The 141,765-nt window shown below is 38.9% G+C and overlaps 11 protein-coding genes and 1 non-coding gene across 27 annotated transcripts in view; 7 read left to right on the top strand and 5 right to left on the bottom strand.

Annotated features, from left to right (window-relative positions):
• si:ch73-347e22.8 (uncharacterized) overlaps positions 1 to 11,117 on the bottom strand; it is a 15,739-nt gene extending 4,622 nt beyond the window's left edge. The window contains exons 1-2 of one of the 5 annotated variants that reach the window (XM_059350568.1): positions 10,952 to 11,117; positions 8,215 to 8,330 (exon numbers count right to left, since the gene is read on the bottom strand). The gene's annotated coding sequence lies outside the window, so the exon portion shown is untranslated. Of the gene's footprint in view, positions 13 to 8,214; positions 8,331 to 9,883; positions 9,901 to 10,607; positions 10,650 to 10,951 lie in introns of those variants that run through there. The other 4 variants (XM_059350569.1, XM_059350571.1, XM_059350572.1 and 1 more) reach the window with 4 other exon arrangements.
• On the top strand, positions 6,363 to 14,145 carry LOC131985299 (IgGFc-binding protein-like). The gene is made up of 10 exons (XM_059350345.1): positions 6,363 to 6,391; positions 6,444 to 6,900; positions 7,259 to 7,826; positions 8,093 to 8,343; positions 8,421 to 8,765; positions 9,168 to 9,735; positions 9,850 to 10,049; positions 12,941 to 13,315; positions 13,393 to 13,700; positions 13,922 to 14,145. The coding sequence occupies exons 1-10, from the start codon at positions 6,363 to 6,365 to the stop codon at positions 13,929 to 13,931; spliced, it is 3,111 nt and encodes a 1,036-aa protein (XP_059206328.1). The 3' UTR covers positions 13,932 to 14,145.
• A 16,523-nt stretch (positions 14,146 to 30,668) lies between these two features.
• ecm1a (extracellular matrix protein 1a) lies at positions 30,669 to 32,806 on the top strand. Its single transcript, XM_059350303.1, has 3 exons — positions 30,669 to 30,972; positions 31,067 to 31,323; positions 32,317 to 32,806. Exons 1-3 carry the CDS (start codon positions 30,900 to 30,902, stop codon positions 32,518 to 32,520), a joined length of 534 nt encoding a protein of 177 aa, XP_059206286.1. The 5' UTR covers positions 30,669 to 30,899; the 3' UTR covers positions 32,521 to 32,806.
• A 2,082-nt stretch (positions 32,807 to 34,888) lies between these two features.
• On the top strand, positions 34,889 to 44,827 carry LOC131984470 (phosphatidylinositol 4-phosphate 5-kinase type-1 alpha-like). 2 transcript variants are annotated; one of them, XM_059349289.1, is made up of 17 exons: positions 34,889 to 35,014; positions 35,384 to 35,547; positions 37,713 to 37,766; positions 37,955 to 37,989; positions 38,212 to 38,301; positions 39,365 to 39,495; positions 39,628 to 39,745; positions 39,974 to 40,126; positions 40,484 to 40,783; positions 40,882 to 41,090; positions 41,178 to 41,261; positions 41,442 to 41,490; positions 41,574 to 41,658; positions 42,065 to 42,226; positions 42,386 to 42,605; positions 43,631 to 43,709; positions 43,810 to 44,827. In XM_059349289.1, exons 2-17 carry the CDS (start codon positions 35,499 to 35,501, stop codon positions 43,813 to 43,815), a joined length of 1,824 nt encoding a protein of 607 aa, XP_059205272.1. In that variant the 5' UTR covers positions 34,889 to 35,014; positions 35,384 to 35,498; the 3' UTR covers positions 43,816 to 44,827. The 2 variants fall into 2 exon arrangements, with proteins under 2 accessions (XP_059205272.1, XP_059205273.1); XM_059349290.1 differs by lacking the exon at positions 37,713 to 37,766.
• A 3,926-nt stretch (positions 44,828 to 48,753) lies between these two features.
• On the top strand, positions 48,754 to 54,153 carry psmd4a (proteasome 26S subunit ubiquitin receptor, non-ATPase 4a). 2 transcript variants are annotated; one of them, XM_059349291.1, is made up of 10 exons: positions 48,754 to 49,029; positions 50,412 to 50,552; positions 50,672 to 50,786; positions 50,935 to 51,021; positions 51,171 to 51,239; positions 51,373 to 51,588; positions 52,036 to 52,144; positions 52,243 to 52,374; positions 52,489 to 52,541; positions 53,572 to 54,153. In XM_059349291.1, the coding sequence occupies exons 1-10, from the start codon at positions 49,004 to 49,006 to the stop codon at positions 53,740 to 53,742; spliced, it is 1,119 nt and encodes a 372-aa protein (XP_059205274.1). In that variant the 5' UTR covers positions 48,754 to 49,003; the 3' UTR covers positions 53,743 to 54,153. The 2 variants fall into 2 exon arrangements, with proteins under 2 accessions (XP_059205274.1, XP_059205275.1); XM_059349292.1 differs by lacking the exon at positions 48,754 to 49,029 and adding an exon at positions 49,496 to 49,518.
• A 142-nt stretch (positions 54,154 to 54,295) lies between these two features.
• Positions 54,296 to 66,001, top strand: znf687b (zinc finger protein 687b). 3 transcript variants are annotated; one of them, XM_059349288.1, is made up of 10 exons: positions 54,296 to 54,452; positions 55,130 to 57,475; positions 58,576 to 58,871; positions 58,957 to 59,141; positions 59,318 to 59,494; positions 59,638 to 59,800; positions 61,542 to 61,898; positions 62,149 to 62,249; positions 63,096 to 63,186; positions 64,040 to 66,001. In XM_059349288.1, the coding sequence occupies exons 2-10, from the start codon at positions 55,144 to 55,146 to the stop codon at positions 64,649 to 64,651; spliced, it is 4,314 nt and encodes a 1,437-aa protein (XP_059205271.1). In that variant the 5' UTR covers positions 54,296 to 54,452; positions 55,130 to 55,143; the 3' UTR covers positions 64,652 to 66,001. The 3 variants fall into 3 exon arrangements, with proteins under 3 accessions (XP_059205271.1, XP_059205270.1, XP_059205269.1); XM_059349287.1 differs by lacking the exon at positions 54,296 to 54,452 and adding an exon at positions 54,531 to 54,739 and having other exon boundaries at positions 58,609 to 58,871; XM_059349286.1 differs by lacking the exon at positions 54,296 to 54,452 and adding an exon at positions 54,531 to 54,739.
• On the top strand, positions 61,275 to 61,410 carry LOC131985686 (small nucleolar RNA SNORA13). Its single transcript, XR_009395668.1, has one exon. It is a non-coding gene; the product is annotated as a small nucleolar RNA SNORA13 (small nucleolar RNA).
• A 718-nt stretch (positions 66,002 to 66,719) lies between the features above and the next one.
• On the bottom strand, positions 66,720 to 75,554 carry aqp10b (aquaporin 10b). The gene is made up of 6 exons (XM_059350315.1): positions 75,139 to 75,554; positions 73,959 to 74,085; positions 71,128 to 71,265; positions 69,171 to 69,289; positions 68,018 to 68,235; positions 66,720 to 66,992 (listed from the first exon to the last, which is right to left on the bottom strand). Exons 1-6 carry the CDS (start codon positions 75,460 to 75,462, stop codon positions 66,806 to 66,808), a joined length of 1,113 nt encoding a protein of 370 aa, XP_059206298.1. The 5' UTR covers positions 75,463 to 75,554; the 3' UTR covers positions 66,720 to 66,805.
• Positions 75,555 to 79,853: 4,299 nt separating this feature from the next.
• hax1 (HCLS1 associated protein X-1) lies at positions 79,854 to 84,179 on the bottom strand. The gene is made up of 7 exons (XM_059350317.1): positions 83,924 to 84,179; positions 82,722 to 82,978; positions 82,411 to 82,628; positions 82,257 to 82,320; positions 82,036 to 82,169; positions 80,421 to 80,541; positions 79,854 to 80,325 (listed from the first exon to the last, which is right to left on the bottom strand). The coding sequence occupies exons 1-7, from the start codon at positions 83,986 to 83,988 to the stop codon at positions 80,252 to 80,254; spliced, it is 933 nt and encodes a 310-aa protein (XP_059206300.1). The 5' UTR covers positions 83,989 to 84,179; the 3' UTR covers positions 79,854 to 80,251.
• Positions 84,180 to 86,332: 2,153 nt separating this feature from the next.
• Positions 86,333 to 114,643, bottom strand: ubap2l (ubiquitin associated protein 2-like). Of its 8 annotated transcripts, none has more exons than XM_059349467.1 (30): positions 114,613 to 114,643; positions 113,001 to 113,138; positions 112,311 to 112,388; positions 110,621 to 110,731; positions 108,940 to 109,114; positions 107,822 to 107,923; positions 107,622 to 107,667; positions 104,026 to 104,070; positions 103,115 to 103,221; positions 102,709 to 102,768; positions 102,540 to 102,613; positions 102,341 to 102,426; positions 101,289 to 101,469; positions 100,935 to 101,133; positions 100,488 to 100,813; positions 100,167 to 100,339; positions 99,417 to 99,537; positions 99,026 to 99,065; positions 98,703 to 98,889; positions 98,493 to 98,559; positions 97,240 to 97,567; positions 95,923 to 96,011; positions 95,760 to 95,813; positions 95,559 to 95,640; positions 94,445 to 94,662; positions 93,796 to 93,901; positions 92,380 to 92,505; positions 89,514 to 89,581; positions 89,199 to 89,393; positions 86,333 to 87,639 (listed from the first exon to the last, which is right to left on the bottom strand). In XM_059349467.1, exons 2-30 carry the CDS (start codon positions 113,094 to 113,096, stop codon positions 87,544 to 87,546), a joined length of 3,636 nt encoding a protein of 1,211 aa, XP_059205450.1. In that variant the 5' UTR covers positions 113,097 to 113,138; positions 114,613 to 114,643; the 3' UTR covers positions 86,333 to 87,543. The 8 variants fall into 8 exon arrangements, with proteins under 8 accessions (XP_059205450.1, XP_059205448.1, XP_059205452.1 ...); XM_059349465.1 differs by lacking the exon at positions 114,613 to 114,643 and adding an exon at positions 114,435 to 114,603; XM_059349469.1 differs by lacking the exon at positions 114,613 to 114,643 and adding an exon at positions 114,435 to 114,602 and having other exon boundaries at positions 99,417 to 99,507.
• A 1,973-nt stretch (positions 114,644 to 116,616) lies between these two features.
• LOC131985357 (protein C1orf43 homolog) lies at positions 116,617 to 119,585 on the top strand. The gene is made up of 7 exons (XM_059350422.1): positions 116,617 to 116,989; positions 117,073 to 117,174; positions 117,304 to 117,412; positions 117,495 to 117,548; positions 117,854 to 118,020; positions 118,119 to 118,177; positions 118,708 to 119,585. Exons 1-7 carry the CDS (start codon positions 116,927 to 116,929, stop codon positions 118,913 to 118,915), a joined length of 762 nt encoding a protein of 253 aa, XP_059206405.1. The 5' UTR covers positions 116,617 to 116,926; the 3' UTR covers positions 118,916 to 119,585.
• A 1-nt stretch (position 119,586) lies between these two features.
• On the bottom strand, positions 119,587 to 141,521 carry tuft1b (tuftelin 1b). Its single transcript, XM_059350421.1, has 12 exons — positions 141,263 to 141,521; positions 127,488 to 127,559; positions 127,300 to 127,392; positions 127,136 to 127,210; positions 126,906 to 126,971; positions 125,797 to 125,886; positions 124,897 to 125,007; positions 123,228 to 123,451; positions 122,358 to 122,463; positions 121,941 to 122,024; positions 121,334 to 121,428; positions 119,587 to 120,883 (listed from the first exon to the last, which is right to left on the bottom strand). The coding sequence occupies exons 1-12, from the start codon at positions 141,317 to 141,319 to the stop codon at positions 120,811 to 120,813; spliced, it is 1,146 nt and encodes a 381-aa protein (XP_059206404.1). The 5' UTR covers positions 141,320 to 141,521; the 3' UTR covers positions 119,587 to 120,810.
• Positions 141,522 to 141,765: the final 244 nt, after the last annotated feature.

Below are 141,765 nucleotides of genomic sequence, written 5' to 3'. Positions count from 1 at the left end.
TTTACTTTCAACCTGCAAACAGGTTTAGTAACTCATGTAATGTTAAGTTGTTCAGCCTTTTTTTTGTCTTTGTTTCATGTCTCTTTGTGGTTGTTACGCATATGTGTGTTTTGTGGTCATTTTGTATCTCTTTGTAGTCAAAGTTTGTGCGTTGTTTTGATTATTGTCAGTTATTTTCGTCCATGGTTGTTTTGACCATGTCGTTTTGCATCTCCTTGTAGCGAACATGTGACTCAGGTCATCAGGTCCAAGTCTCAAATAAGCCCCAAATTATTTTGTCTTGTTCAATTAAGTCCCAAGTAGAGTCACAACATAAAACATACTTATCAGCCGATAATAGACAGCATTAAATGACACACAAAGATTTTTAAATGCAATCAACATTTAAATGTAACTTTGCTGAGTTTAAACCTGTTGTGGTTTGTGGCACAAATGTCACAATGCAACTCTACTGGTTGGGTTGCTTGGTGATATCAATAATTACCAGGCTACATTAGATGAAAAATAGCTAAGATTAGAGAAATGAAGCCTAATTAGTAGTGGTTGTCAGTCATCACACACAGTACAGTAGGTATAAACAGAATATACAATATACAATCCAGTATACGACAAGTATAAAGAGTGAAGTTGGTATAAACAAAGTGATAAAGAGTAAAAGTTGCTTTTCTATGTATGACTGCTGTTGTTATTCTGCTAGCCTCTTAATCTGCGGGTGCCTGAAACTCTGCCCTTATACTGCTTTGTCCTGCTTTGCAAACTTAAGTCAGACTGGTTGGACTGGTTTCACTGGAGTGGAGTAAAATAAATGTGGCTATTTGCTCACACACTTCGTCACAGTGAAATCAGATCTGGGTAGCTCATGTGTTCATGTTATGTCCAACTAATTGTGTTAAGTTATTTAACAGCAAAATTACCTATTTTTTTGGTGTAGTGTGTTTTTTTGTCTGTCAGCAGGATTATGAAGAAATTACTAGCCCAATTGTCATGGAAATTAGTGCAAGCGTGAAGCATGAGCCAAGAATGAGCCCATTCAGTCCAAATCAAAGAGCAGATATGCATATTATTGTGTAGGAATAATCGGAAAACTAAGCATGTCATGGTTTACTCCATTCTTTACTTTTGCTCTTTCTATTTGGATGAGAGGAACTTTTTCATCATATTAAACACCCCTTTTTTATATTGAGTCCACAGCCTGCCCAGAAGCCAGCAAAAAATGTTGGCATGCTTAGTACGTTTCTGCAAAAAAAAACAACCAAATACCTAAATCTGCAATGTTTTTATTGTCTAAGCCAGTAGTTCTCAACCTTAGAGTCGTGACCCCCAATTTAACATGCATGCATCTGCGACCCCCGCTCACTGAACAGAATCTCACAGTTCAGATCATACAAACTCAGATGATACGAAGAATTTTCTTTGCTATCAGTTTAAAGGTCCATTCTGACCTCCTGTGTGTGTAACAGTCAGCTTCAAGCCAGAGACCCCTTGGAAAGTAATAACTTGCTACTTTGGGATTTGTCAGAAAAGACACAAAATTACCCAAAAAAGAATCGAATTGACCACAAAAAGTCACAAATTGACCACAAAAAGTCACAAATTGACCAAAAAAGACACAAAATGACAAAAAGCAATCAAAATGACCAAAAAAGACACAAAATGCCCAAAAAAAGACACAAAATGACTTAAAAAACCCCACAAAATGACCAAAAAAAGACAAGAAATGGCCAAAAAGACTAAACCAAAATGATTTGGCGACCCCCAGAAATCATCTCGCGACCCCAATTGGGGTCAGGACCCCAAGGTTGAGAATAGCTGGTCTAAGCAATATAACATTAAAAGCTGTGTAGGTCTGCTGCCGGGTGGGTGTGAGGGGAATTTACGTCCCGTTGGTTGTCTGGAATTATAGTGCTTTTGATTCACATTGTTGGAAGTCTTTAGTAAGTGTTGTTATTTGCCTAAACATGTTTTTTTTTTTTTTTTACTTCACCTAGTGTTTATGGTGCCTAACCCTAAACAAATTGAAGAGTCAACACAAAACAGAAACAAAAGCTCATAAAGAAATATTTAAGAAAACACTGACAATGAAGTCCAGGTTATACTGAGCAAATATACAATGGGGTTAATACAACTCGAATTTGACTTCCCAACCATGGGCCAGCTTACTTGTGGGGCTTACTCCCGATGCTGCCAGTGGTGGCAGGTGGCACCAGGGTAACCTCTGCCACCTGTATGAATGTGTGTGTGAATTGGTGAATGAGCAGTCTGTAGTTTAAAGCGATTTGAGTGGTCGCAAAGCGACTAGAAAAGCGCTAAGTGCAGGTCCATTTACCATTTACATCAAAAATATATCTATATATATGCAGACATAAACCACAGTACATAATGAAATAAAATCAAAGTTCCAGTACACACCAGGATACTCAGCTAGATAAATATTGTTGATAAATTACAAGAAAAACAAAGACGAACATGCGACGTGTTTCACATACGCTACTGATATATATTCATGTGCACACAAAGACGCTTTTACCTTTTGCATTGTGTTCCTGAAGATTAAAAAAAAACTATCAGATAAAATCTTTATCTCTTCACCTGACACAAACCACAACAGCGATACTACCCTGCAGGACAGCAGAAAAGCACTCCACGTTATCTTCGTAAGAATTGTCAAGATAGCATTGAGAGTTTTGGCCTGAAACGACTCACACCCAGGCATTATTCTTGTAGGTGGTGACCACAATGTCAACAAATAAATCAGCTGTTGAATGTTTTACAGTAACAGTGTAAAGTTGAATCGATGGGCACAAAGCCAGCAGACCAATCACATATACATTTAAAAAACGATAACAAAGGTCACACACGAACAATGAGGTATTTTAAATTGATCTGTATAAGAATCGCAGTCTTAATACCCTGTTATAAGTATCTTTTAATACTCTTTTTAACATATTTTGCTTATGTTTTTAACAAAAATAAATAAAAGACAATAAATCCTTTGTGTCTTGGTAAAATATTGTTGGAGTTAACCTGATTCAAATAACCCCCGTCTCTCAGTCCCATCAACACAAAGACTTGACATGAAATGTGTCACATGATGCTGAGCTTGCTCACTTCTGGGAAAAGCCACAGAGAAGAAGCTGATTGGTCCGTCGGTGGAGGTCAGAAAGTATTTAAGCATCCTTAAATCCTGCACCTGAACCCCTGAATGCCTGCAGACAAGCTCAGGTGAGAATGATTCGGATACTTGGTTTTGTTTTTCCAGATGTAGTTGTGAAAATGTTTGAGATATTTCTACTATTGTTTCTTGTAATTATTTTGAATTAATATTTTCTACTGTATCTTACAAAAGATAAAGTTATTAAATTGAATCATAAAAAGCTGAAAAAATGTATAACATATATAGTTTTCGTGACAAACATTTTTGCTCTTTTAGGTCCTCTCCACTGACAAATATGGGGTTGTTTGCGTTAATCCTTTCAGCTCTTCTGCTGAGTGGTAAGTTATCAAAAATTACTTTTAAGTATTTTTTTTTTCAGCTATATTTTTTATTTGTTTCAGTGAGGTGTTTGCAGTGATGGAAGGTAACTAAATACATTCACTGAAGTACAGTTCTTAAGCACAATTTGTTGGTAACTGTACATTACTTGGGTACTTTCACTTTATGCTACTTTATATGTTCACTCCACCAATTATTATGTTATGTTTTATAATATAATTAAATACTTACTATTATTATTTTAAAGTGTTTTTGTGGTTGAGTCACACATTCTATTTTGAGTTTTAATGCTTGTAATTATTTTAGTTTTTTATGTGCCATTTTTTCCTGCTATAATGCTTGTCTTGTACTCTTAATAAAATTGTACTGACTTAGTTTAACTGTATTTATTCCATTACAAACAGTGAGGATAAAAAGAATAAAGACATTTACATTTTTTTCTCCAGGATTTTGCAGAGGAGGACCGACAACTTTAACACCACAGTCAGGCACCTGCTGGGTCATGGGCACTCTGCACTACACCTTTGACCAACATCATTACACCTTCATGGGCAACTGCACCTACACCTTTGCCAAGAACTGCCACATTGATGAAACGCTCCCGGCCTTCGAGGTTGAGACCAAGAACACGAATGAGGGAAACGTACAGGTCCCAACAGTGGAGACGGTCACTATCAATGTTCACGGGATCAACATCCAAATAGTTCGCACAGAGTTTGGTATTGTCCGGGTGAGTCCGTTAATTAAAGTGTTTGTTTCTTGTGTTGGCATTGTGTGAATGCTGAATATTGGGGTCTTTATTATAATTGAAAATGTTATTGAAAATGTTTTGGTATATTTTGTTATATTGGATGCATTGGCTATATATTTTAAATTCCTTTACGTATATCGTAAAAAGCTAAAAAAAATTCTTTCTCACAGTGCAGCAGAGGTCATGTCCTTGTTGTTTACCAGTTGGTTTTTTAGGCTGATTCAAATATTTTTAATTACAGAATATGTACATTATGTATTAAGGAAGCCTTTTAAACTGCATGCCTTCATTTTTGTTTTTGCTTTAATGTATTTTAGGAAGCCTTTTGTAACACGTTGGTCAGGGACTACAGATGAAAATAGCTTTTACATTTAGTAATTTAGCAGACGCTTTTATCCAAAGCGTCTTACAGGAAGAGTAAAAGCAAACAATCAAGGTATAGTGCAATAAGTGCTAGTGACAAGCAAAGGGACCTCAGGCCGGATTCAAACCCGGGTCCGCTGCAGCAAGGACACGGCCTTAATGGTACGCGCTCTACCAGTGTGAGCCACCGGGGCGCTTTTACAATAATTCTGGATTTTTTTCCTAGCATGTGTAATTATTAGTATGCACCTTCCCTTTTGAAACCAAACTAAATTAAAGGAAACATTTGATTAATTATTATAACGAATAAATAATTACATAAATTACATATAGTAGCATTTTCAGTTACTATATGTAGCTGAAATTGTATAATTCAGGTTGTATTTGTTGACGTCTGATAACATTTTATTCCTTTTAGAGCCACTATCACTTCTTTTAGGCCAACAAAATAATAAAGTAGAAGGGTCATGAAGAAGGCATGAAGAATAGATATTTGATAAGATATTCATGACAGGATTGGGGAATACCATGGTTTAAGCAAACACAAATGGATGTTGTGAACTTGTATCACTCTAACAAACAAGCAGCAGTGAAAACATCTTTTGCAGGTGTAATGTGGTGTGACCTTGTTCTCTTTATATGAACAAACACATTATTGTAGAAAATGTGCAGTGCAAGTGAAATTTAATTGATTTCCAGGTGAACTATCAACGGTGGAATCTCCCAATCAATTTGAACAATGGCCAGGTAAAGCTTTTCCAGAGAGGCCTGTATGTCATCATGCAGACTGACTTTGGCCTGACCGTGCAGTACGACTGGAACGAGTACCTATCCGTCACAGTGCCAGGCAGGTTTGCAGGCAGCGTGTGCGGCCTGTGTGGCAACTTCAACAACAAAAAGGAAGATGATCTCACGACTCCCAGCGGCTCAGTGGCCAGCAGCGTGGCAGCGCTGGGACAGAGCTGGAGGGTTCCCGGCACAGACACCAACTGCCAAGACGGATGTGGTGACCAGTGCAGTACCTGCCCTCTCACTTTAGTTCAGAAATTAGAGAAAGAAATATTCTGTAAAGCTCTTGTACTAAATTTTGTCGAGCTTCTGGGTTGTCAACCTGACGTTGACTCCAACCTCTTTAAAAACAACTGCATGCTCGACCTCTGCAGGGGCGAAGCTGTCAACACGTATCTCTGCAGCACTCTTCAGGGCTACAAGGACATCTGTCAGAAGCGCGGAGACACAGGTTCCAACTGGAGGACTCCGACTCAATGCCGTGAGTAATCTAAAGTTTGGATCTCTTACTGTCAATACATGTTAATAAACGCAGTGGTGAAAGTAAATTTACTCAAGTACTGTAATCTTGTCCTCTTTGTTATATTTCTTTGTTCTTCTACTACATTACATTTCAGAGGTAATCTAGTTACTTAACAAATTAAGATTTTCTTTTGCATACAAAGCATTGAATGATCTTATAAAATACAATGCTTTGTTATAAACTAAACTTCCTAACAGTTTATATGCAGCTGAAATGATTGGTCGATTAATCGATTTGACAGAAGAGCAACATTTTGATCATTATTGAATTGCAAATATACAAAAAAAAATTTGTTTCCAGCTTTACAAATGACCTGATTACTTCCACCACTGAATAAATATGAATAGTTGAATTAAACGGTCTCCTCCTTTTGTTCACACAGCTACACCCAAGTGCCCCGAACACAGCCACTATGAGTTCTGTGGGAGTGGCTGTCCTGCTACATGTGCAAACCCAAACACTCCTACAAGATGCAACGCCACCTGTGTGGAGACGTGTATCTGTGATGATGGCTTTGTGCTCAGTGCCACCAAGTGTGTCCCCAAAGCTCAGTGTGGTTGCGTGTACCAGGGTCACTATGTGGAAGCTGGAGCCTCCTTCTGGGGTGATGAGAGCTGCATCACACGCTACACATGTGCAGCAGGCGGGAAATTGTCTTCCAGTCAGACTAGCTGTCCTGCTGGGCAGCAGTGCCAAGTGGTGGAGGGGATCAGAGCTTGCTATCCTGTCAACTACGCCACGTGTATGGTATCTGGCGACCCACACTTTGTGACCTTTGATGGGGAGCGCTACAACTTCCAGGGCACTTGTGCATATGAGATGGCGAGTGTCTCTTCAAATAAAACAGGCCTGGAGCATTTTAGTGTTGTGCTGCAGAATAACGGTCAAGATAAGAGAATCGGGTCCGTTGTCAAAACGGTGGAGGTCAAAGTGTCCGGTTACACCATAGTCATCAGCAAAGAGCACCCTGGCGCTGTTGTGGTAATGTATTTTCCAAAAAAATATGATTTTTTTAGAGCTGAAACTAATGATTGTGGTTGTTTTCATAATCAAGTATTGAGATAATATTTTCTATTTTACTTGATTGGTCTATAAAACAGCATAAAGCATCAAAATGTCTTAAATCCCAGAAGTATGTCATTGAATGCCATGTTTTGTTTAACTTGGTCAAAACTTAAAGATAAATTCAGTTATGTTTCATGACCTTTAATGGACTATCAAAATAATAACTGACTAATCATTGCAGCTCTGCAAACAACTTCTTAAGTACTAATTCTATGTATTCATCATTAAATGTACAAATTACTTTATGAGCCTTTTTATTATTATCTCTTTCAAGGTCAACGGTGAACTCTCCAACCTCCCTATGACGCTGAACAGCAATAAACTCCATCTCTACATGAGCGGCTGGTTTGCTGTCATCGAGACAGAGTCCGGAGTTAAGGTGTACTACGACTGGAGCAGTGTAGCAGTCGTCACCGTTCCCAGCACGTACAAGGGCGCGATGCAAGGTCTGTGTGGCAATTACAACCTCAACCCCAAAGACGACATGCAGATAAGAGATGGGAAACAAGCCACATCTGCTGAGGCGCTCGGTCAGAGCTGGAAAGTCGCCACACTCCCCGGCTGCGTAGACGGCTGCAGCGGTCCCTGCCCCGGCTGCAACGCCACTCAGAAAGAAACCTACAACACCAACAGTTACTGTGGCCTCATCATCGATCCTGCAGGCCCTTTCCGTGACTGCCACGCCAAAGTCGACCCCAGGGGTTTCCTCAATGACTGCGTGTATGATGTCTGTCTTTACCAGGGTAGGGGCGACATCCAGTGCAAGACTTTGACCGCTTACACAGCCGCCTGCCAGCTGAAAGGTGCCACACTGTACCCCTGGAGGTCCACTCAGCTCTGTGGTAAGGACATCTACTGCTTATAAAGTCACTCAAATTCTTGTGAGCTTTTTTTAAGCGGCAATCTCCACCTTAGCCGTCCTAGGACTAAGTAAATGTACGGCTCCAACATCTGATTCAAATATGGTCACTTCTGACTACAGCAAATGGAAGTCCATAAACTATTGAGTGACATGACAATGACTAGATCGACAACTGTTTTCAACAGTCTAGGGAATTTCTTGAACAATGATATTGCTTAAATAATTCTGATCCTGACTTCTTCCTAGATGCTCAGTGTCCATCGAATAGCCACTATGAGCTCTGTGGCAACGACTGTCTCAAGTCATGTCAGAAAGACTCAAACTGTGGAGTTCAGTGCATGGAAGGATGTGTTTGTAATGAGGGTTACCTGCTCAGCGGAGACAAATGTGTGCCTGCCGACCAGTGTGGCTGCACATACGAGGGCAAATACTACCAGCATGGACAGGTCTTCTACCCTGATGCCCTTTGCCAGAAGGAATGCAACTGTAACGGCACAGTAAGGATGACAGTATGATTGTGTTTTAACACACAGCATTTTCAACAATGATCAAACAGGTATGTCTTTCATTTCAGGTGCAGTGTAAGCAGTCCTCTTGTGGTCCAAATGAAAAGTGTGAGGTGAAGAATGACGTTAGATCATGTCAGCCTCTGAAAAAAGGAATGTGCTCCATTTCTGGAGATCCACATTACAAGACCTTTGACAACTTCCCATATGATTTCCAAGGCACCTGCACCTACGTAGCTGCTGAAAGCTGCCATCTGAGTGGCACACAGCTCACCAAGTTCTCTGTGGCCGTGGAGAATGACAAGTGGTACGGGATGTCTGACAATCCGCAGGTGTCAGTGACAAAACTTGTAGCGGTGGAAGTTTACGGAATGGTCTTGATCCTTCGCAACAACGACATTAATTTGATTTGGGTACGTCACTTATGTGTCGTCATTATTTAGAGAGGAAATAGTTGCTTAAACAATGTTTGTTAATGTAAAGCAATGCACATTTGCGATAGCTTCACAAATGTACAAAACACAACATCAGTCTCCTGGGTGAAAGTAACTGGAAAAGAAAGTGTTTGTGAACCCACACAGCGACCCGACCGCCTCACACTGAGGACTATTATGTCCCCTTACTACCCGAGGCAGCCCTACATGTCCAAATATGTTGTTAAGGGGTATTACAAAAATGAAATAAAAAGAGACGACAAGGGCTCCTGACCAAGCATCCACATATGATGAGTTGGGAATATCTCAAATTAGAAGAAACTATGGATATTTTAAATATCTGAATATTGATGATAACAAGGTAAAATTATTTTTCTGCAGATAAATGGAGTCCTACATTCCATCCCAATAATCCTCAACAAGGGTGCAGTGATGGTTTATCAAGAGGGGATGAATGAAGTCATTGTGACAGACTTTGGTCTGAGGGTCACATATGATCTGATCTACCACGTCACTATCACTGTCCCTGGAAACTACAATGGCAGAACCTGTGGTCTGTGTGGTAATTTTAACAATGACAAAGGAGATGATTTCCAACTGCCGGATGGAAACCTGACAAAGGAAGCCCGGGCCTTTGGTGCAGCATGGAAAGTCCCTGTGCCCGGCGCAATCTGCGAAGACGGCTGCAATGGGGAAGAGTGCCCCAAATGTGATTCTTCTAAAAAAGCTGCGATAGAGGCAAAATGCTCACTTATCACCAATCCCAAAGGCCCATTTGCTGCTTGCCATGATACAATTCTGCCCTCTTCCTACTTCAGAGATTGTGTCTATGATGTCTGCATAGCTAAAGATGAGCAAAGCATGCTGTGTCAAAGTATTGCTGCATATATGTCAGACTGCCAACATTTTGGCGCAAAGATTGAGAACTGGAGAAATGCTTCTTTCTGCCGTGAGTCTGCACATTTTTATTATTCATTGTACACTGTAATATCCATCACTCTACATCTGTTCAACACATTTACATTTACTATAAAGAACCCTCACTCCTATTAATTGATTGCAGCTTTTACATGCAAGTCTGGCAGCCATTATGATACCTGTGCACTGCCTTGCATGTCTCCATGTCCTGGTCTTGCTGATAACCTTGCATGCACAACAACTTGCGCTGAGGGCTGTGTCTGTGATAAAGGCTACTACTACAATGGAACTGGCTGTGTGCCTGCTGATCAGTGCAGTTGCTATTACAATGGCCAAACCTATAAGGTGAGAAGATAATAAATGATTAATGTATTAAAGGCAGATCTGATAAAGCAAACCTGCTACAAGTTTTAACGTTCCACTAATAATGAACCCGGATGTTAATAACTCAACTGAAAAATTATCAAGGTTTAAGAAAAGTTTATAACAAAGATAATAAAAGTTATATAAGGCAACATACACCTTTAAATTAGAATAGTTTTAAATGGCCAATTAAGTGTGTACACACAACAAATTTCTGTTGCTTTCAATTTAAAGCACAGAAATAGACATAAACATTCATCTACAATAAATTGCATATTCATACATATATCGATATATCTATATATAGTGAGAGACAGAGATAGAGATACACACACACACACACACACACACACGGTAATTATTAATGCCCGAAGAGGCTGTCATTAATAGGAATTGGGAGACGGGGAGGCCATTAATTCCTGGGAATTGGACACCTAGAAGGGCATTTACCCGATTACAGAATGGTCACTCGTCCAATACAAAAAAATATATAACATTATTAATTTATATTTCCATTAATTTTAGCCCAACTCTGTTTACCTGGCAACCACACCTATCCCACGAGGTCCTTATGCAATGAAAACGTTGTTCACTACTCCAGTAAATAGGACGCACCTCAGACACGACTTGATAACGACAGATAAAATGTCCAGTCCGCTCTAAGCTAACGTTATTCCAGCGAGATTCAACGTAAATAACATAGCGTGCGGTTGATAGACAGTCAATATGATTGACGGTACATTAAACAATAAACTAGCTCACTATCCAGCCTTGTTATTGTCAACCAAATCAATATAAATACTTTCACGAACAAACAATACATTTTGCGACTTGCACAGACGATATAAGACATATGTAAAGAGCACTTTTAAAACTATTTTTACCAGTTCATTCAGAAGGGCAGTGTTCTTCTTGCAGCCTGTGTGTGTTACACTCCTTGCTGTGGTGTTCAGAGGATGAGGCACCGAAGGACTAACTACCCTCAGATTTGGATAAAATTTGTAAATGACAACAAGTTGTAATAAGTAACGTAAAGTTAGTATAGTAAATGTAAATGGCGGCGTTGGCCGCGACACTGCTGCCATGGTTACTAGCAGCCAGCGTAGTAATTTAGAATGGTGAAAAGGCGGTTTAACCGGAACTACTTCATGAACAAAGAATTGAGTATTCACCTTGACCATGGTGTAAAAATGATATGGTCAACCTGTTACAATAATCGCCTAACTTTTTTTTTTTCAGGTTTAGCAGGAAACACAAAAAAAACTTCACCAAAATTGTAACATATGGCATTTATTGATCATTTCACTCAAAAAGGATGTAACAAAGGATGGCTATTGGCATAGCAATAACACAGTAAATTATGTAACTTAAGAGCAATAAATGACTTAAGCAATTTTTTGAACATGCCCTTGTGACTTAAGCAAGATATGGTAACACTTTATTTTGAAGGTGTCTTTATTTAGAAGAGTCACACAAGCCTGTCAGAAACATGACATGACAAGTATCATGAGCATTAATGTTACTTCAAAGTGTCATTAATGTTCTTGACACATCCCATGTCATGTTTATGACACGCTCATGTCACTCTTATATAGATACCTTCAAAATAAAGTGCTACCATATCTTGCTAAAGTCACAAAGGCATGTTCAAAAAATTAAGTCACACACTTGACATAGGCCATTATCTTAAAGGGGTAAAATCACATGATTTGATCAACTGAGGATGTAGGCAAAATTTACCATAGGTGGTCCACGTCATGAGGAGATGATTTAGGCAAAAAAACCACAATTTTGACAAAAAAAGACTTAGGCGATTATTTTAACAGTGTAACGATAAACAACAACACAATTACATTTTCAAACAGTGATTTAGTAGTGTTATAGGTGCTGAAATAAATATGGGTGATAAGTTTACAGGTTGATTTAAATACATGAAGTAGGTGGATATGGCAATATATAGGCTATACAAGGTCAGCCATAAAGTCAGAATCATTTTGTTTTCAGACACAATCCTCTGTTAATTGTGGTTTCATTTGGATTGTGATATGTTTGGAAGAGATTGAGAAGATATACAGTTTATCTGCCAAGAGTAAATCACATTAACACAATCATTTCATGGAAAGAGTAAAAAAATATTTAATTTTACTTAATGGACGATCATGTACACTACTGCATATTTTTTTATTGATATTAACACTCTTAACAGTTATACAACTCTTTTTAGATAGAAAAACTAGCTCTAAGCCTTTCGTAACTTTTCAGATATCTATCTGACTTTGATTCATCATCTTTTTAATCTAGTTGCATCATCAGGTCAAATTTAAATTTATCCTATACTCTTGTTTATGACCCCCCAAAAATGCCGGACCACAAATCTCTAGATGTGCCGCAACTGACACATAGCAAACTCATGTCACTCAGGCAGGCTGTGTGTGTGGCTGCACTAAACCTGTTAACATGTGTGCCGAGAAAAAAAAGGTGCTGAGTATCACTATTGAATAATCTAGTACAGTTTATTATACAAAGCATGATATTGCCATACTACACGGTGATGTAGTCGTTCGCATTGTTGCCTCACAGCAAGAGTCAGCTTGGGTACTCTTCGGGTCCTCCGGCTTCCTCCCACAGTCCAAAGATATGCAGCTAAGGTTTAATTGGTGACTCAAAATGACCCGTAGGTGTGAACGGTTTTCTGTCTCTATGTGTCAGCCCTGTGATCATGCTGTCTAGGATGTACCCTTTCTCTTGCATAATGTTAGCTAGGATCGTCTCCAGGCCCCCACGACTTGAATTTGGATAAGCAATAAGGGAAAATGAATGAATGATATTGCCTCTTATTAGCATGAACCTAATTGTGTTTGTCTCATTTGCAGATTGGGGAGTCTGTTATAACTGATGACTGTCACAAGATTCACACATGCCAGGCCTCTGGATTGATTCTGTCCGAAAACATGTCATGTGAACCCAACGAGAGCTGCCTGGTCAAGAACGGCATCATGGGCTGTCACATTCAGCAATGCTTTTTGGGCGCCAATGGGACCCTTACTCCATTTAATGGTGAAGGTGGTACCGTCACATTGCCAGGAGCCTATGAGATTATAAAGAGTTGCGACGCCTCTCAGACGGCCAACTGGTTCAGGGTGGTGGCGAGGTTGGACACGTGCACTCCTGGGGTCAACACCATTCTGGCTGTGAATGTGTTCTTCAGTGCAGTCATGGTCACTGTCGACCGCAACCATGACATTTTTGTAAGTGTCCTGATGAAGATTAACATTACTTTAAAAAACGAACGTGTTATTATAAAGTGTTCAATCTGTGTTCACAGGTAAATGGTAGACCAATGACTCAAACCACTTTCTCCCAGAACGGTGTAAACGTGCTGGTTTCTGACAATACGGTGAGAATCAACAGCCCTTTCACCATTCAGGTGTCTTTTAGCGCAACTAATGAACTCGCCATAAGTGTCAGTGCCAACGTAGCGGACATGGTATGTGGGGCATGTGGGCCGGTCAGGCCTACTGTCACAACTATACGAGATCTGAGAGAGCAACTGCTGGTCTCTCTTCTCGGGCCGACTAACACCTTTGCAGCACTGAACATTGGGCAGTGGACGGCTCCTGATTTCCCTTCATGGTAAGTCACATAAATTACCAGAAAATAATGACTGTTAGTGGCACATAAAGAGTAGAAATAGGAAATGTTTCTCAAATTGTTATACAAAGCAGATGATAATTATAGTTTCCTCCTCTTGGAATAGATGCTATGCAGATGATGTACTTATTTATTTAAACCATTCATTCCCAGAAATGTCAACTTTACCATTTTAACAAACTATGTTTCTGTTTCTTTTTCAGTGGTTCATAAATTTCAGTCCTGCCAACTTTTTTCACCACTGCATTGATCAACATCCTTCAGCATTAACCAGACTGACAGCACCGCTGATTCATGAAATAATTGTATTTATAGAAGGAATCCCATATTCATGATGTAAATCCCATTCCTTGCTATGTTTCTAATGTCAAAATTCTGAAAAAAATATGTGCTTGTCTTGTCGAACATCTGTAATAAAACAGTTTCTGACTTTATTAACACTTTGCTTGGGAATAAATATCAACATATCAAACACTCAAGAATAATAATGATATGCTACTTTATTTATTTTACTTTTAATTTAATTGTCTGTTTGATAATCTAATCGAACAATTGCGTCAAGTTGCTGTAGCACCATGATTTTCACTCAAAGTGTATCACAATCATCCCTTTTTAAAAATATTTTTTCTATGGTTTTGAAAGCCAGGGGTGTGTTAGCGTCTGTGTTTGACTGACAGCAGCTGGCAGACAGTAAGCAGTTTAATTATTTATATATTATTTATTTATATAATTTTATCATTGTGCATAAGACATGGTAAATCATGATGTAAAAGAGAAAATATTGGTTTAGTAGAAGATTTTTCCATTGAAATCATCACATTTACAATCAAATACATTCACATTCAAAAAACAGGAAGCCTAGAATTATGTTTATAATATAATATTGAAAATGACAACCAAAATATGCAATACAGGGACAATTTAAAAGAGATAAATGAGTGACTCAGTACAAAAAGTTCAGTTAACATCAGCAAAATGTGACACAGACGTGTTAGCGTACTGTCTGGTTAAAATGAAGGGATGTGATGTGAGGTGAGAAACAACACAAATTAATCAAAAAATTGGTTCCATTATGATATAATACAAATAGAAACTTCTTCCTTTTACACTGGAAATGTGATTAACAAAGCAAGTTTGTATGTTGAGTCATCCCAGCTGACACTGGGGAAAGATTGGGGCACACCCTGGTCGCCAGACTTTCACATCATTTAAACACAGAGGCAACATTACACCAGCTTCTCCAACACACAGTGATATAGTCTGTTCTTGGTCATTAAAATATAGAATATTGATAATTGGGAGAATGTATGTGATGGCACTTTAATCACTCCAGGGATTCAGGACATAAAGATAAGGTCAAAAGGTAAAAGAAAAAAATTTAATGAATATTGATATTCCACATTTAATGTTTGCTAAAATATTAAGCACAAACTGGATGGAAGTACTCTCACCAAACCTAACTCAATGCACCAGTGGTGGCTGGTGATTTAAATAATTGGGCAGGAAAACTAATAAGTATTTATTATTTTCTTAACAACACTAAAATGTAAAAATTTACAACTAAATATCCTGCATTAAAAATGTTACTGAAGTAAAAGTCTAAAAGTATTAGGACCAGACTCAATGGACAGTAATAATGGATCTGAGATTATGAATTTATTTAACTTGGAAATTTAATGGTATAAATGAATTGACTTGCAAGTACTGGTTAACTTGTGCCAAATATCAAGAATTGTTTAAAAAATAAAAATAAAGTTCCATCTTTATCTTTACTAGAACATTTGAAAGGTCCTGAATTACTCAAAAAAACGTCTTTCTAAGAAGAACATACTTAATTCTATTACTTAGACTAATGATTAATGTAACTTTCCATATCTGCTTGTCATTTCATCAACAAGAAGACACTCTTGTTTGTTTCATTCAGGTTTTTTTATGCATTTATACACAAACTCTTAAACAATTGTTTTCTGAAACACTCTGAATCTTCTAGAAATAAAAGAGGCAACATTTTATTCACTGTTAAATATGAAGTTTATTTTGCAGCTATTATTCAAACATTACTAATTAATTGTATTAGTAGCTTAAGGACAGCAATTAACATGAATATAATATTTTAAATATAGCTTTTAGAGCTGATTTGTTACTGAATTTTCTCCAGATATTGTTGCATTGATCTCCAGGTGTTGCGAAGATGATTTTTCTTTCACAACTCACTGCAAAAAGACAACAAATTATTATTTTTTTAAAGCATGATTCCAGTAACATGTGTAAACTTTCAACCTTACTTCTAGTACTCAAAACCAGCCTGTGTCCTACTCACCACGTAGGGAAGTCGTCTGCAGTAAATAAGGCCACATACTGCTGCATCAGCACATCTTCTTCCACTTCCAGCGAGAACTCCACGGTGTCTCTAATGGCGAGATACTGGTCGCAGGCTCCACACAGCTGGTCTACAATGCTCTCACTCACAGTCACAATGAGTTCCTGGGTGTCGCTGTAAATTAGCTTAAAGTGTGTCTGCTCGATTATTATGGTTTCCTCACTGCGTCTCACATAGATATTATTCCCGGGCAGGCTGGGGAGAGTCACCTTTTTACCATTGACCTGTAAAACAGCATCAAGATTATTTAATTTTTAATGTTCAGATACCAAGGACATCTGATACAGTTTGTGACAATTTGGGAAATATAATTGTTCACTTTCTTGCAGACAGCTAAATGAGAACATCTACCTATCCCCTTGCGTCTATGTGTTCAATATGAGACTGAAGCCAGCACGTGTTTGGCTTAGCTTAGCATAAAGACTGCTAAGACTGCTAAACTCTGACCAAGATAAGCTGAACAAGATATATTTTAGTCCAGGAAAACTTTCACTGTGTTAGCAACTTTTCAATCACAAGGTAGTCACACCTTTAAGCACGCTGCTTTATTGTTTATTTTACTCTATAATTTACTAGATGAACGTCATGCTGTATTGAGGAAGACTTGAAATTAACGATTGAGACCAAAAACTCATTAGGAAAAGGTTTCCTCAGGTAATAAAGCAAGTGAGAAATAGGGTCATTTTCTCATTGATTTCTATTAAATAAGAATTAGTTTTGAAGCCAGTGGAGTCGCCCCCTGCTGGCTATTGAGAAGAATGCAAGTAAACTCCACACCCCACAAAAATCAAATCAATGTATTCCACAAAATTGTTGAACATCTGCTATAAAAGTACCCACCCAGGTCTCCTGTCTGTCAGTAACTGTGACACTCAGGTCATTGAAGTAGAGGTAAACAGCAACAACGCTCTTCACACCAGTCAGAGTGCACTCCTGGAGCTTGGCCACAACTCTGAACCAGTCAGCAGCGGATTCGTCGCAGTGTGTGATGATCTCATAAGCCGCCATGACAGAGATCATGCCGGTCGAGCCACTGAAAAGAGTAAAGGAGCCTCCGGTCTCCACACGACACTGTTTGGGATGGCAGCCGAGGACACCGTGGTCGAGCTCGCAGTTCTCTGTTACACTGCATGAAAAGTCCTCACACTCCACTTCACCAGATGCTGAACAGTTGCAGCGACGCTGGCAGTTATCAGAAAGCACAGACTCGCCAATCTAAAGAAGAGAGTAAAGTATTGGTCTGAGCTAGTACAAGCTAATAATACTATAGAGTAATAACATTTCAATGCTTGTCTGACAACTTTACAAAAGCATATTATTCTTTTTATTAGATGCAATGCACCAATAGTGAGTGAAATACTAAAGAGAAAGTGTATGTAAACCTCTGATAGTGCTAGACATTGTAAACATCCTGCAATGCTTTTATTCTACATATATATGTGTATGAAAGGTGTGGGTAAATTGAGTCCATTATCTCTAAATCAGACCACACAACATACAGTCATGGAAAAAATTATTAAATTATCCTTGTTTTCTTCAGTTTCTTGTTCATTGTAATGCCTGGTACAACAAAAGGTATGTTTGTTTGGACAAAATGATCATCACCATGTAACATGACTGGATATCAGCTCTTAAATTAAACTCTTATGAGCTATTTTTGTTGCTATCATTATATTTGTCCAAAGAAATGTACCTTTAGTTGTACCAGGCACTAAAACGAACAAGAATCTGAAGAAAACAAGGGTGGTCTAATCATTTTTTACTGTACATTTCATGGAAACTGAATAATATTTGTCACACAAGGCTTTCTTCCTTTTCTTCCTTCCTGGCACAGTTTCTATGATTCAATATTCAAATGTGGATGTCCTCTTTTAAGCATGTCGAGTTTGGAGCAGATTTGAGGATGGTTTCCTCACTGAGTTACAAAGTCTTAATTTTTTATGGTGAAATGCACAAAAAGACTATCAATAACATAGAATACATCACTTATAAAAAATGATCAACAAGATTAAATGGGATGGCTTTCCTATTCCAAATGTGAAGTTTCTGAAACAAGTGCAGACTGGAAAGCATCCAATCTAAAACAGACTGCTATGAAAACATGACAGAGGGCTGATTACTACTTCACCTTATAGGTACGTCCTTTGTAGTAACAACTGCATTCCTCCAGGGCGACACAGTCAGTCCCGTTGAAGTTGAAGCCTTTATCGCAGGCGCAGCCCTCGGCACAAGTGGTGGGGCAGCTGATGGTCTCGGTGAGACCAGGACACGGAGAGCCGCAGGTTTCAGAACAGATCTGGTAGTGACTGTTTGCAGGACACTTAGCAGCTACAAGAAAAAGCAAGAAGAAATTAATTGTAAAATCCTTCCATTTTAACGTCTGAGTTAAGTAAAGGAACCATTACTCTTCAAACAGACAACAGCACTCACGGCAGAAATCAGGCGTCCTCCAGTTGTTGATGTGTACTTTGAGGGTCTGACAGTCAGTAAAGTACGCAGTGATGCTGCTGCAGAGAACTTTGCGGTCTCCATTAGACATGCAGACGTCATAAATGCAATCCCTGTAGTAAGGCTCGGGACTTAGCACATTGTGGCAGGCAGCAAAGGGGCCGGTAGAATTTGTGATACTTCTACAATCTTCCTCAAATATTTTCTTTCGGGTGCTGTTACATACGGGGCACTGGTCGCCACTGCAGCCGTCTTCACAGACCACGCCTGGCGCAGATGTTTTCCAGGCTGCTCCAAAGGTCTCAATGTTCAGAGCATTTCCTTCTGGTAGCTCAAACTCATCGGTTTCGATGTCGTTATAATTGCCACACAGGCCGCAGGTTTTGCCCTTGTAGTTTCCAGAAACAGTGACAGTGACTTTGTAGATCATGTCATAAGTCACCTTCAGGCCAAAGTCAGTTACGATAGCGTAATGAAAGCCCTCTTGGAGGACTTCCACCTGTCCGTCTTTGAAGCTAAAAGGGATAGCAGCCAAGGTGCCATTCACCTGGAAATGATCGTGTTAGTTAGTTAGTTTTTATTCAAGAAAATTATGCTTAATGTAACAATGAAGTTCCTTATAATTAGAAACTTAGAGTTTAAATGAGTGCAGAGTAATTTAATTAGCGGTCAACAATGTTACTAACCATGATCGTATTAAGTTGATTCATTCGGAGGACGAGGGTGATGCCGTACACCTCCACAGCAACGAGCTTGGCTACAGACAAATTTGGTTGGTCTGTGTCTGTCCACTTCTCATTCTCCACTACCACAGAGAAGGCTTTGAGCCCTGAGCCCTCCAAATGGCACGACTTAGCTACGGTGTAGGTGCAGGTGCCTTGGAAGTCGTAGGTATGGTTGTCAAAGGTTTTATAATGTGGATCACCTGCGATGGTGCAGGTTGCATTTCCCACCGAATGACACGTTCGCACGTTCTTGATCAGCGCACACGTATCAAATGGCCCACAGGAGTGCGGCTCACAAGGCATCTAAAGAGAGAGTGATATTTTTTAGAACTGGTAGAGTAAAATGTGATAAGTAAGTTGTATAATTGATACTTTTTAAAAAGCTTACAGTGTAATTGCCGTCGCCCTTGCAGGTGCATTTATTCTGACAGTCCGGTGACAGAACACTTTGTCCCTTTTTGTAATATCTACGGTTGTGCAGGCAGCCACACTCCTCAAGAGGCACACAGCTGTCACCGTCGAGTAAAAAGTTGTCGTTGCATACCCATCCCTCCTGGCAGGGACCCTTGCAGTTCAGGGGAGGTGCCCCGGTGTCGCAGGTTGCATGGCAAACATCGCCACAGAGTTCATAATGACTGTTTGCTGGAAACATCTTAGATAGCATAGATATGGGACAGAAGTCATCAGTCCTCCATCGGGTCACATTGACTCCTTTGCTTTGGCATTCGAGAGTGTAACGGCGGAGATGGCTGCACCAGGAGTCTTTCTTGCCATTGTAAAGACACACATCATACACACAACTCTTAAAAAATCTTTCAGGATTAATGATGGCATGGCATTCACTGAAGGGGCCTGTGGGGTTTTGTAATAAACCACAGTACTCATCCGTCTCATATTTGTCTTTCTGGGTGATGTCGCAGCTCGGACAGTTGCTGCTGTTCTTGCAGTCATCAGCACAGCCCGGGATCTCAGCAATCCTCCAAGATTTCCCCAGTTCCTCCACAGATGTTGCCTGTGTGCCATTCTTCATCTGCTGGTCATCTCTGGGGTTGTTATTGAAGTTCCCACACAGACCACACATGGCGTCAGCATATGTACTGGGGACTTTGACACGTACTGTCGACTGCCAGTCAAAAGAGACTTTCAGGCCAAAGTCAGTCTGGATCTCAGCAAAGTCACCAAACTGGTAGACTGTGAAATTGTGTTTGAGTTTGATGGGTAAGTTGGTAAGTTCTCCATTTATCTGTAAAAACAAGATTGATTAAACCAAGATTGGACAAGATGAAAAAAAATCAATCGTACCATGATAGATTTTCGACACTGTGACTCACCAGAACTGAGCCTCTGTGCCTTCTAGTAACAACAATAGAAGTTCCATAAACGTTGACCTCCACCAGTCTTGCACCGGAGACAACTCTTTTACTATGGGCATCATTTTGCACTGAAACTTCAAAGTGCTGCAGGGTAGGGTCGTTCGAGCAGACTCCAGCAAGCTGATACACACAGGTGCCCTGGAAGTTGTAATCAAGCCCATCAAAGGTCTCGAAGTGAGGGCCCTCGGTCAAGGTGCACTCAGCGTAGGCCTTCGGGTGACACCCGATAAGACCGTCAATCGTCTTACACTCGTACCCCCAATGACAACCTGGTTTCTCGCAATCCAGTTCCTTGGTAGTTTCATTGCATGTGCACTTCTCAGTGCATTGGTCATCAGTAAAGATAGAGTCTCCAGCTTCTATGTAGAGGCTCTTATCTTTGTACAAGCAGCCACACTGAGACTTACGGACGCACTCGGTGCCGCTGAGAAGGAAGCCCTCGTCACAGACGCAGGTCTCCACGCAGCTTTTGTTGCACTTTGTGGCAGCGTCTGGGTTCTCACAGGTGGCAGGGCAGGCGTTCCCACACATCTCATAGTGGCTGTTCTCAGGGCACGAGGGGAGAGCTGTTACAGGCAACATCACAATATGTTAGCATCACAGATTCAGGGTTTTTTTATTGTAAAATAGTTCAGTAAATACAATTTTGAAAAGTGTTTTATACTGAAAATAAATCAAAATCCTTATATAACTTCAAACAAACAAAAAGTAAGCTAAAACTATATTGTTTATCACTACTGGAAAAGGAGACAGCATGAATTTCCACCAATTCTCTGAACCACAGAAATTAAACAAACTTCAGAATCCAGGAGATGGTGCTTCACAATTCATCCCTATTGTTTTTCACATGCAGTCTAGTCTTGTTGAATTTAATAACAAGAACATGATTTAAATATCGTAGCTAATCAACTGGAGTCTGGTTCGAGTGTGGCAATAAAAGACTACTGTAATTTATTCCCAAATCCAAACATTTAAACATTCCTTCACAGTTCTCCAACCATATATTTTGTTTGTTTACGTAGCTAAATACGTTTGAGACATTATTCCTTAGTCTAACTAAACCAACTAAAACTACTGTAAAACTAAATATGTAAAACCTAAAACTGAACCACATTGGAATTACTAAAGTTTGTATGATTAAAGTAAAATTATGTTAAGCTTTAGTTACTCACGGCAGTGGGCGAAATGCCTCCAGTCATGAATTTTGACGCCGGCCCTCTGACAGGCGTCGGCATACACCTGCAGGGAGTTACACAGGAAGTTCTTCATGCCCTCGCCCATGCACATATCAAACAAACAGATCTCATGGAAGGCTTTGGGGTCAATGACAGCATTGCAGCTGCTGAGGGGTCCGTCCATGACGGTGGTGAGAAAACTACAGAACGCTCTGTCACCCAGGTGGTGGAAAAAGCCGTGATAATTGCAGGTCTCACACTGGCCCGCGCACTCGTCCCGACAGTTAGCATCATCGGTAGCATTGGGGACCCTCCAGCTCTTCCCCAAGGTCACGACACTGTTGGCCAGTGAGCCAGCGGGAGTCATCAAGTCATCCTCCTTTTTGCTGTTGAAGTTGCCACACAGGCCGCACACTTTGCCAGAAAAAATTCCTGGCACTGTAATGACAAGATACTCCTTCCAGTCGTACTGCACGGTGAGGCCGAAATCTGTCTCAAGCATGACGGACAGGCCGCTCTGGGACAGTTTGAGCTTGCCGTTGCCCAAGTTGACGGGGAGATTCCACAATGTGTGGTTCATCTGCAACGTATTCACAGATATTTTTGAATGAAGTAAATAAATAACTCTCTGAGTAACACATGTTGCTATTAAAAGACTTTACTCACCCTGACAAAGCCAAACTCTGATCGCATAATGGTCACAGTGTACCCGTGCACCTTAATGACCACTTTTCCGACAAATGTGACCTTTGAACCGACACGTTTGTTATTCTTAGCTTCAACCTCAAACGCTGGGTGGTCCTCATCAACATGGCAGTTCTTGGCCATCGTGTAGGTGCAGCTGCCCATGAAGTTGTAGTAGTTGCCGTCAAATGTGCGGTAGTGAGGATCGCCCATGGCCCAGCAGGTTCCTGCTTTGATGAAAGGTGGTTTTTCGACACATACTGGGGCGTTTTCTTTCATCTGACACACTTTGTCTTCTGGACATTTCATGGTGCTGCAGGTCTCTGACACAAAGTAAGAAGAAAAGAGAAAACTTAACCATTTACATGTACTTTTATGTGGTTTAAATGAGACTCCTGATCCTTGCGGTGAAGATGGAACAACCACAGAGGCAAATATACACAAATGGGCTTTACCATGTTGTTATTTCATATAGATTATTTTTGGAGATTATGGAGATACCAGCAGTGGTGGAAGAAGTATTCAGACCACACTGCAAAATGACTCAAAAAAGTAGAAAAGTGTCTCCAAAAAAAACGCACATATGTATTTGTATTTAATTTTGTAAAAATATGGCTCATTTTAACTACTTAATATACTGTTTAAAAGGTTTTAAAAAAATAAAAACTGTCTAATCACTTTAAATCGATCATTTTTTTAATGTTAAATCTCAACATGAAAAGTAACTAAAACTGGCAACAATATCGTGGAGTAAAAAGATCAATATTTACCTTAAAATGTAGTGGAGTAGAAGTATAAAGTTATATAAAATGGAAATACTCAAGTAAAGTACAAGTACCTCAAAATTATACTTAAGTACAGTACTTGAGTAAATGCACTTAATAAGATTCCTCTACTGGTTACCAGAAAACATGCTATATTGCATCATATCAAGATATAAAATTACCCATAATGAGATAAAAGACTAATCTGTGCTGTGTTGTTCTATGCAATTCACTTCAATACATAATATACTGACTGTTTTAACCTACCAGCGTCAGCAGCTGCAGGGGATCCGTATCCGTTAAGGAAAGCAACACCAAAAGTGTAGACTCCAAATGGAAAGTGTGGGTGAGATATCTGATAGGAGGTTGCCCCACTGCTGTAGTACATCTCAGCCCAGGAGAAGTCCGTCCCTTCTACTTTCCGCCAGCTGAATTTAGCAGACTCAGGTTTGGGATCGATTTTGATGCCATCCAGGTGTTTGCTCTGAGCCACGACTATGATATTATTGTAGAAACCCCCCTGTCCCTCTAGGGAGAAGGAGGTGCTGAAACGAGTAGTAGGCAGTATTGTCATCAGGAAGGGGTCAAAGTAATCGGTAAAGTAACTGTTAAGGCCCCCGTTGAATTCATATAGAACCTGGATCCCCTTGTCGGATGTTAAATATATCGCATGCGGCCACTGAGAGTGCAGCTCGCGGGTTTGTCCTGTGAACATGGGGAAACTTGTGACCTTTCCATTAACATTCATGGTGACGTTAGTGCGCTGGGATGCTTGGACGAAAACGCTGTCGTATGAATGGATAAGGCGATAAGGAACGGGTGCGATGATGAATTCTTTGCCCCAGCTGCTTACAGGAAGAAGTTGCTCGTAGACGTGGTTGCAGGAGGTGAACTTCTTAAGACAGCTGTGTCCCGAGGAGACGGCGACAGGAAGGCGTGAGACTACATTCGTCCCTCTGAGGTTGTCCTGACTCTGAATCTGAACGGTCTCAAACGGGTCGAGCTTCAGGGTCATCTTGCTTCCTCTCCTGTAATTCTTTCCTTCGAACCTGATCGAGCCCTTCAGGAAAATCTCAACCGTGTTGGGCTCCTGGTGGTTGGTGATGGAGAACTCTTTAAAGGTGTCTCTCTCAGAGCCGCTAGGAGTGAATATGTAGTAGTCTGTCCCCCAGTCCGTCACTGGGTAAATCACTGAGGTGTCTGCAGTGTGACGCTTAAAGTTGAGAGACACCACGGTGACATCTTGGCTCGCCTCGATCCGCACGGTCTGACTGGACTTTTTACTGCCTATCATCTCGACACTGTCGGGCAGCTTGAAGGAAACGCTCTCACCGGGATCGATTTCCCTCTCATAGACCTTGCCCATAGCGGACACCTTGACCTTGGTGCTGCTGTTTGTGGAGGGCAGAGCTGCAACCTCAATCACAAAACGAGGATCTCTACCATCACTCTTGTAGTTTTGCATGAAAGATGTGGCAAACTCTCTTCCTTGTGGTGAGGCGGAGCAGAGTCCTGAGAATAACACAGACTTTTAAATTGTTTATAAAACAATAAAGGAAATACTCTTTTATCAAGTAAATGTAGCGATACTACTGTCAGCAGCGGAGCGGGGTGGTGGCTAGCCCTTAAAGGGTAGTACAATTTAAATCTGACACTACACAAAAACTAAAAATGCATCAAAATCAATTTTGTTCTCAATCTTTGACATATCCAAGACAAAAAAAAAAAAGATAAAAACCAATGTCCCAGCCAAAACTGATTTATTATATGGAAAATAACTTCATTTTTGTGTTGCTTTTTCATAAAAAAAAACATTAGTGACATTGTGCAATCAAACTGACATTTAAAGGGTTAAAATGCCAAAAATGTTTAAAGATTTGGTCATTTTGAGCAGGTCGGAAGTTGTTTAAGTGGTTTATACAGAAAAATGTAGAAAAAAATATTAATCTGTAAAGATTTTATCACATTTTTTGGAAGACTTTTTCAGCCTTAATGGCCTTAAAGGGCCCAGAGGGTTAATTATTCTCTCAAATGATAAATCCCGGGAAATCAACAGAACAAAAGTTCTACTACTGCGGAAATATCGCCATCTAGGTGGCCCTAACAAAGACATGGGGGGTTGTTCTATCCTACTATTATGGGTGCAGTGGTGGAAGAAGTAATCAGATCCCTTATTTAAGTAAAAGTCCTCATACCACAATGTGAAATAACTTCACTACAAGTAAAAGCCCTGCTCTAGAAACTTACTGGAGTAAAAATCTAAAAGTATCAGCATCAAAATGTACTTAAAGTATCAAAAATACCTGTTATGCAGAATGAACCCACTGAGATTGTTAAATATATATATTCTAAATATATTATTAGATGATTTGTATTGGTGCATTTATGTAAGCAACATTTTAATCATGTAATGATATGGCTCATTTTAACTACTTAATATACTGGTATGAGGTTGAATAAAAAGAACATCTAATCACTTTAAATTCATCATGTTTTTATGTTAAATCTCAACCTGAAATGTTACTAAAGCTGTCGGCTAAATGTCGTTCAATATTTGCTTAAAAAATATAGTGGAGTAGAAGAAGTAAAAAGTTACATAAAATTGAAACATTCAAAGAAAGTACAAGTACCTCAACTTTCTACTTAAGTACAGTTCTTGAGTAAATGTATTTAGTTACATTCCACCACTGTATGTGTGTATCGATATGTCAATTTGTTTCAATATATCGATTCAGTGATCAACGATCAGATATTACGATCAAAAATTTTGATACATTTCATCACTGTTGAGACACGCCTTTATTTGAAATTACCGCCTTATATTTATTATTCTTTTTATTAAAAAGTATAGATTGTTTATTATTTAAATGTCTGGAATAGCTCAGTAGTAAAATTGTCAAAAACACATTTTGTAGAAAAGTAGAAATCATCCATTGAGAATTTTAAGAAAGAATTTTGCATTGATACTTTTAAGAAAAAGTACCAAAGCATTACCATAGAAATATACTAAAAGTACCAAATGGAAAAGTAGAATGATGCATATCATATTGAGTTATAATTATTGATGCATTAATTTATACATCACTTTAATGCTGCAGCTGATAAAAAATAGGCTCATTCTGACTTTATATATGTCAGAATTTGGATATATTTTGTAATAATATTAACCATACAAAGTATTTAGTGACTCACAGTTATCAAATAAATGTAGAGGAGTAAAAAGTATAAGTTTTGTCTCTGATGTGTAGTAAAGTGTAACAGTAGTATTAACAGTATAAAGTTACAGACAATAAAAATATTCAAGTGAAGTACCTAAATATTTAACTTAAGTGGAATACCTGAATTAACATATTTAGTTATTTGTTGAAAGTGATAACATGTTGTTAAGACAGTACTCAAAATTTAAACTGAAAAAAAAAAGGAATAAGTTTAGTTCTTTAGTTGACTTACCGCCCAGCAGAAAACCCACCAGACAGTAGACTGGGCCTTTCATTGTTGAACCTAAAAAAAAGCAAACACATAAAAATTAACCATCCAACAGTATAAAGACAACAGGGGTCACACAAACACTGCTCTTGGAGGCATATATCCAGTTATTTTGTTTTGTTTTTTGTGTTATTTCACTATTGAAAATCTAAAATTCTAAATTTTTATATTCTGAAAACCCAACATTAAGAAATGATGACTTGTCTGTATCAACTAACTCAGGGACCATTAACTTTTTTTAACAACAGGTTTCAAGTCAAATCAAGTCTGTTTTATATTTATAATCCAATATCACGAAATCATTAATTTAACTACAGCAGTCTGTGGCCGAGAGATTAGGAATCGGGCTTGTAACAGGAGGGTCAGGACTGACAGGTCAATGACTGAAGTGCCCTTGAGCAAGGCACCTAACCCCCCACGCAGCTCCCTTTACTTGTGTGTAAAAAACCCCAACAACAATGGGTTAAACATAGAGTTTGAATTTCCCCATTGTGGTACTGATAAGGGAATCTTAATCTTAATATGGCACCCTCTGTCCTTTTTGACCTTCGATAAGAGTTTCTGCACTCCCAGGACAGACAGATGTACAATACATGTCAATCACACAGAATAAACCAACATAATAAATATACACTCTACATCCATATATGAAAATTCAGGCAGTAGTTCTTTTTATAAATTGGTGAAAGCACTACATCTTGTCTTAAATAATTATCATAATCAGAAATAATTAAAATCAAATCAAAGCAGTATATTTCTGGAACCACTTCACAAAAAAATGCATGAAGAAAGGACAAAGACTGAAGAGGGGAAAACTCTGGTCACACTTGTAAGTTGTACTTTATACTACAAGTGTTGCTGGAGTTTTCACCTCCTCAGACTTTAATTTACAAATATTTGACAAACAAATCATCTGGCTTTCCCCCCCTTTTTAACAATTTAAATCTAAAACTACAGTAAGCTGTTACATATTTTTTTCCACCCCAAAGGTTGTTAGAGATTTGTTTCTGCAGATGAATCCTTGAGTGATATTTTAAAATCAACCTTACCTGAACCAGAAAACCGAGGGTTGTGGTTAAATGTCATCTCGATTGATTGCCTTTTATTTGTGTTGGTGATGCAGAGGAAGCCAATCAGGGAGAAGGTGTCACCCTGTTGGCACTCACCAACCCAACACTCACATGGCCAAAATGTCACTCTTTGTGCCTATTAGTCAGGTGTCGACCTGTCAGGGTTAAAGGTTTTTATAAAGAGTTTTATGAGCTGAAGAGGAGGGAGAATAAGTGGAAAACACATTTCAAAAAGTTTGACTTAAAATGAAACTTATAGAGTTAAGGGTGCTCAAATTGTAATATTCATGCCACATTTTCATAATTTTAGGCTACAATTTGTAAATTCAAAGACATAGTTCACATGTAAAGGAACAATTAAGTATAAGGCAGTTGCATAAGGACCACTACACTGTTAATTTATTAACAAAAATAAAGTTAATATTTAAAGTGAGGAAGCACGACTGTTTGCTATCAAATATATATATTGCACATTTCAGTTATAATCTGATAGATATTCCAGCCACTTATCAAACCCTGCTGGTATAAATATAGTAGTTACAATGAGCCATATCTTTACAAAAATAAAATGCAGCTTGCATAAATGCATCAATACAAATAATCAAATTATATATTTAGAGTATATAAAACAATCTGAGTGGGTCCATTCTAGAGAACGAGTGCTTTTATTTTTGATACTTTAAGTACATTTTGATGCTGAAACTTTTGTACTTTTACTTCAGTAAGGTTTTGAATGCAGGACTTTTATTTGTAGTGGAGTAATTTCACAGAGTGATATTAGTACTTTTACTTAAGTAAGGGATCTTAATACGTTTTACACCACTGAAGAGTAACAATCCAATCTAGTTTGAAGAATAAATTATAGTTAAATTATAATATGTAGAGGCAGAAAAAGAGTCTCTATTGTCTGAAGACTTGGTAGCAACTAAAAACAAAATAAAATTGGCATAAGAGAAACACTTGCATATTAAAAAAAGGATTTAAATCCAATTTGTCACTTTCTGACAGTTCAGATTGTGATAACGGTTTTCCTGTGAAAGAGGTTCATATCTAAGGTCACACCCAACAAACACCTGAAACACAAAGCAAACCGATCAAAACTGATGGACTAGCATTCATGTTGTCAGAATAAATTGATATTACATGTTAAGCAAAGAAATAAAATGCTTCTCATATGAGCTGGGAGGGAAAAAGGTGGTGATTCGATCCATCAGCGTTTCTTCAACAGCACAATGGCGAAAGCATGAACAATCGTGTGAGAATTGTTTGAATTTCAGGGAGTGAAGAGATATTAAAGTGATTCACTGATTCCTTCATTCCTCACATGCAGCAAATCAAAGCAGCACGTGAAGATAACGACTTGAGACGAGATGTTGTTGTGGTGAGTGTGAACCATCTTTAGATAACGGAGAGCACACACAGCTGGTTTTTGGACGGAGGGGTTCGGGGAGTTTACTATAAAGTCTAAAAAACAAGAAAAGGGGAAAGATAAAGAGTTTTGGGAAAGAATCTCTGATAAACGTGCCAGTCTGTGCCATGCTTCTTTCAAGTCAATAAGATTTTTTTTCACTCTTTGGTTCAATGGAGACGCAATAGGTGAATAGGGTGAAGAATTATTTTTTAAGATATCACCATTTCCATGAACTGGCAGGATTTTATTTAATTTTTGATTCAATTAAAACATTTTTTGTGAAATGTTTTTGTAAATGTATTTCTTTGTACTGTTTGTTATGTTTGTTTGTGTGTTTGTTTTTCATGTAATCACCATGACATGCCAGTTTATTACTTAAATTAACACACTATATTTTTGTATTGCAAGTTTTCTGAAATATGGAAATTAGGTATGATTTTATTCAATATGTGCTGTTTTGCATACATTTTCAGACAGAAATCTTAACATTGGATAAAGCCAGGTTCAAAGTTCTTGTTTCATTTTGTTTACATATAAGAGTCAAAGGTTTTTAAAGAGGACATTTTGGATATCTCTTTTTATCAGTTCAAAAACAGGAAAATACTGTCATTAAAGTAAATCACTTTTTGGAATCAAACTGGAAATTTTGGTGCATGTAAGTAGAAAAAATATATTTTGAGAAAATGACCTTTAAAGATATTACATTTTAAAATTCCATTTCAAGAAGAATTAAACATCCTTAGTCGATTATTTATATTAAGAAAAAAATTATAAATTTTTCTGAAATAGCATGTTTAAATATGCCGTTGAGAACCCTAACTTTTGCTGAATTTAGAGAAAATTTACAGTCGCAAATAGACAAAGTGTATTTAAATTAAAACCTAAATGTGTATTTTAGATGTTTTATTTCCATTAGTCTGAAATAAGGCATGTAAGGGAAGTAAAATAGCTCAAAATCTTCAAATTGACCTGTGCAGTCTTTTAAAAAACCAATCCATCACATTTAAATTCACGTTCATTTGATTCTGTTCTGATTGCATATGGAAATCTGACTTTTATTCCTTTTTCAGAAAAGACATTTTGACTATTGTCAGTTTGACAGTTCAGGTAGACAACAGTTCCAGCAGGAAATGTACAACTGTCCTACATCCAGTTTCTTCAGCTGCCTACAAGTAAGAAACTATATCAAACAACACTTTTTCGACTTTACAACCTCAGAACCAGATACACAAAATCTTTGTTTAAAGTAAATTTCCAGCTAGAAAGGTGATGCCATACAAAGTCTGAACTTTTCCCCGAGAGAAACCATCAAATGAAGGTGCAAGTGATCAACAGTGACTTGATTCAAGTCCTCATCTCTGGTGTAAGGAATCGTTAGTGTTGTTAGTAACACCTGTGGTTTTCCTCTGATTTCTCCTGTGCCTGCAGATTTGTTTTTTCCCGCATAAGCAAATATAAAAAAGTTCAAACTCATTTTGTTTTTATCTCGACAGCTCCCGACATTAAGTCTCCCCCTACACATCACTTCTAACCCACACTTCCCAGCATTTCACGCCCACAGACTCGCTCCCTTTAGCTCCATATAAACCGGCTGCAGATCAAGTCACAACATCTTTGAGAAACTTTGAGCAACAATTGAAGCTCCTGCCAGGAAACCAAACAGCTATGATATCAATCGGAGGCCTCACAGGATTTTGGATCACTGCTCTGCTGGTTCTTTACGGTGCAGATATGGGAGGTACTTTCTTCTACATTTGAGCATTTACACTTTATGTACTCTTCAAATGACAAAGCTGTCTCTCAGTGTTGATTTATGATCTTTTTTCCTACAGAGACCAGTGGAAACTCTCTAAATGAGCCCGACGTGCCGTTCCCTCCCGCCGGGCCCACGGCTCTCAACCTCGCCGCCATCTGCCACCACGGTCAGGGTCGTCCCAGATACCCGCCCAGCTTTTTCCCCAACTCCAGGGTCGGCCACTTCCGCCGCCGTGGAGCCGCCATCAACCGTCTGGAGTCGTGGTTCAGTTTGTGCTGCAGTGGACAGGTAGCACAGCAGAGCGACCAGATCCTCTGCTGCGCCCAACAAGCTGTGAGTCTCTGCATTTGTGTATTTGTTTTTTGCTGCAATTTCCCTTTTGTGGGACTAATAAAGGACATCTTAATCTTAAAATAAAATTGAAATAATAAACCAAATATTTTCCTCGATTTTAAAGATGGTGCTCAAATTATAATATTCATGCCAAGTTTTTACAATTTGTAAATTCAAAGACAAAGGTCACATGTAAAGGAACAATTAAGTATAAAAAGCAGTTCAGGCAACTGCAGAGGACTACTACACTGGTTATTTATTAATAAAAAAAATAAAGTAATATTAAATATTAATATTAAAGTGAGGAAGCATGACTGTTTGCTATTAAATATACTGCATATTTCAATTATAATCTGATAAATATTCCAGCAACATATCAAAACCTGCTGGTATAAATATATTCACATAGTTCATGCTACACAGAGAAGAAGAAGTAGGTTTAAATATTTATTTATTTTATTTTTTCTGTGAATTTCTTCTTGAATACTAATATTTCAGATGAGATTAACTACAGGGGTTATATTTGAAATAAAATCTTAAGACGTTTACAAAGCATATATGACCTTAAATAACCTTTAAAGGCTTGCAACATTGTTTACTGCTGCTGCTGATAAATTTGATTCAGAACGTATTTTTAGACTTTAACTATATTTTAACTTTCTTTTACTTTGTTTTTATTGTCTTTTAAATGCAGTTTCTTTAAAATGTTTAACAATTTATTTGCTTATTTGCTTTGTATTCTTATTGCACTTCAAATGCAATTTTCTTAACTTAAGTGTAATATATTTCTATGGCCCTGTAAAGCACTTTGAATCACCTTGTGTCTGAATAGTGCTCTATAAATAAACCTGCCTGTCTGATGTTAGATAAGATCTGAATGTCTTGAATCAGCAAAGAGAGGTAAGAATTTGTGAGGATGATATCTCTGACTCTTATTAAACAGGTAACTGAAATACGACTTCATGACATATGTGTTGTGTGTTTTAATTACAGTGGAAACAAGCCCTGTCCCAGTTCTGTGTGGAAGAATATTCCACCATGACTAAAGCATATGTGTGCTGTGCGGACAGAGGAGATGAACGCTGGATTTGCTTTGACAGCGAGCTGCCAAACCCAAACTACGACCCGACACCAGGCTACACTGCACCCCAAATCCCAGAGGAGCCGGGGTTCACTTTCAATGCAAATGCTTGTTAAAACAAGAAAAAAATAATATTTTTGTGTAGATTTTGTGTAGTGAAATTGAGATCCTGCATCAGAAAATTGCGGATAATGCTGAGCTCATGTGTCCTGCAGATCTTTGTCACAGATGCTGGTTGTGTTTATGCTGAGTAAGGATTATAACAACTGAAGTCAGTTATTATTGTTCACAGCTCTATATTCAACCCAACTTTGTCACAACAACAGGAAACATTTATTTTCCATTTATTTGCACTGTAGGATTCTTTGCTAGAGAAATAAAGGATGAAATAAAGACATAAAAGTTCTCACGTGCTCTTTTGTTGCTGAACAAGCTACTGATAGTGGACATGACATAACTAAAAGTTTAAGTTTTAAAACAACTTCTGAGGTCTGTTCCATACAGAGTTAACCAAATAAGCCAGGTATGTTTCAGTTTAACGGACTTTAGTTGTTTTGGTTCTATTAAGGCAAATTCAAGTTCCTGTGGCAACTTTAAACTCTATAACTCTGTCTGAATTTGCTTTATAAAAAGCGAGTCAAACTCACTGTAGAACAGGCTCCAAGTCTTCAATTCTTGTGGGGGGAAAAATTAACACATGTAATAATACAAGTACCCACTAGGGGTCGTCATTGGCTGTAATGATGGGTGTGTGACATTTACAGAGACGTTTAATTATGCTGTCCAGCCTAAAAAGTAATGTGAAGTAAAAGTCACAGTTAAACTTTAAAAAAAAAAAATCTCAACATTGTTTGACTGATGTATTTTGAATCGTGACGTGTTACTGTGAACTAATTTGCTCCAGAGCAAAAACACTAATTGACCTATATTACACACAGCACAGTACATTTCCTGTTGGGCTTCAAAATAAAAGTAGAACATTTAAAATATAAATAAGTAGAAACAGTCCATAAAAATATGTGAACGTAATAACAACAGAATGTAGTAACAACAACCACAGCCGGGTTTGCAGGCTGTGGTTGTTGTTTTTGTGTTTTCTGTGTCTTTTTATTGCACTGGTCGGGAGTTGTGCTACTAATTTTGACTACTCTAAAAAAATAAACATCATAAAATATTGCTTTTTGTACTGTACCAATGGTACACACTGTTTATTGCCGTCAAAATAATACTTTTGCTGACTTAAGTATAGAGTTTGATATGTGCACATCATCATAAATAAGATACTACAGTGGTGAATTATCCCTAACCACACATTTACTCTACTTAAATTGGAGGTAGTTTTATTTTACCACATTCATACATTTTAGTGTATACCTTGTGGTATTGCTAGTTTTATTTAATTAAAAAAATGTTTTAATTAAAATTAAATTAAACCTTATTTCACAACTGTTTCGTGGTTCTTTTTAATTGAACAGTTCTTGTTACTTGTTAGTTTGCAAAATGTTTATTTAGATCATAATCTGTTTAAACATTGTTTTCATTATATATAACAAATGTGAAACAAATTACTGTTTAAATGTTATTATTGTTATTATTAAATGTTATTTTCTTTTATTTATTTTTGTGTAATATAAACTATTATATTAGCTTAAATATAATGAATAAACATTTTTTGAATATTTTTAATAAGTGGAAAATAATAATAATAATAATAATAATAATAATAATAATAATAATAATAATAATAATAAGTATTGTTATTGTTGTTATTGTTTTAACAGTAATAATAATAATACATTATTATTTTTATTATTATTATTATTATTATAACAACAACGACCAGTGGAGCGGCGAGTTTTAAACTGAAACTAAGAGAAGCAATGGTTCGTCATAATATTATGTTGCAATAACCTTCTATGAAATTAGGAAATCATGTTAAGTTGAACTCAAGCATGTTAATACATCTGTATTGAACATCATGGTACATTTTATGCTTACGTAGTATACTCTTCTCTCGTAATCATGTAACTCTTTTATAATCACGTCTTGTACTACTTTATATATATATATATATATATATATATATAAAATAATCGTGTTAATATACATTATAATCATGTTGGGATGAATGACTTCATGTTGTTCTCTGTATAAATGCTGTAATGCTGTAATTATGTAATAATTGTTTGATTTAATGTGAACCCCAGGAAGAATAGTCTTCATCGCTATGAGGACTAATGAGGATCCAAATGATACAATAAACAACAACAACAACAACAATAATAATAATAATTATTATTATTTATAATATAATAATAATAATAATTATTATTATTATTGATATTTAAAATATAATAATAATAATAATAATTATTGTTGTTGTTGTTATTATTATGCTTTATTTATTTATTTTTTGCGACATTACGTTTTATTGTGAAGGAGAGCTTCCTGTAAGTATTGTTGCTCTGGCTAACAGAGTAGAGCAACAAATTGCAGCTTCCGCACTGCTTCCTTGTTTATTAGTTTTAGGGGAAACAGTGCCTTTAGAAGCGAAAAGGTTACTTTTTCCTTTCTCTGGAAACGACGAGAACTTCTCCAAGAGATTTTCAAGTGAGTTGGCTGTTTGTTTGTGTTGTTGTTAGTCTGTTATTAGCACTACTAGCTTGGCTAAAGTTAGAAAAGTTGAATCAGGGCTAGCAGTTAGCTTTCTCGCCTTCATAGTTTCGTTAAATGTCGCAATCCAGACACTTGGGTAAATTGTCGTGCGAGCCTGTTTCAACATGCACCGTTCTCACCATTCATTACCATTTCCCCAAGTTACATTATTCAGCAGGAAGTTAGCAGAGAGTCTTCGATAAAAAAACTGTTTATTTCCAAACCAGCTCCTCTATCAGCCAGTCAACGTGGCTGCTGTCAATATTTGTGGCATGAAGTCATCTGAGGTGTCTGCTGTTAATGAGCTACTTTGTGTCGACACAGATCCCCAGCTAGCTGAAAGGCTCACACAGAAGAAAGCTGACAGCGTTTGATGTCCAGGAGGGAATCCGGATCAGAGTTTCACCCAAACCAAGTCTGAGATCAGGTTCTGGTCTGAATGGCCACAGCTGCAGAGGAGCCTCCAGGGCTGCAGGGCCTCTCTGGTAGTAAGTACTATTATTTTTAATATCCAACAACAACAACTTAACCTGGAAGGAATAGAGCCGATGTGTTCATTGACTTACTGTAGGTGATACAGGTACATACATTGGCATGGATAATGGATCCTGTGGAGGGACAGGTCACTGCATGCCAACAGCTTATTGGAAAACCACTCAATTTGTTCATTTATTAACCTAAATATCACAGTATAAACATCCAACTTCCTTGTTTAATACACAACCTATGTGAACCTCATATACCTAGGTAGCTAGTTAGTTAGTTTATTAAAAGGTATAATCAGTAGGAGTTTTCTTTAAAAAAAAACAATGTCCAGACTTCTTTTCATTTTGCTTTATTTGGGACATTTTTGAGTGTTTCTTTGCCCCTGGCTCTGCCACCAGCTGTCACTCCTCTCTTCACCCTAGGGCTGCCCCTCTAATTGCTAGTTAACACTACATGACTTAAGCCCTTATTTTCCCCATTGGTTTCAATTTTTGACCCCAGATAAGAGGCAAATCAGCATTGGCTTGGCCCTTACAATGTGCAATGTGTGAACTTTTCAAATACGTCAATCGAGGGGCTCACCCATGCATCACAACACTGAATAACTTGATCTGTCAGGGAGCTACAGCCAGTGGGGAGTGCAAGCCACGGGTTGAGCGACAAGGAATATTCAGTGCTTTGTCACTGTTGACCCACCCGCTCTAATGAGTGATACTTTCTTGTAAACTCGAACTACAGACTACATAAAGCTCGATCCCACCCAACTGTCATCACCATAAAGTCACAACTTCAAGACTTCAAGTCTGGTAGTGTGACCTTAGCACTAGAAAGTTAGTTTTATGCCAGAATTACTTATTTCCAAGAGACTTATGAGCACATCTTAGCGGCAAACACAAGATTTAAAGTGGTGCTTTTCCATTATTCTTTGGAGGGACTCAGTTTTACAGATCTGTCGATTAAATAAACAAGTTGATTAGTTGACAAATTCAGTCGACTGAGAATTTCTTAAGGTCAGCAGGGTAGTCCTACTTCTCTTCAGGTACCCTGTTCCACCCTAGCTGTCACTGTAATCGGTCTGTTTAATTCTCCTGTCTGGACACATACTAAGCTTAAGTATTAAGTATTATCACAGAACTTGCTGGCTTGTGTTGTTCAGCTGGGAGGAGAGGCAGACTTTGAAGGTTGCGTTTAAAAACGGCAAAAGGACAAATCCTGCTCATTATGCCTTTAATCTAAATGCCACGATACCAGCATCCCTTTTCCTAGTTTAATACACAGCTAGTGTGGACCTCCTAAAGATAATCCTCAAATGAGTGCTGGCTTGTTTGTATACATCGGTTGCTAGGTTATTAGGCAGGCACACCTTAACTAAAGCAGCCCAATCAAAGCATATTGTTTGTTATTCTTGTTTTGTTATTATTGATTAATTTGTGCTGTAATTTGTAGTGTTGTTGACCTTAATTAAGTTATGAGAGGTGTAACTGTTTAGTCTCCTAACTGAAATATATGCAGTGGACAAAAAAAAATTGGTTAGTGTAAGGGACTGAATTAGTTTCAGCTAGGTGTACTGGTGAAAACTTACAACTGAGTGGAAATAGCAGCAGGAAATTGGGCCATTTGACAAAAAAAGCTTAAAAAGGGGAACTCTAGCAGTTTTGCATGAAACTTTCAGAAAGTCGTGAGATTCTCAAGAGACAGATTGAAAAGATGACTGGTAAAAACCAGTGCAGCCAATGTCAAAGTTCCTAACTTTTAGACCCTGGTGGGGGTCAAACTCTAAAATGTGCATCCTACATGTCCCATAATGCAGCCAACAATGTGTTTTTATCAGACCCTCCAAAAGTGGCTTAGTAAAGATCTACAAAACCCTCCGATTTAAATTTGTGGTCTCAATCATTAGGTTTTTCTTCTCATTAATTTGTAAATTCATTGGAGTTTGCTGTTAATAATTAACAAATCAAACAGAAAAGCAGACAGTCACACTATTGTGTCGCTTCACTTTCTCTAGTGTGTCTCTTTATGATTCAGAAGTGAACTATTTTAAGTCTAATGTTGACTTTGGACGACCAGTAGCATAACTTTCCATTGTAGAGGTCACATTCACTTGCCTTGTATTAACTTTAATGGTAATAGCATACTTATCTAATTCCTCCCATTGCACTCAAAGACCTGCAGAGTCAGTTCTGGAAGAGACTGTCTTCTCTCAGAGGTAATGAACGAGGTGCGTCTGCATGCTTGTTTCAAAGCTGCACTCTTTATTTCAAACATCAGGGAGAATGGCGGAAGCTGTTTCATGTGATATTAATGCATCCAGTGTGAGAGAACTGCATTTGCTTGACTAACTTTATTTCTTTTCCTCCTTTGTGTATTAGTTTCTAATTTGTATGTTTTCTCCCTTTCTCACTCCAGATTCCACTGGGATTAGAAAAAATGCTTCCCCCGAGGTAAGAAAGAACTTATTTTTTTGGGTGAGGAAATGTGTAATCTAGCTTTGTGTCAGTTAGGAAAAGCACATTGCGTTCATCTCTACAGAACTTACAGATATTTAGCTGACACATCCTGTAGTCCTTCCTCTTTGAAACATGAGAATATTACATGTTGCTGCAAATTTGCAATCAGTTATTTTCCTCTTGTAATTCTCCCTTTCGTCACGTTTGTACTGACAGAGTCCAATCACCACCACCATGACTCCGGCCATGAAAAAAACCATCGGCCATCGTGGAATTGATCCCACGGGGGAGACGACGTACAAGAAGGTGGGAGATCGGCCATCATTGACCGACACACAATAACAATCACTCACTTAGAGCTGCATCTAACCATTATTTTTGCATTATTAATACGAACATTTTTTTCCCCATTAATTGCTCAGTTAAAACATTTTCCAGAGTCTAATGTGACATCATTATATGTCTTATGACCAACAGTCCAAAACCAAAAGCTATTCAAATACTTAAGATAATCATAAGAGTCTTTACTTAAAGATTACTTAAACTATACATTCTTTGTTGATTGACTAATTGATTAGTCAAGTAATTGCAGTTGCAGCTCTAAACTCACTGTTAATATTTACAAAAATGTTAAACCTTTAAATACAGATGGGAATATTTTCGGGATTTCTTATGCTTCCTTAACAATTTATCAACTAATCGCTTGGCCTCCAGTATTGCTGCTTCTAGCTTTGTCGAGTGCCCTGCACATCTTCAGCTAGCTATTTGGGAGCAGACTTTTAATTGGAACAAAAGCGTTCATTCCAGAGCTGATGGCTGAAATATTTCAGTGTGCTACAATGCAATCTAGTCTGGATTGCATTAGGCGTGTTTCGACTGAGTACTTTCTGAGTACTTTTTGGAAAGCGGCTGAGTGTTTTGGCTACACACACTAGTTAGTTCCCCTCGGCCTCCATTCCCATATAGGTACTTTTGTAGCAAGCAGTGTTGCCAACTTGGCGACTTTGTCTCTATATTTAGCGACTATTCAGACCCCTCTAGTGACTCTTTTTCAAAAAAGCGACTAGCGAAAAATCTAGCAACTTTTTCTGGATTGGCGGGAAAAGTACTTAAGGGAAATGCGCCTGTATATTATTATACAGCGGAGAGCAAGCTGAACTTGGCATGCTGTTATGGTGTCCAACAGTTAAAAGGGGGCCCCTACTACTTCACACTGGACACTGCACTTCCTTTAGTCCTCAGCCTTACAACTGCTTAGTATGAAGTCGATTAAATGTATGGTTGTTGAGAAAGTTGAAGGACAAGCAAACAGACAGACAGACAGAAACTTTTTCATTTTAGTTACAAGCCCATTTGCTCCATCTTCCAGACAACATCGTCGGCCCTGCAAGGCGCCATCCAGCTAGGCATCACGCACACAGTGGGCAGCTTAAGTCAGAAACCTGAGAGAGACGTGCTGCTGCAGGACTTTGAAGTGGTTGAAAGCATCTTCTTTCCCAGGTGAGTCTTTTACATAATGAAACAAAAATACGTTGTAAAGATGAGGATTTGTCTGAACTACATCTTTATTTTTTAACTTAATCTCACTTCTATGTTTTCTAATCCTCTGCCTCTTCTGTCTTTGAATGGCAGTGAGGGCAGTAACCTGACACCAGCCCACCACTATGGAGACTTCAGGTTCAAGACGTACGCTCCGATGGCTTTCCGCTACTTCAGGGAGATGTTTGGCATCCGGCCTGATGACTACATGGTATTCTTGTTCAATCAGCATTTGTGAAAATGTACTGTGAGAAAGAAAGGCATGATTGAGGAACCGGAAAGAGTGAAACTAGAGAAGTGTGAAATAATTTGGTGTGAATCACTTGGGGTGGAACTGCTGATCATTTTTTGAATGCAGCTGAACTCTTTTCAACCATTAAGTCTGTGTTGTTTGGTTTCTATCACACTGTCTAAGCACTGTGCTCTGGTCTGATTACAGTATTCTCTGTGTAATGAGTCGCTGATTGAGCTGTCAAACTCTGGGGCCAGTGGATCTCTCTTCTACGTCTCCAAGGATGATGAGTACATCATGAAGACAGTGCAGCACAAAGAGGCGGAGTTTTTGCAGAAATTGCTTCCAGGATACTTTATGGTAAGATTTGATGAGTAGCTTTGGGTGCAAGATGGTAAATATAGAGTAATCAGGCCTTAACGCGCCATATCTGTGATATTATCACAACATACCACGTCCTGAAGTGAGCTATTGCATTTATAAAACGGTCTTCAAGTGTGAACGTTTGTGAACAGCTTTTGTTCTCATATGCGGGGATACTGAATTGTGTAAAGTAATTAGACATCACTGCTGTTGATTTCAAAATATAGTGGCATATTTGTTTTTCTTTTCATTTTTGTTATTTTTCAGATTACAGTTTTCTTGTCAGGGGCACCGATGCTCCTTTTAATTTTCATATTTTACTCTCCTTTTGCCACCTTCCCTGATCTCTCTCAGAACCTGAACCAGAACAAACGGACCTTATTACCAAAGTTTTATGGCCTCTACTGCGTCCAGGCGGCGGGTAAGAACATCCGTATCGTAGCCATGAACAATCTGCTTCCGAGCACCGTGATAATGCACCTCAAGTTCGACCTGAAGGGCTCCACCTACAAGCGACGGGCTTCAGCTAAAGAGCGGGGAAAGGCCTTTCCAACATTTAAGGACCTGGATTTCATGCAGGATATGCAGGGTGGGCTGTTACTGGAGGGGGACAAGTACAATGCTGTTTGCAAGACCCTCCAGAGGGACTGTTTGGTAAGAACTGCAGAATAAAAAAATAGCAATTTTCATGAATTTTTCTACCAGATTCATTTGTAATCCCTGGTCTGTTGTGTTCCTTGATTTCCCTTTAGCTTTTGCAAAGTTTTAAGATTATGGACTACAGCCTTCTGGTGGGAATCCACAATCTAGATCAGGCTTGTCAAGAGCAGGCCAGTGACCAGTTGGCAGGCGCGGCTGCAGACCAAAGAAGGCCACTGGGACAAAAGTCCCTGTACAGCACTGCTATAGAGGCCATCCAGGCTGAGGCAGGGAGCATGGGATCACTGGACACTGAGGACAAGTGAGTGACCGTGTTTTGGAGTGGTCATGTTTACTGAGAGCCATGACCGAGCTCTAAATGATATTTACTTTTTGTTTTATTTTACAGAACGGGAGGAATCCCTGCAAGAAACTCCAGAGGAGAGAGGCTGCTGGTGTATATTGGGATCATTGACATTCTGCAGTCCTACAGGTAAACAGTACTCATTTTAAACACACATTTTTATAAACCGCTTGTTCAGTCAGTGACACTCACATAATGTTTACAAAGCCTACATAGTAAAAGCAGCGCATTAGCAGCCATGTCTGTCTGCACAGGATGTGTTTAAGCAAAGACCTGAGTTTAATCCAGGCTCTATGTTTTGTTTTTCAGATTAGCAAAGAAGCTTGAACACTCATGGAAAGCTCTGGTTCACGATGGGGTAAGGTACCTCAAATAGCCTCAATTATTTGTGTTTCAAATTAAGTTTTATGTATGTAACCTGTTATAATTCCTTTTCTGTAGGATACTGTATCAGTACACAGGCCAAGTTTCTATGCAGACCGATTTCAGAAGTTTATGTGCAACGTAGTCTTCAAAAAGGTTTCATGTAAGTACATATTGTATCTATTTGTGCATGATTTTGAACACTAAACCCTGTGGCGAGGTAGAGTTCACACTTTTGGTGCACTTCAAACTGATTACTGTCTTGATGTGCAGAATTTTGCATATGAATATGTGCACAACATCACTTCATTTATGCAGGCCCTAAAATAGAGGGTAATAGGGCAGTTTTTCGGTCCGATATGTTGCTCCTGACAATCATTGGGGTGCCTCCGATGAAAGGGTGGTGTGAATTGATTTTCTGCCCCATTGATCCTGTAGTGTGAGGGAGCAGGTGGGTGGTGAACCACAAGAGAGAAACTCATTCTTGGCACTGAGATTGCATTGCCACACCCTCTGCCACGCCTCTCACTTTATGGCCTCTTAATGAACACTTTTCCTCTTGTATTCAGTGAAGAACTCACCATCTAAGAAGCGGCGTGCAGTGGGAGCTTTAAAAAAGACCGCCGGCTCTGGGCCGTCTCTGATGACACAAATGAGCAGCAGCAGCCAGCACCCGTCACTCCAACAGCAATTCAGCTCTGAGTCCAGAGACGACACTGACGGAGACAACGGTAAGAACTAGAAACAGAATTTCAGGTTTCAGCCGGAATGCTGATAACTAATTTTGTTTTCTGATACTGGCAGAGATTAAGTCCTCAAGCATGTTCCGGCATGTGACACATTGCTTTCACAACAACAGTATTAACAGTTTTCCCGCCTGTTCCACCCAGTCATGCAGTCAGGTCGTCCTGACCTCCTCCCAAAGACCTTACCGCCCAGCAACGATGTTGCCAACGCTACTGAAAACACCGTCTCCTACTCCTTGGGAAACCCTGGATTTGCTCCCACAAGTCAGCCTCCTCCTCCCTCTCAGGATGCCTACAAGTCAGTGGGAGTGGATTTAAACAACACAGCAAAGAGCAAAGACCAGGAGCAGAGCACCCCCAAGAGGTAAGAGGGGGAAATACACATGAAAATGAGAGCTCCTGAGCTGTATGAGCACACTGAAATGTGTTTGGTGTCGTGGTTTATGTCTAATAGCTAATGAATAAATGTGTAATGTGATTTTCAGATTCAAGTCTATTTATGACATTTTTTAGACAAAATTATTAATTAATTCCGTTGCCAGAGTGAAATTATCAATTACAATGAAAGGGGTATTTCATGTTCTAGACATTTTGGGGCCTTAGAAAGATTTACAAATCCCACCTATCATACTGCCATTGGCTATTAAACTTTTTCATTGGTTGAACTTCTGTCTACCAATAAGGCAAGACGGATAATGTGTACTAAAGGCAAAAATGTCCCTTGACCAGAACCTCAGGAAAATCAGCATATTTTTAGGCAGTGCAGTGTCTAAAATGTGCCATCTAGTGGCTAACATCAACACCATGATAATTAAGTAAATCATAGTTATTTTCAAATAAAAGCATGAAAGCTTTGCTTAAAAATAGACAAAAGTATTTAGAAATTATTTTCTATATGTATTCAATACGCTTGTCATCATGAATATTTTTTCTTAAATGATATATTGGATAACTGTGATAAAATCCTAATTTTAAGACAATTTGATCCCACTGATATTATTATGTTAAAGTACCACAGTGATGCAAGTACATCATTTTTAAAGAGTAATTCATTTTCAATTGTGTGTTAGCGGGCCAACAAAACCCAGTAAAACTAGTCTCAGCATAGTTTTTTCTGTGCTTCCTGCTAGGCGTTGTGAGAAAAGAAAAACTGTCCCCAAGTCCTGTAATGGTTGGGAAAACCTAGTGTTAATTCTGGCATCGTGTTGGAAAAAATATTGGTGACATCCTTTTATCAAACATGAATGTAAACAAAATATATGGACATTGGTAGTTTTTGCAAAGCTCGATAAGTTTGTAATTCTCGTGTCTAATATTCAGTCCGTTTTTTTCACACACAAACCCAGTTTCATATTATTTGCTTTTAATTTCTCTTTTGTTGTTGTGTAGAGCTCCGTATGAAGAAAGTATCGGCTCCGAGGATGTGATCTCACTCAGTGACATCGTTCCAAACGCAAACAAATGCTCTGTGAGTTCATAAAACTTCTCACATTTTTTTCTGTGACACTATTCAAATTTACTGGGTGTTTTTTTTCTTTTTTAACTGAGTCCATCGCTTTGGTTTACAGGTGTAGCTGTGGGAAAGAAAATTTGACTTAAATGAACCGAAACAAAGTTGGAGGATGATGTGAGCATGGATGAAATGTTACAACTCCCACTGGTGTAACTTGAGGTACCAGAATAGAAAAAGTTTTACAGTGTATCCATGAGACCAAGTGGGGATATTTTGTTTGTTTGTTTTGTCTTTACATTGATTTCCAAATCTCAACATGGTATGAGCATGCAAGCGGGTGGTTGTGTTCTCACACTAGTAATTGCAGGTACATTAACGCTGTGGTTATTGAACACTATTATTCATCTCATAGGCTTCTATGCACAACTAAAGATTGTTTTCAACACTGATGTGCTCAACTCGGCCAGCGTTCACATAGATGTAGAGCGTCACATGGGGACTTTGTCTTTATTTAAGTGGCACGTGTTATATGGGCACACAGTTTTAAATAAAAGGGTTTATTTTTCAGTGAAATTACTGTATTCATACTAGGTAAGATGCCGTTTTTTAAAGGCTACTCTGAATGCAAATCATGCTGGAAAAAAGAGGTGATTCTCAGCTTGTGGTTTCTATTCAACCCGCTGTTTTAATAATGGACTGTGAATCCTAAATGTCACCTCTCGTGTTCAGGTGAAAGGGTTTTATTTTAAGGAGGTTTTTATATATGTACACTGTACGCTCTGATATCAGTTTCAGGTTTATTGCGTAGACTGGCTTATGTCCAAATGTGACCAAATAGCTGACAGTTAGGCGGCTGTGTGAAACAAACACCACAACAAACGGTGAGCTGGGGCCTGTCTCATGAAGCAAGACTAGTAAGTTAGTCAGTTTAGTCTAGGGATTGTTTGATATAAAAGAACCACCTCCATACTGATCAGTTCTTACTGGAGCTCAAAGAACAAAAACACATAATTCACTTTTTAAAATGTCATCTATCATGAAGCTTGACATTACTACAATCACTTTTCTTCTATTTTTTCTTCTTTTTAAAAAAAATAAATATAAAACCTATTTCAATCATTTTTATGCAGGCGCACCCACGTTCATTTTTTTTTTTTTTTAAACCCTCTTAATCTGGAATAATACAAGCCTGATGTAAACACTGGATGCAGATGAGTTGCGCTGAGCTCTTGCTTGACTTTTGACGTCCTTATTTCAGATTTTATTTGTCCAGAACGGAAAAGAAAATGTGTAGGATGCACGGGCCTAATGAAAAATTAGCAATGTGGGTTTGGATGGAGTTTTGCTGCTGTATATTTAAAACTAAAACCATGGGTGATACTACATAATCTTTAATCTTCACACTAATTGCAGCTGTCTGCTGCTAAAGTAAAAACGCTATGTATAAACTCAATATAAGAAAAATTACTTAAATTCATGGTTAGGCTAATTATGTCATCCACATATATATTTTAATACTGATTCATGATGCAGTGCCGTTTGTTATATTACAGTGGTGGTTCCTAATCATTACTCTTATTAAACAATTTTTCACCCCATCTGTTATTATATTGGTCAATTTGTTGATGTTGCATGTGATTGGCTTGCGTTTATACATTGTGCTTCAGTTAGTGTGTGGGGACCAGTAAACACAGAGTTAACCTGTGTGTGAGTGCGAGCTTTGTGAGGCGGGTTGAACAGAATCACCAGTGTTGAGTTACGTGAGGCTGATAACTTGAACTGAACTTTTGGAGACAGGCCCCAACTGTGGTATTTTTTTTTTCACCAGCAAAAACAATGGTGGCTGCCTGCTGTGTAAAAAGTAAAAAACACACAACTGTCTGTCCACTTTTTTGTAAATGCAAGTTGGTTTTATGACTCAGAATTGGTGTGCTTAAATGTTTATTGTTAAATGTTTGCAGAAATGATTCAACTATGCAGCAAAACTCTTTGTTTACAACACATGTATTCCTGAATGAATAGTTTAATTCACAATTTTCCAACTAAAATAAGATAAACAAGCATTATTTGGGTATTTTATGCATCCTGTAAATGGTAATTGGAGGTTATTTTATTCTGCTGGCTGTTAATATCAAACTGTCCGTATATTCAATATGAAACTATGTCTAATGGTAAAACCTCCAAAGCATTTACACATGCAGCAGATGAACCAAACGTGTACATAGTCGTATGTATTATAGTATTTATTACAGTACGTATTGCTCTGGTGGTGTCCAAAATGTCTATTAATGGTGATTATAGATTGAAAATGTGCCTTACTTTAGCTCAACAAGCCTGTATCTAAGGCTGTTTTTACTTTTACAGAGTAAAACCTTTGTTCTTTGTGATGATCATAATTGTTAAATCATCCTTTATTTTTTTCTGTATACTTTGTTAATAGGTCTTCACTTGCCTTTTTGAATTATATACATAAAATGTGTGTACATCTGAATGCAAGAATCACAACAATGCCTTTTCACCGAATATGTATTTAAAAGTTTTCTCTCTTGCTCTTTTGGGGATTTCATGTTTTTGTACACTTGTTCCTGAAGTTATTAAAGGAAAAAAAGACATGTTGCTTTTGTTTGATTATTTTGCATTATACAGATCAACATTTAATGTCTCTAATAGTGTTCTACAGTATGACTGTGATACAAACTGTAAGAAGATATTAATACCCAGGTAGTTATCACCTTTATATTTGTGTTGTATTAGACAGAAGTTGGATTTAGTGAGATTTAATACCTTTTTTGTACACTTTACTGCAGGAGTTAATGGAAATTTACATTTGTTTACATATGTTCTTTGTATTTGTAGCATTGCTGCAAGTTTATATATTTTATAGTGAGCAACTAGTAATTGTAAAGTAGATAAATTAATAAAGAAAATATTAAGGTTGGAAAAGGGTTAAAGAAAGATATAGAGGAGACTAGTATAATGACTGTGTGCATGCATGTGCTTACATAGAGCTACGTATATATATATATATATATGTCGGCGCCTACCTACACATATACATTAAAATGAAGATTAGAGAGGAAAAAAACAAACATGTCAGGGCTGTATACTGTAATAATTGTGATTCAAGAGGAGGATCAGTGTCCAATATTTACCTACCCTCTCCGTTGTGATGAATTGCTGGCGTGTTGTGTGTTTAGAAATTGTTTAATATTAAGATATACTTGCAATGATATACTGCAATATTACATTAACATTGTATACAGTCATGGAAAAAAATATTAGACCACGCTTTTTTTTCAATTTCTTGGTCATTTTAATACCTGGTACAACTAAAGGTACATTTGTTTGGACAAATATAATGGTAACAACAAAAATAGCTCATAAGAGTTTAATTTAAGAGCTGATATCTAGACAAAAGCAACATAATTTGCCTAGACCAGGGATTTTTTGTTTTTTCACAGGACCATATAAAGAGGATGTAAACAGAAAATTTCCTCTGGGGGAAATTTTGAAAGGGCCACGGGGCTACTGCCGGTGTGTGTACACTATGATGAGATTCTTCAGAGATTTCAAACAATTAATACTAGTAATGTCATGATACTATTACTCTTCAAGTATTTATTTATACAGCAACCTATGCCCTTTAACCTCAAAATGTGTGTGTGTGAAACATTTGTATCTGGAGGAGTGTGCGCGCTTACGCGCGCATATGTGTGTGTGTGTGTGTGTGTGTGTGTGTGTGTGCGTGTGCGTGCGTGCGTGCGTGCGTGTATCTTTAACTGTTATTACATTAAATGACCAGTGTGTGTGTGCGTGCGTGTATCTTTAACTGTTATTACATTAAATGACCAGTGTGTGTGTGTGTGTGTGTGTGTGTGTGTGTGTGTGTGTGTGTGCGTGCGTGCGTGTATCTGTAACTGTAATCACATCAAAACATCAAAGCGGGGGTCGACCAATCAGAGCAGAGCAATCAACGGAATTAACAGCTGTGGAATCTTCTGGCAGAGTGAAAGCAGCCAGAGGTGGGCAGAGTGAAATTTCTGGCCTCGAACAGAAAGCATTTTTGGCAAAACCATAATACCTATCATTGATCCGACTTCACTTTGAGCGTCCTGAGTTCTTCCTGAACCTCTACATATGTTTTTTTTTAAGAAAAAGGAAAAAATAGCTTTGTTAGAGCGATCTAAAAAAACAGTTAAATCTCACTTTTTCAGAAATCTTCCTGCGTTTTTAATATGGGACCCAATGAGGCTGTTGGTGGTTTTGGTGGCGCATCTTTGCGTCGTACGCCCAAATTATAACTCTGACAGCTTTACCAGAGGATTGTGAGTGAGAAGACAAATTTTCCTACATTTCTATGTATAAATTATTTCTGTAGAGTGGAATTTGCGGCCTGGAGTGCAGTTTTCAAATTTATTTTTTGACAGTTTTACCTCTCCCTCTACACTCTGAGCGATGACATCACACACTCTGACACGAACATTCCGTGCAATACACACCCATTATAATCTCAGAATTTCTCCAAAAATGATCATGGTCATTGAACAGGGATTGATAAAAAACTATATGACCTATCGAAACGCAAAGTAATACACCAATACACAAGACTTGTGTCTACTGTTTAAAGTTTAAATGGAGTCTCTAGGTGAAATTATGCCGGAGAAGTAGACGTCTGAAAATCTTCAATTAATGTTCTTTTTTGCTCATTTTCTTTCGGCCGTCCCATTCATTTCAATGCAAAATTTTGGGCAGTTTTTCGCGAAAAATTCATATTCCGTAGAGAAAAGTAATAGCACACCGATCCCGATCAAACCGCACGTTTTGATATATAATTTGTGACTATAATTTTTGACTAGTAGCGGGACGAAATTGCGTCCGGAAGAGGAATAAGAAGAAATCCACAGTATAACAGCACTGGTCCCTACAGCTATTGCTGTATGGGACCAGTGCTCGTCCCTACAGCTATTGCTGTATGGGACCAGTGCTCGTCCCTACAGCTATTGCTGTATGGGACCAGTGCTCGGTGCGATTGCCCCGAGGCCCTAATAAAAGCTAGAACATTTAACAAAGCTGATTTAAAAGAGACAATGCTCGACCATGAGGGGTTCCAGAAAGTTCCAGAATAAAGCCACTAAATGGACCATGAGTTTAGAGTTTTATTGTCAAACTGTGCTGCTCTATTCTATATGTATCTGTTAATACATGACGGGCTACAAACCCTGACCAATCACATTCCGCTTTGCTCAGCTTTCGTCCAATAGCGTGTGAGCTTGAATGATTGCGACAGAAAGCAACAAGAAGTTTCCAAAATGGGGCTTGAAAGTACTATGGTCTGGTAAGAACTCAACAAATTTCTATTTTATGCTGTTGTTCGTCTGTAAACAGTTCATACGAAGACATAAAAGTTAATCACCCGTTTGAGTGGTTCGTCGGGCTGAATTTGGAGGAGATGTGCTGGTTCACCGGGCTGATAGTGGACCGAGCGGCTGAGTCATTGTAGCTAACGTTAGCTTAGATTTGCTGCCTTTAATAAAGAATGTGTGTTGATGGAACATATACAACTACATTCATAACCGCTGTTCATTAAGATGTAGTGCTTTCTATCGAATTAATCAACTGACAACCCAAATAGTTTGATCGTTTCGACCAATGACTTATGCTATCGTTAGCCATCCGTGCTAATGCTGCTGGGACCGCAGCTCACTAACATTTACCACTTCCCCGCTGTAGAAGACAGACTTTTGGAAGAAAAAACAGGGCTCTGATAGCGAAGATGAGTTGAGATATCTACGTTAACTAGTAAACTCAGGTCTCGGCTGATGTGGTAATGACATGTCAACTGCTAACCTAATTTAACGTTAAGTCGTCACCCAGTTAAAATAATCGCCTAACTCATTTTTTTCCAAGTTTTGCAGGAAACACAAAAAACTTCACCAAAGTATAACATATGACATTTGTTGATAATTTCACTCAAAAAAGGATGTAACAAAGGATGGCTATTGGCATAGCAATAACACTGTGTGTAAATTATGTAACTTAAGAGAAATAAATGACTTAGGCAATTTTTTGAACATGCCTTTGTGACTTAAGCAAGATATGGTAACACTTTATTTTGAAGGTGTCTACATAAGAGTCACACAAGCCTGTCAGAAACATGACATGACAAGTATCATGAGCATTAATGTTACTTCAAAGTGTCATTAATGTTTATGACACGCTCATGTCACTCTTATGTAGACACCTCCAAAATAAAGTGTTACCATATCTTGACATTTTATTTTGACTTAGGCATAATAAATCTGCTTGGGTCACACACTTGACATAGGCCATTATCTTAGAGGGGTAAAATCACATGATCTGATCAACTGAGGATGGAGGCGATTTTACCATAGGTGGCCGGCGTCATGAGGATATGATTTAGGAAAAACCCCCCAATTTTGACAAAAAATGACTTGCGCCATTTTAACAGTGTGACGATTTACCACTTCCCCGCTGTAGAAGACAGACTTTTAGAAAACAAAATAGGGCTCTGATAGTGAAGATGAGTTGAGATATCTTGGTGAATTAAACCACTTACTGGGCCTACTTACTTACTTACTAGTAAACTTAGGTCTCGGCTGATATGGAAATGACATGTCAACTGCTAACGTAACAGCAGCTAACCTAATTTAACGTTAAGTGATCAGAGACACATTAAACTGATATTTCCTCTCACAGTGTGGACAACAGTGAATACATGAGAAATGGGGACTTTCTACCAACGAGGCTACAGGCTCAGCAAGATGCTGTCAACATTGTTTGCCACTCCAAAACACGAAGCAACCCAGAAAACAATGTGGGCCTCATCACTATGGCTAAGTAAGTTCATCTCTCAACGATGGTTAAAGTTTAGGATGATCTTCACATCATTAGTTTTGCTTTTCATGGTTGCCAATGATGGAAGACTTAACAGTGGATGTGTGTCCTGTTTATTATAGTAACTGTGAGGTCCTGACCACACTGACCCCAGATTCTGGCCGCATCCTGTCCAAACTCCACGCTGTCCAGCCCAAAGGAAAGATCTGCTTCTGCACAGGCATCAGAGTGGCTCATGTGTGTAACTTTGATGATTTTAATTTGTTTCAGACTTAAAAGTAGTGCTCTGCCTAGTGATTACTTAATTGGTAAATAAGAGGTTTTGCTTTCTATAGCAGCAGATTTTGAGTGGTCATATTTCTTTTTTATGTTTTTCTCTGTAAAGCTGGCCCTAAAACACAGACAAGGAAAAAACCACAAGATGAGGATCATTGCCTTCGTCGGGAGTCCCGTGGAGGATAATGAAAAAGATGTGAGTTTGAAGTCTTGTATCACATTTTGTGCCAATGCCACAGGGAGAACTGTTTTTCTACCGATTATACATCATAGGTTTAGCACATTCTTCCACTGATTTTTTCTTCATCTCAACCTGTTTTTTAATCCCTCCTGCTGATTCTGCAGCTTGTCAAGTTGGCAAAGCGCTTGAAAAAAGAGAAAGTGAATGTGGATATTATCAACTTTGGAGAAGAGGTGAGTAATTCTTGGTTTATCTTTCATTGCACTGCAATAAGACAGAGAATAAAGAATAAAATCGCTGCCTCTTGTTTTCCATACCTGACCATTTCTTCCCAATTATAAAGTGAGTTTTCAACTGTTTATTCAGGAGCTGAACACAGAGAAGCTGACTGCTTTTATAAACACTTTGAATGGGAAAGAGGGAACTGGTTCCCACCTGGTCACAGTCCCTCCAGGACCCAGTCTGGCTGATGCGCTGCTCTCCTCTCCCATCCTGGCCGGTGAAGGAGGCTCAATGATGGGTCTTGGTGCCAGTGACTTTGAGTTTGGTGTCGATCCCAGTGCTGATCCAGAACTTGCCCTGGTAAGCAATATATAGCTGTGTGTCAAGTGCCAGCAAACCATTTAAAGCAAAACAAACAATCCTGTTTGTTTTGATAATTCCAAAAAATGAAAACATGGCACTGATTAACCAATGTTATACAGTAGTTACAAATAAAGGGGAAACCATCAGATAGTCTATTTTATGCCAAACACCAATGTATGAGATGTGGTTAACATGTAAATACAAGTGTATCAGCTCCTTGGAACCAGTCTGTGTTGATAAATTCAACTACACTTGGTAAGCCAATGAATAATGTTTTGAAAATTTTAACAAGAAAGGAATGCAAGACTTTTATTCACTAAAATGTCCTTGCTGCAAAGCGAGGATTTGATAAACACGAAGACGAGCTATGGACAGGAATGCGAAAACCTTATGAGGTACTATTCCATTTTAGAATTTGAAGCAATTTCCTTTCTCCATCTCTAGGCCCTGCGTGTATCAATGGAGGAGCAGCGACAGCGGCAGGAGGAAGAGGCCCGCAGAGCTGCTGCTGCTTCTGCAGCTGAAGCAGGAATGCCAACACCCACCGCAGACGGTAATTTCAGGATTGACTAATAGTTGCTATAACTTATGAGACAGTGCTATATATTAATTGTTATGATACTTACTTAGTTTTGATATATACTGTCACAGAATCAGAGGAGGCCTTATTGAAGATGTCCGTATCTCAGCCTGAGAGTGGTGCAGCTGTGCTTCCTGACTTCAGCAGCATGACAGAGGAGGAGCAGATAGCCTACGCCATGCAGATGTCTCTTGCCGGAGGGGGTAAGTTACATTAAGTCACACAAATTTAAACTCTTAGTATCACTTATGGCCACTCTCATAATTGCTGGTATGTTTGTTACGATAATAAGTTCCTGTCGCTTGTTCTGTGAACAGAGTATGGAGAAATGGACACAGAAGCCCCCATGGACACTGCAGAATCAGCCAAGGTGAGTCATCACATGATGTGTTAAATGAGCTCACCTGGCCCTCGTGTATTCTCAAAAAAGCTGCAGAGGCTGGAGGAGTTATTTCTGGCATCCAGGCTCCTGAAAGTAAAAGTGAATCATCAGTGTAAACAGAAGAGAAACTGCGTGAGAAAATATGTGGCTCTTTGATTAAAAAAACAAACTCTAAAGAGGTACAGGCCTGTGTACATAGAAACCTGTATGACTCCCATGTTTGATTTGGTGTAAACGTCTTATTTATTTATATTTCATTTAAACAAATATTTTAATAAATGGAATAAGGCATTGTAATTAGGTTCTCCTCAATAGGATTCATTTTTCATCTTTCTGGCAAAAACACTGAATAAAACAGTTTCAACTTTAAAATCTGTGTTTCTACATCACTGGTCAGCTGTTGGCAGAGCAGCTGGAGCCAAGCTTAACATCCAGATGTCTGATGACTTCCAGTTAAAATAAACATTTAAAAATGACTAAATCCTAGAAAGGCTCAAAACTAGGTCAACGGTCAATTTATGACAGCTTATGGCAGACAACCACAGTGCTGATGCATGCACAAAGGGATATGATCCTATTGGCAGGTTATGGTGACCACATGAACCAGACCGTATGCTTGATTAAATCTATCTGGGTTTGAATATTGTTGGAAACATTTAGGAATATGTAATTACATACCTCAACAAAATATATTACTGCAGAAATGTTACATATTATACTTTTAAATCTGATTTTGTGTTCTGCTAATGTTAAATCTGATTTTGTGTTGCGCTAATGTTAGTGGGAATTAAAGATTATTCATTATAGAAAGCAAAGAAATCTATTTGTTCCCTATTGCCAGAATTAAGTTGGACAGCAGCACTTTTTAAACAGAAAAGAAAACCATAAAAAATACTCCTGGAACTGCTGGATCCCCCCAACTAACAACACTTTCCAAGATAAACAGACAGAGTTTTGGGAGCTTAAAACCTCTTAAATTAAGACCTAATCGATTGTGTCCTCTGTTATAATTGAACAGGAGGAAGATGATTATGATGTGATGCAAGACCCCGAGTTCCTCCAGAGCGTCTTGGAGAACCTGCCCGGCGTCGACCCGAACAACGAGGCCATCCGCAACGCCATGGGCTCCCTGGCGTCCCAGACAGGAAACAAGCCAGAGGGCAAAAAGGACGAAGAGAAGAAGAAGTGAGGAAGAAAAAAAAGAGATGGACGCCGTCTTCAGACATCGACTAGAATAAATAAAGAACAATTGCAGACTAATGCAGGATTACTTTAATATACAAGACCGCATGAGACAGCACTCCGGCGTTTAATACCATCATTTTCTGTCAGACACTCAAAAGCACTGACATAACAGTAATAAAATACTGAATGACCATTTAGTGTAAGATCTGACTGCCCTGTAACATAAATTGACACCCTAAAAATGTAATTCTCAAAATGCCTTGTATGCTCTTTACCCTACATTTATACTCTATACATGGTATAATTACTGATAATTCATCAGATAAGAATTTGTGATGACAGGCTCTTCAACTAAACAGTTACACACTCCTGTCATGTCTTTGTGTTTTTTTGCAATAAAAGCTATGTGTAAATATGTTGCCTGTTGGTGTTTTTGTGGCCCCCATGGAGATGATTGAGGGGACAAAAAGGTGTGTTTAAAGCAGAGACATCAAATGGATTCTTATGGGGGTTTAAAAATAACCTGCTGAGGACATGTATGAATGTTTTATATCATTCACAGTAGAAAAATAAATATACGTGTCGTTTGCAGCATCCTCCGAGCATTTTTTCCAGCACTATCTCCGCCTGATAGGATGTCTCGGGGTCATGTGACGGGAAACGCTGCATTTTCAGCTGAAAACGAGCTAGGATAGTCGGGAATCGCATATCCAGGTAAACAATCAAAAAATACATGAAATATGCAACAAAAATCCCCATCACAGCCATGCTCTTTTGTGGCATCGTCGACCCTACGATCTCCGGGTCGCTGCTGCTGTCAAACCAAACCTCAGCAGACCGTTTCCAGATGCTTTTTAACGGCGAAGGCTAGCTCGTTAGCTCAATGACCCCTCTCTCTGTCTTGGCTGCAGCTCAGCGGCCAGCTAGCCAGCCTCAAGTCGGTGAAGGAATATCGCTAGCTCAAAATAACCGGAGGTCGCTGCTACCTAACGCTGCCCCAGGTTAAAATGTCTCTCAAATGGTTATTAATGCAACGCTTATCATGCACTTAAAATAATTTATTGGAGCAGCGTTTCCCATTCATAGCAAATTAGTGCTGAACCGGGTAGCAGAGGAGGGTTTGGTTGCAGAAACGCTAGCGCGCTAGCTGGCTAATAGAGATGCTAGTGCAGGATAGCACAGCTAGCTTCCATAATAACAAGCTAACCTTTTAATTTGCATTTAAAAATGTGCATGCAGTATATTGTGTGGATTTTACCTCGAAAATACACATTTTAACGATTCCCATATTCTGCATGTTGAGTTTTCCTTAGCAGTGATTGATGGACAACAGTCATGCTGGTGTATTTTGCTACCTTCTGCTAGTGTATGATTTTGTGTTTTTTTTGCAGGAGTTAATCCCGGTATGGGGGACATGAAGACCCCAGATTTTGATGACCTGTTGGCAGCATTTGACATTCCTGACATAGATGCCAAAGAGGCCATCCAGTCTGCTCCAGATGAGGCAGAGGGACCCCATGGAGCTGCAGGTGCACCCCTGGGGAAGTCGGATACTGTGGTTGGGGGTGTTGGGTCGTCTTTGAGACCACCAAGCCCTGCAGATTCCCAAGCGGACACCTCTATTGTTAGTGTGATTGTGAAAAATAAAGTGCGCCTTGAGACCACAGATGGAGAGGAGGCAGACGCAGATCAGGACCCCATCGATGTGATCGCAGGGGTAGATGTGGGTCCTAGACTTGGTGCGTGTGCTCCTGGAGTTGCTGAATCTGAGGCGCTCAACCACAATGGCTTCGGAGCGTCTGGGGTCTCCACCCCCCTTCCCCTCAGCCAGACTCAGTCTAATGGAGCTTCGTGGTCGGTGAACACCCCTAAAGTGTCTTCAGAAGCAGCCGGTGGCGGTGCAGCCAAATCTCACAAGCAAGGCGGGAACATTTTCAACAGACTTAAACCGCTTGTGGCACAGGGGTCTGGAGATCCAGTGGGGCGGGCCAGGAAGATGCAGCTTCTACAGCAGCAGCACCAGCAGCAGCAGGACACGGGTCAAGAGAGGGCGGATGGCATCAAAGCATCGTTACCGCCATCGTCCTCTCTGTCAGCTGGGTCGTCTCCTCTGGCGGCAGGCGGGGCAGTCGGACTTGCCTCGCCTTTCTTTCCACCTGCCAAGCCTCTTCTTCCCCCTCCGCCGTCCGCACTGTCGTCACACCCGCTGCATTCGTCTCAGCCTTTTAATGGGGCGCCTAAAGGGGGCCCTGCTGGATTTCAGCACCAGCAGATGGAGGAGGAGGATTCTGATCCTGACTTAGGGAGTCCGCTGGTGATCCAAGAGAGCCCAGACTCCCCGACTTGCACGCAGCTGAGCCGACGGTACAAGTCCGACTCGCAGCCCACATCTTCTACAGCATCTCACCCTAAACCTGGGGACACTCCCTCAGGGGCGGCTCTGACTTCATCAACGCCGCAGTCTGGCTCAACAGAGAGCCCCCAGCTGGAGGACCGGCATCCAGAGCACGTCATAGAGGAGAGAGACTCGCCAGAGAGTCCTGAACCAGAAATGCCAAAATCAACCGCTCAAGTTGCAGGTAAGAGGTGCTCCAGCCCTGCAGTGGCCTCCACTCCGCCTCCAGCTGAACTGCGGGAGCCCAAAGAGGAGGAGGAAGAGATGGAAGTGGGGAACGGGTTGGAGAAGGTGGCTGACAAAGCTGATAAGGGAGAAAATGGGAGAACAAGCGAGGACAAGATGGAGGTTGATGACGGCAAGCAGAAACCTCCATCCAGTGACGGAGGAGAAACAGCTGCTGCACCACCTGCTGCCTCTGGAGCTCCCGCCCGACCCCTCAAAGTCAGAATAAAAACAATTAAAACCTCCACAGGTGGAATCACCAGAACTGTCACGAGGGTGGCGCCGAAAGGTGGCGCTGCAGGAAAAGGTTTGGACTCTAAAGCTCAAGCTGGGGAACGTAAGGTGTTGGGAAACAAGGCCCAAAAACTTGAAGCCTCACCCGGTCACATGACGTCATCTTCCCAGAAAGTAAGTGCTCTAAACGCTCTGCCTGTGTCCACACTCGCAGCCAGCAGCGTCATGCTAGCTGCTGCCACAAAGGTTCAAAACAAAATGGCAGCATCTGACAAGGCGAAGGTTTCTGCCACTGCTGTCAGCATTACAAAATCTGCAGCCCTGCCTGCAACTCCCTCTGTGGCCTCCTCTCCCAAGTTCTCAGTTGCTGCTGGCGGGATCAGCGTACGTACATCCACGAATAAAACGGCTAATGGAGGGAGCGGCACCATCATCGGCGGGACCCTCCAGCCAAACAAACCCGCCTCCATCGTCAACAACACAGGCGCCGTAATCTCCCGCAGCCAGTCGAGCCTGGTGGAGGCTTTTAACAAAATCCTGAACAGTAAGAACCTTTTGCCGAGCTACAAGCCCGACCTCTCGGCGCCTCCGCCACCCGAGTGGGGTCTCCCGCTCCCGGCCACAGGGTACCGCTGCCTGGAGTGCGGAGATGCTTTTGCACTGGAGCGCAGCCTGGCTCGACACTACGACAGACGATCCCTCCGCATCGAGGTGACCTGCAACCACTGCGCTAAGAGGCTGGCCTTCTTCAACAAGTGCAGCCTGCTTCTGCACGCGAGGGAGCATAAGGAGCGTGGGCTAGTCATGCAGTGCTCGCACCTGGTCATGAGGCCGGTCACTGTCGAGCAGATGATTGGGCAGCAGGACATTACACCCATCGGTGGTAAGCAGGGTTGCAGATAAGGTTTTTTTTTTTTTAAACTGTCGTACTTTTACTTTTGAAGTCAAGAAATTGTCAGAAAATGGAGAAAAACGGCAAACAAACTTATGGACGTCCATTTTCACCAATGTAATTTTTAAAAAAAGAAGGGGAAAGAAAGTCCTGTATGAGAGAAACTTTCCTGAAAAATTGACCTAGTATCGCAATACAATGACAAGATTTATCAAAATTATCACATTATTTCAAAATGATAGGAAAGGTTCACAAAATAATGAATTAGTATCTTTTGGGAAAGTTTCTCATAGAATTTTTTTTTTCTTTCACTGGCAGAAATGGCCTTCCATATAGTCTCCCAGAGCCCAATGTGACCTCCTTAAAATTGTTTGTTTTGTTCAGATGAAAAAAAACAGAAAAGAATAAAAATCTGCACATTGTGAGCAGTAGAATAAGAGGGTAAAAATTGTTGATTACTACTTTTTGTCGAACACATAAAGTAAAGTGGTCTATAAAATTTCAGAAAATAGGAAAAATATCACAAGTTCTTTAAATTATTTTTTTTTGAAAGGCAATCAATACAAAATTGTTGCTCATTAATTTTCTATTCAATTCATTTCTGAGTAACAGTAAGCATTTGGTGATTAATACATAGTCGATGCAAAGATAAGAATCGAGATGTTTCAGCTTCAGCAAAAAGTTAATGTTAACGCTGTATCACAAAAGCTTGTCAGCATCTCATGACATCACTGGGAATCAGAAATGGAGGAAAAACTGATAGTTGGAGTCTGTAGGAGAGGCCAACAGTGAGCAAAGGACATGAAAAAGTTCATGAAAAATATCAATTAGTTCCTTTCTTTCAGCTATCTGTTAAACTTTACTGCTATCCAAGTTGTAACATAACATAACTAACAAGAGCGAATATTACATTCTATATAATTGAGTTGCAAATACTAACAAACATGGAACACCAGGAATTTTTTTTGCAAATTTGGTCCAAACATCACATCTCAGCCTATTTTATGGAACAAACTCATCCTTCATTTGTGGCTCGTCTCCATTGACCACATCTCATCTGTGTCTTCTGATTCCCACCCTTGGCTGACCAGGCCTGCTCTCCTCTTCGTCCTCCTCTCCTCCAGTCTCCTCTCCTTCCACCACGCCTGGAGGCTCCGCCGTCTCTGCCAACTCCAGCCCCATGAAGGACTCATCATCTCCGGCTGCAGCTCAGCCCCGACCGGTCCGCCGCGCTCCTCAGGGCCCGCAAGCACTGATGCCTCTGCCTTGCAAGAAGGCCGAGGGGCTGCAGTACAACAACTTCAAATGTCCAGAGTGCCAAACACAATTCTCTGGCAAGGCTGAGCTGGTCACCCACTTCCAGCAGATCAGAGCTGCTCCAAACTCGGTGAGTCTTTGTTTCGTGCTACTGATACGTGCTGCTCTAAAACGCTGGTGATCACTGATTGATTTGACTTTTTCTTCTGTTTCAGACATGTTCGCAATGCTCGCCTCCCATGATGCTGCCTAACTCGTGTGCCGTGTCCGCCCACCAGAGGATCCACAAACACAGAGCACCTCACGTCTGTCCTGAGTGTGGAGGGATCGCCCGGCAGGCCAGCTTCCAGACCCATCTGGAGGAAGCCTGTCTGCACTTTGCCAGGCGCATTGGATACAGGTGTGGAGACGCTTCCCAAAACCATTTAAGCAGTTTTTGTGCTGCAAAAGTTTAATCTGCACACAAAACTTCCTGTGTACTGATTTGAGACGTCTCTTGTTTTAAGATCCAAGACAGATTTGAAAATGTTTCTGTATTAGAGCCATAATAAAATAATATACTGTGATCTTGTCCAGGTGCTCGAGCTGCCAGGTAGTGTTCGGAGGGTTGAACTCCATCAAGTCCCACATTCAGACCGCTCACTGCGAGGTCTTCCACAAGTGCCCCAGCTGCCCCATGGCCTTCAAGTCTTCCCCCAGTGCCCAGAGCCACATCAGCACCCAGCACCCGACTCTCACTGGAGGACAGGCCAAGTACGTGCACTACTTCTACCAAAAATTATTAAAACAATACTTTGTATATTTTAAACCAACATGTAGAGAAATATTTGAAGAGAGTGTTTGAAAATGGACCCTAAAATATGAATTATTTTGACTGTTTTTTTCACCTTTTGCAGAATGATCTACAAGTGTGTGATGTGCGACACTGTTTTCACCCAAAAACCCTTGCTGTACATGCACTTTGACACTCATTTAGCCAAGCAAAAAGTGCATGTATTCAAGTGTCCTGACTGCACCAAGCTCTACGCCCAGAAAGGATCAATGATGGAGCATATTAAGGTGAGTTTTCTTAGAGGAAATATTCAGAGATCATAGATTTTGGATTCTAAAGCAACTACAAGGAACATTCATTTTGTGATGATTTTGGCGGTCTCTGCAGACAAAAGCTGTAGTGTTTCCATGAGCACCACCACCTTGTGTCATAAACTTTACTCTGGCTAGCACATGCATTAGTTTTAGAAGATGTAACTTTACTTTAAGTTCTGTTTGTAGGATGCACAGCAAAAAGGTAAATTATTCTATTTGTGGCTATGTAAGATTAATGCCTGAAATATAATGATGCTGGAAATAAGTCAACTTTTTTTTTTGTTTTAGTCACCAACCTAAATTCATATTGACTTAAAACCATTTCATAAATACAATAGACATACTACATACCTGTTTAGGAAGAACAGCCAAGCCAATCCAGGATCAGTTTTGAATCATCCTTTTAAATCAGACATTTCTCTCCATCAGTTGAATGTTCGACCAAGGTTGACTCACGTTGTCATCCATTCACTATTACTATTTTTTCTTCTGTCAGTTCGTTTATTTTTGTCAAACCGATCCATGAAAGAGCCATGTGGCTGCAGCTTTTTGTTTCAACAAAGCAGGAGCACAAGTGATACAACAAACCAACTGAGTGATTGAACGATTGAATGATTTCAGTCAGGTGTGCTCCTGCAGCCACGCCGGCCCTTTCATGGATCAGTTTGACACCCTTGCCCCAGTATCAGACATAACCACAACATATAACATCAAAAATAGACTTCCTTAAAGAAAAATCTCCTCCTGCTTCCCTATTAACTGCCTAAACTACCAAACTTTGCCTGGGAAAATCTAAACACAGGCTCCTCTGGTCTGATTTGGAGGGGAATTGGACACAGGGGACAAGCATTAAAGACATACTAAATTTCCTAAAAAACAACAACAATGTAATGTCAGTCAATTGTAATTCTTCTCTGTCGTCTCTTATAACTCGCTAGAAGTGTGTGGTGGTGTCTGTGAAAAACAGCGGACACAGCATGGAAAAATGCAAATATAGTGAGGTGTAACGCCAAGCAGACAAAACGAAAGTTAATCTGGTGCTTACTTTCATTGTTTGCAAACAGAAAAGCAACAATTGCAGCATAGCATCCCTTTAAGAATAACTATAGAAATAGTCTTCTCGCTGAATGTCTTTTTTGCTAGTATACAATCATGGAAACAATTTTTTGGTTATTGATAATAACCAAAATCATTATCAAGAAAACCATGGAAAATTTCTAGTTATCAGCTCTTAAGTTAAACTCTTAAGAACTATTTTTGTTATTATTTTTGTCCTAACAAATGTACCTTTAGTTGTACAAGGCATTGAAATGAACAAGAAAATGAAGAAAAAAGGGTGGTCTAATAATTTTTTTCATGACTGTAGATCCTCTATAACCATTAAAAAACCCTTGTAGTTGCTTAAAGGTAAATGGATGTAACATTGTGTCACTGCAAAACATAAATTTGCCTTTATGTGTTGCCCGTTCATTGCTCTCTACAGTGAATGTGGTGTCAACTAAGGCATACAGTAAAGTCTTGGATCGGCCTTAGCAAGGTTCATCGCTGGTGACCTTGTCTTAAGTTCTATACCAAGTACAGTCTACATTTTTGCAATGGAAATGAGTTTTTGTGATTCAGAATATCTTTTGTGTGTTTCTAAAAGTAAATTAACTCATTTTGCATGCTCTGTATGTCCCTCTCTTCCCTCACGCTTTGCTGTGGTTCCTCTCAGACGGCCCACAGAGGACCGTCAGCCAAACAGACCGAGTCTCAGTCCGACGCCTCTAATCCTGCCTCGGCCCCGGCCAACGCATCCGGCTCCTCTGGCCTCAAATCCAAATCCTCCGGAAAACCCGACAACTCCGACGGAGAGGACTGGGGCCGGGAGCAGGAGGAGGAAGAAGAGGAGGAGGAGGACGATGACGACGATGATGCGGACGAGGACTACGAGGCTCCGGGGGGGAACTCAACCGCCCCTGGGGGCAGCAGTCACCCCCCCGCCCAGACGGAGTGGACCTGCCCTCAGTGTCAGACCACCTTCACTGACAACGACGACTACCTGAGTCACGTGAAGATGGAGCACGGCAAGGTGCAGCAAACTACCTCTTTCACTCATTTAATCTGATTGTACAGTTAGTGCACCAACATGTTGACTTGCTAATGTTTTGTGGATGGAAAATGACGTCAAATGGAGGGTGAAGCAGACAGAGTAGCACTCAGACTTGGAGGGAGGCTGTTAATTTCCTGTCTGCGCTGTGGCTTACTTGACTGAGACTCAATATCTTTCTTTATCTTATCTCTGTCTGCCTCTGTGTGTGTGTGTGCCGTCAACTCCAAAGTTCCCATGTCGTATTTGTGGAGGCACATTCAGCACGTCTTCCAGCCTGAGACGTCACGAGCGGGTCATTCACGAGGGCAACAAGAGAGTCTTCCATTGCCAGTGAGTCACTCGACCTTTCATCAAATACAAGTTTTATATAGTTCATCCAACAGAAATGAATGTTTTCTCATTGACATTGGTTGGTCAACCAGGTTGACATCCTGGTTGATTTACTATTTAGGGATATTAATACGCCATATTTCATTGTCTCACCCAGAATTCATTTTCCCAGTTCATAACATAGATTTTCTTGAAGGAAAAAATCACGTACAGGGTTCGTACAAAGTCTTGAAAGTTTGGAAACGTATGTTTTCCATGTTAGGAATATACTTTAAGTTGAACATACGGAAAACGGACACTCGAAAGCTGCTTGATTTTTTTCAACATAATCTTGTGTTTCATCCACAGTCACCCATGTACAGGTGCATCTCAATAAATTAGAATATCATAGAAAAGTTTATTTGTCAGTAATTCAGTTCAAAGGGGGAAATAACACATTATATATATCCATTACACACAGAATTAAACATTTCATGTCTTAATGTATTTAATTTCTTCTAATTATATTCATTATGGCTTACATTTAAGCAAGACCTGTCTCAAAAACTTTGAATAATACACAATTTTAAAAAGTATGTTTAATCTGAAAATGTATGTCCATCTATTTGCACTCAATACTTGGTTGGGGTTATTTGGCTTGTACTGGAAATGGACTTTTCCATGATATTCTAATTTATTGAGATGCACCTGTAGACAAAAATCTTTTAATAATTGAAATGCAACCATTTTGTGAACTTTATATATTTGAAAAATAGAATTTGAAAACTTACAAATATCAGTCAGGTTACATTCATTTGGCCATAATTTATTTAAATTACGTTTTCACCCTGCTGAATTATTTTTCAGATATTGCACAGAAGGCAAACGCACCTTTGGTAGTCGGTTCTTACTGGACAAGCACGTTCGTCTCCATCACAGAGCCACGACAGATGGACCGGTGAGTCAAAACAGACGACTTTAGCGCTCAGTGATTGTGGACATAATGTTGTCTGAACCTTTGTACCAATTCCAGACTTAATACAACACACATAATGCATCATTTCTTCTTATTACAATAAAGTATGATGAACCTTTTTTTTTTAATCGATCTGCTGAACCAGTTTGTGATCACTTGTATATACAGTAGTTTATTATCTATAAATATATTATAATGTAGTATGTAAAAATGGTAAAAAAAAAAAAAGTTCAATTTTATTGATTATTTTTTAACATTTTATTTTGTCCGTATTTTTTGTATTGTGTTAATTACTTTAAATTATGTTATTAGTTTTTTCATTTGTGTTTACCCTCTATACAAGTTACATATAAAGTCATGGGAAAAAAATGATCAGACTACCCTTGTTTTCTTCGATTTATTGTTCATTTTAATGCCTGGTACAACTAAAGGTAGATTTGTTTGGACAAATAAAATGATAACAAAAATAGCTCATAAGAGTTTAAATCTAACAGCTGATATCTAGTCATTTTCCATGGTTTTCTTGATAATAACCAAATTAATTATCAAGAAAACCATGGGAAATGGCTAGATATCAGATCTTAAATTAAACTGTTACGAGCTATTGTTGTTATCATTGTTTTTGTCCTAACAAATCTACCTTTAGTTGTAACAGGCATTTAAATGAACAAGAAAATGAAGGGAAAAGGGTGGTCTAATATTTTTTTCCATGACTGTATGTAGTATTGAATTGGGACTCAACATTAGTATTCATCTACATATATTTCTACTTTTTCTTGACTTGTGTGTCACTATTGTAAACTTTTGGTCTCTCTCTCCGTTTTCCTGACCTCAGGAACGACCCATGACCAGGAAGCGTGCAGCCACAGGGGGAGACGGTCCGGGCAGTTCCTCAGAGCAGGACGGTGAGGGTGGACCTCCTGGCGGCCGGGCGGGAGACGAGGAAGAAAACGCCACTGAGGACGGCGAGGAGGCTGCTGCGGGTCCTGCGAAGAGAACCAGGGCGTCCACTTCGACGGCACCGTTAGCGCCCAACGAGCTGGAGGAGGAAGACAACATCTTCCGCTGCGTCCCCTGCGGCTTCACCACCGAAGACGGGGCGGAGTTCCAGCGCCACATCCCCCAGCATCGGGCCGACACCGCCTCATTCCAGTGCCTGCAGTGCGGCGTCTGCTTCGCGTCAGCCGGCTCTCTCAGCCGGCATCGCTTCATCACTCACCGCGTGCGGGACACCCAGGGCGACACGGACCGCGGCACCCCGCGCGCTCACGGCTCCCCCGACGGCTCGCCCGCCGGCTCCCCTCTGGCGCAGGGCGAGGACGGGGACGGGAACCTGAGCTGCAAGGTGTGCGGCCGGCGTTTCGACAAGGCCTCGGACCTCAACACTCACTTCAGGACCCACGGCATGGCCTTCCTCACCGCACACAAGACGGACAAGCCCCAGTAGAGGAGGGGGGGCAGGTCAGACTGACAGATCATCTACAACGAGGAGGCGAGGGTCGTGACGGAGCAGAGAGGCTGTAGAATATGAATGTTGAGATGAAACAGCTGCTTCCTGTGCAGTTTTTTTTAGCCACCATAAACAGTTTTACTCTAATCTATGGCACCTCTTCTGTGCGATTGTAACTGCATGTTTGATCATGTTACTGGTCACTTAACTGAACACACACCTGTGATAGACTCCTGAGTGGAACGGCTCTCAAACAGCCCCCAGAGTAAAGCATTTATATATCAGCCATACTGTGTTTAATACGTCTTGTCCTTCCATCTCAATCACTCAGCACTGACTGTAGCCACCTGCCTGTTTTTCCATGTCACACACCTAAACACCTCCCACTGTTTCCCTGTCAGCTGTAGTGCCGATATTTTTGTACCTTACATCATTCGTGATACTCATACTCGTTCGCCTCAAGTCCGTGTCCATTAACCCCGGCTCGAGATCCGCTTTAAAAGCATTTGAAACTGATCTCAAGCCAAGATCTGAAGCATGTAGGGGAGCGTTTGGAGAATTTAACACTGATTTTTATGTTGCTAGAATATTTATTTATACGAAACACATTACTGCTGTTGGTATTTGTGCGAGTCGGTTGAATCGTGCTAAAATGTGGTGCGATTTTACCTGCAGCAGAGACATGAGATGAGAATCTCTGAAGGCATTTCATTGGGAGGAGAGGTTACCGGAGGTCTGTAACCTGCGTAGTGTGAATAATGTGTGATGTTGTTAATCGTTAAGCTAGAAGAAGAAGAACAACAACAAGAGAGGTCAGGCTTCCTGCCAGTAGTATATGTGTACGTTTTGCCATGTAAATACATATTACACTAAAAGAAAGCGTTCTGGTTTTAGTAACTTGCTATGATAATGTGAATACGTATAGTATTTGTACTTGTACTGTCCCCTTTTTTTCCAAAACAATTTGAAGTTTAAAAGAATTCCCCCCCAGAGGTAGCTATACGTTGTAATTACAGAGCAGAGGGAGAGCGCGGGGGTCGTGTTGTCTTAATGTGTATGAATACAAATGTTTATCTCTTTGAGACAGTTCTTTTTTTATCTACAGAATCAGTGCTTGCTGTACTCACATTTCTTTTGTATGTTTCAAAAACAGCCTTCAGGGTCACGTGACGGAGGCCTAAGAGTGGAAATTTTTTTTGTTTTGTTTGTATCTTTTATATGTCATGATATCATATTTATATAGCTCAATAGTGGAAATTTCATGTCATTTTCTTTTCCATGGTTGTGGTCTGCTTGCTGAAATGCCATACACTTTTGTGCTGTTTCGAAATAAATGTGTAAAAGAGACTATTGACTCGTGCAGCGGGTTCATCTGCAGAGTTGAGGGTCGCATTCAGAGCAGTGTGCAGCAGCTTCTTTCTCTATATGGATGTTTTCAATTTCACTTTGCATTCACATTATCAGAAACAAAACACTTGTTCCAGTAAATCAAGTCACAGACATTTTTGAAGACAGTTTCAATCCAAAAATAGCATTTACTGTATGACATTTTTCCCTTTTTAAAGGTAAAGTTCAGACCAAAATCAAAAATACACATTTTTCCTTTTTTACCTTCAGAGCTAATTATCAATCTGTCAATTTGTTTTCCTTTGAGATATCAGCCATAGTTTCATGTATACTAGAGCCGATATCTCCACACCCAAATAATTTAGATTGACAAATAAAACTACAAGTACAAGGAAAATGTTGATTTTGTAGTGTACTGTCCCTTTAACCCTTTATCAGGCTAAGAACCGTATTTGGTAACTTCAGCTGATATCCAAAATAAAAATATTTTGAGAGAAAAGTTGCAAATTTACTAGATTAAAGTGGCAGATCTACAAGAAGAAAAGTAGCAGATTTAGGAGAGTTAAAGTAGCAAATCTGCGTGGAAAAAAGTCACAGATTTATGAGAAAAAAGTGGGGAAAAAAGCAACTTTTCTCGCAGATTCACCACTTTAAATCTCTTAAATCTGTGACTTTTTTTCTTGTAGATATGCCACTTTAATCTAGTAAATTTGCAACTTTTTTCTCGACCCCATTTTGATATCTACTGAGTTTACCAAATATAGTTATTCGCCTGATAAAGGGTTAACAACCCTTCATTTACCACTAAGTAGGTTTTTCACAGTCCAGCTCCAGCTCCGATCTGCCCTCAGTGGCTTCTTGACATGTGGTCTGGAGCTCAGCTGGACTGAGAGGATGGTGGACCTCAATCATCAGCTCGTAGATCAGAGTTCCCAGCAGCGCCCCGACACAGGGGGCCACTATGGGCACCCACCACCAACCTCCCCCGGCACTGTGAAGACAGTTGGGTCAGTTTATTAAAATCATAAGTCACTATTGCCGAATGAGATAACAAAATGGGGACTGAGAGTATGGTGTACTGATGAAAGCCCTTAAAATTGCAGCATAATGAACTGGAAGTCTGTGATGACATTCCAGCGAAAAACTGCATGCAGTTTTGTTTTATTTTTTTTAACCCCAATTCTCTGTCAGTGTTGCAAGTTACAAAAAAAAGTGTGACGACTACAGGTGATGAATCTTAAAAAAACAAGTGCTAAGTCCCCCCCCCCAAAAGAAAACCAATTGGCATGAAAACAACATACTATGGAAGAGGATTAGGGCCAGGTAGGAGAAAGAAAAATGAATCATCAAGTTTGAGAATAAAGTCGAAATACAATGTTGAGAAAATACGCATATAATATAATACAGTATAATATTCACATAAAAACAGATTTTCCCAAAAACTAGTTATGGTTAAACTACTACCAAGAACAGCTCATTTATGTTTAGGGGGAGTTTATTATACACTTACTACACTACAAATATTGTAGTTATTGCTCATGTTATGATATTGATGAAAATCGGGCTGTAGTGCAGTTTCTCTACAAGGTACCTCTGATGACTTATTGACTTATTGAATCTATGAATATCTTTCAAATTTTACCGAAAAAAGAAAAGTCTACTTTATTCTCGACATCCCGACTTTATTCTCGTCAATTCGGCTATATCCTCCCTATTTCGACTTTTTTCTGGAACTGCAATAATGAAAAAAATCCTCCTCTCATAATTTTTTTTTCTCCTACCTTGCCCCAATCCTCTTCAGTAACAAACATCCAAAATTTCAGCCTCTTCAGGCGAAACTGGCAGCTAGAAATTTGATGTTCATATCTGTCTGTTTTTGTCAGATCTACAAACACACCTGCATCCACCACTTATCACTATAGATGCCGCCAAAGAGGCCGAAATGAAGATCTTCAAGGGCCGTTTTCACAGTTCAAACACTCAAATATAATGAATGTTCTGAGTGAAACTACTCACCTGAAAACATCCACTCCCCAGCCGGCGAAGTACGTGAACAGTCGAGGGCCAAAATCCCTGGCGGGGTTGAGGGCGTAGCCGCTGTTGGAGCCCATCGAGATCCCGATGACTAGCACGGCTGCTCCCACCAGGACCGGCTGGAGACCCCCAGGGAGGGAGCAGTTCTTCTGGTCCCCGAGAGCCAGGACACACAGCAGCAGTGCAGCCGTGCCGATCACCTGCAGGACATGGACACGGTTATGTAAATGCAGGGAAATATTGTCTTTAACCCTCTGGAGTCCATCTATTTATTAAAAATACACATGTTTTATTTACAGTAATAACTTTATTTATATATGATATGTAGACAAGCTGAGAAAGCCAGTTGAAAGTGCAATCATAGGAGCTTTCACAGTGTGCCATTTATGTTTATAGACCATTTTTAAAATGTGAATTTTCTTTCTACAATGAAAACTATTACTATTTTAGGTAACACTTTATAATAAGGTCCTTAATAACCATTAATTAACAAGTAATAAGGCATTGTTCTCGCATTAGATCCGGTAGTTGCAAAAAGCATAGTTAACTGATGAGCAATAAAGTATATTTTAACATCAATAGGCATGGCAAAGACATAATGGGTGGGTCATGGGTGTTTGTAATGCCATTATTAACACTTACAACCATATAAGCTTATAAACACACAATAATGTTAATAAGCATCTTGTAAGGACTTACAAGGGCCTTATTACTTGTTAATTAATGGTTATTACAAGGACCTTAATATAAAGCATTACCCTATGTTTTCATTTACATGCAAATAGACTGTTTTGTTGTTTTATTATTATTTCTGATGTTTTTGTGTGTATAAATGTTTTTTTTTAAATGGTACATTTCCATAGAAACATGTGTCTTTTGTTTGTATTTTCGGTTCCTGGCAGCTTTATACTTTGTTAATTAAAATAAAATGAAAAATCTGACTGATAGCCAAGTTCGTGTCGAGAAAAAGGAGCCATGCATGTGATGTGAGGAAAGACTGGAAGATGCTAAACAGAGACAGAAATGAATGCATAGGAAGTTGACAAATTTGAACCAAAATCTCCTGGACTTCAGAGGTTTAAAGGTGAAGTGACAGACCTTTGAATGATCATAAAGTGGGGGATCGGTATCTGACCTGGTCCATGACTCCTCCCCAAACACTCAGGTAATCAGCTGGGTAGGTGGCGAAGATGCCGGCTGTGGCAGTGGGACCCGTCACGGTCAACTCACCTCCGCTGAACGCGTGGATGGCATCTGCACACACCTCACCGTACATGAAAACACAGCAAAACACACGCACCTTTATCAAACTTCTATCCAAACTAAACATCAATGAGATTTTTTTTACTGTCAAAAACTCTCGTGAAAAGACCAAAACTTTCTTCCAACAAGCACAATCTGTGTAGCTTAAGCCTAATATAGTACATACCCAGTGGTGGAATGTAACTAAGTACATTTACTCAAGTACTGTACTTAAGGGCAATTTTGAGTTACTTGTACTTTACTTGAGTATTTTCATTTTATGTAACTTTATACTTCTACTCCACTACATTTTGAGGCAATTGTTGTACTTTTTACTCCACTACATTTACCTGCTTTAGTTACTTTTAATGTCAAGATTTAATATAAAAAAACATGATCAATTTAAAGGGATTAGAGTGAGGTTTTATTAAACCTCATAACAGAGCCCTACCTTGAGAAAATTCAAACACTGCTTATATAATCAATATAACCTATATTTAGAATATATAAAACATGCTGGGTTGGACCATTCTACATAACAAGTACTTTTACTTTTGATTAAGTACATTATGATGCTGATACTTTTGTACTTCACCTAAGTATGTTTTGAATGCAGGACTTTTGTAGTGGAGTAATTTCAACCTTCTTCCACCACTGTACATACCTCTGTTGTTGTTTAAAAAATGTTGCTTCCTCATCCTACTTCCAGAAATACCAGCTGGAGCACCAAATGTGTATTAATCCATGGCTGAAAATACCCCCCCACAAAATCTACTTTTCTAGTTTTAGAAACATTTGCTTAAATGACAATACCCAGCTGTTATTGGAAATTATTTATTGCCATTTTGGAGAAAACTGTGTGACTTGTTCTTCTCCAGTATGGATGGATGAGCTTGTTGCTTAATGAATTGGTTTAGGTCTTTTAAAAGAAAAAAAAGAGTTTATTTACCTGGACATCTAGTTGAAAGAGGAAGTGACAGTCATGGGCCTTGCAAGTTTGTGTTTTTGGTTTTGTTAAATACACAGTCGCCCATAAAGTTGGAATCATTTTGTTTTCAGACACAATCCTCTGCTAATTGTGGTTTCATTTTCATTGTGATATGTTTGGAAGAGATTGATTAATAAAGTTTTGAGAAGATAAACTTTATCTGTCAAGAATAAATCACATTGTCACAATCATTTCATGGAAAGAGGTAAAAAATATTTTATTCCAACTTTATGGGCAACTGTGTATATGGTGGTTGTTTTCTGTTTCTCCCTTTTTCTGTTAAATGTATTTATATTTGTATTATGATTATGATCATGATTATTATTATTATTATTATTATTTTACCCTTTTATTGTAATTTTATTTTAATTATTTGTAATTGCTGAGAATCTAAGGGCAATCGGTTGATGATAAATGTTCTTCATAATGCTGAAAGATCAATAAAAATCTATGTTTATAAAATTGCTTTATTCAAGTGGATTGCATTAATATAACCATATAGGTATAAAAAGACTGAACTTAGTACAATACAGTACAATAGAAAGGAAATTAAGATAACAAATAATAAGAATAGGAGAATTGCCAAACAACATGTATAAATAAAGATAGTAAATACAAATAAAAATGAAATTATCATAAAAATAAACAAATAAAAAGAGATATATTGCACAGACATAAGTTACATTAACAATAAGCTAAATAGGGAAAAAACATTATTGATTTTGGCCTTTTTTGAGATTTGTTGACAATAATGTCACCTTTAATATGAACTCCCCCCTGAAACATTTCTTGTGTTTCTACTCTATGTTATTTGGCAGAGAATGTAATTGTGATTCTGCAGGGATCCCTGTAGAGAACTCACCGTGGTACTGCAGGCCGACTGTTGCTGCAGCCAGAAAGGCTCCGAGCACTTGGAAGAAGACGTAGAAAGGTAACTTCAACCAGGGATGTCGACCCAAAACACACAAACTCAGAGACACAGCAGGGTTCAGATGAGCTCCTGAAGGAGGAAAAGATTCAAGAAGGAAGGAACATTGTGTCTCCAGAAATCAACACCTACATAGTTTTGAATTTGCAAACATACATATAATCTGGTATACATACATCCCAGGTATACAGGTATTTCTATCGTTTTGCACAATTTAGGGACTATAGAAAATATATGATGGGCAGAAAAGGAGTCACAAAAGGTGGTGGGTTTGGTCTTTTTTTTCCTGAAAGCAGGATCGTGCGATGCTTATGGGACTTATTTTGCATGTCTGAAATTTGGATTTTAGTTCAGCCTTCCTTAAGTTTAATCATTGCATCAATGCATTTGTTTAATGTGTGCATTAGTGGTGCACAGTAATAAAAAAATTAAAAAAACCTCACCTCTTCAAATCCACCTACAACCACTATACTGTTCTTTTTTTGTTTTGTTGTTGATGTAAAGCGTCTTTGAGTATCTACAAAAGCGCAATACAAATTGAATGTATTATTACTATTATTATTATCATTAGGGCCTGAGCAGGCAACAACCTGCCACCACAGTGCCACCTAGGAGCCGATCAACAAAACCTTAAAGGGTTATCCTCAGGAGGGCATTGACAATAATTGTACCAAGTTTTGTATAATAATGCACAAACTATCCCTTTAATCCTCATACAGTGTCTGAAGGAGAACTCTTAACTGATATGTATAAGTTAGAAGAGGCAGGTAGCAATGGTGGAAAGTAACTATGTACATTTACTCAAGTACTGGACTTAAAGTAAAATTTTGAGGTACTTTTATGTACATTTTATGTAACTATATACTTCTACTCCACTACATTTTGAGACATAAATTGTACTTTTTATTCCTCTGTATTTAGCTGAAAGCTTTAGTTACTTTTCAGGTCAAGATTTAAAATGAAAAACATGATACATTTAAAATCATTACCCATTTTTATGAATTAAACCACTTAAAAGTTTATTAGGTAGTTAAAATGAGGGGAGTGGAGTCATTTCACAGTGTGGTATTAGTACTTTTACTGAAGTAAAGGATCTGAACACTTCTTCCACAACTGTCTTTTTTACTTCTTTAATTATTTAAAAAAAAATTTTTTTTACATTTATTATTATTATTATTATTATTATTATTATTATTATTATTATTATTTAATTTTTTTATATTTTTTTATATATTTTTTTATTTTAATTTTGAATTCAATTTTATTTTATTTCATTTTTATTTTCTTTCTGCGTTTCTGCGCATGCGCGGCCTTTCCGGCTTCTGCGCATGCGCGGCTATTCCGGCGCTTCCGCACATGCGCGGCTTTTACGGCGCTTCTGCGCACGCGCAGCCTTTTTTTTGCTTCTGCGCTTCTGGTCTTTCCGGCTTCTGCGCATGCGCGGCTTCGCTGCACTTCAACGCAGATTTTTTTTTTTAAATAAAATGTAAAAAAAAATTAAAATAATAATAAAAAATAAAAAAAAATTTAAAATTTAAAATATATATTTTTTTAAATGTAAAAAAAGTAAAAAATAAAAAAGTAAAGAAGTAAAAAAGACAGTGGTGGAAGAAGTGTTCAGATCCTTTACTTCAGTAAAAGTACTAATACCACACTGTGAAATGACTCCACTCCGCTCATTTTAACTACCTAATAAACTTTTAAGTGGTTTAATTCATAAAAATGGGTAATCATTTTAAATGTATCATGTTTTTCATTTTAAATCTTGACCTGAAAAGTAACTAAAGCTGTCAGCTAAATGTAGAGGAATAAAAAGTACAATTTATGTCTCAAAATGTAGTGGAGTAGTAGTATAAAGTTACTTAAAATGTACATAAAAGTACCTCAAAATTTTACTTTAAGTCCAGTACTTGAGTAATGTACATAGTTACTTTCCACCATTGCTACCTGCCTCTTCTAACTTATACATATCAGTTAAGAGTCCTCCTTCAGACACTGTATGAGGATTAAAGGGATAGTTTGTGCATCATTATACAAAACTTGGTACAATTATTGTCAATGCCCTCCTGAGGATAACCCTTTAAGGTTTTATTGATCGGCCCCTAGGTGGCACTGTGGTGGCAGTCTAATTTCATATTTGGTACCGTGGCCACACTATAACACTTAAGGCAATGGAATTCATAGGGGTGGTATAGACTGGCCCCTGTAACGCACACACCCCGACGGCAGCATGCCCCGACACGCGTGTACTGCGAGGGCCCGTTCAGTACTGCTTGTTATTATTATTACTATTATCATCATTATTATTACTAATTGTAACACTGTCAGACTCGCAAAAATGATCAAAATTGATGCAACAGAACCAGAGATATCTTTTTTTATTCCAAACATTCTTCTTACTTGACACAACTCAGCAACCACATTATCCACAATGCAACTCAACTGGAGTTTCTCATTTTTTCATTTTCAAACTTGCACACCTAGCACACAGCAAGCAACCAAACTTTATTTGTGTGGTTGTGATTTCTCCCTCTGTAAATAAGTAGGTTATATGTTTCCTTAAGTTGTAATCCTTTCCTCAGCCAGAATGATTATCTTTGGTGGATATTTTATGTAGGCTTAAAAGTCTAGAGGTTGTCATGAAGGACTGTCAATAACTGAGTTGTCTTAAGACCAATGAAAGAGGTTATAGTTGGAGCAAATGCATGAAACTTTGAACATCTTTGTTGCTAAAAAACTGAAACATTCTTCATGCAGTCCCTTACCTGAGACTCCACGAGACACAAAGACCCCAAACGTTACTCCCAGAGCAAAGCCCAGATTGATTGACAGGTACTGCCCCTTCTTGTCTTCAGATGTGGTCACTTGGGCAACAGCGCCACATCCGAACAGCTGCAAACACACGAGATGAAGAGATGCGTTACAAGAATATATAAACCTGAGTGCAGAAAAACTTTACAGATCTGTAAAACTGAACTAAAAACAACCTGCATGACTTTACAGTGTTCCAAGTGTGAAGAAACTTTGATTTTAAGTAGTTAAACTCACAGAGAAAAGATCAGCAGGTTTCTGGCACAGATAAGGGAACACACATTGTTGGCTCTGGTATAATCTCTGTTTTTATGAACTTCATTGCTAAGGAACCCGCTTTATGATTTGTGTTGTAAATGCTCATTGCCCCGACTGGAGAGCAAGCAGAGATAAAACAAAACCACACAAACACAACCAGCAGAGACAAACAAACTTCACCGCTTCATTCCAAATCAATGATGCACCTCCCTCGCTCCTAGTCCTCCCCTGTCACCTCCTCACCCCCCCATCCTCACCCACTCACTGGCTCTCTTTCTTACAGTCTGTCTTTCTTTCAGGCCAAAGTCCTCAGTTATCTATTGAGAGGATCCACTAGCTGTTCAAAAACAAGCAAGTATGCATATAATTGTTTATCTGTGAAAAACCTGATGTGGAGTTTACTTATCAGGTGAGAAGAAAAGGATTAACTAATAGAGAAGAAATTAATTGTTTTGTGTATTTTATAGATCAATGAAGCTTTCAGTGGAGTGTAAAAGCCTGCAGCTTCTGTAAAAACACAAAGATGTAAAGAAAGTCTTTTTTTTTAGCAGATTTTAGCTGAGACATTTTAAATATTCAAGGCCTGAAATTGACTATAAAGGGTGTATTCTTTGCTGTGCCTTGACTTCTTTGTGCACGTCATGAACCTTTCTTACTCCAAAGTAATCATGAAACAAACAAAAATTAGGTTCACAGAAAAATAGTCACAATTAGGACGTAGACTCTGAGGCATTTCAAATATTCAGGGCCTGAAATTGACTAGAAAGGGCGAATTCTTTGCCGTGCTTTGACTTCTTTGTGCACATCATGAACCTTTTTTACTCCAAAGTGCCTCATGCAACTAACAGAAGTTTAGATCCACAGAAAAACACTCACAATCAGGACGTAGACTCCGAGGCATTCTGCCAAGCACTCCCTGAGCAGCTGGCTTCTGATCTGACATTTCCTCAGCAGCCTCTCCATCCCCGAGGTTTCCTCTGCTCCGTCCGGCCACAGGTGAGCTTTCAGAGCCGGGACGCTGACATCAGGTGGATCTGACCCGCACAGCACTGCACTGTCTGCCTGACTGAGCAGAGTTTGCCCTTTCATACTGGGGCTGTAGGCTACGTCACACACTTTATGGCATGGCTGAGGAGCCGGTGGCGGTGGTGTGTGTGCACGTAGGAGGAGAGGAGAGTAGTTCACTTTGTACATCTTCATACCTCAATCACAGCAGACATGATTTGAAATACTTCACTGCACTGACTCCTGCAAACGGTCCTGACCCAGTTTGCTGTGAGCTCAGCTGATTAGAATTGGCTGTGATTGTTCCTCTTGTTTGATTGGTTGATAAATATCTTCTTCTGCATCTGCAGACAGGATGTGACCCTTTATTCGCCCAGCATTCTTTTAAGACAAGAAACGTGTGTAAAAATACATTGGCAGCATTTAGATTTCATTAATAACAGATTGTTTTTTTTGGACCATATTGCATCCGTATAAATTACCACAGAATAATAAAGCTGATAAAGATGGAAATCTGTTCAGCTGGCAGCGTGTGATCGTACAGTCATTACTGTAATCTGTGATAAGAATAATTACTACTCTAAAAGTCATGAGAGGCACTTTTCAGTTTATTGTTCATATGATGCTTATTTATTTTGTTGGATTTTGCAGCTGATGCCAACAGTGTAAAGTAATTCATTGCAAATGACACATCAGTGCAGCAGATAACATGTGTGTCCAGTGATTATCACACTTATTATAGTAAAAAATCTGTGAAAACTTTAGATAGTGTGATACGAGAGAAGCAAAGTATTACTATGCCATAGTCACACCTCATGCAAGATATCCAATCTCTATTTTATGGGCTTATAGAATCTAAAGATTTAAAGTCCAATGGCTTCCTGTGAAGATAACGTCACATCTAAAAGAATGTGACTGAATAGGAAGCCAAACAAATGACTTCAAAAAGCATAGAATATATTACACTGTGTGCATCCTGCATGAATGGTGTGCACTTCCTATCACTTAACCTTTTTTAAAACTTTATCAATGGAACAACTGCAGGCACTTTGCTTGAAAATATGCATTTTTTTACTAAAGCTTTTGATGTGCATAAATCAACAAAAGTGCTCGTAGAGAAATACAAATATTTCTGGTAATCTGAATAACCAAAAGCACAACAAACTACAGGGCAGGTACATTTTCTTTTTAATATTATGACCTTATTCTTGATTTTTTCCCTCAAATTGTTACAACTTATTTCTACTTTATTTTTCCTACATTAATTACTTTTATTGTTTATTCCAAATCTCAAGGAACACAGATATGTGGCATTTGTTTTGAATGTGCAGAAACTTTTAAATCTTGCCGAAACACACAAGAGCTATTAAAGTCCAGGGGCAGGGGGATTCACAAGTGTTCTTAAGATTTAAAAAAAATCTTAAGAAACAAAATAGGATGTTCCTAAGAATGTTCTTAAATTCCTCAATCCCGTATGTTCCCTCACTCAAACAGCTTCATACGCTGACAACAAACCCATTCATAAAACAAACTTATAAAACATGGTCTGAATTGCGTAAAAAGACCCAAAGTGATCAACCCCTATATAACCTAACCCCCTTTCATACAAACCCCCTTCTACCTAAAGTTCTAAGAGATGGTATCACCCATGTATGGTTTACAAAGGGCATCAAGACGTTCGGGGATTTGTACAAAGATGGGGCCTTGGAGTCATTTGAAGACCTTGCAGATAAATACAGCCTTGACCGGAGACACTTTTTCAAATTTCTACAACTTAGGCATTATATTCAATCGGAACAGGGTGGCAGACTTTTACCTATCACAACACAACCCCTGGATAGTGTACTGAGTAGCAAGAAGGAACTCAAGGGATTTATATCTCACATGTATAAAGGTATTAACAGTATGTTGGAAAAAGAAGTGCTTAAGGCTAGAGGAAAATGGGAGGTCGATCTATGTCACAATTTTGAAGATGATGACTGGATCGAGTTATGTGAAAGGGCCCAACGCTTCTCCTACAACAGTAAACACATAATAACTCAATACAACTTGATTCACAGAATTTATTATACCCCGGAGAGGTTGCATAATATAAGTCAGACAATCTCTCAATACTGTCCAAGGTGTAAATTGGAGGTTGGCTCTCTTATCCACATGTTCTGGTCTTGTTCACAACTGTCCAACTACTGGGAATAAATACTTAAAACCATATCCAAAGTAACAAAAATGAATATACCATCCGAACCAAGGTTAGCCCTGCTAGGGGACACTTCAATGCTATCTGTGGAGGGCAGTAAAGTCAGGTTCATAAGAATAGCTTTGACCATAGCCAATAAATGCATAGCTTTCAAATGGAAAAGCAAGGACGCGCCCCTACCCTCTCTTTGGCTTGTTGAATTAACCTCCTGCATCCCCAGTGAGAAAATAATGTATAATCTAAAACAAAGACCGGACAAATTTGAAGGAGTATTGGGTAATCTGATTGAGCATTTGAATACAGCAGACATAGATAATTAAAGAGTGAAACCAAAATAAGACATAGTTGCTGATGAGCAAAAGGTAACTATTATTATTATTATTATTTATATATATATATATATATATATATATATATATATATATATATATACATATATATAGAGAGAGAGAGAGAGAGAGAGAGAGAGAGATTTTTTTTTTCATTCATGACTTTACCTTTGGATTTTTATATACCTTGAGTTAATTTCCATTTTTATATAGGTTTATTTATTTATTTTATTGTATTTTATTTTATTTATCCATTTGCTTTTGAAGTTTTGATTGTCTTGCTGTTTTTTTGTTTTTTTCGTTTTGTTTTTTTGTTTTTTTAACTGTATGTGTGTATATGTATGTAGATGTATGTAGATGTATGTATATATGAACATATATGTATATGCATATCTTTATAACTATGTGTACCAGTAAAGGGAAATGGGGGGAGGGAATGGGAGGGGGGGCAGGGTAAAACAAAATAGGATGTTCAATATATGACTTGCCATGTTATATGTTAACACGACAAAATCCAATAAACACAATGTTCAAAAAAACAAAAAAAGAATGTTCTTAAATGATATTCACGATTCTTAAGAATTGTCATGTCTTAGGAACTTTTTTTTACCTTAAGATCACTTCCATGGCAATAACGTGAGAACTTCCATCTAAAAGTAATAATAGTAAGGTCATGGTTTCAATAACTTGTAAATAATATGTTCAGAGTGATTAAATATCATATACAACAACTGCCTCCGTGATTTACTAAGAGTACATTGTAGTGTAATCTAGGAATAGACCTACATGTCACACAGACTGAAAGGACATTTCAATTATATGTCAACAGCCAAAATAAGCTTCATGTGAGACATTCACAAAGAAACTACTCAACTTCAATGAACAAAATGTGTTAACACAATGTCTAGGGCTAAACTAAATATTAAATAAATCAAATAAATGTCATACAAGTGTGTTCAAGTAAATACATATCAAGAATAACCTTTTCACTGTAGCCGATTTAAGACTGGTGAGGGCTTCTCTTAGATTTGTGAAGAAATATGAGAAGAAATCGAAGAACTTTGTTTTCAAGAATCTCATTTGTTCTCAAGTTCTATCTTAGGAATAGTTAAGAAAATAAACTAAAGAAAAGATAAGAATTTCTTCATGAATACCAAATCTACTTACATTTTGTCTTAAGAGCAAAGTTAAGAAAAAAATGGCACTTAAGAAGCACTTTTTTTTTAAAGAATGCTTTACGAATCCGGCTCCAGGCGTTTATAAATTAATTAAAATTGATTAACGCATCAATTACATTAACAGGTGCCACATGCACATTAAAGGACAAGAGGTTACTTTCCCGAACAAAAGACCCAAATGAGGATGTAAGATTAAATCATGCCTACATTTGTGTTGCAGATATACAAATAAATGAGAAGTTGAAGTCTCAAAGAAATTAATCACTAAAACTCCTTCTGTTCATCTTTTGTTCTGATTTCACTTTAGGTGTTTTCTGCGCATTAAAGGCTTAAAAAAAGACATGGTGCTCAAATGTTCTTTATAGTGCTCGTTATCAATAGTGCTTTCTAGATACAGTAACAGATCAAACAGATTTCACTGGGCAAAGATCCGTGAGGCCTCCGATCATAAATAACAAACACTATTTTCAAAGGAAAACTTCAAGGTCCCACAAACTCCGCTCACTGCCAGAACATGAGAAGAGCAATAAGAGCTTTTGATATTTTACACATGAAAGAACACGTTTAATTTTTATTTTAATCAAACATAAATTATGATTCTTTCTGTATCTGAAGCACACAGACACCTCAAACCTGATCGAGGTCACACTGACATGTTCATCACAGGAGGGACTTTGATTTAAATGACTTAGAAGAATTGAGAAATGAGAAAGAGGTCAATGGAGATGAAGAAGACGGGTTGATGTGGAATAACTCAAATAAAAACTAATAAGAAGCTGATAAGGCTGAATTCAAATTGTGTATTTTTTTTATTTCCAAAGTTATAGTGCTATTCTTAATTGGCTGGACTAGACTGACTTCACAAAAAACAAAAAATGAAACTTTCTAAATATATTAAGACTCTTTATTTGACATATCATACACTCACATCCATACAAGCTTATCCTACAGGACAATTCAAAAATAAAATATGTAACTGAATTAGTTATTACCTGATGTGTATTTGTTTAAATCACATGTCTTCGGGATTGGCAGCTTCTAGCCTACGTGAGTTGGAAAGATCCTGGTGTGATCTTAAACAGGCCTGAGACCTTGAACTAACATTTTCATTTTGGCAAACTGAAGGTCATGCAAGTGTTCTGTTCATATATATCAATATATATAAATCCTAGATGCAAACTCACAGCTTTAGAGAAACACTCTGAAATGTTTTCAGGGAACAGAAGCTACCAGGTGACCTCTGCAGAGGAGAACCTCCGCTTGATATTTCACTTTACATGTTACTTAAACCCTCCGAAGAACTTGGAGAATAGTGAGTCGTCGTCTCGCAAGTCCGAAAATCGATTTTGACCTCCTGAAATATAAACAAGAATGCATTAGAAACCAGACACAGCTACTAAATTAGTCAAAATCTGTACAATTAATGACATGTTTTGTGTATGGACTGACCTGGTATGACAGATGCGGTTTGATGGTCTGGTCTCTCCAGGGTACCAGGACCTCCTGAGCGGGTCACTGTGGTCTCTTCTTTACCTTGGCTGTCTCTGACTGTTCGCCTCTCCTCGACAGTCTGACACACACCAAAACAGTGAAAAAACATATATTAGTTTTTAATAGTAATTATTAATAACAATGGGCCTCATTCACCAATATCTTCTTAAGAATCTTCTTAGATTCTTTCTTAAGTCCTTCTTAAGAAGATTTCTAAGAAGACCCTACGCCAGGATTAGCATAGGTAACCACCCATTAATGCCCATAAAAGGACCCATAAAAAGGACTGCAGGGCCGTGTGTAGACGCCACACAGAGGAAACAGCAATGTAACTGGCCGTAGAGGCCAGTGAGTAGTTTCTAGGACTGTAGCCGGTATCTGAGTACTCGGCATCTGAGTGCCGTGTCGACCCCCCGGTCGGACGGTCGGTCTGAACACATTAGCGCGAGGGAGAGAGAGTATTAATGGGACACTCTGGATGCGCTGATTGATAGTTTTTTTCTTCTTCAAAATAGGTGGATACCTATATTTTAATTAATACTACAAGGGCTGGCTATTTGAGCATTCTGTCTCTCCCATAATATATGTATCGTCCTGTACATGGCAGGCGCCAAACAAAACAGACCTAAAATGACAGTTATTTTGTGTGGTTGTGTGTTGGCCGGTGTTGTTATGTGCGTAATGGGAAGAGCGCCTTTGCGTGCACACTTTGCGTGTGTAGGCAGGAGCCCGTGGTGAGTTTGTGTCCAGAGGTTGTGGACTGAGGGTTTGCAACCTTGGCTTGATTTTATTTATTTTTTTATCACAGATGAAGTCCCGCAGAGCCAACTTGCAACAGAACCAGAACAGACAGAGCCCTCCTGCAGCAGTAATATATATGCCATTGTTTTGTAGGCCGTGAGAAATGCCACCTATAAATAGGGTGTTATCACTAACGGACGGCATGATTTCCAATTTACTTGATTCATGTTAAAGCTTCGACACATTTAATTTAATTAAAATGAAAAATGAAAAAAAAAAATGAAATTAATAAATAAATACATAAATATGACGGAAATGTCACTGTAATGTATTTTATTGAACTTATCAAAAGAAGACAACACAACCATGCCAACATGTCAGCACTGAAATGTGCTTAAGAGTACTCCTGAGTGTTCGTAGGATTTGTTCTTACCTAAGAAAAATCCTGGATAAGAAAAAAATTCATGAATGCCACAATCTTCGTAAAATCTTCGTAAGTAGGACTTAAGAACAAATTTGTTCTTAAGAACGGTTCGTGAATGAGGCCCAATATTTTTTTAAGATTAGTTTTAGGCACTAAAAGTAGTTTGGTTTTTCCTTACTTAACCTGCACTGTACCAGAAAACACCCATGTCCCAGACAAGAATTCATAATTTTCAAACAATTAAAAAATGTGTAGCCACAATAAAATGCCAATGTTATCAGTAATAATACAAATGACAGAGAATAGAATAACAGAAAAAAATAGTTGAAGTATATAGTTGAAACATCTGCTGTGAAACTATATTAATATATGATTCATAATAAAATCAAGACAAACTGTTTCTCTCACCCCATCAGGTTTCACCACCTTGGTGACTGAGACCGACTGGAAGAAGGAGCGAATCCTGGGTTGGTTCGGTGCCTGACCAGCAGGTGGCGTCAGAATCTGATCCAAGCCCCCAGAGGAGACTGCAGAGTCCAGATCTGGATGGAAAGAACAGGAACGTGAACATCATTTGGAAAACAGAGCAAAGTAATTTGTTTTACTGACGGATTAAAAATATCACCCACCTCTGTCTTCTTTGAGCTCTTCCTCTGGAGCTTTCTGTTGCTCTCTTTTCCAAATATCATTAAACTGTAAAGAAACCAGGAGAAAGTAAGATACGTAACAGTAACCATTAACACTTCATGTTGCCTTGTCTTGATGGAAATTTATCTTATTCACCTTTGAAAAAGGGGTCCAGCCGTGGAATGGCGAGCTGGGAAATTCTGGTGACTCATAAGAAGGGCCATCATTTCTGGGTTCCCTAGATGGTCCTGCTTGTGGTCCTTGTGGGTTGTTGTCAGGGGATTTGAGCATGAAGTCTCTCAGTGGGTTCCCACTGGGTCGCCTGTCACCCGGCTCTGCTCTGTCCTGAGGTGGCGGCATGATACGTGGAACACCTTGAACATAAAGGAGAGACAAACTGAAACTTCAGCTGTGATTAACAGTAGACCGGGATGGTAAAGTGCTAAATCATGGATCAGTTTTCATACCAAAGTGTCCAGACTCTTGCTGTCCATCCCAGCGGCCCAGCTGGGAGAATATCTCCTCCATCTCCCTGAGGACTTGGCCAAACATTTGCGGCTCCTGGATCCTCATTCCGTTGGGTCCAACGCTGAAGCCAAACCTCAAGGCACTGTCAAAGGGGTCCTGCTGGTCCCCTCTGAACCCCTCATAGTAGAACCCATCGTCATCATCATCGTCATCATCATCATCATCATCATGAGTCATGGCATCAAAGAAGGGGTCCCTGACACATTATGAGAAATATTCACATCAGTAACATACTTCAAATATCAAATCTCTGATAACAGACCATTAGATAGATAGATAAAAAATAAAAACAGTGCAAGAATAATTGTTAATGATTACTGTGTCTAATATAAAATAAAAAGGAGCAAAACGTTATATATGTGACCAAATGCAAATACAGATTGTGTTTTGCAAATTAAAGTAATTAAGAAGTAAATAATTAAAAGTAAAAGAAATGCAAGAATAATGATTAAAACATAAGAATAAAAAATACAAATAAAATATATACATCTGAAAAAATTACAAATACAGATTGTGTATTGCAAATGTAGGGTGGTTAAAAAATAAATTAAAAAATAAAAACAATGTAAGAATGATAAATTATATAAGTAGTTACACACACACACACACACATATATATATATATATATATATATATATATATATATATATGTATATATGTATATATAATAAAAAATCAAATATATATGTGTGTGCAGATTATGGATATGTAGGGTGATTAAAAAGTAAAAACAAGATTAATAATTAATGATCACTGATACAAATACGAATGCAGATTATGCATATTATGCATGGTAATTATAGTCCAGTAATATGTGATTAAAAAGTCAAAATCATTGCAAGAATACTGACGATGATGCAAAACACAAATAGGCTTTGAACACATGTATGAAAGGAAACTGAGCCACGTAGCCAGTAAGAGTAAGTACTCAATCGTATTAATCCCGAGGTCACTCTAAATAAAACAGCACCCATGTTGTCTTGGGGACCCCTGTGGTCATCCTGGCAGAGAAACACTAATCTTGTCCCTAAAGCTGTTGCATTACCTAACTTACCCAACATACAGGTGAGTTAGCGAACTTCTGTTAGCTTAGCTTTAGAGTGACCGCCATATACTTGACTTTTGACTCCAGAAACTTACCTTCCGCCACGGTAGTGACCTCCAGGTACTCCGAAGAACCCGCGGAATAAATCAAAAACACTCATTTAACGACAGCTTGTGTTTACAACTAAATCATAACTCAAAATACGCCAACTGCACACACCCACTTGAGAGAAGCTTTCGTTATCAACAGAGTCGTAAAGTGTTCTAGAGACTTCAGAATGACGCAACCAGTCGTAACGCTACGTTACCGTATATAATAGCAGCAACGCGCAGCAGAAATAAATGTTGAAGTAGAAATAAATGTTTTTCATTTATCTCAACTAAATTATGGGAAGATATTTGTAACCTGATTTCTTTTTCGATTGAACCTCATTTGTCCCTGTGCTTTGAACATAAACCGTTTGATTTGATGACTTTTCAATCAGGATTTGAAATGTGAAACGTTTGTTTAGAAATGCTTTGAAATTAAACGCCCATACTCCCCCTAATGTTGTATTCTTGCCCCGATTTTCTAAACTGTAATGATTGTTACAATACAGAGAAAAAAAATACTTTTACTTTTATGCTATTATCTACTCCATGTCTTTAATATTATGCGTTTTACTTAAAATTTATCAGACGTGACTGATTTACTTTATTTTATTTTTTTATATATTTTTTATTATTGTATAATATAAAATGTAAATAACATATGATCCATAATTTAACTTCCCATTAGTACATCATTTATTTCGCTTATGTTTTAAAAAGTTTTTTACATTTGAATGCATCAGCAGTACAATTTTTTTTATCTAAAATGGGACACTATAATTGTCCATTTAAGCATAATATACTATTAGATACGGGACTTTTACATGCAATGGAGTATTTCACCAGTATAGTATTACTTGTATTTAAGTACAGGATTATAATATCTCCACCGCCGTGGCCTGTTGAAGTGTTTCCCAAGTTAAAGCGGACTGCCGTTTCCTAGCAACGGCGTTCCATCACCAAGCGACCGGAACGTTTCCTCAGAGAAAGATTCCAAGCGCATTATGACGCCACTTAGTCACCCGGGTAACGGGAGTTTGAAATGCCGTACTTTGATAACTTTCCAATGGCAGCGTATAAACTATGCACTATAAAAAACGCAAGCTATTTAATTCGTTATTAATCACAGGATTTGAATACCGATTGGTCACCCAAAATGCAGTGAAGCCTGTATAAGTAAAAAGACATATATAATATATATTTTAAAGTCCTGCATCAAAATGTACATAAAAGTATCAAAAGTAAAAGTATTCCTTATGCAGAATGGCCCCACTCAGATCGTTATATATATTCCAAATATATTATTGTATTATTGAAGCATTTACGCAAGGAGCATTTCTACTGTTGTCACGTTAAGCAAATTTCAGCTACTTATTAATATACTTTTGTGGTTTAATGTAGTGGAGTAAAGTATAAAGTCAAATGTGGAAATACTCAAGTTTTTCCAGTAGTGGTTAAAGAACTAGATATGCTCAGGAAATGCGGCTAAAAGTAATGCTCCCTAAACTTACCTTCTCTGTAAAGTAACTTGTCACTTTTTATTAAATGTTGTGGGTTTAAAATTAAAGCGTCCCCCATGAAATGTAAAATAGAACAACAAAGTTTCCACTGTCACTTAGACCACTGTCTTTCACATGTCCAGTAATTCCTTGGCTACAGCACCTCATGAGGAAAACAGGACATGTGTTAATAAATATCCTGTCAGGACCAACAGCTGCATGTGGACAAGGCTAACCAGAATGTGAAGATATACATTTGGCAGAAAAAGCCCATTATTTTAGGAAAATGGTGGGGAATGTATTTTAAGTGGCATCCTAGACCAAGCTGTTTTGCAGCCATCTGTCAATCGCATACTGTAAGACAGGTTATTTGGACACAAAGGTGCATCTAAATCTTGTAAACAACAAAAGAAGAAAGCAAATGTCTGGAGAAGTGCTGTGTTCTGAGTTTAATTTGGCACCGCGGATCCCCTGGAGTGTGTTAGATAACTCTACAACAGACACCAACCTTACAGCCTCTGAGTCAGATGGTTTCAGTTGTGCCAAACACTTGATGGCACAAGCTTCTTACAGTGTTTGTCAATTCATTGTTCCCTTGATATCAAGTATCAGTGACTTTAACGTTTCAAACTGTCAGCTGGATTAAGGCCAGCCTTCAGCAACACACACAAACACTGGGCATCACTGTCAAGCTGTTGGAAGGAGAGATGCTTCCGCATTTACAAGCCACATGAGAAACAAATATAGTTTCTTAAAAGACATTCACATCCAAAATGATGAAAATGTCTTTTTCTTGTTTATTTACTTAATATTTATATATTTTTACAAAATAAAAAAAATATATGAAACAAAAAGCTAACAAGTCTGCAAGGATCTTCGAGAAGGAAAAGGAGAAAGCCATCGAACAAACAGGGACTACAGTACTTGTGTTTTTTTTATATATGTACAAGACAAGTTTATCCATTTAAATTGTTTTTAAAACGCACAGTACAAAAAGAAAAAATAAATCACTGACAAAAAACCCATAGTACAATTCTGTCCATCAGTATTCAATGCTGCAGGTTTCCTTACGATGGGGGACAGGTGGTGGAGCAGGGAGGAGGTGGGGGGGCCTTAAAAAAAAAACAACCCTAAATAAAACACACTGGAAGCCAGATTGGGTGTGCATTGGCCTTGGAAATCATTCAACATCTCTTGCAGAATAGGTGGGGCCTTAATGCAACATATTTATAATTCATGGGAACAGTTACTGTACAAGTGTTAGATAATGAAAAATTCTGTGCTAGGCAAAAAACAAAGCACAGTACACAACCACGGCCCCCGTGTGTACAAACATGCACGCAGTCACATGACAAACACACTTTCCTCACAGTCCAAGCCAGTGAGCTCGCTTTTATGTCTTTATATATAATATATCTATATTTGGTAAAAAATAAACTTCACAACTCTACCAATTTAGAGAATTGTTTCTTCAAACTTAAAATGACATTAAAAAAAAAAACAACATTTAACAGCAATTAAGCAAGTTATCGTGTTTGGGTATTTTGCGTGGGAGGGAAGAGTTTCCACCAAAATTGAGTGGGGAGTTGAGGGTGAGAAATACAAAACCAGCCTGTCCCCCCCACCTTCGGATATTACTTCATTCCTCCCCATCTGCAAAAAAAAAAAAAAAAAAAAAAAAAAAAAAAAAAAGGAGAGGGGGAAGACAAAGAAAAAAAAAAAAAGGGACCATACAGCAAACGGTCATTCTTTTAGAAAACAGTTCTATGTTACATACAAGTCAAAGAAAAAAGGGGTGGGTTTGAGGGGATTAACACGATACAAATTCCCAACACTCAATATTTCACCTCTTGACGGTGTATTTCTATAACCATTTAGTTCCGATCTCCCCTCTCTTCTAAGCCCCTCCTGTCCCTCCCACCCATCCATGCATCATTACAGTGCTCGTTCTCTCGGCACAGCACCTCCTCTGACCGCAGTCAGAGCTGCAGGAGTGCTGGGCCAAGAGACTGGGGAGGGAATCTCTGCAGGAGGAAGAGGGAGTTTATATGTGGAGACTGTTTTCGGAAGGAGTGATGAGCCCCCTTCGAGCTTCTGTCAACAACGTGGGGGCCCCAACAGTGAATGTTAGTTTGCCCCCCAGTTGTAGCTGTTGTATGCCGACTTATTGATCTGAGACTTCTGCTGAATGGAGGCGTTCTGGCTGCGCTGTCCAGTGCCACTCTGTGGAGAGAGAGCAGAGTTTATCTGTGAGCCATGTGTTTACTCTAACATTGTGTAGCTCAGTGACACGATGAACCTCTATACACTTCATGATTCATCTGCAAGAGACAATTTTAAATGAGACTGTGTGAGTTTCAATGGATCTCCATCTACTTACACCAGTGAGTCAATGCATACAAAGCCAACTACAACACACGCAGGACAGATTAACCCTTATGTCACTAAAAGACATTTTCAGCTATACTTACATTCACCAAACTCACCAGTTTTATTCCTAACTATACTCTTAATGTTTTTACAGAAGGGTTTGTCTATACATCATTCATACGCTGATTTATATAACATTTTGTTCCTAATAACATTGTGAAAATTGATTTTATATGACTGACAGTATTTTCTGATTTATGAAATGATAAAAGGAGATGTAATGTTTTTGAATCTAATATATCAATACAAGAAAATAACTTCAAATTTGGTAATCCAGGGCTCATATTTATGTCCTAGAAATGTATGCAAATGAGCGCATATTTTATTATTCCACACCTCATTTGCATATCTAAACATAACATTTATCAAAACATGCAAGGCAAAAAAATATTGTCATTGTAAATAAACTGGAGAAGTTTCATGGTGATAGCCACATGTTTAAAAAAAAAAAAATCCTATTCACTTGTTGTGTCTTCCTTTAAGGACAAAAAACGCCACATTAAAAACTCAAGCCTTTTATTTTATCAGGCTTTTAATTCGGAGGCATGGCATAAAAACTGTAGTTTTTAATATTTTAAACCAGGTCATGCTTGCTCTATGGGTCAAATACATTCCATGTTTCCACAGAGTTATTCCTTTTGTATAATGTAACATTGCCATGCAATGTATCAAAATCAATATTGTTGCCAATCATTGATATGTCTCAGACTGTGAAAATACAATTTTCCCTTGCACTTAGTGTACAGGTTGGTGCAGTGGTTAGCACTGTCGCCTCACAGCAAGAGGCTTTCAGGTTTGAATCTCATCTGCACCCCCCATAAATATATTTTATGCAAGATTTTGTAACTGTGGTAACACGTTCAGACTTTGGTGATTGAGTTCAGGGGTTTTTATTGATGCACAAGAAGTCTAAATGGAGCAAAACAGAGGTGTGTTAAGGTTGTGTCCAATTGTTTTTTTTGGCAGTTCCTCAATAAGGAAGCAGAACATAGTGCCCACACAGGAACCTTCCTCCTTTGTAATCATAGGGTACAAGAGGTCTTTTTTTGTTCCTTTTCTAGCAGTCTGTCATTATTTAAAAAAAAGTTCCAAGTCCAGTTGCAGTCTAAACTAATAATTCTCATATTTCTTAGTACAGCAGAGAATACAGACAAATGTGAGGTGCTGCATGAAGTGCCGTCAGTCTTTGAAATTTGATCTCCCCCGCCCCCACACAGGTCCTTGTTGTTTGGAAACGGTCCAATGACTTAATTCATATGACCCTGTGATAGTTTATAACAAAACAGGTAACTATGTGAATGCAAAACACACCAACAGATGGAGACAAACAGCAATAAAAGTGTAGACGCTACCTGTCCGTCCTGCTGCAGGTGGTGGTGCAGAATCTGAGAGTGGGGTTGTTGGTGCGGTGCCAGGATGTGCATGAAGGGGGCCGGGGCGTAGCCTGCAGCGGCCGGGGGGTTGATGGGTCCCCCGCTTCCCAGAGCCGAGGGCAGGCTGAACGAAGCGGTTGGCGTGCCAGCGTGGAAACCCTGCTTCTCAAACGACTGCAGGAGGAAGAGAGACAGAAGAGAGGTGACATTTTTGTTCTATTCAAATTCCATGGAGGGGGCGAGAAAGGCTTCTCCTGTAAGGGAGGGGGTGAAATATTTGTGATCTGTAATTACCTGCGTCTTTGTGTAAACAGACCCTGAAATATCTGGTACCCCCGTGTTGCTTGACGTCACAGAGACTCCTGCAGAGACAGAGGACAAAGAGTCAGTCCAAAAACTGAATTAACTGGACATGTAAAGGGGACCAAACAATCCATGCCCAGCCACATTGTTATTTCAGATAATAACCAGCAACATCATCATGTTCTGCCAACAACAGGGAATCCAATACTGCATATACACTGCATGGTACGGCACGGCTCTACTCAATCAGACTCACTCTTTTTGTTTTCCACTAGCCAAAGTTGCGGATTGTACCTGGAATTTTTTTTGTGACACCTGGGTCTAGATTCCAAGTCGAGCCTGACCAATCTATTGGTTGACCAATATTATCTTCCAATATTGGCTTATAAAAGGCTTATCGGTTTCCATTGGTTGTGGCATTTATGTTGTCCTGTATGCATCGATATGAAAACTTTTAACACAGCATACAATGAAGAAAACAATGCTTGGGGGGGATTTAGAGATGGTGGACCTATTTATTTGATTTTCTTTTAATTAAAAAGGTCATCAATTGACCGAACAGAAAGTATTTTTTTAATTCTTTAGCTGACATTGTAAAATAATTTATAATAATGTTAAATACTCTTAAAAAAGTTTAATTATGGTCAATGGCAGCCCCACCTTTTCCTTTATATGGCAGCCTGCAAAACAACAACATACAACTGATGAGTTGTTGTTTAGTTTGGTTGCCAATGAAATGATTCAGTATGTGTCGCACTAAAGATGATATCTTTGCAGTTTCATGGGCAGTGCAATGACGACCAGCTAAGAATTCCTCCTACATTGAGGTGATACTACACATGGTGGAAAACAAAATAGAGAAAAAAAACCTGGTACCAAAACTATGCTGAGTCGAGCCGAACCATGCAGTGGAAATAAGGCAAATATATATAATTCTTTCTGCATTTGAGGAATATTTTTTCCAATAAAAGCGTCTGAGACAAAATGATCTTATGATTTAACAAAAGAGAATTGCGGGAAATTACAAATATGAGCATCTATGCCAGCATAACTTCATAGATGATTTGAGACGAATTTCCCTTTGAGTGAGGACAGCAGAGGAGATGAAGAGGGATGAGATGAAGAGGAGGAGAGGTGAGAAAGATGGTGGAGCAGCGCACCAGTTCCAGTCAGCCACAGTGGTTGAAGTCTGTGTCCGCGCTTTACTGCTGTGGTTGTTCGGGCACACGCTGACCCCCCTTAACACTAGTGACACAGACCAAGGTCAACAGGCTCTGGACAGGAAAGACTGATACTTTCCAGACTCATTTATAATGACATTTACATGAGAAAATGTTTTAAAATCCCTAAATCTGGGCTGGAAATTAACTTTGTCCAACTGCTGCCACTCAATACATCTTTTTTTTTTTTACACTAAAAATTCTACCCTGCCCTACACGTAGGACTGCATTTTTTGTCTAAAGCTGTGAGCAAGAGGACTGATCTCATTAAATCATCCTAAAGCAAGTTAAAAACTGTCAGCACGAGACAGGCTCATCCCTGTGTGCCACTGTAGTCTTTAGGGTCAATCTGACAGCATTAGAATCAGACTTGTCCAATGCTGGAAATGTCGCAGAAATGTTAGAAGGCAGCCCAAAAACATCAATATATACAATAGCTGAATGAGACACATAATACAATACGTACAATCTTCTTTTTAAGAAGCAGGGGTGCAACAGATGACATACCAGTTTTGAGCCACAAATGGGATATTTTTTTGAAACAGCAAAAAGCAGTGAGATAAATAGTATTCTTTTTTTATTATTTTTTAAACGGAATAGCAGTTTCTAGGTGTCTCTGCAAAATAATAAAGGATAATTAAAGGGTTAGCTTTGAATCAAATTAAAAAAATCCCACCAATAGACCTATAATTTAATGTTTGGTGTAAAAACCTTAAAAACTATATACACATGTAATGCTGTGTGATCACTGCCATTTTTTTGTTGCAAGAAATAAATATTCAAGATTCTTCCCCCCCCTGCCATCCGCTGCAACAGTGGCCGCCTGTTGAGCTCCTGTTACGCTACGAGGCGGCGCTCGTGCCTAAAGGAACAACTATGGTCCGTTACACCACTAATAAGACAAAAGAAATTCCTCACAGAAATAACCACAATATAGACTCCAAACACTGACAGCAATACCGATGATCAAACCCTCAAGCGCCCTTTACAAGGCAACTTTGTCATTCTGTGTGAAGAACAAGAGAATCATAAATGTGCTACCGCTGCCACTTCAAAAAGCCCTTCAAAAGGTACATTCACACACTCTTTTACAGGAACGCATTCATTTGCAAGTCATATAGACATTTTGCTGTACTCTCTCTTGGATTGTAACCTACTTAACCCACAGGACAGTGTACTCGATACTCTGAAGATGGACATACCAGCAATGAAAACATGAGTGAAGAGCAAGCAACACAGAGGGAATATGGGACAGCATCAACCAGAGCAACTCATCAGTTTATGGCAGCCACTGCTCTGTGACCTGCCACATTTTGGGCCCCAAACCTGATAATTAAGTAGCATGAATATAAAATATAAAAACCAGATTGGATTGATGATGAGTTGCCCTGGCAGAGAACAAGAAACAGACAGAATGGCAGACAAGGCTTGTAAGAGAGGCAGGCTGCATTGGACTGTCTTAAAGCGGATGTAGTGTGACGGGTCTTCCCACAGGCGCAGCTCATCAGTGATGAGGCAAAGGAACGAGAGCAAAGAGGGGGGAGAAGGATGGTTGTTGACACAAGGAGGAAGACTGGAGGGACAGGGTTTTTTTTTTTTTTGCTTTTCGCTTTAGTTTGGCATGTGGCGGCACTCACCGACTCCAGGCCCGGTGACAGAGCTGGCTGGCTTGTTTTGTGCAGAAGCGGCAGCGGCCACGGCAGTGCCGTATCCGCCCTTACAGAAATCCCCACTCCCTGAAGCCTGGCCCACATCCTCATAGCCTGCAACAGTCAGACACACAGCCGCAGCCCACAGCGTTAGACACACCAGGCAGGGGAAGCAGACCTGCCTCAAACAGCATTTGCAAATAATTCATAGCGTTTGTTTGAAACTGTGTTCCACATGGACAGGTTTTACCAAATTGTGACAATACAGATAGTGTCAAGTCCTTTAGGAAACAGTTCATACCGACTTTGACACCAAATGCATCGTCCTGAGTGGCAAAACCTGCCCATCTGGTACAACAAGCAGGTCTGAATCAACGCTACTAAAATTTGCAAATACTATTTGACCCAAGTTTGCAGGGAGGAGGTGGGGAAGTGAGGGGGCAGGCAGGGTGTGTGTGTGGGAGGGGAGGTTGGAGAGTGAGCTTGAGTTGGGTGATGGCAGAAAGCAGCAGATGGTGCAGCTTAGAACAAATAGGTGTCGCACATGTTTGTGAGCAATAAGGTGGATATCGAGTGATGAATAAAAAGTATGAAAATAAAATACAGCATTGTTGGAAAAGAATATAAAAGTGATTGAGTAGATACCAGAAGCCCACTGGGAATATACCAAACTGCTGAAAGAAAATGAGCTAAAAAGGAAAGGGGAGGTCATGTTGAGAATACAGGAGGATGATGGGTGCGCCACTTGTTGATGTGTTTAAGATGAATGTGTGTGCAGGAGATGTGGTGGAGGGTGAAGCCTTGGGGCGAACTCCGCTTTCTGAAATGAGCAAAGCAAGCTATGGAAGACAGCAGGAGACCCATAATCTAACCCTGTAATTTAAACTGGTAGAGCCAGGAGCCACTGTTGAAGCCCATCTTCCCTTTCCCATTCAGCTTAAGTGGCAGTCCGGTATATTTCATCATGAGAGGCCGTTAAACAAAAGTGACATTTTCTTGCCTTCATAAAACAGCTGAGTTATTGAGACGTGTTCCTTGTGTGTACAGGCAATGAAAACAGAGAACAAGGTGCAGATGAATTTCCAATATTCAAGCACAACTAAACCTCAGTAGTAATCATGCTCAATCCGAAAACATTTTGATTAACTTTGAGGTCAACAGATCCAAGTTAGAAGCAGCAGACAAGAAATGTGTTATGAACCATTAGCAACTGCCTTGACACAAGCATCATGTTTATGCTTGTTGATGCTGCAGAGCTTGAATGCATTATGCACTCCACACCGATGAGAAATCAATGCCTCATTGTGAGAAACAGCACAGAGTTATTGGTATGCAAGTATATAGAGCAGGACCTGCATGACCCTTCTAAACATGCCGCCTCTATATTTTAGTTTAGTGCCTCACCAGTGCTGTATCCATGGGAACCATAGCCACTAGCCTGCTGGAAGGGTGTGGCTGATGCATTGACGCCGACATTCACACCATGCTGTTTTGACGAGGTAGGAGCCACCTGGAAAAAAAAAAAAATCAAAAACACAGCATGTAGTGTCAGCAAGCAGTTACTTAAGGCAACATAGAAAGTTTTTCTTTTGGGGTCATGAAAATCCAGTTTTCTGCAGGTAAAAACATATGTCTGTTTGGAGATTTTGAATTTTAGTGCAAAGAAAACATCCAAAATACACATTTAGATGTTTAATTTGCTACACTTTGTTTAATTGCATCTATAGACTAGTCACCAAACATTAGCATTAGATAATGCTAGATAATTTGCATATTTAAACATACTATTTTAGAAACTTATACGCAATAGAAAAAATCTTTATTCACCTGTAGTGGCTTCCCTTACATCTCAAAATACAATCTTATGAAAGCGGCAAGTTAAAAAACCAAATGATCTCTACCAATTATGCACACGAAATTCATTTGCCAGCCTGCTCCGGTCCAAATCTACTAATTTTCCTCATGATATTATGATGCATTTTTTAAAGTTGGGAGCTGGACTCTTAGGGATGCCAACAGGCTAGCTAGGTTGTGAAGACCTCGGTTTTCTCACCGGAAACACAGCAGGTCCGTACTGGAAGGTATTGGGCAGGCCTGGCATGCCAGTGTAGTATGGGAGGCTCGTGTAGCTGTAGCCAGGCGGCAGCGCGGGGTTGAGGAAGGGCTGCTGTGTGGTGTGATGCGTCTGGGTCTGGTTCTGCTGTGTCTGAGCTAATGTGGTGGCTGGAGACGGGGATGATGCATCACCTCGACCAAACTTTGATAAGTCACCTGCAAATATGGGAAACAGAGGTCGACAGGATGGAGCAGAAAGTTACTAAAAGTGTTCAAGAACAAATGGACCATTTCAAAAACAATACATCACAAATAAGCAAAGGACAAAAAGAACAAAAATACCCTACATTGTAAACTATCACCTTGAGTGTTCCTAGTGTCACTGCACTGTTTAACATACAGGCCTCATCTACTACGCTTGCTGCCAGTCTGCTGCCAACTTCTGTTAATAAGCTATTATGTGGCCAAGTTTACAAAGAGTAAGTCAAGCCAACCTTTAAAATGAACCTCAACAACGAAAAAAAGAATACAAAGCACATTAATTATTCTGTGAAAAATGGAGGTTTGAAGATAAAGGGGCCGTAAGAGGCTGTGATGAGTTCTTCTGTGTGTCAACAGTCAGATATGTCACACATAATGGCAATTCATTATTTTGGCTGATAAAAAATATGCTTGGCCCTTGGATCTTTTCCTCTACATGTTTCCTTAGTCAGCGAGTGAAAAAGTTAACTTCGGACACTGCATTCATCATCTGTGACAGCAGTAGATACTTAAATACTGGAATTATTACCTCGGGACACACTGGAAATGCCACTTATAAATGTTAATTTTATTCATCGGTATTATATCTTGTTAAATCAGTTTACAAAAAGGCAGGTGGCCAATATTATCCTGACACTAAAAACAATGTGTGATCAGATAGGTGTACTGTCATTCTGCCATGCTCGGTTTCTATCAACAACAACAAAAGGGAAAATCACCTTTCTGTGCACTACATTTGCTGTGATGTGGAACATTACATTTTAACAGTATTTTCATCAATTAGGCACCTAAAGTTTCTTCAACATGCAATAAGCTCAACTTTTAACAGGCTCAATTGTTAGATGACTCACCAGAGTAAGGGTTGCTCGTCAGGCTGCCCTCTCTGCCAGTCAGTGCTGGGGTGGGAGTTGCAAAGGGGATGCTGTAATAATCCTGGAGAGAGAAAGATAGTTATGAGAAAACAAAAACACTGTGCACAATTCACATTTTATTGCTTTATGCCCAATGTTTTTACTGCAGCAGCTGAAGAGGTTACACAAAACAAAACTCACCAGCGGTATTCTTGTCTGCAGCATCTGTAGGTCATCATAGCCGTACACCTGAGGCTGAGACGAAGCAAGAAATGTGTCAGAAAATTGTGTCACTATGTCAGTTATGTAACATAAACTCTGTACAATATAAGCTATACCAGTGCTTAGCAAAGCAGCAACTCACAGGGTAGGCGTGCAGTAGTCCAGGGGCCATGATGTATGGGTTGGGCAGTAGAGGGGGCACTCCAGGTGGCAGGTTTGGAGGTGCTTTCCCTGTATTTATAAAGCCATGTAAAACATAAAAATGAAGCCAACAAAATACTAAAAGTCTCATACATTGACAAATAAGGATAAGCACAAACAGTATTTTCAGTATGAAATCACAACATGCACTTCAACTGTGCTAAAATCCCAATGTCAGCTCTTACCATTAAAATCTCATTTGTACATGAATTATTATTTATTTTTTTTAAGACTTAATTAGACTTCACTTTGCATGGAGAGATTTGTTGCATCAAACCAAGAGCAGCACATTTCTCCCTAAGCTGCATCTGTAAATGAAAAGACCGCAATACGAGCTACACACAGGCAGAGGGAGCAGAGAGAGAAACTAATCGTGTGTGTGTGTGTGTGTGTGTGTGTGTGTGTGTGTGTGTGTGTAAGTGAGAGAAAAAAAAGGTTCAGAAGAGCAACTAAACTGAGTAAGATGAGTCAGAAGAATGGAAACTCTGCCAGTGACGGTGAGGAAATGGAAACCAATTTATCCAACCCCAATCTGACAAAAACATTGCACTTGTACCAAATAAAGGGTCACCTTCTGTTATCGTTTTTTGAATTAAAAGCCACATACTTCCCAAGCCATCTTTATCCATAAATGCACCACGGCGGGGAAATGAATACAAAATGTATACAACCAGCAAAAAAACATTGTGATGTTACAAAAGCTTCAGAAAAACCCGCTGAAAAACCCAGCTGACCACACAAACAACTATAAACACAGTTAGACATCACAATAAGCAACAAGCTCTCATGGGCACAAGGAGAAGAGAGAGGTAATTATTTATCACCTTCTCAAATATGCAGCTTTGATAAAAAACATTTCAAAATAAGGGATTAAAGAACTATGAACATCAGACAAGCTCTATATATTTTTTTAGTTCACTCAGCAGCAAAGCACAGATAGGCTTGGTCAGGTTGTGTGTAAAAATAGAAAAACTGGTTTCACATTAAGCCACACGCTGGACCACTTAATGCAGTAGCCATTTGAATTGGAATGTAGCGACTCCAGTTCAATTGATGGCAGTAATGCACATCCAAGCTGGTTTTACAACCAACAATACACAGGAGAAGAAAAAGACAAACCAAAGAGTGAGGTTCACTCTCCTCACAAATGTTTCTATATTGAAGCAGTGTTCGTTTTCTTGAGACTGACTCTGCTATGTCTCGTCAACCCAAAAACACATGAACTTTCTAATAAAACAACATGCTCCATGCGTCTAACCTGAGGATGCTGCAGAGCTGCGTGAGGATGAGGAAGTAGCTGAAGAAGGAATGGCCAAGGCCGCAGAGGAGACAGAAGCAGCAGCGGCTGCTACAGCCGGGACACCCATGGAGGCAGTGTTGACGCCCATGGCCAGACTGCTAACGGGGCCGAGGCCAGAGGGCGCCGAGACTGTGGCACAGCCCACAGAGGAGGCCTGAGGGGCCCCTAGGGACACCTGCGCAGCAACCACCGAGGAAGAGGAGGGGACTGACGAAGAGGGCACGGCTGTGACGGAGGAAGGGAAGGAGGAGGAGTGCAGGCTTGAGTCACCATCGACACTGGGATGCTGCAGAGACAGAAGAGGAAGATAAAGATGCGGTCAGGATTGATGAGATTATATTTCCATTAGAGTGAATGGACATCTAATGTGTCCATCTACCATCACAGGAAATGCAGCTTTGAAAATGCTCGGAGAGATGGAGGGAGATAAGCATGTACACAGCTCGTCGAAGGCTCATGAGTAAAATGACAAAATGAAATACCACATGCGTATGAATGTTATTATGCTTCAAATTTGCATGTTACTTGATCAACGATCTGCTGTGCAGGGCTCCTAACTCTCACGCATTGACTAGGAGACATGATAGATATTTGAACACTAGATTTTCTTGTTCTTCATTAGTTATACTTTGAATAATAATAAAAAGGATTAAGACTTGTGTTACAGCAATAACTTATTACAGATCAAATATTAAATATGTGATGTCACCAAAGAAGTCCTAATATGATAAAACCATTAAAAGGTTTGCTGAGCAGCATGGATTTCTGCAAAAAAAAAAAACTCATGACCAGATACAATTTGAAGTAGTTTCACTGCATTAGTGTATGGAGAAAGTCAGCTCTAATTATATTGTAACACATTGAAAATGTCCTGATTTCTAAACTCATAACTAAAATGAATACATACTTTTCTTTAGGTTTGCTGAATCACAATATTCAATGCAATCCGGTGAATGATGTCCCTGACTAGGACCATGTAAAATATGTAGGTATTGTACCATATAGTTTAGAAAATAAGAAAGGGACAATCAGTTCAAATTATATTATATTGCAAAACATTAGTTCCCTCATATTTGATTTTTTTTTTATTTAATAAAAATGAAAATGTTGCATAGGTCAATGCTGGATTTATTTCAGTCAGATCTGCCCATTTTCTTTTGAAAATTATTATGAGTAGTGGTAAAAACCAGAAATGAAAATAACAAGCTCACCAGTAAGCCTGAGTTGGATGTCCGGACTGCAGATTGAGCAAGGCTGTTCTGTTGTGATGGGTGAGAGCTGCAGAAATGAAAGGAAGGTTCAGAGCACATCTCAACTATCTCCAAATCACATCACATTTACTGATACTTGTGTACATCCAAAAGTCATACTTAAGATTATTTCCCAATTTACTATGTGTGTTAATTATAGCAGCATCTCACTTGTTGTGCTGAGGAGGAGGCATGGTACTTGGAGGCAGGTCTTCACTGTGCCCCAGACCGCTGAGGGACGTCTGATTGGATGTAGTCAACAAGGAGGCAGATCCGCTGTCCGTCAAAGTGCCCATGCTGGAGACAGGTGTGACTGAATCAGAGACTGGCTTCACTGACACTGCAGAGCCTGCTGCAGCTGGAGAGAAAGAGGGAGAAGGAAGACATTTCTGGAATAAATTCCAATCCAGAGTGATCAGAAAAAAAAAAAAAAAAATTAACAATGTTTTCAAGAAAAAGAAGAAAAAGAAAAAGCTTTGTAGATGGACACTTACCATCCACCGATTGTGTTGCTTGTATTGAACTGAAGCCATTCTGTAAAATCAACAATGAAGGTGAGCTCAAAGGTTTCTATGGAAACAGGCCATTCATAAGAAGTTGAAGGGTGCTGGGCGTTTGGAAACGGTCGAGTCAAGAATGCAAAGCATTTTAACTACAGGTCGGGCTTGAAACCGGTAGTACAATGACCTACAACGACGACTTAATAAAACAAAACAACTGGAACAATGAGGAGATTCAAGCTATGGCAGTTTATTTAGAACACCTGCTCCCTTTTTAATGTTGAGTTCAGGTAATTATCTCCAAATTATGTTATAGGGATGAAGAGGGAATAAAGGGGATGACCTAAATTAAGTGGGGGGAAAAAAGGGGAAGCTTTGGCCTTACCTTGGGCTGCATATCCTTCTGAGGGGAGGAGGCGACTGAGGGAGGGTAGCGCCGGGTCTGAGACGCTCTCTGGTCGTACAGGTCCATCTGACTGGAGTTGGAGAGAGCTGGAGTTGACTCGCTGCAGGTCGCAATAGTATTGACAAGATTGTGTTCTTAGGGAACAACTAGTGATTCTGACTTGAATAATTTTAAGGCACCTTTTAAGACTAGAACAAATGCTTAAATTTATCATTACAAGTCAGTACTTCTAATAAATGCTGCCTCAGAAATAAGAAAAACCTCAACTGGTTAACCCTTGTTTAACCAGTTGGTCTGTCCTTAGAGGACAAATTAATTATTTTCTGTATACTAAATGGCAGAGGATTTTTTTGCACAGCCTGGGATATGTCAATGTTCAAAATCAATGTTGTTGCTACTTATATTGTTTGTGCATTGTCGGATTAAATAAAGAGAAAAGAACATTCTTGCTCTGATCATAACTACCAAATATTGATTCATTCTTTAGAATTCAACCCTTAAAATGCCAGCACATTTAAATTTTTATTTAATTTTTTTTTTTAAATGGAAATAATATTTTATGTATACTAAATGATTAGGGTTTTTTTCTCAGTCGGGGATATGTCAATAATTAATAAAATTGATTTGGATAGATTGCCTCAAACATTGCAGGGCTCCATAACACTGCAGCAATAACTTAAGCTATAATATTTAGAATTACCAACTAGCATTGTATTTGAATGCACCAACCTGTTGGGACTAGTGTAGAGACTGTTCTGGACCTGGTTGGCTGGTGTTGTGGTGGCGGGGGTGGACTCGTACTCTGGTAGAACTGGTTCTGACCCAAACTGCAGCGCTCCAAACTGAAGATTGAGGCCTGAGATGTCTGTTGAGCCAGGCATCTCTACCGCCATCGCAGGAATCTGAGGAAGATAAAGAGCCTTTTAAGATTTGGCACAAAGACTTTGAGTCCTAGGATGGTTTGATTCTATCACAGCACCAACAACATTTTTATAAACATGGAGAAAATCATCACATTTAAAATATGCTGTAATTTGAATTGAGCCGTACCTTTGTCGTGATGGAGGTCCTCTTCTTTTGCTGTTTGAGTTTGTGTTGCTGCAAAGGCAGTGGACTCGAACCCTGGGCATCCGAGGAACTTGGGGAAACTTGCTGACCTAGGGAAGGGACTGCTGCCATTTTGGGAAGGGAGGAAGCAGGCGGAGGCACCACATGGGGCGTTGTTTGTTGGGGTAAGGAAGAAGACGAGGAGGAAGGAGGCAGGCCTTTGTCCTGCAGGAAAACATCCAACATGGACGAGGTTGAGGTGGCGGCCTGGTAGGGCTGCCGCTTCGTAAAGGGCGTATGGACCGCAGACTCCGGCTGAGTCTTCATATCTGGAGAATAAGTGGAGAAATATTTAACGTTGGTAAAGAGTAGTTCAGATTGTCCTACACTGGAAAAAGAGAAAAAGGATAGCAGGAAGATCAGAGTAATTGCAGTAGTTTGTCTTCTCACCGTATTGTCCCAGTGAGGTGGCACTGGTGTCCCAGGATGAAGGTGCTGTGTTGGGAGGTCCAGTCTGGGAGTGCTGGGCTGCCAGCTGGGCCAGTGCCTGAGCAGTTTTATACTGCTCCAGGAACTGAGAGCCAGTGGTCCCTGTGCTCGCTCCTTTAGGGTCCCCCACATCCCCGAAACCCTTGTTCAGCATGCTGACCTGCAATGGTGGCAGATTGACACTTTTATCACACTTATAAAAAAAATATTGGTTCTAGTGTAGTTATGACATGTCAACAGCCCCATCCTTTAACTTTAAGAAACATTTAAGAGCCAGGGTGTATACAAGTACATTAAAAAATGCTTTATTCTCACCATGCTGTGCTGGGTGTACGGGGTGCTGGGGGATGCTTGGGAGAGTGGCACCCCTTGCTTGGAGTTGCTGAAAACCAGTGACTGGGACAAGGAGGGGGGCTGGGTGGCCTCCATGGGGGGGTTTTCTGTCTCTGAAGAGGACGATGGAGGAGTCTTCCCCAGGAGCACTGCAAGGTCAATCCTATAGCAAGGAGGAAATATACATTGTAACCAGAAGACATTTAAAATGTCATCTGCATCAAATTAAACTCTATTTTCACTGCAGCTACAACTGATTATCTAAAGGCTGCAACTACTAATAGTATTAATTATCAATGCATCTGCAGATTATTTCCACAACTGATTGTTTGGTCTATAAAACATTAAAAAAAATGTCCAAAATGTTATAATTTTATACAAAATAACACAACATAACTTCTTATAGCAATGGCTCGATACCTTTTTCATGTCGGGTATGATACCAATCTGATACCTCAATTCCTCCACCATTCCTCCGTCTTAAACAACTAAGCTGTTAATACATTTGTATTGATGCCCTTAACTTGACCTAGCCATCTAAAAGAAAACCATCACGCTCAAACTGTAAATCAAATATTTTACTCCCCTAAAGGCAGAAAGACATAGCCCACATGAATGTTATGCAACAGAGCTGCTTCTTTTTATTCCAACTTTTTCACACAGCTTTGTTACTTGTGACACATCTCTATTTACACAATGTCATTCAAAGTTTTGACATGCATTTACACGGGAATTTAAGCTAATGGATTGTATCAGGTTATATTTTTTTCCCCTCCGATATCTGATCTAGTCATTTTGTCTGGTATATACGAATCCCTACCTAATAATGTTTTTTTCCCCAACCAAGAGTCCAAAAATACATTTTCAGTTTCAGGCAGTGGATGACATGGAAACACAGCAACATTTCATGACTGCAAAGCTTTATTCTTTTTTTAAATGTCTATATCTGATGTTGAAAATAAGTAAATATAATAATTTTCTCTACCAATTCCTGGAATGCATGAATTGGGCTAAAACGTGCATAAATGACGCACCTTTGTCCTTTGGTGATGGTAACATTCTCTTGCGGCAGAGGCACAGACGCCACGCTAGAAGCTGTGAATATCTTGGTCTCTGAAAGCTGCAAGGAAAGAGAGAAAAAGATGGAAGAACAAAAGTCAACCTCTTGATTTCTGACTATATCAGAAGATTTGTCTTTTAACTTGTTAACTTGTATGTTTTACTTAGACCTACAGCAGATGCAGAGGTACTCACATCCTCATTCCAGTCCTCGGTGCCCCACTCCTCTGTGGCAGTCCGCCAGGCACCTATGAGTTAAAGAGAAACGGTTCAATACTGCAAAGATAGGCAAAGATGGATTCAAACAGCATAAGGGATTCATAAAACAACAGGAAAGGCTTACCAGGAGCAGAGTCAAACTTGGGCGGGTAATTTGTTCCCTCTCCTGCAGCATATTCCAACCCTAGAGACACAGGTGAGGAGATCAAAGTTGAATGTAATAAAAAAATATGATTACACTTCGGTCTGCTGAACACACAGATCTGGATGTAAAGATCTAAGAGGACTATGTCTGGGATTCAGGTATTTGTACAAAGCGTGCATGGTTGATGATGAAAGCTTCTACACCCAGCATCAAAAAGTGAACTATCCTTTGAACACAAGTGAACCTCTCTTTTATCTCTACCACAGGAGCTTCTTTGGGATGCTGATAATGATTTTTTAAAATTGTTTGGATGGGAAACAGATGCTTCATTGATAAGATTAACTTCTCTTATTGGAGGGCAACCCTTCCCAATAAATTAACTTACTAGCTCCTTCTTCCAGCTCTGCGCTTCCTGTGTTGTTCCAGGTGCTGCCCCCGCCGTAGTTTTCTTCTGTCTGGGCTGGCTCCGCATAGTCAGCAGGGTTGAATGTTCTGTGGAAGAAAGCGATAAGTGGGTTGAGTTGACAGTTGAGATTAAGTACTGACCAACAGCTGAAGGGCTGTCAGCACTACAGAAAAGTTCAGCAACAACTGGGTGCCAAAATACAATAAACTGGGGTCCATTTTAAACCACCTTCTTCAGGTAAAAGTTTGGAAAATGTTAAGCAGACCCCAGTTGAATTCTTAAGAGCTTCAACCCACTAGTGAGTGAGTGGAGTGAGTTTTGCGCTTGCACTGAGCACTGTTTGAATAAATCCCCAGCTCTGCTCTTATCGTCATTAGGCTTTTAGCTAATAGAAACACTTCAGGAAAAAGAGTGACTGAGGTTGTAGTAGGAAGAGGAAATGATAAGAGACTGAAGTGAAACCATTACTGTCTTTTGAGAGTTTGTGCAGTCAAGACATGCAAATAAGGAACATCTAAATACTGTTTTTGTTATTCCTCAACAACTCTTTCCCTGGTTCTGCATGTTTTTCATTAATCTGACACATCCGTGTTTGCTGGGAAAATTACAGCTGGTGCAACCTAGCAACATGATGAAGTACAAGACTTTTCTTTTGAGTCAAGCCAAGCCAAGCCGCTTTCATTATTTGTTTAAGATCCTTCCTGTGCAAATCTCAGGGCATTTATGGCTTACGTGAACAAATTTAACATCAATTTTCATACCCTATTAATAGAAAGAAGAGTAATACTTTCTCTTTTGATGTCTTATATTACAAAATCCTGTTTTATGGCACTCAAAAGTCTCCCTACAGAAAGCAAGAATAACAGACACACCAGAGGCGATGCACTCACCTCTCACCTCCTGCAATATCATATCTGGGCCCCTTATCAATCTGGCTTTAGAGGAAAAATAATGGCAACAATTACAAGAAGCACAACAAAGTAAAAGTAGAAGTAGTAGAAGATTAAGCTTTTGTTTTTCAGACCACAATCCAGAGCAGCAGCGTAAGCAAAATGCCTTCGATCTGCCTGTGCCAGTCTTGTAACAAACACTCTACAACTGTCAGTCACTCTCCAATGCAAGGCAAGCCAATGTGCTTTTAGTCATGGGGGGAAATACACAGTCCAAGAAACCCAACTCATCAGAGGTGTACACAATGCAGCCACAAACACACAAAACCGCTGCTAGATGAAAGCAGTAATGCAAGAGTAAATGCAGTGATCTCTCCACTGATGCAGTTAATGTCTAAACAATCTCAAGAATTTCAGTGTTACCCTCTCACATACAGTCGCATCATCTTAAAGATAAACCGCCATAAAAGGATGCCAAGTGAATGCATCACTCAGCACTCCACATCTCCTCCATTGAAAGAAATCCCCATCCTCAGTCAACTCATCTCAAGCAATCTCAGTAGCCAGGATTCTATCCACATTTTAACCAAATTGAGAAAATGGGCAAAAAAACCCCAACATTTTTGGGTTTGTTTCCATCCACTATACTTATGCAGACATTATAAGTAAATAAATCAACATCAGTAGGTGGTACCAGTTCTCCAGTCAGAACACCATTGCAGAAGAAGAGGGCACAGCAAGATGACGTAATTAAAGAGGTCCAGTCAAACATCAAATGCTAAAAATCAATGTGGAAAACTTGATGGAAATATGATATTTCTGTTTGTTGAATGTATCAATGTGAGGAAGGTTACAGCAGATATATGTGGTGCGATGAGGAAAATGTTTTGATCTGCTGCTAGTTTGCATCTCTTCAGCAGAGCAGAAGCTGCAGTGAATGTTGAGGTCAAATGCTTCACGTACGTCATCATACATTTGCCAAATCTCTTCCACTGCATGTTGCATTTATTGATACAACATATCAACCTCAGCCAAGCTTTAACGGGTTTATTTGCAGTATTTAATTTTTTTTTTTTTTGCAAATTTTCAACCCATACATTGTGATAAACATTGACCTGCCTCAAATTTAACAAACTAAACTATAAACCATTTTTAGGTTGTTTTTTGTTTCGAGAGGCCTCTATGGACACAACAATCTTTTCTACAAACTCAACTAGAGAATTCAAATACAAAGACAGCTCACAGTTAACCCAAAGAGGCAGCACTGTACATGTGCCAACCAATGCTGTGGTACAAGTGAATACAACTGGCTACATGATGAATACATCCTTTACACCAGGCAACATCGGCGATGGAGGAGGAGGTTAATGTATGCAGCCATGTTATGTGCTGCACCACTCTGGATGCAACATTACTGTATGCACACAGTCTCACAATCTCAAAACATGTATATGATTCAATAGGGATGAGCAGATACTTTATATTTTTTATATGCACAAGAGAAATATCCCTATTGCCATACAAGGTGACAAATTCTAAGATAAGAAGCAAAAATTGATGTTTTAATTACTGAGATAATTATTATTGGGACTTCCTTACACAGGGGCCTGAACAGCGACCTCACAATGTAAAACATGTGATTTCTATTAAAAAGTACAAATGTAGGAAGAGAGGCTAATCACCCATTTTTTAAGTTGTTATGTCTCCTGTCTTATCTTGAGTACAGCTGATGTAGAAATGGGGTTTTGACAGATTCAGTGTGGACAGAGAGCATCTGATGTGGTGCGGTAGTCTGACACTTGCTCACGGTTATGACACGGTGTGAGCGTGTCTGAAATTCTTGGCATTGCAAGGTTTTTCACATCTTGAAACATCGTAATGAAAACGTAAATCCTTTCTGAATGTACCAAAAATCTGATTTGGGATGGCAGTGTCAATTCAACTCAGCAACATAGGTTATGCTAAATGTTAAAAGTATCAGGCAACTAATAACCGAATACCTCCTAATTTCTCACATTAACATGAGCAAGTGAGTGAATCTGGTACCACGAGGTTTTCTGCATATTCAAGCTACTGCTTCTATGAAAATCATAATATAATCTGCTACATTTGGCAAAAAAAAAATATTTGTGGATAAAATTGAATCCATTTACCAATACCTCCACATCATCCTCGTCATTTAACTTTAGAACATATCTTTTTGATTAGCTTTTTCATCAGTAATGACATGCGTTACTCGTTTCCTCTTAGCTCACCGTATTCATTTATATCTATTCAGTGTATGTTAACGGTTTTACACATAATGAGGTGAATAGTACAAGCTGCCTCAGCATCATATTCAATGTACAAGCACAAGGTACCAATGATAAAAACATAGCTGCAAACCTGCCCACTAGCGTCTGATCACACATTAATAAACTGATCAAATTGTCTGCTTTGGGATAGCTTCCTTTAAATCCACATGCGGTACATTTAAGTCACTGTGTTTACCTTACACTGGCAAATTGTGCCTGCTAGCAGCAAGAAGCAAAAGCAATTTACAGAACTGTTGTGTGGCGTGAGGTGGGGGGTGTTAGGTAACATGAAAACACCTCAGCTAGCACTGCATGCGACTGCGGGCGAGAAGTCCCAGCTCACCAAAAACAAGCTTAGTTTATAACCAATAAGAAACAAAGCATATTGTAGTGTTCCCTGGAGGTATACAAGTCAATATCCACTCTCTACAAATACACTTAAAATTGTAGGACATTTTCACAGCACCATGGAAACACAGAGCATACAGATAAAACCTTTAAGACGTTTTGTTACAGTTATTGTGTGCAACACCACTAAAATCACACCAAAACACTTAATTCAAGTCATGCCTATTCCTTCCGAGTCTCTGTCTTCAAATATACATGTATGGTACAATTACTGCAACTCTGAAGCACACGTTCAATACTTTGTTCTAGTAAGAGTGAAAATGGCATCAAAGCGTCTCTTGGGAGGAAACCACTCCGCTGTTGACCTCACTAGAGAAAGCCACATCATATTATGTGTGCAACTTCAGCAGACCAAGAAGATTTAAAGATCTGTAACTGCTGAGTAACATCTCGCCACACCTAACTGCCTAAAAGCAGGAAATCTGTCATGGCAGCGACAATGTCGGCCATTAAATGCTGACATTTGCCAAGAACGTCAGAGTTGAGAGAAGTACTTCCTCTGTTCTGACACCTACAAGTCAAGCTGCCAGTATACCACGCCAACTAATCAACTGACACATAATTAACTGCACACACACACATTAAAAACACACACAAGATACACAGAACAAGCAAAAAAAGAACCATTTTTGCTGCAGCCTGGGGCCAGAGAGCAGAGACACTCCTATGAGAGGATCTTTCAAAATTTCACTCCAAATAAAATGTAAAGACATTGTGCGCTCTCTGAAGAGTTATTCTGCCCACGCTGCTCTGTCCCATTGGCTGATGTATATTCTCCCTCCTTTGGATTAAGGCTAAACAATAGGCTAGGGTCCTGCTCTCTGGTGACCATGGCAACAGGTAAAAGTGGAACAAAAGGCCCTCTGGTTTTAGGCAACGCAGGTGTTCTCTTACCCCATGCCCTGTGCCGAAAATCTGCCTCCTCGCCGTCCAGATACTCCTGGGGAGACAACAAGCACTTACATCAGTTTCTTAGCTTGACAACTATTGTCACAAGAATGAATGGCAGCGGTTTACGTGGAAATAAAAACCCTCCTCTGTTTTGATTAGATGCATTTCCTTCACGAACCAGTTTGTTCGTGACAGCCACCTACCAACATTCCCTCTTCCTCTGCCTCTTCCCCTTCGGCCTCGCTCTGCACCTCGTCCAGCTATTCCCGCCTTGCCTCCATCCAAGCCGTTCTCCTGACCGCGAACTTGAGTAGAAAGGGAGAATGGCGTCAGATTTAGACATTACACTTCCTGCAGATGTCCAAATAATCCTTTAAACTACATTGTGTTACGGTTAAGAGAGAAATGGTATCCAAAAAAAGGTGTTGCTGTATGAGAGCTGAGCAGCCCTTCATTCAAAGTGAAGATGAAAGACAAATCTATTACAGGCCATCATGTTCTATGTCACACACTGTCCCCTCTTCAGGACCAACAAGGGTATACTGCAAATTACTAATGGCATAATGGAGTTAACCTATGACAGCCTGATCTTTACCTTCAAACCAAGCGCTTTTGTTATGCTATTAGTTTACCAAACAGGGTTCCTACACCTTAGCAGTAATGGCAAAATACATATTTATATATAGTTTCCTGATTATTCTGCTTCATCACATTAATTCAGATATTACTGTGAAAGGCAAAATAAATTAGGCTCTTTAATTTACTTCTTCAAACCTTGCGAACAAATCAAAATTCTAGTGTTTTCAAGGATTTCCAGCTTTCATGCAGGCTAAGTCAAAAACCACCATTTAAAAAGAAGTTCAATTATGTTTTTTTCACCTGTGCAACATTTCCATTTTTAACTTAATCTAACAAACATAAGCCACACTGTTCCTGCAAGATTACAAGCTACTGTTGATGCAAACACAACACTTTCTACTGCTTCTTCATTTGGCAAAAGCTTCCCTTTGATTAGCTACTAAAAAGGACTTTCATTTTGAAGTACAGCCTTATTCAACAATGACACTCACAAATTGCAGATAAATTTGAGAGTCCTACAGGGCTCTTCTGTGCTCAGGCATGGTCACAAGTGTATTGTCTGCTTGCCGATTTGTGAAATATGTCAAAATTCACAAGAATCTCATGGTGTAAATGCATGCATGTTTCAGTTTTGTTTGCACCAGTGCTTTGTTTGGCAAAACAAATATTCATTTTATGAAAAAAATATGAACAATTAAAACTAAAAATGTGAAGCCACAATAAAGGAATGTTAAACACTTACACTCTCGTCCCCTGCTGGCTCCACGGCCCTTGCGTGGAGCTCCACCTCGACGACGTGCTACATCTTTCTCTCCTCCTTTCTCCCTGTTCTCATTTCCTTCCTCTCCAGTCTCTGCCTGGCTAGTCTCCTTCTGGCCTGACACTCCTTTCTTCTTCCCCACCATTTCCCAAGAGTCCTATGAAGAAATAAAGACAGCATTACACTGCTGGACTCTTTGACCAATGCCATATTTCCACTGCATGGTACCGCACAACTATAATCGATTAATACTGTCTTTTTTAGGTTTCCCATCAGCAAAAGTTGTGGTTAGAACCCAATACTCTTTTAGTACCACCTTGCTTGAGGAAGTGGAGCTAAAACACTGCAGACCATTGGTTGGTCAGAGAGATTGGTTACTTACACGATACAGGACATTCTGCACAAACAAGCGACTTTTAAAAACAGCCAAGCTACCGTCTAGAGGGACCACAATAATTTTATTCATTCGACCCAGATTTTTAAAAAATGGCAGCCTGCAAAACAACACCTTACCAAGTGCAGACATTCCTATGTTTGATTGCCAATGAAAGGATTCGGCAAGTGGCGTGATGAAGATGCCTTTCAAGCCGTGACGCTATGCGGCACGTACTATCCGCAGTGAAAAATTAAATAAAGAAAAGGATCTGGTACCAATAGCTTTTTGAATCGAGCAGAGGCGTAGCATGCAGTGGAAACAAAAAAAACAACTAGTGAAGGTTAATAAAACTGTATTACGAGACTGCTGCAATAACAACATGACAATGTACCCAGCCAAAATAAATATATTCATAAACAAATAGATTGGATATTTTTGCCAAAGGGGCAGTAGGTCCTCGACATGAGAAAATGTTTCAAACAGTTTGATGGTCTTTGTCTACATCTGACTAATTCTGAGTTGGATTTCACTTCTGAGTTTGTCGCAGAGGTCCTTGAAGTTATATGGGTATCAGAGGTGGCAGAAGCTGCTTTAAAATCATAAAGTGAAAACAAAAACAAACTCTGTTCCTCTTGTTGGCCATTTCCCAGCAAGCCATATTCAACTAGTTCATTTTAAAGTATTTCCACTGAGCCAGTATCTTGACAATCCAGGTAGCTAAAAAAAACCCTTATCAGGTCTGATTAATGTGCTGGCAAGATACATTTCCACTCTTTCTGGTTTCAATTTTCCCCTATGCTCCACTGATTACATTTATATCAAAGCTTGTATGGAACTACGGGGGCTCATCGAGTTGGTCCTCGCTGCACTTGTGTCACAAGGTCAATTCATACATTGCAATTTTTAAGAACTGGCACTAGATGAAATTGTTGATTATTATATGCTTGTTTATTCATGTAATTGAGAAAAAGATGTCCAGTAGAAATGTGCGAGAATATTCATTTTTCTTAATGGGTCTGTCACAAAACACATGCAGATATGACATACTGACCAGCAGGGGAAGTACAATAATGTATTTACAGTGAACTACTTTTTCCACCTTTTTACCTTTAAATACAGCTCTATCTAAACTAGGAAGATCATGTTCATAAACATGTAATACAGTCGCAGGATCCCTACTTGTACACTGTTATGCCAATTTTAATAGTTATCTAACCCAGCGTAGCACTGATTTCTCCAGAAACTGGCCCTCACAGCACTAAGCCCCCACACAAAGCCAATACTCACAGTGTCTGGGCTACCCTCCAGCAACACGTTAATGGCTCTGTTGACATCCCCATTGCAATCGTGCAGTGCGATCATAGACTCATCCTGGTCCTTGCCTGTGATGTCAATCAGCTGCAAAAGAAAGGATGGCATGATGAGACACAGAGGTGACCCTTGGCTGACAGTCCTGGCATTTCATTAATAAAAAAAGACTCTTATGCAAAATGTTTTTTAAAAACATACATCAGAAAACAAGATGTGCAACTGAACAGTACATAGTAGTAGTTTTTGTTACATAAAGACTGTGACACCATGCCCTCTTTCAATGCCTTTGAGATTACTACACACTAAGGTATAAGCTAGTATGCAAAGATAACCTCTCTTATCAAAAGGTCCTGATGACCTGTTTACAGAACTTTCTGACCTTACATGCAACTTTAGGCTCCTACTTTTTTTTAACTTCCACTTAATCATTAATCTCAAATTAAATGATGCCAGATTCTGTATACAGCACTGAAAAGAAAAGCCACATGAGTAGGGGGAAAAAAGGTTATCTGGCTTGAGTGCAGATATGGAATCAAGTATGATGGCGCTCAGCAATAGCAGTTCCCTTATTTATTCAACTCGTACAAGCAACATCTAGGGCTGGCACCTTTTTAACCTCTCAGACAAAAATGAAGAAATGGACCCTTTCTCATAACTGATACTGTGCCTTAAAAAAGACATGGTTAAAGCATTTTTTTTTTTTTTTTTTTTTTTTTTAAATCAACATTATCACTAATTAATATTTTTTACTGAAATTATATATTCTCATACATAATATTCACCACTATTGCACCTTTAACATAAAAGCAGTGAATTCTGCGCCACAGTATTTGTGCTTGATGAGATCTGACACATCAATCATGTAATAATTACAGACACACCGATTGTAGTTTTCTTGTTTATGATTTTGGCAGATTCAGTTTTTTCCCCTACATTTCTTTGTTAGAACTATAATTAATTTTTAATTAATAATTTTCAACTGCAACAGATTCCTTGAATTTCTCTCAAACTCATTCAAACAAATCTCAAATCAAAAATGTGCCCCGGGTTACTGGACAGAGCTTTTTATTTTGACACTCCACTCCTGCGGTGGGCAGCATCCTCCTGTCTGCCCAAGGCCTACTGTGGGCATACCGCGCAAGAAAAGAGGGAGAGAAGAATCAGGCACTGCACTTACTCTGACCAACATGCATGGGATCGAATTACAATGTATTTAAATATATTTCTCGCTTCTTCTCGACGGTCTGAATAACTCGCCAAATTTGTGTTCAACACTGCATGTTTGCTGCTGCGACAATAGTTTGTTACTTCCTGTGCCGCTGTATGCATCACGCAACCCATCGTGTTGCAAATTTGAGCAGCTCAGAATTGGCTATGTGAGACCAATCAACCGGTCACCGACCGAGCCAATCAAGCTTAAAATTGTCCAGACCAGTCACCAACCGATCATTTTGTGCATTTCTGGCAAGAATATTTTTACACATGCAATATGCATACTATAACAGACACACATACACACTGAATGCAATAAATAATAGATGTTATTATACATGTACCAGAACAAAGTAAACAAAGCAGCGCTATACATCCATATAAAAAAAAAAAAGGAGCAAGAAAAACTGCACAGGAAAGCTTAAATAGGACAAAAGGATGTCTATCTGCTCACCTGTTTGACCTTCTCTTCAAAGTCTGCATCATTGTGGTCTGAAATCATCTGCGCAAGTCGGATCTGCTCTGCGGTAGCCTGTTCAAAAGGAGTGAAAAAGCCAAAATTTGCCACCAATAGAAGCACAAGATTTGCATTCTTGTCAAGGCAGAAAGGACAGATTCACATTAGGCCATTTATACAATTTAAGACAACTTTTCCATGCAAATACTATGCCTCATCTAGAAGTAAGCGCACCTGTTACTGGCTACTAGAGGACTTATTAGACCCTTCAATCACATGCTTACAGGCCTGCAAAAACACTACTGTGAGTCAAGCTGGTCAACTTAAATCAAACGATTGATTTGATCAGAATAGTTCTGCCTGAAGCAGTAATCCATTCAAAAAATAATAATCAGGGATTCCCCTCCTCAAAATATGGTGTTAATAGCCCTGATAATCCCATAGTGCATTTAAAAAAAACACTACGAAACAGAGCTTTAATTAGCATACTTTTTCACAACCTCTTCCAAAGCATATTATGTTGAGCTATGCATTTGTTATTTCAAGATGTTGACATCAGTACTATGTTGCTTTTTAGAAACAGTAAGTATAACAAAATAGGTGACATTTTGAGATACATTGATTCCCCTATATTCAACCCTGGTGCAAATCCCTGCAGTGTAACAGGTGATGAGAGTGAGGGTATACCTGAGGCCTCTGCTTGTGCTGTGTCTGACTCTGTGTCTGGCCCTGTGTCTGCTCCCAGCTGCCCCGGGCTCGGTTCCCGCCCATGGACGTCATCATTTACAGTATATACAAATAACAGTATTTACAAAGGAATAACACCTGAGGAGAGAAGGATGAGAGAGATGCATTACAGACTTGTGACTATGACCTATTTATGTCATCATGTACATGTCTGGGTGCACTTGAACACTACTTCCTCAAACTGCCTGGTGGCTTATTGCCTAGTGGGAGGAAGCTAGTAGCGGTATCAAGAAGACAGCATCAGCTTTGTTCGCCTGGAAAACGTTGACAAAGGGTGTTTTTCAGCCCCCTTTCTAAGGCAATGTCTAAAACCAACGCTAGCCGAGGGTTTGACCCGGGAAGCAAGGGTGCCACGGTACACTGGGTGCTGCTGCACTCATGGCTTCCAAGTGCACACTAGGCAACTTATTTACCCCTTCAGAATATTATTAGATTAGATTCAACTTTATTGTCATTGCACATGTCACAAGTACAAAGCAACAAAATGCAGATAGCATCTAACCAGAAGTGCTTAAGCAGTAATTAAGTGAATCATAGTGCAATATATGCAATTACGCAACGCTTTCTATATCAAAATAGTCTTGGTTATGTTTAGTCAGCCTATATTGTGACAACAGTATATGATCGCATGATGGACAGATGTATACTGTTTTGAACAACAAATGACAGACAACATACAAACACACAGTTAAGACATTTGACTGCATCTCTGATCGATGCAAGCTGTTAACCTTGCTATCGACAGCAACTGTCTAATCTTGGACACGTTACGTAAAACCCTGTTTGGACTAACGTTAGCACCACAAACAAGCCTAGAGCCAAGGGCCCGTCCAACATATCTACTTCCACTAGCCAGCCACATGGCCAAAATGCTAGCCAACTAGCTAATACTTGAGGGGAAAAGCATCCAGCTTTGAAGTCTTGGTGGGCTTCCGCTTCTCACGGCTTCACCTCATGGCGACAACGAGGCTAACTCTAACTGCCGCTAGCTAACCAGCTAACTGGGCTTCCGATAACTGGCTGCTGAGTTGTTAGCGTTAGCTTTGTAGCCAACAAGTTAACGAGCTAATTAGCTACAAGCGAGCATCCAAGCTTTCATGTTCGACCAAACCAAAAACGCCCATGCCAGCCCGGTGCCACTAGTTGTCTGCTATAGCCATGCTAACTTAATTAACTAACGTCGTTTCATACAGCTAGACAACGTTAGCAAGTTAGCTTGATTAGCGAAGTAGCCGCTTCATAAACTGCACCACCGCTCTACAACATTCTAAATTCAGAATGTTCTGATGGCCGGGCTCAAGACACAGGAATCACCGAGGCTCAGGATAGGCCTACAGGCCGCTACAATGAAAATAAATAACAGGCGATACTGACCAGAAACCGGCTCAATATTAGACACTGCTACACGACCGACCGACAAGTGGTCTCGTTGTCGGCCTTCTAGTCGGATTTAGGACAGGATATAATATCCTGAACGCCAAGTTGATACAACTAAGTTGTGAAAATATAGCGAACCGACTCGCTCACACAATAAGCGAGAGACTGAATTTACCTGTTTCTTTTCCACTCTGACACCACGGAGAGCTGCGTCACGTGGTTCACAGGGAGGAAACTGGACCCACAACATGTGATCACTCACTAAAACAGTTTAATATTATCAGCGGGGTTATGACATGTCATTGGTGAGGATGCACAACACAGATAATAGATGTTGGCAAACTGAGATATTTTTGGGATTTAATTTATCTAATAAGAAATATATGCATGACATTACAGTGTTGGAGCCATGAACTTGACAGGTCTCTGAAAAGACTCAGAGAGACTCAGGTCTCTAATGTTCATCAATAAGACAACAGATTGAAATAATAATAATAATAATAATAATATAGATAGATAGATAGATAGATAGATAGATAGATAGATAGATAGATAGATAGAGATATCATCACCCTGTTAAAATAATCGCCTAACTCATTTTTTCAAGTTTTGCAGGAAACACAAAAAACCTTCACCAAAAGTGTAACATATGACATTTATTGATCATTTCACTCAAAAAGAATGTAACAGAGGATGGCTATTGGCATAGTAATAACACTGTGTTTAAATTATGTAACTTAAGAGAAATAAATGACGTGCCTTTGTGACTTCAGCAAGATATGGTAACACTTTATTTTGAAGGTGTCTACATAAGAGTCACACAAGCCTGTCAGAAACATGACATGACAAGTATCATGAGCAATAATGTTACTTCAAAGTGTCATTAATGTTCATGACACATCCCATGTCATGTTTATGACATGCTCATGTCACTCTTATGTAGACAACTTCAAAATAAAGTGTTACTATATCTTGCTTAAGTCACAAAGGCATGTTAAAAAAATTGCCTATGTCACATTTTATTTTGACTTAGGCATAATAAATCCGCTTAAGTCACACTGTGACATAGTCCATTATCTTAAAGGGGTAAAATCACATGATCTGATGAACTGAGGATGTAGGCGATTTTACCATAGGTGGCCGGCGTCATGAGGAGATGATTTAGGAAAAAAAAACAATTTTGACAAAAAATGAGTTAGGCGATTATTTTAATAGTGTGACTATATATATATATATATATATAGATATAGATACAAATAAAATATACACTAGATAAAGTAAAATAAATGGAAGAAATCATATTACCGACAATTAAAATCTTTATAATACTACACAATATACCTTTATATATACCCACAAAGCTTTATTAATGACCGTGCAAATATTTGTGCAAATGTATCATATTGCGCAATTTTATAACCCTAAGTAAATCCTAGTAAATACAATACACATAAAAAAATATAGAGAAATATATTGGGGTGTTTACATGCAAAGTATGCATACTATACACTATATGTGATATAGTTATGTAATATATATTTACAATGCAAGAAAAGGTTATATAAGTAATAAATGTAATTATTCAATATGATATAGTGTTGAATATGGTACTACTATACAGAGGCAGCCTGGAGAATTTACCAAAAAAAAAGTGCAGTGGCAGTATTGGTTTGTATAAGGTTATTTTATTACAGATGTTAATTATTATTATTATAATTATTATTTTAGTATCATTATTATTATTCTCTGAGAATGTAAAAGACACAGTACTGTTGAATTTGCAACGAAATGATAAAAAACTATAAAAATTGACATAAATATAAAAATTTTACTACTACTACTACTACCACTAATACTATCATCATTATAATAACAATGTAATATATAGTATAATAAGTACAAAGCAGTTACATTGTCGTAAAAAGCTTGTTTGCACAAGAGCAAATTAAATATGAAAATATCAGTATGCAAATTGAGTTTTAGCCAACACAATTGTACAAAAAGAAACATTATACAAAATGTTACAATACAAAAATAAAATAAAACAGTAGGTTTCAGGTTGTGAAATCGTGTAGCTCAATAAAGTATAACATTTTTATATTATACAAAATATGTGAATTAAACTGCAGGTAGGTTGACCTTAATGGTCCTCCTTACAGTTATTACGGTAATTTGGAGAGTCGCAAATCAGTTGTCGCTGTCGCGCTCACTGCTTCTAGCTAACACAACAAGCTAAACTGCGCAACGTTACTTCATGCATGATGTCGCTGGGCATGAAGAGCAGTATCAGTCCGGTCGCTGCATAGTTTTCCACCCTAGAAACTTATTTTCACAACTGATAAACAATTTCTCATCTGTGCTGTAGCGGCAATTCGTCTCCAAATGGACAACCGACTGTTAGCTATCAAGCTAATGTAGCAGCATACCGTTTATTGCTAGCTAAGTTAGCTAATCGACCTGTGGATAAACTGTGAACACTGACAGATAACATGGCAGAGTCGTCGCCACTATCAGGGGTCAATGTTGTCCTGGTTATGGCCTATGGGAGCTTGGTAAGTAAGTTTCAGTTTTGGTTGCTAACTTAGCTGCTAAGCGTTTGTGTGATGATGCTAACCCTGTTTGTTTATCTGTGCAGGTGTTTGTGCTGCTGTTTATCTTCGTCAAAAGGCAAATCATGCGTTTCGCAATGAGATCCCGCCGAGGACCACATGCACCCATCGGCCACAATGCACCTAAAGTAAAGTGATCTCCTCTTTTACAAGTTTGTTTACCTTTTTGTTGCTAGTTGAGCATGCAGCAGCAGCTGCTGTTGGTGTAAGAGTTCACGTGTCTGTGTGTATTTTTTTCTACCTGAATTGATTTACAGGGTTTGAGGGAGGAGATTGACTCCAGACTGTCCAAGGTCCAGGAGATCCGCTTTGAACCTCTTCTCCTATCAGAAGAAGACGATAGACTGAAGCATGGATCACAGATCAGTCAGTCACTCAGCTCATCTTGTTGCCACCTAAATGAGTGCACCATTTTGTGATTTAACCAAAACATGTCTGTATTTCACAGGTTGCTACAACTACCTGTACAGAATGAAAGCTCTAGATGCCATTCGTGACTCAGGTGAAATTAAATTTGATGCTCACATTTATTGATTGCAGGTGCATGTGTTATTCTTCTCAGATCCTCATATTTTAATCCATTATTCTCACACTAATTACTGCAATCTCTTGATGGAGAAGCAGTGGTTCAAACATCCTCTACAACTGATGTAATTCTTAATAATTTTGTTTTTATTATTATAGATTATGCTCAATGACTTTATCAAAACTTGTTTTTTTTCCCAGTGAGCCAATTCCCAGATGGGGAGTATTGAAGTTTCATCTATTCTAACCTTCACTTCTTGTTCCTTCCTGTTTGGACCTCAGGAATTCCTCTGCAGGAGATAAGCCGCTCTCCCAGTGCATTTACTGGACGCAACTTCAGGAACTGGCTGCTGGAGTTACGCAACTCCCACTCTCTGATCAAGAGCAGCCGCAGCGCACTTATTGACCGTTTGCTTGAAGGCTATGACAGCGCTCGCCATGGGACTGGGGTGTGTTCAAGTGTCTGTCTTGTTGTTTTAAGAAAGAAAGTATGAATAGTTATGTTGTTGTAGCATGTTACTGATTTCCCTTTAACTCTTTGTTTCAGGTGTTCGGTGAAGCCGAGTTTCTGGAATACCAGCGAGCTCTGAATGAACTGGCAGATGTGTAAGTGTTCTCTTACTGATCCAGACTTGAAACTGTTAGTCTTGTAACATTGTTGGAGCATGTTTTCCAATTTGCATTGCTTACACTGACAGGGCAAGGAGTGGTGCATGCTTTCACATGTTATCATTTCCAAAGTTTTTGGCACTAAAAATCAAACTGTGTCCAGATTGGTAGCAATTCATCTTCATATCTTATCATCTTATAATTCATATCCCTTTTTCAACAAAATCAAACAAAATTAATGCTGTAGTGCTGTACATATGGCCTTTCATTATACAGTATTCACATTAATAATTATACATTATATAGAGTAGATCTCCTGTTATGTTCCTACAGAAGCATCTGCATTAATCTTGTATTTTCAGCTCAAAATTCAATTATATTCAATAGTTATTACTACTACAGTTACCCCTATGTTATTCCTAATACCCATGAATATTATTCAATGTTTTGTACAAGTATTAATAATATATTCAGTATATGCAGTGACCTCTTTGTGTCTGCCACTCTGTCTTCTTCTCTCCCTTCAGAGTGAAAGCGTATTCCAGCACCACCAGCCTGGACCAGCATCATCAGTCAGCAGCCAAGGACCTGACCGGCTCTCCTGTCCGGAGCACTCCCTCCACCATCCAGGTCACCTATCTGCCCTCCACGGGCCAGCGCAGCAAGAGGCCCAAACACTTTCTGGAGCTCAAAAGTTTCAAAGACAACTACAACACACTGGAGAGCACGCTGTGAGACCCTGCTGCTGCTGTTGCTGTCACAAAATGTTTGTGTGGGTTGGTGAGCGTGTGTGCACAACTGTTACAGTCCAGCGGGAAAAACACATTGCCACAACTGTTTTCTCAATGAGCTTTAAAATTCACCTTCAAAATAAGTTGGGAAAACTTCTCACATTAGGTTACACAACATTTTACAGATAATTTCAAAGAATTAGATCAATAACAATTGTTAAAATCTTGCAGTCAAAACAGTCATATGTGCACGCGTTACACCCAAGGCATTTGTTCGTATTTTGGACCTAATGAGCAAGGACAAATATGATTGTAGCCAATAAGGCAAAGTCTCCATCGTAATTTTTGTAAAACCAGCAAAGTTAAAGGGATAATTCGGATTTATTAAAATGGGTTATATTAGGTACTTATATAGTCAGTGTATGGATAAGTGTCTCATACAAGCCCACTTCAATAAATGTGATCTTTCCTTTAATGGCAAGTCACCTGCTGCTTTTTTATTATTCTCTAAAGTTCAAATGTAAATATGATGGTACCTTTCATTTTACTGTGTTTGTACAGATGTAAGATATTTATACGAACATTCATAACTTATTTAATTGATATTGTGTGTTTTGTATTTATGTGATGTTGTGCACTTTTGTGGTTTAAGATTAAAAAAAGCTTACAACCCACTTCTTATAGTCAGTTTCTTTATTACCTCCACTAGGTGGCAGTACAAGGTTACAGAGGAAAGATGCAGCAACAGATAATAGAAATTAGATGTGTAAAACTTCACAGGAGCAACAAATGAGTCCAACTACCAGGTATTTAATTATATTAAAATAAGATGCGTCTACAACAAAACATAACCTGAACTTCAATGTATCTATCTACAGCGTTCACAGTAAATGGGTACTCCGTTTATAAAAAATTACAGCCTGGGTTGGAAGTATTTCACAGAAAAAAAAAAAGCCCCCCCCAAAAAAAATCATACAAATAATTATGTAAAGAAGTTCTTAAAGAGATATTAAATATGCAACCTTTTAGCACAAAACATAATATGTAATAAATGGTGTTGAGGCAACACTTGGCCGAATTAAAATGTTGTTAAAACAAGTTTCTATTTCTGTGATTAACCTTTAATAAGTATTTTCCAGCAAACTCGATTCTAATACATAAAATAGCATTATCACTCTTATTATACATGACCCACTCAGTCCTAGAAATACATTAAACATAAATCATAGTTCAGTGTAGTATTTCTGCTGTTGGCAATGTGGTGCAAAGCACTGAGGAATCTGACCCTGAACCCTGCTGCTAAGGGTTGAGGTCTGAAGGACGAAGAAGAAGAGCTCAAAACAAACTAATTATTAATAATTCTTTTTTACATTTCTCCAAATATATGTGTAACAGAGACATTTACAATAACAACAGCGGGTTTTAATCCTGACCCACCTTTTACATTGACCTGTTAGCATTATTTCTACTTGGCAAAGAAGTGGAAAAAAACACAAAGAACTCTACTGAACTCTCTACTGAAGACTTGCTGACATAATACGCGCTGCACAGAATGTGTCTTGTGTCTGTATATTATGTAAGATGTACAGTAAAATTCTTTGCATTGCACAGCTCCATCCTTGTTTCCTTTTTAGGATCGCTCCGACCAGAGCTTGTATCATCCTTTCCTTTTATTAGATTTTGTTTGACACGGAGAGAACCTTTAAATGTTCGCAGAACAGCCTCAAAAGTAACTTTAAGGTACTAATAATGACCAGTGTGCATCGTCACCATGAGGTCTGTTAATCCAGCCTTATTCAATCACTGCAGATGTATAGTTTGTATACTGGAAGGTGGTTAAATATTGTATTTATTTACTCTGTATTTTACTTCAGGTCATTCCTTTGGTTGTCACTCCATTCAGGACTTGATCTCGATGACTTTGATGAACGGGAGGGCCTTGTTGCCCTGTGACACCGGTGTGAGTGTTTTACTGCCGAGGAGGGAAAATGAAAATTGAAAAATGAATGTTATGAGCTTTACATGGACATCTACATAAATCATGACAGGAAGACAAAACAGCAGGATGAGGTAACCATGTTATGCCTTATTCCTGACACATAGTTTGTCGATCTTGACTCGACTGTTTTGTACAAGGTTCTTTCTCCATTTCTTTACCACTGTAGATTGTACCCCTTAAATGCTGGCTGGTCTCTTAGCTGTGAATCCTGCCATGACATCATTAACACAACACTAACCGAGTCCTTTCAGTGACAACTAAACAGAGAAATGTCTGCAATAAATCACAATTTTGTGGACTTAAAGAGAATCTGGGTCGAGTGGAAAAGAAAATTGCGGTCACTACCATAAAAGTTCCAGGAACTGCTGATAACTTTTACAGGAAATGCAGCATTCATTTGAATAATAAAATCGAGCAGCTCACCTGTAAACAACTTCCGGCTTGTTCTCGGAGGACATCAGGGACGGAGGCTCCTGGCCTGCCAGGAAGTACTCCATGTGGTCATGCATTTCTCTGTTCTGCAGCCAGAAAAAAGATTAATGAAATTAAATTGTGTGCACAGAAGCATATGTGCACTTACAGAGCAGCAGCATTAAAGTTTTACATGCAGGAGAAGATTTCAGCTTTAACTTGATTGGAAAAGTATTTAGTTAATTTGGGTGCAAGCTTGTCTGGCTTTCAGCTTGAGCACAGAAGGAACTACAAACACAAATAACATACTATTATAATCATTAATGCATAATTAATGATAATATAATGATATAATATATAGCATAACAGTCACAGGGGACACATGTCTGCACTGAGTACTTTTATGTACATTTTCCATACTTTTACTTTTAAATATGCGGGACTTTTTCTTGTTATAGAGTTGTTTTTTTTCAGTGTAATATTGGTCCTTTAACTTAAGTGAAGGGTCTAAATACTTCCTCCAACACTTTATAAATGTGTCAGAGGTAAATTCAGCCATGTTAATAAAAGCCTTAAGTGATTAATTCAGATTCTAACAGCAGTTATATGAGGCTCTGACCTCAGCTTCCAGGAAAGCCACCCTCTCCTCCAGGTCCCTGATGAATCGATCTCTCTCTTGGATGACCGTCCGGGAGTTCTGCAGCTGTAACAAAGACAAAACAAACAAACAAACAAAGTGAGATGCCAAGGGAGACAAAGAACCCAGCTCACTTTTCCAGCAGGAGCAGATGAAGCATCACTTATTCATGACAAGTGAGTTTTGTTTCACCACACGTTTCCTCTTGGCTCCACTCCCTCAGATCAATTACACTTTATGTGTCCGCCTCCTCGAAAATCTAATTTCCTCGTTAATGGCTTCCTGTGCAGTTGTGGGCACTGGAGAGCTCATTTGCATTGTGTGTGTGTGTGTGTGTGTGTGTGTGTGTGTGTGTGTGCACCTTGCACTGAGAGTCAACCTGCCTGTGTGCATAAATACCTGTTCGATCATGTGGCGGACTTTTCTCTGCTGACTCTTTAACATGTCGTCAAGGTGATGGATCTTTTCCTTCAGGATGGCCACTTCCTTCTCCAGCTCTTCACACCTGCAAACACACATATATATCAGAAAACTACACAAACCTAAGAGTATATGGAGATATATAAAGTATAAAGCCATACATTAAGAAAAGCTACTGAACCAGTTATTTTGTAATTTTTAATAGAGGAGGTCATGTTAATCGTATGATTTGTATTTTGCACCCTGGGATGCAAGTTGTTAATGGATAATTAATTTCAATTCAAATCTCGGGATATGCTATTTTATGTTAAGGGATACAAAGTGGATGAATTCACCTAGTCATGGAAAAAATGATTAGACCACCCTTGTTTTCTCCTTTCCTTCTTGTTAATTTAATGTCTGATACAACTAAAGGTACATTTGTTTGAAAAAATATAACGATAACAACAAAAATAGCTCATAAGAGTTTAATTTAAGAGCTGATATCTAGCCATTTTCCATGGTTTTCTTGAAAATGATTTTGGTTATTATCAAGAAAACCATGGAAAATGGCTAGATATCAGCTCTTAAATTAAACTATTATGAGCTATTTTTGTTGTTGTCATTATATTTGTCCAAACAAATGTACCTTTAGTTTTACCAGGCATTAAAATTAACAAGAAATTGAAGAAAACAATGGTCTAATATGTTTTCCATGAATGTATATCCAACAATGAAACACATATTACTGTGTGTACTATACTGAGGTTTTTCCTCACAACATAGCTCGCTTAAAACAAAAAACAACTTCTACTTCATATTTAGACCAGTGATTTGTACTTTAAGTCGTCACTTTGTTCCTCTCCTCACCTCTCCTCGTTCTCCTCGCTCTCCTCCCTGCCAGCTCTGAGATTCAGCAGCTCCGCCTCCCCTGCGGCCATCTTGTCTTTGAGGGTACCACTCTCGATCTCCATGCTCGCCAGCAGCCTCTGCAGCTCCTCCACCTGCTGACCCCTCTCCTCCGACAGCTCCTCCACCTTCTCCAGCCGCTCAGACTGCTCAGCCAGACGGACGCTGTACTCGTGTGACTCGGCCTGTGAGGGGAGCCACAGAGTGAGAACTTGTTTGGGGTTTCCTGTGATTAAGTCATGAGGGATTTGCTTTTAAAGCCTCCGCACACCCAAACAATTACAGTTTTAATTGACTGGCTGATTAGACCTCTGCTCAGGTGGAAGTTGTTTGGGGCTAGCTGACAAACAGCAGGATTATCTAAACCACTTTATTTGGAGGCAAATCCGAAAATGAGTGCCCCTGAAATGTTAACAGTAGGTAAAGTAGTAAAAGTGAAACCAAGTCTATAAACTGTAATGGATGTTTAGAACAGATAGTTTGGTTTCTTTAAAACCTCTCTGATCGTTGGACGGCTTGTGTTTTCCAATGACTTTTTTATAGCAACTTTGTGGCTTTCCCAGATCCAAGCAATGGTTATATGCCCTATAACCATTAAGAATAATGGACACATCTACAAATACAAGACCCACATTTAATAAACTGATATTACCCTTTAAGCAGGGGATTTGAAGTTCCCCACACATCCATATTCAACCAAACAATGTATTTTCATTTATGTTAGATGAGAGTAGACCTTTTCTCAAAACTGTGCTTTACTGGTTTCAATCCACCTGTTTTAATGCACATCTTCAATTTGCATATAAAAGAAAACAAAAATAATTTAAATTTAAATTTTTTTTTGAAATTAGATAAGCCATTATAAGATAAGATTTTTATGCTTTGCGGAGTACGTTTATCGATATTTGCTATGCGAAATACGACGAAGTGCAATGGAAACAGATTTGGCCTATAAATGATCCCGTTTATGTTTTTGGTCTTTTATGTCCAAATGACTTATTCTTCTCTAAATCACAGCCTAATGAGTGGCCGATGAATTGCAGTTAAGATCAATAAGATGACTGAGATTAGGGATAAAACAAGGGCTGTTATGATATGAAATTTTAACTCGATCGTATCGAGATCGAATCGTATCGATATTATTGTGATATTTATAGAAAATGTGAAAAAATAATTAATGCCAACTGTTTAAAAAAGTGTAAAAAAAGAAAATTTACATGATACTTTCATATACATATATAACATCATATCAATAATTCGTTTTTCCTCAATACCGGTATGTAGTGACACCCCTAAGTTGAAACCATCCAAATGGCTCCATGTGTCTGCCTTTACATCAGTATAATTGTTTTGGTTCCACTAACTACAAAGAGGGTTTTCAGGAGAAGAGCACCAGTCCTTGACAGATCAGCCTGTGGTGAGTCTGTGGGCAGTGTCCCTACATGACCTGACAGATGAATGTGCTGTAAGGCAAAGACCCAAACAGTGGGGGCTCACAGGATGAGGGATGAAATCCACAGATAAGACTGGCAGATAATGAGGATGATTAAAGGAACAAGACGGCAGCACAGGAGTGAGTCATAGCTGCAGACAGGAAATCGTGTCATGTTAGTCATCTCGTGAGACCGACCTGCAGTCTCTCCCTCTCCTCCTGGTGCCTCTTCTCCATCTCCTTGAGCTGGGCGTACAGACGCTTGGTCGCCTCCCTGAGCCTCACACTCTCCTCCTGATTATCCGCGACCTGCGAGTGCAGGCAGACAGAAAGTGACAAGCTCAATTAGGCTTAATCCGGCAAAGCACTTGAACCTGAGGGCAAGGCAGGGAGCTAACAAACAGATAAGAGCAGCTGCTGATGAGCCATTTGTGATGTGTTTAAAAGGTTGTTTGGCTCAGCCTGAGGAAAGAGAAGCATTTAGAGAGGAAGATGGACGTGTGTTAAATTGCGCAGAGATAACCTTTTATCTCAGGGCGGTCCTGTAGGTGGCAAAAATACTCTTCCTTGCTATATAATCTGACTCCACTTAGTGTAAATTGAGCCTGAGTTACCTACATGCTGCACATACAGGTCACTGATGGACAGCTACAATACCTCCCTGCTCCTTCACTGGTGTTGTGTTACAGGAGATGCTGATTCTAGAATGATGCATGGGAAATATGATATTGTGTGTGTGTGGGCAGTGTGTTTTGTGTGTGTGCTATTAGCCAGAATGTAAGAGAGCCTGAGCGCTGTGTGTGTGGTAAGCTTTGTTATCAGCTTCAGAGAGTCTGGCTCCATTTTCTTCGCAGCAGCAGGCAACTGAACAGTGTGAGTGGGAAACAGCTGGAGGCCCAGACATTCTTTCCATAATGAATGTTATGCCTGTCATTTAAATACAAATTTGAATGCACTCAAACTACTTTCCAACTGAAATTGGTTTCTGCCATTCCCCATGGTTCCATTCATATTAAACTGATGAATAATGAGAGCATAAAAAACACAGCAAACACTCCTATAAAGACAGTAGAGAGGGCTGAATTGTGATTAGCTTACTTGAGCGTCTGACTCAATGACAACAGTGTTGCTATTGATGACAGCTGGTTTACTGCTGGGCAGGTTGACTCTGAAGCCGTTGACTGGATACTGAAGAAGAGAGCAGCGGCTGGTTAGTGGAGTTAATGCTTTATTTCTCCTTTAATTGTAAAAATGTACAAACACTAGAGTGGATCACTGCACCTGTTCAAGTTACTATTTGTAATGGATTGTAGCTGTAGCGCATCTACAATAAATAAAAGTTTTGGATTACTGATTTTGACTTCAGTGTGCCTGTAATGTTCTGCTGCTGGCATAGTTTCATTGCCTTCTAGCTAAATTTGAAATTTAATTAAAAATCCTTGCCTCCACGATATAATGAGTTGCTGATGCATTTCAAGGGCTCCTGATTGTGTTGAGACTCAAGGTGACCAGGCTTTTAAGGTCTCGGCCTCCCTTTGGGGTCAGATCAGCAGACTTTGTTGAGATTTTCATTGACGCTTACTTGCCCTGATTTGTTTGTTTGGAGAAGCAGGCAGGAGTGGCTAAGCAATGTAATGCTGTGGAACGGGAGCGGCAGCAAAATGGAATTTAGATACCTAGAAAAAACTTTTTTTCACTGCTTTACCGTGTCGTCAGACGGCCTTTTCTGGCGGGGAACTGAGGCGGTTATCTGTATCTATGCTATTATCTAAGAGAGCACTGATGGACATAAAGGCTTCAGTTCCCCATTGGAAAGGCCTATCTGACAACAAGGTAAAGCAGTGAAAATAACCTAAATATAGTTTACATGTAAACTGATATTAATTTCTTTAGTTAAGACTTTTTTAGGTGGCTTAATACATCCACAGCAATACGTTGCTTATTTTCCACGGGAGTATTCTTGCCTGATTTTCCCTTTCAAGCTTTTGTATTTTATTAATGTAAAAAATACTAGATCAACACACAAAAATTAAGAAAATATAAGCTTAATATTTCCCAATTCAATTGAAGAATTTATCTCCACCACTCTGACACATCTGGATGATTAATGAACATTTGGTTCATTAACCAAACATTTATTTGTTCAACTGTTTCAGCACTTCATTCAGAAAAAAAAAATCTGTATCTTTGATGCAGAGGATGCGTACCTTGTTGTTGTTATTGTTCTGCCTGGCTGCCATCTGCTCCCTCAGAGTCTTCAGACAGTACCTCACCTACAAACAAAAACACATTAAGGAAAAATGTGTTTAATGCAGAAATGATTACTATGCGCTTCCTGTAATTCAACACACATGCGCTAATGTTCTCCACTAGCAGTTGAATGTTGACTCATTGTCTAACTGCACGTCTTGCCCAGCTCCGTCTGTCTCACACTGACCTCTTGAATCTGTGACACCTCATCCGTCAGCATTCTGACGCTCTCTGCCGTCTCTGGACGAGCTTCCAGAAAAACCTGGATACCACAATGACACGAGTGTGTAAGGACACTTCATGAGTATAAAACACAATTATACAAACAAACACAAAAATACACTCACGTACCTTAATGACTTCAACTTTGTCCTCTGTGGGAGTGATGAGAGCTTCTTGCTGCTCTTCTGGTTTCTGTGGCAGCACTACTGCTATACTGCTCTCCTGTATTCAGTAGAAAAAGTGTAAATGTCCCATCCTATACTTTTTCTCTCATTCAGTAAACAACATGAGTAAACTGTTTTCCTCTGATTATCTACCTTGTTGCTGTGTCTCTCTGAGGTGGCTCCTAACTGATCCTGAAGGGTGAGTCTAAGCCGCCTGCATCGGATCTGAAAATGAAAGATGAGGGCATAAGAGGAACTAGATGACTAAAAGGAGCTGTGGGGATTTTGAGAAAAACAACCAATGAAGAGAAAGGAGAGAGGCTTAGAATGAAAATCATCAGTGAGAAAGTGGGTGGAGTAGAGAAAGAAAGGCGTACTTTTTGCCATAAAACTTCCCCATACAGAAGTTCCTCCGTGCATACCACACTGTTAGCCCACAGAGCCTAGCAACCGACACAGAGGAGACATTTCCATTGCATCCTCAGGGTAACGTCTGGTGACTGTGACCAAAGGCTCCGCTCTACTCACTGGAAAAAAGGAACCCAGTCCAGTCCAGTAAGGGCCAAAAATACCAACACTCTAAACATCAGCGACTGATGAGTCACTCTCTTTCAAACATGTTGCCTTAGAGATGAAAACAGATCATGTGAGGATTTGACAACTTCACTTTAAAAGTATTAATGGGAAATTTGTCCAACAACAAAAACACACACACTGGCAATTCTGGGAAAACAGATGGCCTGACTTCTGTTTATTGTGCTTCTAGCTTTGTAGCTCCTTTATTTGTTGATCATGAGCTGATGGGGCACCAGCTTCTGCTGTATTACTGCTGTATTAATGACGTGTAATATATGCCTGATAACACAGAGACACGTCTGATATTGATCATAGGCTTTCACCAAAAGTATATGTTGTTCTATGTTGAACTTAATTTTTAGTTGTAAAGCTGCTAACTGTTGCTGCTACAACTAATGGTGTAGATTCTTCGTCTTCTCTGAGGGCAGACTGGACACTACAGTGACCCACTAACACCTCTCGATGCACTACTGATTTTACAAGACAGAACGGGCCAAGACTAGCTAGTTAGCATGCTAATTTTTGCAAATATCTCTGCAACACAATACACAGATGTCTTTACAGTCCAACAATGTCACTTATTTGCATTATACTAATAACGTTGGTTAACTATTTATAGGTTTTAAATCTTGCCATATCTTAAAAAATTGCACATTGAACAGAAAACAGTTTTTTAAAATGAATTTCTATCATTTTGAGACATACTTGATTAAACTATAAGAAAAAATAAATTCTAAATTTTATGTTTCACGGACAAACAAAAAAATAGATAGTGAATAATTAGCCAGCTGAAAACTGTATAGTTCGTAGCATATCTTAATTAAAAGAAAATCAGTTCATATCAGTTTACAGTCATACCAAATCTTTGCTGGCCTTTTTTTTAAACTAGATATTTTTGTGTAGTGGTTAGCACTGTCGCCTCACAGTAAGAAGGTTCTGGGTTTGTACCCGCTGGCAGCTTGGGCCCTGCTGTGTGGAGTTTGCGTGTTCTCCTCCGCCTTCCTCCCACAGTCAGGTGTGAGGATTGTCGACACTAAGTTGACCATAGGTGTGAATGAATAGTTGTCTGTCTCTGTGTCCGCCCTGTGACAGTCTAACGACCTGTCCAGGGCGTACCCCACCTCTCGCTTAATGTCAGCTGGAACTGCCTCCAGCCTCGTGGCCCTGAACAGAACATATAGCCACAGATAATGGAGGGATTTTTTACATTACAGAGTACAACCTTACCCTAAAGCAAATACCTGCTTTAACTATACATAATCCCTCTTGGCTACACCCATGTATGAAAGCTCATTTATGGCTCCACACAAACTGTGCTGCTTTTTCTCTGAATGTGCAAAGAAAACAAAGCATTTGGCCCTTTGACAAACTCGTTCCACTTCAGGTACAGGTGAGTTATGTAACACACTTGATTGTTATCTTATCAACGATGGTTATGCAAATTATGCTTAATCCTCACCTCTATGCTGTGTTAGGTGTTCATATCTATACATGTAGGTCAATACGTGTGCTGTAGCTGTTGTTTGCAGTGTTCTTCCACCCTAAAGTACATGAGGTACAGACTGAATAGATATTATCACTCATTATTCAGGTTTTTTACTTTGTGGTGCCGCTGTGGGTGCCATCACCATTAGTGGTCTTGATCTTTGTCTGGGCACATCCAATTCAATAGCCAAAAGCAAAAAAAGAACAAGAAAGAACTAAATGTCCTGAATATGTTTGACTGCAATTATCTTAATTTGATTTCATTCTAAACAGCTAAATGGTAATAGTAGGGATTCCTCAGAAAAACACTGCAACTATTATTTTGATACCTTATTACAAAAGCTAAGATAATATTGCAACAATATGCCAATAAACGCTCAGTTAGTTTGAAGACTAAACAGAGGGAAAGTTTGTTTTAAGGTTGTTTTTCTTTTATATAATCCAGCTGTGGCAGTAAGGTGTTTACAGCTAACACTCACTAGTGTCACACTGCTGGAAGCTGAAACTTCACTCATAAAAATGTGTTTTCCACAGCCAGCTTTTTATTTTCTGTCAGTGAGGTATTTTTACAAGTTTCACACACAGGTGAGAGTCTTGAATGGAACATAAAATGCAAGAGAAACAGATGTTGTTCCCCTGTCTTTAATCACGCTACGACGACAGGAATCTTCTTTTGTCATTTATTTCTCTTGCGTTATTATTTGCATTCACTCTCTTAAAGTATTCTTTTATTGTATGTCCTGTTCTGCCGATGTGACACAGTAAGCCGCTTTTCATCCAGCACAGGCATGTTGCTCATGTAGTGTACCAATTGTACCTTTAATAAAGCCACATTACACACATTTAATTGCTGCCTTTGAGAATGACACCTGTGGTTACAGTGCAGGAATGATAAAGAGTCACTGACACGTTCCCAACATACCGCCGTCTGTTGTTAGATTTACGTGTGAAGGCTGGGCCACAATAACAACTTTAGTTCTCATATGATTTAGTGAACCTGACTGTGAGAATGTAGAACGAAGCCAGAAAAAAAAAACATTTTGTATCTCTTGCACAATTTGTTTCACACTTGATAGCGAAACCGGACAACAAACTTCATCCAATTATTCACGCCTTCTTTCCTGGGAAAAGCCCTTCACTGTAGCCGGCTTCCAAGTAACACCATGGCAGTGCAGTCATCTCGAAACACATTAAGTGTGAGTCAGTGGCTGAATGTTACAGCTCTGTGTGACACAATAGCCCCCTGGTTTTCTACCAGCGTTCTCTTGTGCTTTTGATGCTATATTGGGTAATTTACAATGAAATGATGTTTTTAATGAATTGTTTTTATAATCACTGTTCGATAAAGGCAAAATATTGCACCACTTTCTGTGCAGCGGACCAGACAATGCTGAAGGATTGAAACACAACACTGCTTTAAATCTAAACTACTTTTTTCCCATTCAATTGTGAAGCAAATTTTAAGCAAACCGTTGATATGTCGCAAAAAGAAATGCAAATTATCAACTTGTTTGGAGCAAAGAAACTAAGCTGGAGCGTTGTTTTGTCAGAGGTTGGCACTATTGGGCGCCTGTGTAGCTCACCTGGTCGAGCGTATTAAGGCTCAGACTTTACCACCCATTCTTTGTCTTCCCCACTCTCTCCCCCCTTTACTGTCCATCGCAGCTGTACTAAAAATAAGAGGGCAAAAAAGCCCAAGAAGAAGCTAGAGAAGTAGAAGAAGTTGGGATCGTAGGCTGTATTCTAAAGAGAAGTAGAGGTTGCAAACCGTAAAAAAAACAAGTTGCTTTGGCCATCTAAGAGAGAAAAATGGATAGAGGTCTTAAGGCATTTTGGTTAATCGTTCTTTCATGTCAGCTGGCCATATTTCATGAAAAGAAGACAAAGTTATCAAAGCTGATGAGTCATCTAGTAAAATGATACCTTTTAAACCAATTTTGAGCATTGACTATTTTTTCAATGAAGGTAAAAACCACCTCAAGCAAGCATAAAAAACTTTTTTGTACAATTGGGGAAGTTTTATCAAATTCTGCAATCAATCAATTCTTTGTGAATTGAAAAATGGCTTATATGAAAAAGTAATCACACACAGCTTAAATGTGTATGTGTTTGTGTGAGTTTTATCTCAGGATGAAATATCTCCTTTGTGCAGAGCATGAATGGGATTCCTATCAAACTGAAATAGACACATGCTAAAGATCATAAAAAGCATGCTTTTAAAATGTTTCAAAAAAATGAGCAAAAATCATTTTTGTGTGTGTGCCACTTTAACACATAAAACAAAACTTCGTGTGAATTGTGGGGGGCAGCAGTTTTATGGTTTTAGAATCTGTGTGTGAACATGCCTACCTTAATAAATCATGTCACACGTACAATAATGAATGGGTTAAGAACAACACAGAGCTTCCAAGTAACTCACATGTGGCAAACTCATTTGGTTGCTTACGTAAGAGACCAGTTCTATGGTTTGCAAGTCAAACACCGGCTAAATGGTTTAGCTTGAAGGGCAGAGCTTTGTGTGTAATTGCAATGTTTGAAAACCATCAGAGGCACTGACAGACAGGCCAACATTTCATACTGAGATCTGAGGGAGCGACGACAGCTCGAGGGCTTCACACAGAGGATCGTTGGACAGTCACGCCCTGGGAGGTGCTTACTGTACAGAAACACAATGTTCTACACTGAACCGCACGCTATTCCTCTGCATTTCTTTGGGACTCCCTCCAAAGACACGTTTACATAGCGGGCATGTGGCTCACAGAGCTTCAAAATTAAAATACATGAAGAAAAGGAAACTGATTACAGCCAAATCTTAAATTCAAACTTTTTCATGTGGTGTGCTGAACGCCTTTGAGCAGTTTTTGCTTTCCCAGGGAAAAATTCTGGCTAAGAACTGCAACCACAGCACATTTCAGACAAACAAAAGACATATGGGCAACAGACTACAGTGTTGCCCTTATAAGATCATATTGTGGTGGTGCAGACACCGCTAACATCAAAGCAATTTCTGATCAACAAATGTGTCAGCATATTTCTGAAGAACAAGCCCTATGCATTGTTACCACAAAATCGTTAATTGTCCACACTGCAGAGGTCAACACCATAACAACGGTCCAAACCAAACATTATAGATAAAAAAGGTAATTGGGAATCACTCTGACAAAGGTGCTTGTTAGGTATGATTACAGACCAAATGGCCTGTAATGATATGATGTGATCATGTTCCAAGATGAAATTAAACATGAATCACTGCATACTTTTGCAGTCCTGACCTGTCCAATTAACATAAATTGGTAATATAACAGCTCCTTGTTCATGTATCGGCAAGAAAAAAAGTTGAAAATGAGTGCAATGAGGTTATGAGGGTTAAACTGCCACATAACCTGGATTTAACACTTCTTCCGCTTCTTTCTAATCCATATTTTCTCTCTCCTGCATAGACATGTGCAGACCTCCACATTTACTGTACATAATGTGAGCCTTTCATCGAGCAATAAATATCTGCCTGCATTGTTGAGTGCTACACTAGGCCTGTCCATACAGCGTAGGTAACGATTAATTCCATTCGTATGGCATTTTAGGAGGAGTAGCCTCAACACTCATTTACAAACTCATGACACAGAGAAAACAAAGACTGTGAGGTAAAGTGGTATCCCTTGGTTTTTATCTCTTGACAGGGGAGTTGTGTTTACATGTACTCCTCTCATAACACAATCAGTCTTCAAATTAAATGGATCTAATGAAAATGATTTTAGAGATTATATCAATACCAGTAATTAAGGTGGTGCTCCATTACAGTTGATTGATGATTTCTCTGAAGTATAAATCTTCATTAATCAGCTTCTCATGAGTTTGATAAGATCATAAGACAAACGTACAGTTAATTAATAGTTAAACTGTATTGCATAACACTGTGGAGAAAGATTTCTACTGGGAAAAACATGCAACATCAAAGTTATTCACTGCAAAGAAACCTCTGCACTGCAAAGTTGTTCAACAACTAACATATAAAGGTTAACTTTAAATCTGGTATTTGTTTGCTTGCAAATCCTTTGAGACCTGCATTGAACTGAACACAGCACAAAGACAAGATATCTAATGTGCAAACTGGGAAACTTTAGTTTTTAAAATATATTAACTAATTTCTCAATTTGATGCATTCTGTTATTATTTATGTTTTATACAGCATCCCAGATTTTTTGTAATCAAAATCACATGATCAAAATATGCTTAAAAGGCCTTCAAAATGGCACTAAAACATACTGGAATCAGTTTACCTTACATTCGGTTTAAAACATATTGCAGCAAATATAGCAGAGATTACATATTTTTAGTGAAAAACAATCAAACACTTAAATTAGGTAATCATAAATCTCAGGGTCCCCCTGCATAAATAAAGGATAGACACCGTATGAGTATAATTCTTCTCTTCATGTATTTTTTAAAATCAGGGTCTTTTTAATTTCTCTACCATGTCAAATGGTACAAATATTTCATCAATTGCATCAGTATATATAAGTCACACCTGACTTAATAAATGCAGGAATGACCCTTTAACAAAAATAAAGTCCAACTGGCAGTGTGGCGTAGAGTCAAACTGTACTACTTTGAACCTGCTTTAGTAGATCTAAACTGAACAACACTGTCATTTCACGATGCAAACATGTCAGCATGTTCACTTATCCTGGCTTCAGCATTACTTGTTGATGATTATCCCAATAATGGAAATTCACCACGATCAACACATTGTGTGTGTTTCCTTTAATGCGACCCGCAATACAATCAAATATGATCCCACCTCTAACTCACACCTAATAAAACTATGTCTGAATAACTATAGGTGATATTAAATAGATCTGACATTTGCTTATAGGAAACTTTTAGAGAGAAAAACAATGCAGAGGTGAAAATGAAGTGTTAAATAAACCTTCTGGTAAATAATCTGCCATAGGACCTTTTCACAGGTCAGCTCTTTAGCTGAGCAGCAGCAGCAGTGAGCCCTGAGGGAGAATCTGCTTTCTGTCTGTCAGTGTTTTGCTATTGTCATATCAGATAACAAAGCAGGATAGCTCAGAGGTCGTAAGAATAATGTGTTTTAAAGAGGAGTAGAACGGGAAAGACTTGGAGAGTAAAGTGACAGTCAGGTGTTCAGGGGAAAAACTGTAGATCAGATTATATATATTGATTTAGACTTACATCTCATATGAAAACAGTTACACATCAGTCCAACGTGACTTTTGTTTACCGGTTTGGAGGTGACATCACTGCATCATCTCAGTGGACGTGCTACAAGAGCATCTTCATACCAGTCAGTGACCTCCCACAATCAATACAGCACCATCCAATCCCAGTTATTGAGCTACAAACTCCTCCATGACTGTTATTTACCGATTTGGAGATGACATCACTGCTGTACTCAGCTGTACATGCTGAACAGCAATAGGATCAACCAAACCTAGCTAGAACGTGAGCTTCTGAATCATTCTAACGAGCAGAGAATGTAGAAAAGTGGATGACCATTCGCACGAACACCATTCCAACTGCCAACAGAGATCACAGCAACGTGTGAAACCAATCCATCTCTGAGTGCAGTCAAAACACAGCAGCTTTATTACCAAGCAACAGGACTCCACACGCCATCGATGATAAGAAAAGCCATAAAACACTTAAAACATCATGGTAACTTGGTGTTATCGACAAGTCACCATGCTCCAAACCAGCATCCATTGCACATGTTAATTATAAACTGTTCCCCTCTGAATGATTCCAACAGCATGTGTCACCAACACAACACAAACTGACTCATGTTTCCATAACACAAGCAGTAACTGACAAATAGAAATGAAGTGACTCTAAAACGCTCAAAAACTTTTAATGTTGTCTTTTGTCAGACAAAGTCAATGGCAATGTTTGCATTCAATTGGTAAATAAAATATAATCAAGATAAACTCACAAATTCAGATTAAAGAATTCATGTTTGTTTTAAATGCATGGTCTGCATTATAACATATTTCTTATATGTTAAAGGTTAAGTTATTGCCACATTGTTATAGAATATTTTTCACTTTTCCAGTCCATGTGTGGGAAACTAGCCCTTTATTTTAAGTATGACAAGCTCACAATGAAGACATGTAAGAATTAGTCATATAATCAAACACTTATTCATAAAGCAGACAAAACTACAAATACCCTCATGCAAGTCACGCTGTGTAAACCTAAACCCTTACGTTATCTCACACAGGATCACTGTGATATCTACCTGGGCAGATGAAGCTGTCGGGGTCTCTTCCCGGTGATGTTCAGGCAGCTGTGATGCAGACTGTCTGTGTCTTTGTGACTAAGTGCGTGGGAAGCCACGGCTGTCTTGCCTTACATGGCTGGGTGAGGCTACACCAGCCGCCCAACCCTTTTTTTTTCTCCTCCAGATTGTTCTCCAGTCAGAGAGCCACAGTGCCAGCCCAAGGAGGCACATGGCTGTTAGCCTCCCCTGCAGGACTGCACTGCCAAATACACAATGGAAAGAACTGGAGGGAACATTTCTCTGATTGGATTATAAACAGTATTAAACAAAGGCATTTGTTGATGGTGAATCTAAACTGCACGACAAGTCTGAAAGCCATCGATGGAGTTAGATAATCAGACTTACTTGCCATGTTTTTTTGCATTTTAAATTAATTGCTTAAAAATTTAAGATGTGGACAACAACTCAGAGGTCTGGAGTAGAACTGCCATATATCTTGATTATCGATTAATTGTAAAAGTCATTTTTTGGGAAGAAAATGCAGTTTCAGTCCCTCAAATATAAATATGTCCTGCTTTTTCTCTATTTTATATCATATTAAACTGAATACCTTTGGGTTTGGACTAATAAAACAAGATAACTCATTGAAAGATTTTTTTACTACTTTCTGACATTTCATTGACGAAATGATTAATTGAGAAAACAATTAGCAGATTGGTCGATAATGAAAAAATTCATTAGTTGCAGCCCCAGCCCGAAACCAGGCTTTTATCTTCTTTAAACAGTCTAAATTTTTCTGAGTAAATGATTGACTGGGTTAAACTTTAATACTCAGGTGGCGCCTGTATGAAAATATTCACTAATAATAATATATAATTACCTACTTAAGACAATAAGTGACCCTTAGATGAAACTGTGGAATGAAAAAGGCGCGATTTATCTGGCACATGGTGACAGTGGTTGGTAGCAGCACTCTGAGGAATGTGTAGTGCGAGTTATGTAATAGATTAATGAAGCGTCTTTATATAACAGTTACTGGCGTGGTGAGTGTGTGCAGTGTAAACAAAACAGTGCAAACAAAAGCCAAATGCCACAGTCCAAATAAGTTCATGCTTTTGTGTCCATGAGACTCTAATACCTGAAAGTTTATTCATTACACTTCCATTGGTGTTATCTTCTTATATCTTGTGTTTCTCACAACCATTTAAGTGTAATACAGGGCTGCAACTTACTGTCTTTTCATGATGTCTTTTCAATTGATGATTCATTGTTCAAGGTTAAGTTTTATTTGAGCGTGAGAGAGACGGTCAAGGTTATTAACCTCTTCCTGGATGACGACTGAGTCCTCTGCCTATTTTTGTCCTCTACCTATCTTTCAGAGGCTCTGGAAGGCAGTTTTAATGTCATATGGTATCAAATTAAACTGGAAGAAAAAAGGAATTCATTGGTTCAATCATTCTGCCCCCACCTGGACAATTTCTCAAAGAAGATCTTTATCTTAAAAGAAGATGACAAAGAGTTCAGTACTTGGTCAATGAGTTCTGGACTCGTTGGAGAAAGGAATACCTTTTAAACTTACAACCAAGACAAAAGTGGCTCAAAAACAGAAGAAACCTGAAGGTCAATGACATTGTTCTTCTACAAGATGATCTGGCACCACGCAATGAATGGAAGCTGGCCAAGATCACAGAAGTCTATCCAGGGTCAGATGGTAGGGTAACAAAACTAAAGTTGCTGGTTAGTGACACCACATTTGACAACAAGGGAAAAGGCACAACTAGAACAGTGGTCCTGGAAAGACCAATACATAAAGTTGTTGCTCTGCTCGAAGCAGACTACAGTTTCATGTTTTGTCTGAAATGTAAATTAAATGAGTAATAATAGGTAGTTTTTCATTAAAGTGTACTACAATTACCGTGTTTAAGAAAAATCCCACATTAAAGTTTGTGTGATTTGGTGGGAGTGTAACTGTTGCCAATTTATTGCAACAGATAAAAGAATTAATTTAAGGTGAACTAAATCACCCAAGTCTGGTTTGGCTGCTCTCGGGTGCGTGTGGAGTATAGCAGAATTCCCGGGAAGCATGAACAATGGTTCAGATGGAATTGTTTGTCAAGAGAGACTGATCATTAATATGAAGAAGACTAAGGATAAAATATAATTCCCTTTATGTAGCATGTAGCCAACAAGCTATTTTGTTTCATTTATCTGTATTTTACTTTGCGGAATGTAATGTTAAGTGAATCTGATTTAACCTTTAATTCCTTATAATTTATGTGCAGTTTTCACGGTGGATTTTGAGATGGATGAATGACGCCCAAAATAAATCAGTTGAAGGATTTTTTTACACAATGACTTCCAATTTACGCAGGGCTGTACTTAACACCTCATTATCTATCACGCCATTTTTTTATATTTATAGTTGCTTATCCTTTTGTTCTTATGTGAGCAGTACAAACATGCCATTTAACAATGTCGGTGTCACACACAAAAGGCTCAGAGTGGATCTCTATTATGTAGTTATGCACGTGGACCCTAGAGTTGACAAAAAACCCACAACAATCCAGCTAAGCTATTTTAATAATATCCTTGCCTAGACCACTATTGCTCTCCCAGCATGTTCTCACGCGATGACAGATCACACATTGACTTAAATGTCATGTGTCAAAATGAGAAAAAGATTAAACTGTGAAATGCGATTCAGAGGAGTGAAATAGGTCTCAGAGTAGAAATACTGGTTTGCAGCACTCGATGCAAAGTTCACATTTACAGTGAGATCAAGGTACACACAAAAAAAGCTATCTCCGAAAGAGGGTAATGCTGTATAAAAGAACCGGTGAATAGTGTCTGTGAATGATAGATGAAAAATGATCCACTCCAAACTGTAAAGCCTGTCTGAAAACCCTCCTCCTGTCTGAAAACCCTCTTCTCATCATGTATTCATCGTTTTGTTTTATCACACTTAAAACCCATTAAAGCTGGAAGTTGCCAAAAAATCCATTTGCCAAATGTGTATTAGTCTGGACACGACTGAATTTCACCTCTTCCTGACAGATATCTGCATCAACAAAGGATCTGTTCATTCATGCTACCACCATGGAAAACATGCAGTAATTTGAAAGGACATAACACTTACTAACTCAGTGATTTAGACCGATGAATTACATTAACCACGATAAAAACATGTAATGTTTAACCTTTCATTTGGTAATTCTTATTCCTGTCCCTTCTGTAAATATGCATGACATTACAAGGAAGGGTAAGATGACAACAATGTGCAAGAAACTGAAAAGGCAGGTTCCACACAAACTGGATCACATGCTACAGAGTCTGATACACGTTATTGAAATAAGATCAGGAAGAAAACAACATTCTTCAACTGCCAATGACAAAAGGATATTTCTATTTAAACACCAAACCAACAAGTCTTGGCACTTTCTAAAAGGGTTCTTTGGAACTCCGGGCATGGAATCCACCTGAAAATTCTACATTCCAGAACATCAGGTCAAATGTTTTCTTAACAGAGGACATAAAGATCTTATTAAAGTTGTAGAATGGCATCAAAAGTTACAATTGATTTAAAGACATAAAACATGGCTGGAGGGTATAATAATTTAATTTCCTTCCAACAACAATTGAAGTAGGGCGTTCAGACTTCGCTTGATTCAACATCAAATCATTTTTATATCTAGTACCAGTAAGCAGGGAAGGGGTAAGCACTATACTGGCTCTTCTTTACTGTGTACACATTAAAATACAGGCTCCACACTTTGCCTCAAAGGCAAAAAAAGTAGGTTAAAATTACAGTGAAAGTACTATGTACATAGTGACACACATAGTGACTGTGTAAGAAAACTTGATGATAAGTGACGTTCAACTTATGCAACAAGTAGCAATATAACCCAGCGGTCACACCTGCTATTTGACCTGCATGAGTTTTTTTATAGTATATAATGATAGATAACATGGGTCAGGAATTTCTTTTTGTACATACAATTGAATCCAGCAACCATTTGGCACAACTTCCATCTCTTTCAAAGGATATGGTGTAACAAGGAATACACTTCCCTGAGCTGCTGTCATTTAACTTAAATTCAGTCACATATTCAAGACAATACAAGACTTCATGATGTTACAGTATAAGTTAAATACCATCAGAGTGACATATACCAGCCAAAGGCTCCTGATGTCTGGCCAAAGCCATGATAGTCATATTTTAAAAGTTTGTGCTTAATCATACAACATAATATAGCATATGGTAAAGTATGTTGTGTGCAGTTTCAACAAATATGTGTTGAAATGCAATAATAAAGTTTCTAATACCAAAATAAGAAACACTTGTGTTGAATATGGTACCTCAAACTCATAGAAAACTATGAAGCACATTTGGTATTCATATTGTAACAAAAACTTATTTTAACCCTTTGATGCACAACATGGGTCTAAAGTGACCCGACTGAGTTTTTATTTTCTATATCTTTGCAATAAATTAATTTCATCATTCAGTACTCCAGGTTTTCCTCAATCAACTTGTTTTTGATCATACATCCTAATTTTTTGTTTTAATTTCTTACTTTTTGAATAAAAACCCTTTTTTTATCACTACGCTTCTAACGCACAACATGGGTCAAAAAATTCATTATGGGGTATTGTGTGTATAATTTTAAGGAAAAATTAATTTAATCAATTTTGGAATAAGGCTGAAACATTACAACATGTGGAAAAAGTGAAGCGCTGTGAATACCTTCCAGATACACTGTATGCGTGACAAAAATGATACATAAACATACAATAAAGAATATATTAAATATATGAGTGTTTGTCCCCTCTTACTGCTAAATAACTATTTGAAACAAATAACTATTATATATAATAGAATAATAATATATATAGTATTAGGTCATTTAATTTGAAATCAAATTTGGATTAATGAGTAATTTTTGACCCATGTGTGTAAAATTGATGTAATAATACAAAAACTATTTTTCTTCATAAAGTATGAAAGGAAAAATGGATATAATGATCGATTGTAATAATATTAATTATATAATAATATTCCAAGAATACTTGGACTATTCAATCATAAAATAAATTAATTTTAAAAGAGAGCACAGAAACACACAGCCAGCATTAAATAACATGAGAAATGAAGGTGATTTTTGACCCATGGTGTGCATTAGAAGGGGTGTCCATATGTTGTGGATCAAAGGGTTAAAGAGAACTATTTTCTTATTTGTGAAAAGGGAAGTTCTGCTTTTCATGTAATAACGTTCATCTTATTTCAAATGGCTCTTAAATACTCTTTTTTCTCTCCAAAATACCAAAATGCTATTTTTCTACACTTACACTTTCATATCGGTAAAGCAATATATGCAAAACAAAACAAAACAAAAACAGGAAATCGGACCGTTTAAACAGTGAACGTTAGTTAACATTAACGTTATTTCTCACAGCCGTTTGAAATAAAGTTAACGTCCAGCGGTACCACAGGGACTATAAAGTGAGTTTAAGTCACTTTGAGCGTATTGTTGAGTATCATAGTCAGATTTAAGTTGAGTTAAACCTGACTGAGATTAAACTCTGTGTCTTTAATCAAACATTTAAGGGAGTTTAATTGATCACTCACGTTAGTTTTGTTGTCCTCTTCTCCATTCCCCTCCGTCCGCGTAACACCGCCGCTCATCTTCTCAGAGGGAAGTGAAGCCAACACATAACAATAAATCAGAAAATTAAAGAAGTCAAAAAGTTTCCTTTCTCTCCTTTCTGTCAGTGTTAAACTTTACATGTGGTCCTCCTCGCAGACAGCTCAACACAGAGTGAGGACTGGAGAGACCTGGAGGCTGTCCCGTTGCGTTCACGGTCTGCCCAGGTAGTAAATGTGAGCCCTGCAGGTCTTCAACATGTCTGCACCTCAGATGGAATGCACTGAATCATAAATCAGGATGTACTGTAGGAAGCACAAGTCATTGTCCTCTTTTATACTGTTTTCATTTCTATTCAAAGCTTTCTAATGTTTTATTTTATTCTTTATTTTGTTGCCTTTTATCATTTTCATATAGCTTATAGTTTGTTCTTGGTTGTTTGTTTGTATTTCTATTTTATATAATTTATTTATTCATCTTTATTCTA

This window comes from Centropristis striata, chromosome 14 (genome assembly GCF_030273125.1).
Source record: "Centropristis striata isolate RG_2023a ecotype Rhode Island chromosome 14, C.striata_1.0, whole genome shotgun sequence".
Taxonomy (NCBI): Eukaryota; Metazoa; Chordata; class Actinopteri; order Perciformes; family Serranidae; genus Centropristis; species Centropristis striata.
Note: the sequence above shows the minus strand (reverse complement) of the source record. Positions and strands in the feature narration are given on the sequence as shown.

Bases quoted from the DNA above. Each gene is read 5' to 3' on its own strand.
- LOC131985299 (XM_059350345.1), top strand. From the start codon at position 6,363: ATGTGCAAACCCAAACACTCCTACAAGAT. The intron at 6,901-7,258 runs GTAATGTATTTT...ATCTCTTTCAAG, and splicing joins AGCACCCTGGCGCTGTTGTG to GTCAACGGTGAACTCTCCAA. The intron at 8,766-9,167 runs GTACGTCACTTA...ATTTTTCTGCAG, and splicing joins ACGACATTAATTTGATTTGG to ATAAATGGAGTCCTACATTC.
- ecm1a (XM_059350303.1), top strand. From the start codon at position 30,900: ATGATATCAATCGGAGGCCTCACAGGATTTTGGATCACTGCTCTGCTG. The intron at 30,973-31,066 runs GTACTTTCTTCT...TTTTTCCTACAG, and splicing joins TTACGGTGCAGATATGGGAG to AGACCAGTGGAAACTCTCTA. The intron at 31,324-32,316 runs GTGAGTCTCTGC...TTTTAATTACAG, and splicing joins TCTGCTGCGCCCAACAAGCT to TGGAAACAAGCCCTGTCCCA.
- LOC131984470 (XM_059349289.1), top strand. From the start codon at position 35,499: ATGGCCACAGCTGCAGAGGAGCCTCCAGGGCTGCAGGGCCTCTCTGGT. The intron at 41,262-41,441 runs GTAAACAGTACT...TTTGTTTTTCAG, and splicing joins GACATTCTGCAGTCCTACAG to ATTAGCAAAGAAGCTTGAAC. The intron at 42,606-43,630 runs GTAAGAGGGGGA...GTTGTTGTGTAG, and splicing joins GAGCAGAGCACCCCCAAGAG to AGCTCCGTATGAAGAAAGTA.
- psmd4a (XM_059349291.1), top strand. From the start codon at position 49,004: ATGGGGCTTGAAAGTACTATGGTCTG. The intron at 51,240-51,372 runs GTGAGTAATTCT...CTGTTTATTCAG, and splicing joins TTATCAACTTTGGAGAAGAG to GAGCTGAACACAGAGAAGCT. The intron at 51,589-52,035 runs GTAAGCAATATA...CTCCATCTCTAG, and splicing joins CTGATCCAGAACTTGCCCTG to GCCCTGCGTGTATCAATGGA.
- znf687b (XM_059349286.1), top strand. From the start codon at position 54,622: ATGACCCCTCTCTCTGTCTTGGCTGCAGCTCAGCGGCCAGCTAGCCAG. The intron at 54,740-55,129 runs GTTAAAATGTCT...TTTTTTTTGCAG, and splicing joins GCTACCTAACGCTGCCCCAG to GAGTTAATCCCGGTATGGGG. The intron at 63,187-64,039 runs GTGAGTCAAAAC...TCCTGACCTCAG, and splicing joins GAGCCACGACAGATGGACCG to GAACGACCCATGACCAGGAA.
- aqp10b (XM_059350315.1), bottom strand. From the start codon at position 75,462: ATGAAGATGTACAAAGTGAACTACTCTCCTCTCCTCCTACGTGCACAC. The intron at 69,290-71,127 runs GTGAGTTCTCTA...AGGTGTGTGCAG, and splicing joins AGTCGGCCTGCAGTACCACG to ATGCCATCCACGCGTTCAGC. The intron at 68,236-69,170 runs GTCAGATACCGA...CATGTCCTGCAG, and splicing joins GGGGAGGAGTCATGGACCAG to GTGATCGGCACGGCTGCACT.
- hax1 (XM_059350317.1), bottom strand. From the start codon at position 83,988: ATGAGTGTTTTTGATTTATTCCGCGGGTTCTTCGGAGTACCTGGAGGT. The intron at 82,629-82,721 runs GTATGAAAACTG...TTTATGTTCAAG, and splicing joins GCAAGAGTCTGGACACTTTG to GTGTTCCACGTATCATGCCG. The intron at 82,321-82,410 runs GTGAATAAGATA...GTTTCTTTACAG, and splicing joins GCTGGACCCCTTTTTCAAAG to TTTAATGATATTTGGAAAAG.
- ubap2l (XM_059349467.1), bottom strand. From the start codon at position 113,096: ATGATGACGTCCATGGGCGGGAACCGAGCCCGGGGCAGCTGGGAGCAG. The intron at 99,538-100,166 runs GTTGGTGCATTC...TGCGACCTGCAG, and splicing joins CTCTACACTAGTCCCAACAG to CGAGTCAACTCCAGCTCTCT. The intron at 98,890-99,025 runs GTAAGTGTCCAT...CTTTCTCTCCAG, and splicing joins AGCAACACAATCGGTGGATG to CTGCAGCAGGCTCTGCAGTG.
- LOC131985357 (XM_059350422.1), top strand. From the start codon at position 116,927: ATGGCAGAGTCGTCGCCACTATCAGGGGTCAATGTTGTCCTGGTTATG. The intron at 116,990-117,072 runs GTAAGTAAGTTT...TTATCTGTGCAG, and splicing joins TTATGGCCTATGGGAGCTTG to GTGTTTGTGCTGCTGTTTAT. The intron at 118,178-118,707 runs GTAAGTGTTCTC...CTCTCCCTTCAG, and splicing joins CTGAATGAACTGGCAGATGT to AGTGAAAGCGTATTCCAGCA.
- tuft1b (XM_059350421.1), bottom strand. From the start codon at position 141,319: ATGAGCGGCGGTGTTACGCGGACGGAGGGGAATGGAGAAGAGGACAAC. The intron at 127,560-141,262 runs GTGAGTGATCAA...TTTCATTTTCAG, and splicing joins AAGAGGACAACAAAACTAAC to ATCCGATGCAGGCGGCTTAG. The intron at 123,452-124,896 runs GTCGGTCTCACG...CTCCCCTCACAG, and splicing joins AGGAGAGGGAGAGACTGCAG to GCCGAGTCACACGAGTACAG.